Below are 144,179 nucleotides of genomic sequence, written 5' to 3' on the forward strand. Positions count from 1 at the left end.
TCTGTGGGCAGGATATAAATGCAATGTTCTACATTTGTCACGGGTAGCACTTTGTTTAAGAAAAATATAAAATTTATTGATCAGTACTGAGCGATACATAAACGATTGATGACGAATTTAGGCGGATCAAGCCTAATTAGTACATCATGAATGTTTAGTGTATGCTTATGCGAATACATGCACTGTAAAAATGACCACAATGGTCTACAGTAAATTGATACACGTTGCTCTTCGGAAAATGCTAATAAACTGCGTTTATTGAAATGATAAATTCTGCTCTTGATAAAAATGACAACAAATTGCTTCTTCATACGCCGAGCGCCCAGCGCTGTCCGGAACACTTGATTATGGAATGAAAAACTCCTGAACCTCATCTTCCCTGAACAACCGATTTCTCCTCCTCTGATTCATATTGCCTTCTGGTATGCTTGCAAATGTGGATCGCTCCCTTGCTGGTGCCACATACTGTGAGTGTATGGCGGCTACTCCGTTAGGAGTTGGGAATCTGATCTCTGCATGGGCCGTTGATGTTATCGCTCCAAACGTTGCTAACGCTGCCCGTCCAAAAAGGACATTGAATCGTGAATTACCATCCAAGATAGTGAAATCGATTGTTTCAGTTCTTAATAGTGGAAATGTTCCCAAAACGACCTCCAAACGAACTCTTCCCATTGCATTCACTGGCGCTCCTGTTAGCCTGAAACCTTCAAACTCGTCCGCCTAGCTCTTACCTGCACATGCCTTGGAAAAGCTTTGAAACAATGCCAATAAATGATGTCAGCCTCACTGCCTGTATCTGTGTAAATATGGCTGATGAACTTGTTTGCAATTTCTGCTGAAATGACCACTGGCTGAACGGACAAAGCCCAATTTTGAATTGGTTGAAAAATAATTGGAGCATATCTCCAGCTATCAACATTGTTATCCGACTGCTCACCGTCCTCGTAGTGACTTCCATTCAACCACACCATTTTGATTACAACGTCTGGAGTTGACTCACGCTCCGTAATCCGGTTTCCGTACTGATTTCTATTATCTCCTCCACCATGCTCTTCCCGTCTTCTGTTATCTCCCCGACGACCTCTTCCACCATCATTCCTTTGCCATCCAAATTTCCTACGAGGATCATTCCTCCTGTATTGTTTGCCTGGTAACAAGTGGTTTAACTCTCCTGCTTTGATCTTTGCGATGATCTCTCTCATCAGGGATTTGCAATTATCTGTATCATGACCCCATGCTTCATGAAAGTCACACCATAGTTCACTTTTTGGACCTTCTCTTTCTTCCATGGGTGCCGGCGGATTGAAAGTGGTCCGGATTGGTTCAGTGAAAAGAATCTCTTTTGGAGTTTTAGTCAGCGCCATTATCAACGGATGCCTCTCTATTGGCTTCCTATTGTGATGAAAATCATTGTGATGGTTGTTGCCTCTCCATCCGCCATTGGAATTGTCATTCCTCTGATTTCTGTCAAAGTATCTCCCTCCGTTATGCGGTTTGCTACTGCTGCTGCCATCAAACTTATTCATCCCTCGCTCACCGGCTCGAACATGCTTCTATGCAACTTCCAACGCCTGATGTAGAGTTTTTGGCAAGTCGTACCTTAACGCATGAACAAGTGCACTAAACCGCCGCTGATCCAGACAAAAAATAAAACCAGATACTAGCTGAGATTCTGGACAATCAGGTATCTTCTGTGCTTCAAGTGTGTATCGCTTCATGAAATTACTCAAGGATTCATTGTGATGCATTGTAATCTCATGCGCATCAAGATGCGTCGAAGTACAGCTTCGAAGGTTTTGATACTGCATAACAAACTTTGCACGGAGGTCCAAATAACTAGTGATGCTCCTTGGCGGCAAGCTAGCAAACCATTCCCTTGCCATTTTCTGCAGCACCATTGGAAACATATGACAAGCTACCTCGTCATCCCAATGCTGCAACCTCATAGCGCCTTCAAACATGGTGAGGAAATCCTCGGGATCTGTTGTGCCATCATAAACTCCAATTGCCGGTATGCCAAGGTTCCTAGGCAACGAATAATTAGCAATTCGATCAATGAAACACTGAGTGGATTCTGCCATAGCTGGTGGCTTTGTAGCTTGCTCTCCAGTAATAAGGGCGAAGAAATTATCTACAGCCACAACACGGACGGCGGGCTGCGCTAAGCGTTGCTTATATTTAGCCGGAGCTGTCTGCTTAAGAATGTCATTCAAAAGCAACACTGCCTGCTTCTCTGACATGAACTCATCTTTGTCAGTTTGATCATCAGAGTCATTATTATCATAGCTCAGGTCATTATCATCCTCAGAATCATCAATAAGACTACCCATCTTGTCAAGTAGCCTGGATAACCTGTATTTTGATATAGATTGCCTTTTCATGATTTGCTTGTCTTTGCCGTCCGCCATCCGCCGAAAAGGTATAAATGACGGACATCGTCGTGGTTGCATCAATGGTCGTCGCTTTGGATTAGTAACAAAATTTGGAAGTCTTTCCGCACTTTCGGTTGTCGTTTCTTCGATTACTGGCCTTTTCTCCGAATTAGTTGCCAAATGTTTTAGCCTTTCCGCAGTTTCAGCAACTGTTTCTTCAATCGTACCATCTAGTGGCGGAACAGGTACATCTTCAACAGTGATCATGTCGTCAGTTGATGGATTGTTGACTGCTTCAAGTACAAATGGAGCTTCAGTTGCTTTTGTTCCTTTTCCGTTTCGTGTGTTCTTTGCATTAGTGGATGGCGCCATTGTTAACACCTATTTCCTTATGAGGTAAGGCTTAGTGTGTCAACACAATACTAGAAGTAATCTAGCTTTAGGTGGGCGGAGTGTTGCCGATTGATTTTTACCCTTAGGAAATAATCCCTGCAGACCCGGTTCACAAGTGTAGAAACTTGTGGGGTGGCTTAATCAATCTGTCGTCCGTAGAGTGTAAAAGTTCTAGCCGGATGACTTCTAGTGAGAGAAAGTAGAGAGAGAGAAGTGAAGTCTCAGCTCTCAAAGTTGCCAGAATGTCTGAACTGTGTAAAATGACGACCCAAGGGGTCTATTTATAGTGTTAGATCCACCAGATAGATTGCTCGGGGACACGTGTCAGATGATGATACGTTCTGTTACTTGTGATCCGAAATTTACGTTGAAGGTGGCGTTCTCCGGCCAGGGCTTACGCGCTAGGCGGCCTTCAGGGCTTACGCATGACGGAGCAGCCTGTACAACGGAGAACGCTGGACGGATAACTCCACAAAACTGTTGTTTCCAGCCTTCCTGACGCTACTTTTATGCAACCATTATGCCTTTTATGCGTGTATACGATAGGATACACCATTAAAAAACATGTGTGAGATAATATTATCCAGAAATATAATCCATCCAATGCACAAATTAAATCATAATGCCAAAGTTCAGAAAATCATACAAGATGTAAACCTTAGAAATATAAACTTTTGTCACATCTAGCTCTATGGTACTTAAAACATGATGGGTTTATTTTTTTATTTTTGTTTTAAGTATCGAGTAACAAGTAAAAGCAATAACCATATTTGCCGGGGGGAACGGGTGATGCCCAACATTATCATGCACGGCACCATCTTTGATTTGCACGTGGAGAGTAGTACTCCGCCACAAACTTCCTCCAGTAGCTTATATCCTATAAGCATAAAAAGTTAAAATACATTCAATCCTTGAAAAACAAAACTCAAATTGACCTTGAATTCATAATGATCAACTTACAGCTGGCCGATGTCGCTGATGAATTAGATATTCCACGAGTCTTGTTGAACAAACAGTGTTATCAAAGTAACGGTTTACAACAGTTGCAGGTTGCAAGCCCTGTTGCGGAAAAACATGCCTTGAATTCAGCTGTTGTTGTTGCTGCTGCTGAAGACGTTGTGCTCATTGCATCGGTGATATTATTTGAGCTGAATGACAACGGTGATGCAGGCAACTGCAGATACGATTCGGCGTTGACACTTGTACTTCGTTTGAGAGATGGATTACCTCCTGAATGTCCCGAATTAGCATCTGCAACCAATGAGCCCGTCTCTAAATTATCATTGGCTGCGTTCCAGAGACAGGAACCACATTAGGGTACATATTTCCATAGAAGCTAAAATGAGGACTTCTCAAAGCATGAGTATGTTCATCTCCTTCAAAGAAAATGCCAGAGCTCGATGGTGACTGAGATATCCTACCGTTTAACCGTGATGGCCCCATGTGTGATGGGGCCGCTTGGAAGTTTTGATCCGGATGATTATCCAGCGCTGCTGCATTCAGTTATAATATCAGTATAGTCTAATGTAATGCAATATGAATTGACACAATCATCCTCTCATAAAAGGTACCGACATAGCTTCTAATTTAATATCAAAAACTTTGCTGATTCTTTAGATTAAAAAAACTCAACAAAATCTGACAATACCACTTTTGAACAATGAGCAGTAACCATTACATACATGCGTACATACATATACGGATATCAAATCAAGAATTGGGGAATAGAGAACAAAATAAGAACATATCCTTTACCTCTGAGCAACAATTACAAAAAGCCCTCATTGAAAAAAAAAAAAAAAAAAAGTAACCCTAATTTACCATCTAGCAAAATAAGAAAAAGGAAAACCCTAACTCGTAACGACAGGAAATGAAAAACAGGTAATATAAGATTAGAAGTCACGATTTCAACGATCAATCTCATCACATATTATTATTTTTTTTATCGTTGAATGAAACATCAAGCTCAAAATATTTTAGTCCACCTAGCAGTTGTTTTGAAATGCGAAAGACCTAAAAAGACCTCTGTAAAATCACATTTAACACCTCTAACAAGTAATTGGAAGTTTACAACAACGAAGCTACAGCATAAATTCGGAATGATTATTGCTTAATACTACAGTAGAAACTGGGTGTTTGCACAATTCAAGTGTTGACCAGATAGTTAAAACAGAATAATGATAATGATTTCATTTTAGTAACATGTACTGCGTATAAAAAAGAGTTAATCATCATAAACATAAACATCAATATTATTAAAATGATAATTTTAGATATAAATAAGCTAATTAACCTGTGAACTGATCGGAGAAATCGTTGTGTTGGAGATAAAAGTTAAAAAGAAAGAATTTGTAAGAGATGGGTGGGGTTTTATCTGGCGGAATGAGTTAACAGACAAGTGTAGATGCTTAAAACTACTGCAACCGACTATAGGAGGTCATACTTCGGTCTTTCCAGTCAGACCATTCATATCTTTGAGTCTGTAGCGGGCCGAGTTAAAGATAAATTCTTCGGGCAAATCTTTTAGTTTTTTGAGGAGGTGGTCAAGGTTGTATTAGGGTCGAAGATAAGTTGATTGGTTCGAGGATGCTTCCAAAGATTAAAGATAGCAAGAGATATAAGGCTAAGAAAGTGGTCGGGGAGACGTCAAGAAAGGATAACGGTAAAGGTTAATGGTGAAGGTGTGTTTTTTTCGTGTTTTGGTTTCAAGGTTATGGATGTTTTTCCGTTTATTTATTTATTTATTTTGCTCCTTTTGGTGTATTTAGAAATTGTTTGGTGTTTGTAGTTTGTTTGGGCCTCGGTGCATTTGGTTGTATCTTTTGTTGCGAGGCTTCATTTTTTTATGAAGTTCTCGAGTTTTTAATATAGTTGCAGTTTTTTGATTAAAAAAAACATTGATTTAACTAATTTCTTACACTCTAACTCAAACTATAACTCATTTTAAATTATTATTAAATCTCTTTATATTATAATAACAAAGATGAAAATAGATCATCTTGAGTAACCATAAGTAATCCTAGCATTCCATTAAGTTACTCCTCACTAATCTAGACCATCCATTTTTCCTAAACTTCATTATGACTTCATAAATCAACTACATGATATGTTTGATTACCAAATTACCATCCTAAAATCGTTTTTGGGCGGAATCAAAAGGAAAAATTAGGGGTTCTGGCCATTCATAAACTACTACAACTAATCCGATCAATCGAGATCCTTTTCCTATGACTAACAATTCATGTTCAATAGACAACATCCAATCTGATCGTTTTCAATGATTAACAGGAAGATTAATCGGCTGTAGATCAAATACAACAAGATTGACCGGTTCTTATGAACAACCCTAACTTTTTCTCCAAATTCTCTCGAATCAATATCAGTTTTGAAACGAACAAGTTAGTTCCTTTTCTTTTATTTATGAAGCTTTTGCGTTATTTGTTAATAATCAGGTATTCATCATGAATTGATCATGTGTTGCAAATATTAGTTATTATGTTTACCTTTCGAACTATTCATTATACATCTTAAATTGTTTATTTTAGGGTTTAATATGAAAATTTGTTCTTATGATGTTCTTGTGTTTGATTTGGTTAAAAGTATGTAAATTTCCTAATTTTAGTCATCAATATCGTATGCACCCATTTTTTTTATTCCTAAACAATTTAAATGTGCTCTGTTTGTTATGTAGCTATACGATTGTGTTTCATATACTGCTACTTTAGTTGCTGGTTGTGAGTTTTATTAGGATTTTAAGATCTATGATTGGGTTTAAGGCATAACAGGCTAATATTTCCGATGAAATCATATTACGATTTTCTAGGTTATTTAGCATAGATAATTTCACTCGATCTAATTAGTGTTTATCATTTATTTCTTTTACTTATTGATGCGTTATTCAGGAATCGGTGCAGGATCTTGGTTTCGTTCGGAGTTCGATTGACAACCAAGTTTGATTAGGCTTTACCAAAAACATCTCCTTCTGATCATGTGATTCATCAAACGATTTATAGCTACATTCCATATGATTTTCGTTTGCATAATTGGGTATTAAACACTTGAAATTCTGCTTTTGGTGTTTAAATTACATATTTTTAGTCCAAAGTTATTAACTACAAAATAGATAAATTGGTTATATTTTGATACTTGCAGTTGTTCTTTTGAAGTGGTGCAATGCTTCAAAGGGATATAAAAAAGTTGGCTTTGCTCTGTCCCTGAATTACTTGCTTTCCGTTATCCTATATGAACTAATGTCCGATAATAAAATTTTGAATGATCAAGAACATGTTTCGTATTGATTTGTTGATTATATTTTACATGTAACATGTAAATGAATGTCCGTTGTATAAGATTTATTCATATAATATTATATGATAAAAGGTTGGTGAATCTCTTGATAAACTTTTAAAACATTATTGGTTCATACACGAATAGTGTTAATTATAACAACCCTCACATTTTCATACTTGAATTGACTAATTTGCCCCTAAGGTTGTTATCCACACTTAATATATGATTAAATTCGACGTTGATTAAATATTTATTTTTTTGCCGACACGTTTTTTTAACTAAAGTTTATACTAATTATATAAAATAACTTTAGTTAATATTAATATTAATGTGTATTTTATATAAAACTATATGTAACATAATTATTAATAAAATGATAAGTTATTTTAATCATTATTTATATTTTTAGCTTATAAAAAAAAGAAATAAGATTTTTTTTATAAATTAAATAATGAGCCCATGAATTTTGACTAAATATTTTCAAAAGCAAAAACTTATTAAAAACATTTTTAACATGTTTTTATTATTTTGTCAAAATTGGCACCTTTATTTTATTTTATTTTTTTTCTTTTCACCAATCATTTTTACCTATAAATACATGGCTCCTCATTCATTTTTTCTTGCCAAAAACAAAAAACCTTAAGTTATTCTCTCAAAACCTTGAAGAAAATTTGAGGTACTTTCTATTTTTATTATTTTTTTTTATATTGTCGATTATATTTATATTTATTGTATATTCTTTGTAAAATTCGAAATTAATTATGTTTATATGTTATAATTAGTATTATAAGTATTATTATGTATAAAAATAATTTTGATAATTTATGGAATATTATTTATAATTAAATACGAATTATGTAGTATTTAAACGTAAAAACATTGTAAAATTCGTAATAAATATTTTTAACAAAAAATAAAATATATATAATTTTTTTCTGAGTTTATAAAACTTATATAGATCTGCAAAAATTATAAAAATAATTACTTGGTGTAACACCCCGTTTTTCCCCGTACATGATTTACAGGTGTATCGCGTATGTACGATAGGTGTATGAAGGAATTGAGACATGTTCATGCGTTAAAGTTCTTGTATGCGAAAAGTGATCAGACCAAGTTAAAGGTCGCGGCGCGGAGGTATGGGTCGCGGCGCGACATTACAAACAAATCAGGGTCAGGAGGCACGGTAAGGAAGGCACCAGACCATGCCTTGGGTCGCGGCGCGACAGAAAGGGCCGCGGCGCGACATTAAGCTGATTTCAATTCCAGGAAGCATGTTAAGGAAACCATCAGAATACGTTATAGGTCGCGGCGCGACGATTGTGGCCGCGGCGCGGCATTCTGGGCGAGCTGGTACCAGATTTGCAATTTTAAAGGATGTTCGAGGGCATTTCAGTCATTTCGCGTTTGAGCCAGATTTGAGATCTTAATCTCATCCACTCATTCATTTTCCCTTTTATCTTTTTCCTTTTCTTTTTCTTCATTTTCTCTCAAAAACTCAAACACCCCAATTGATTCAAAGGGATTTTTGGAAAGGAAGAAGCGGGTTTTGATCGAAAGCGTAAGAGACAAGTTTGTTCCCCTCGTTCTTAGCTACAAGGTGATACTAGCGGTAAGCTCTAACTTCGAAATTCGTTTTTGTGTTCATCATTCAAATTTAGGGCTTTTGGCTTGTATGTTCATAGATGGAACCCATTTAGTTGTTAATTGAAGATTAACACCAAGATTAGGGTTTATTGTTGTTATTGGCGGGTTTTGGATTTGGTGAACAAGTGTAAGTTTGTAAGACTTGCAAATGGGTGTAATCACTAGTATTTAGTGATTATTGAGGTGTTGGAAGCCTTTAGGGTTCATTCGGTTGACTAATTTTGAAATGGGTCAAAATTAGGGTTTTGGTGTCAAATTGGGCAAGACAAGTGTTTAACACTTGTGTTCGGGTTTAATTGGCTTATTAGGACCAATGTCACTAGTGTTAGTGATTATTGGTTAGTTTGGGCGCGGTTTGAGCTTGGAAGTGCAATTTGGGTCGAAATCGCACTAGTTGTTAATTTGGGTTGATTTGTAAATCCACCCTAATTATGTTGTTGTATTTGTGATTAATGGAATAGGTACTTTCCATTGGCGTGTTGCGGATTTTGGATTTCACTTCATCGAGGCGTTTAAGGTGAGTGTAAATATACTATGCACATGTGTATGTGTAAAATGGGTGCGTGTGTGTAGGGTGACCCTTGTTCGGGTTTACTCTATCTTCGTGTGGGAGAATGGACCTTGTGCTTCGGGTCCATGTGATACGCTTATGCGTTGTGGGTTTTTACCCTTGGTGTTGTGAATTGGCTAGCGTTTTGGATAACCCTTTTGGCGATGGGTTGCTAGCATTTGTTGTTGAGGAAATGAATCTCGGTTAGTGCGGATTCATGATGACTCGGGTTGTTTCGGTCATCTTGGTGATGAGGTGGTGAATTTCGGGTTGTGCGAATTCACTAAGGCTCGGGTAGTTCGGCCAACCTCGGTTGTAGAAGTGGTGAAGGAAGTGAATCTCGGGTAGTGCGAATTCACTAAGGCTCTGGTAGTTCAGCCGACCTTCATGTGGTTTGGGTTAAGGGGTTAACCTTATTGTTGTTGTTGATTATAACTATTGTATACGCGTATATACCTATTGTTGTGTTGTAGCTAATCTTGTTATGTTAGCTTGGCGGTTACGTAGCGTGTAGCTACTTGTGTATTGTGCTCTTTTGTAGTTGCTTACCATGCGGTTACGGTATGTGTTATTTTGATGCTTGGTGATGCGTAGCCATTTTATGCATATGTATGTGTGTAGTACCTTTACATTCACTAAGCATTAGCTTACCCTCTCGTTGTTGATATTTTTATAGGTTCGCACGCTTGGCGGCTCGGGTAAGCTTGGGGATTAGAGATCTTGGCTAGGTTGCTTTAGAAGATCTTGTTTTTGTACTTGATTAGGATTTGGGTAGCGTAGTCCCAAATCACCATGCTCGGTTTTGTGTAAACGTAACTAGTCGGGTCATAATGATTATAACCGATTTATGATTTAATTAACGTATCATTGTATTAACGAGTTTAATCTATTAATGTATGTCTTTAAGTTCGTTGAACTTACTTTGATGAAAATACGTTTTGAAAATTGTGTAATGGGACCTAAAGTATTATTTAACGTGTATTAAAAGGAAAATTTTTATGGGCCGGTTTTAATACGGGTTGGGTTGTTACAAGTGGTATCAGAGCATGGTCTAAGGGATTTAGGCGACTTGAGATAGGTGCCTAGACTTAGAATTTTGTGTGTGCTTATTTGTTGCGGGACTTGTAGGTGAACGGGTCGGAACGGGCTATAGTTAGTGCCTTGTTTGTAGGTGGACTAACGTTTGTGTTAATATGTGGATTCTATTAATATATTATTGCATTGTGTTGGTTTATATCATCGAGCGAGGCGGTCGTTGTACTAACGAGTCGATACGGCGTGTGTGCATAATAAGGACTTGCAAACCTTATTACGGGTGCAAATCGTGTCAAACAAGTGATGTACGACGGGTGTTGAGCAAGATGGGGCAGTGTTGTGCGTGTGGTTTTATACGTTCGTGGACTAATCATTTTGCATTCCTTAGAATGGTGACGGGAAACGGGATTGAGACGAACGATCTAGAGTTTAACGCTAGAGTTGCGGCCGCTGTTGCGGAGCAAATGAGTGCATTTCGAGAAGAAATGGATAGGAAGTATTCCGAACGTCAAAGTAGTGGTGAAATGGAGCATTGTCTTAAGAGCTTCATGAGGACTAAACCCCCGATGTACGACGGAAAACCGGATCCTTTGATAAGCACAACTTGGATCTCGGATGTCGAAGGGTATTTTCGTACTATTGAATGCCCTCCCGAGAAAAAGACGAGACTCGCTACTAGTTTATTGCGGGGTAGGGCAAAGGATTGGTTGGATGGTAAGATCGATCTTTTCAGTGGTGAACCGTTTATGGCGTTGTCGTGGGACGAGTTTAAGAAGGAATTCTTCGAGGAGTTCCGGACTTCAGCCGATTTGTCAGAAATGCGAAATGAGTTGCGAAATTTGCAACAAGGATCGATGGACTTGAATACTCTAAAGACGACCTTTATGTCGAAGGCTCGTTTTTGCCCGGAGTATATTGGGAATGATCGGATGTTGATGGAAGATTTCTATCGGACTTTGAATGATGAGTTGCAGGGCAAAATTAGTGTAGGCCAAGTGAACTCGTTTGCGGAGTTATTTAACATGGCTAGGGGTTTCGAATCACATTCGCGATCGAAAGCTAGGGAGCTTTCAAATAAGAGAAGGGTTGATTCGTATGGTGCTCCAAGTAAGAAAACTAAGGGTGCAGGTGCGAGTATGGGTAATGTGAAGAAAGGTTTGACGAGTTCTCGTGCGCCTAGATGTTTCAATTGTGGTGTTAGGGGCCACAAGTTGTGGGAATGCACAATGCCGGAGAGTGATGACGGAATGTGCTACTATTGTCATAAAGAGGGACATCGCAAGCCGGATTGTCCCGAGTTGGCGGCGGCGAATGCCGCAAGGAGACGTTAAGGTACGTTTCGTTGTAATAAATATGGCCTTTTAATATTTATTTATGTGTCGATGCGTCCGGGTTTGTAGGTTGCATAGTGTTTTGCATGTTATTGTTATGGGTGACGTTCCTAATGGAAGTACCCTATGGTGACGTTTTGATTAATGGGCGAAGGGCGTAAGACTTGGTGTAACCAAGCATTCCTTAGTATTGAGAAATGTTCTACCAAGCCTTGGGAATGGGCTTTGGTGTTCGGATGTTAGAGAGTGTTCGCTCTCGTGTTGAAATTGATGAACCGTGAGGTTCGTCAGGTGGTTGGAACCTTTGAGATCGAGTGTTTTGGATCTCGATGTATGTTGGTAATGGAGTCTACATGACGCGACATTAGGTGCCTCTTTTATACCTACTAGCGTGGTGTTCAGCTCCGATTATGTTGTGGTTACATTGTACTTAGGGTACCGAAGTGAAACCTTTAGGTACATGAGTGACTAGGTGGAAGTTGACAAACTATAGCAATTGGATGATTGCGAGAGTATGGTTTGTGTAATCGTGGTACACTTTTCGTTCAAGTGTTTAAGGATTGGTTAAAATCCTTCGTATGCTCAAGGTTTGGAGCAAGATATGGTAATGGATCGTGTGAACCCAATTGTTGGTAAAGTCTACCTTTAGTAGCATTGTACGGTTGTACGAGAGGCGGTTATGGAACGTAGTTCCAAGTGGGGGAGTTACACTCCCGCACGAGGAAGTTTTAGTGTGAGACTTCGTATAATGCTTTTGGTAGATCCGGAAGTTTGCGTTGGGATCTAGTTTTGGTCGATTTGTGGTAGAGTAAAATTTCGGTTAAATTGTACTTATGATTTTGGGATATAAATTATCACCGAGGTGATAATGTGGTAATCTCGTTGAGAGATAATGGGCATGTTTGGCGAGCAAGGTGAAATCCCTCGGCTAAGGGATGTGCGTGGTAGATTCTCTTGTAGAGAATTATTGTTTTGTGCCTATGTTCGGTATAGGTGGTTCTTGCTCGATTGTGTGGATGGTTAGTGGTACCCGTTAGGGTTCACCATAGTGTAGCAGAGCGCGATGTTGCAATACTCGTTGTTTGAGGCCAAAAGTGCGTATGAGATTGATGAAGCATGACCTTCGGGGTCGGCTGACTTCATCATGGTATTGTTGATTGGTGGAGCATGACCTTCGGGGTTCGCTGACTTCATCATGGTATTGTTGATTGGTGGAGCATGACCTTCGGGGTCCGCTGACTTCATCATGGGTTTAGTGTTATATCGGTATGGTATAACGTTATCGGAATGGGAGTACCATTCACGTGTTGTGTTGTGGGACGTGAATATCAGGTTGTTCGTATTCACAATATTTCGAGTAGTACGATTGTCCCTGTTGGTTGGACTCATAGTTTGAGGTAGTGAATGTCGGGTAGTTCGGATTCACTAAGGCTCGGGTTGTACGGCCATCCTCAGTTATACTATGTGGCGGAGGTAGTGAATATCGGTTTACGCATATTCACAATGACTCGGGTTGTGCGGTCATTTCGTTGTGGGATATATGGATTGGGTTGGTGAATTTCAGGTTGTGCGAATTCGCTAAGGTCTGGGTTGTTTCGACCATCCTCCATATGTGTTTAGGCTCGGGTTGTTTCGGCCATATTATGTTGTATTGTGAACTATTGGTTGTTTTATATGCCGATGGTGGGGTCGTGAGGACCATGTTGTATGATTAGTGATGCGGATAGCCGCGTTTTGCTCACATGTTGTTACGGGTGTGACAATAGTTGATTTTGTACACCTTGGGATTTGCGTTGCCATAGCCGTTTGGGGTACTATCGATTTTAGCCGTTTGTTTATGATGTTACGATAGTTGCATATTGGTCGTATTGCGCACTACAAGGGATGTTATGTGGTAAGCGTATCCGTAAGGATTCGTTTTTGTTCGGTCTTCATCATTTCGGGTTGTTGACCTTAGGTTGAGACTTGGTTGCTTTTAGCATTGTACTTGGTATGGTACGTTAAAGGGTTGATGTCTCGGTACGAGATTGGTGGAGTTTTTCCCGATATGAGGGATTGAGCAAGTTTTAGTGCTCGGATTTGTGGACTTGATAAATGCGAATGACGATTTAGTTGTTAGGGGTAACTCTATGAAAAGAATTGCCTAGAGGGGTTGGAAGGATACGTGGCAATTTTGCGTATTCCAAGTGATCGTTATAAGACTTCGAATGATTTGTGTGTATTGTACGTCTCGGAATGCATGCAACTGTGTATTTTAGTTAATGAATTAATCTTCGGGCTAGTGAGGAATGTGTTGGAAGTCGGATTGGAACGATTGTTTGAGAACCATCGAGTGTAGGTTCGATTTGGTTAAGTGATTAGGATCACGAGGACGTGATCGAATCTAAGTGGGGGAGAGTTGTAACACCCCGTTTTTCCCCGTACATGATTTACAGGTGTATCGCGTATGTACGATAGGTGTATGAAGGAATTGAGACATGTTCATGCGTTAAAGTTCTTGTATGCGAAAAGTGATCAGACCAAGTTAAAGGTCGCGGTGCGGAGGTATGGGTCGCGGCGCGACATTACAAACAAATCAGGGTCAGGAGGCACGGTAAGGAAGGCACCAGACCATGCCTTGGGTCGCGGCGCGATAGAAAGGGCCGCGGCGCGACATTCAGCTGATTTCAATTCCAGGAAGCATGTTAAGGAAACCACCAGAATACGTTATAGGTCACGGCGCGACGATTGTGGCCGCAGCGCGGCATTCTGGGCGAGCTGGTACCAGATTTGCAATTTTAAAGGATGTTCGAGGGCATTTTGGTCATTTCGCATTTGAGCCAGATTTGAGATCTTAATCTCATCCACTCATTCATTTTCCCTTTTATCTTTTTCCTTTTCTTCTTCATTTTCTCTCAAAAACTCAAACACCCCAATTGATTCAAAGGGATATTTGGAAAGGAAGAAGCGGGTTTTGATCGAAAGCGTAAGAGACAAGTTTGTTCCCCTCGTTCTTAGCTACAAGGTGAAACTAGTGGTAAGCTCTAACTCCGAAATTCGTTTTTGTGTTCATCATTCAAATTTAGGGATTTTGGCTTGTATGTTCATAGATGGAACCCATTTAGTTGTTAATTGAAGATTAACACCAAGATTCGGGTTTATTGTTGTTATTGGTGGATTTTGGGTTTGGTGAACAAGTGTAAGTTTGTAAGACTTGCAAATGGGTGTAATCACTAGCATTTAGTGATTATTGAGGTGTTGGAAGCCTTTAGGGTTCATTCGGTTGACTAATTTTGAAATGGGTCAAAATTAGGGTTTTGGTGTCAAATTGGGCAAGACAAGTGTTTAACACTTGTGTTCGGGTTTAATTGGCTTATTAGGACCAATGTCACTAGTGTTAGTGATTATTGGTTAGTTTGGGCGGGGTTTGAGCTTGGAAGTGCAATTTGGGTCGAAATCGCACTAGTTGTTAATTTGGGTTGATTTGTAAATCCACCCTAATTGTGTTGTATTTGTGATTAATGGAATAGGTACTTTCCATTGGCGTGTTGCGGATTTTGGATTTCACTTCATCGAGGCGTTTAAGGTGAGTGTAAATTTACTATGCACATGTGTATGTGTAAAATGGGTGCGTGTGTGTAGGGTGACCCTTGTTCGGGTTTACTCTATGTTCATGTGGGAGAATGGACCTTGTGCTTCGGGTCCATGTGATACGCTTATGCGTTGTGGGTTTTTGTAGTGACCCGAACTTTTCCATGTTTATATATATATTAAATGAAATTGTTATTTACATGATTAAGTGTTTCCAACATGTTAAGCAATCAAACTTGTTAAGACTTGATTAATTGAAATAGGTTTCATATAGACAATTGACCACCCAAGTTGACCAGTGATTCACGAACGTTAAAACTTGTAAAAACTATACGATGACATATATATTGTTATATATATATAGTTAACATGATTTTATTATAAGTATGTATCTCATTAGGTATTTTAACAATGAGTTATATACATAAAAATGAGACTATTAATTTAAGAAACTCGAAAACGATATATATAACGATTATCGTTATAACAACGTCTTACTAGGTACATATGAATCATATTAAGATATTGATACACTTGGTTAATTATGTTAAATGATAAGTAAATATATTATTAAGTGTATTAACAATGAAATACATATGTAAAAATAAGACTACTAACTTAATGATTTCGAAACGAGACATATATGTAACGATTATCGTTGTAACGACATTTAACTGTATATATATCATACTAAGATATATTATATATCATAATATCATGATAATATAACAATTTAACATCTCATTTGTTATAATAAACAATGGGTTAACAACATTCAACAAGATCGTTAACCTAAAGGTTTCAAAACAACATTTACATGTAACGACTAACGATGACTTAACGACTCAGTTAAAATGTATATACATGTAGTGTTTTAATATGTATTCATACACTTTTGAAAGACTTCAAGACACTTATCAAAATACTTCTACTTAACAAAAATGCTTACAATTACATCCTCGTTCAGTTTCATCAACAATTCTACTCGTATGCACCCGTATTCGTACTCGTACAATACACAGCTTTTAGATGTATGTACTATTGGTATATACACTCCAATGATCAGCTCTTAGCAGCCCATGTGAGTCACCTAACACATGTGGGAACCATCATTTGGCAACTAGCATGAAATATCTCATAAAATTACAAAAATATGAGTAATCATTCATGACTTATTTACATGAAAACAAAATTACATATCCTTTATATCTAATCCATACACCAACGACCAAAAACACCTACAAATACTTTCATTCTTCAATTTTCTTCATCTAATTGATCTCTCTCAAGTTCTATCTTCAAGTTCTAAGTGTTCTTCATAAATTCCAAAAGTTCTAGTTTCATAAAATCAAGAATACTTCCAAGATTGCAAGTTTACTTCCAAGTTTTCTAAATCCATTCCAAGTAATCATCCAAGATCAAGAAACATTTGTTACTTAGAGTAGGTTATCTTTCTAATACAAGGTAATAATCATATTCAAACTTTAATTCAATTTCTATAACTATAACAATCTTATTTCGAGTGGAAATCTTACTTGAAATTGTTTTCGTGTCATGATTCTGCTTCAAGAACTATCAAGCCATCCAAGGATCCTTTGAAGCTAGATCTATTTTTCTCATTTCCAGTAGGTTTATCCAAGGAACTTGAGGTAGTAATGATGTTCATAACATCATTCGATTCATACATATAAAGCTATCTTATTCGAAGGTTTAAACTTGTAATCACTAGAACATAGTTTAGTTAATTCTAAACTTGTTCGCAAATAAAAGTTAATCCTTCTAACTTGACTTTTAAAATCAACTAAACACATGTTCTATATCTATATGATATGCTAACTTAATAATTTAAAACATGGAAACACGAAAAATACCGTAAAACCGGATTTACGCCGTCGTAGTAACACCGCGGGCTGTTTTGGGTTAGTTAATTAAAAACTATGATAAACTTTGATTTAAAAGTTGTTATTCTGGGAAAATGATTTTTATTATGAACATGAAACTATATCCAAAAATTATGATTAAACTCAAAGTGGAAGTATGTTTTCTAAAATGGTCATCTAGACGTCGTTCTTTCGACTGAAATGACTACCTTTATAAAAATGACTTGTAACTTATTTTTCCGACTATAAACCTATAATTTTTTTTGTTTAGATTCATAAAATAGAGTTCAATATGAAACCATAGCAATTTGATTCACTCAAAACGGATTTAAAATGAAGAAGTTATGGGTAAAACAAGATTGGATAATTTTTCTCATTTTAGCTACGTGAAAATTGGTAACAAATCTATTCCAACCATAACTTAATCAACTTGTATTGTATATTATGTAATCTTGAGATACCATAGACACGTATACAATGTTTCGACCTATCATGTCGACACATCTATATATATTTCGGAACAACCATAGACACTCTATATGTGAATGTTGGAGTTAGCTATACAGGGTTGAGGTTGATTCCAAAATATATATAGTTTGAGTTGTGATCAATACTGAGATACGTATACACTGGGTCGTGGATTGATTCAAGATAATATTTATCGATTTATTTCTGTACATCTAACTGTGGACAACTAGTTGTAGGTTACTAACGAGGACAGCTGACTTAATAAACTTAAAACATCAAAATATATTAAAAGTGTTGTAAATATATTTTGAACATACTTTGATATATATGTATATATTGTTATAGGTTCGTGAATCAACCAGTGGCCAAATCTTACTTCCCGACGAAGTAAAAATCTGTGAAAGTGAGTTATAGTCCCACTTTTAAAATCTAATATTTTTGGGATGAGAATACATGCAGGTTTTATAAATGATTTACAAAATACACACAAGTACGTGAAACTACATTCTATGGTTGAATTATCGAAATCGAATATGCCCCTTTTTATTAAGTCTGGTAATCTAAGAATTAGGGAACAGACACCCTAATTGACGCGAATCCTAAAGATAGATCTATTGGGCCTAACAAACCCCATCCAAAGTACCGGATGCTTTAGTACTTCGAAATTTATATCATATCCGAAGGGTGTCCCGGAATGATGGGGATATTCTTATATATGCATCTTGTTAATGTTGGTTACCAGGTGTTCACCATATGAATGATTTTTATCTCTATGTATGGGATGTGTATTGAAATATGAAATCTTGTGGTCTATTGTTATGATTTGATATATATAGGTTAAAACTATAACTCACCAACATTTTTGTTGATGTTTAAAGCATGTTTATTCTCAGGTGAATACTAAGAGCTTCCGCTGTTGCATACTAAAATAAGGACAAGATTTGGAGTCCATGTTTGTATGATATTGTGTAAAAACTGCATTCAAGAAACTGATTTCGACGTAACATATTTGTATTGTAAACCATTATGTAATGGTCGTGTGTAAACAGGATATTTTAGATTATCATTATTTGATAATCTACGTAAAGCTTTTTAAACCTTTATTTATGAAATAAAGGTTATGGTTTGTTTTAAAAATGAATGCAGTCTTTGAAAAATGTCTCATATAGAGGTCAAAACCTCGCAACGAAATCAATTAATATGGAACGTTTTTAATCAATAAGAACGGGACATTTCAGTTGGTATCCGAGCGTTGGTCTTAGAGAACCAGAAAATTTGCATTACTGTGTCTTATCAAGTTTGTTAGGATGCATTAGTGAGTCTGGACTTCGACCGTGTTTTCTTTAAAAATGATTGCTTAACATTTTTGTTGGAAACTATATATTATTAACATGTATATATTATGTGATATATTAATCTCTTAACATGTTTGATATTGTGTGATAGATGTCTACCTCTAGCACAAATCCCATTGACTCACCTAATAATAACGAAGAGTCGAATATATATTGGACTGATTCACAAGTTCCCGAAGAAGAACCGGTAGAAGAATCAGAACCGGAAGAAGAATCAGAACCGGAAGAGGAGGAACCGGAGGAGGAAATAGAACCGGTGGGGGAAATAATAAAATGGTTAAGTAAAAGAAAATCCTCAACCAACCGACCAAGGTTAATTATGGTCAATGGTATTTCCGCCAAGGAAGCAAAATATTGGGAGGATTACCAATTCTCCGATGAATCGGATTCCGACGAGAATTCCGATGATGTTATAGAAATTACCCCAACTGAATTTAAAAAGGCAAAAGAAAATAATAAGGGAAAGGGCATAAAAATAGAGAAATCTAATTCCAACCCCGATGAACTTTATATGTATCGTCAACCCCCGAAGCCCTTAAGTTGTAACAATGACCCAGGAACCTCTAAACCACCAGGTTTTTCTAAACCGTTGTGGAAAACGACAGCTTGTATTAGGGGAACATCATATATCCCTAGAAACTTGGCAAAACGAACCAAAACCGAAGAAGAAGAAACGAGCGAGTCGGAATAAGATAGTTGTATTCGTGTGGTGTAATATATGTAATATAGTGTGCTTATGCTTTATGATATATGTAAAAATTGCTTGTATTAATAAGTATTTTTTTTATGAATCTAACTCTTGTCTATTTTACAGTATAAAAACATAAAATGGATAGACAACCCAATATTTTAAGAGACCTACCCGGAGACATGATTGATGAAATCTTGTCTAGAGTCGGTCAGAATTCTTCGGCACAACTATTTACGGCGAAATCAGTTTGTAAGACATTCGAAGAACGTTCCAAGAATGTCTTGGTTTATAAGAGACTTTCGTTTGAAAGATGGGGGATATCACATTGGGAAACCCATAAGTTACGATGTGTTTACTTTGACGCATATATTGCGGGGAACCCAAATGCTATTTTACGCAACGGGTTAAGAAATTATTTTGACTCAATGTATCCGAATATAGGACTTCATGATTTAGAAAAAGCGGCTAACATGCAACATAAAGAAGCATGCTATGCTTACGGGTTAGTAATGTTCGCTTCTCACCAAAGTGAGAAAAAGAACATCGGGCTACAACTATTAAACAAAACGTTCCCACAAGTGACGGAGTCGGTAATTAGGGTAAGAAATGAGGTTTTTAGGTTATTACGAGACTGTTGGTCATTACGTAACCCTCGTCCCTTTGACGACGTTACAACACGCTGTCTTATCAACGGCCATAACGGTTATGTTCCACAAGACCAAGGATGGGAAGTAGTCCTAGTAAAACCAGAATGCATGACTTGTTTCTGGACGTATGAATTACGTGTCTTTATTGCCTTTGCTGAATGACTTGTGTACTAGCTAGAATTATCTTCACAACTATCTTGTATCAAAGTTATTGTGTGCTATATTTCATGCTTTATGTAAAATAAGCAGTACTGTAAGTTTGTAAAATATTGTATAAAAGTTTGAACGCGAAATATTATTATAATCAGTTTTTCATATAGAATTGTAGTAGTTGAATTGTATATTAGCTACTAAGTATGAACTTAACGGGTAGGTACTACCCGAATTTAAACTTATAAAACGCTAATATGAAGAAAAAGCTTTTATAAATGAGTTCATATTATGCTACGAAATACTATTAACTACTCTTAATATTCTGTATGATTAACTTGTTCCATTTGGCTATTTTGAAGGAAATGGCACCGACTACTCGACACACCGTGAATATGAATGAAGAGGAATTCCGTACTTTTCTAGCTTCAAACATAGCCGCAGTACAGGCTGCGCTACATACCAACAATAACCTTGGATCTAGCAGTACAGGAAATCGTGTAGGATGCACCTATAAAGAATTCACTGCCTGCAAACCTTTGGAATTTGATGGAACCGAAGGACCGATCGGATTGAAACGGTGGACCGAGAAGGTCGAATCGGTGTTTGCCATAAGTAAGTGTACTGAAGAGGACAAAGTGAAGTACACTACGCATACCTTCACAGGTTCTGCGTTAACATGGTGGAATACCTATCTAGAGCAAGTGGGACAAGATGATGCGTACGCACTACCGTGGTCAGCATTTAAGCACTTGATGAACGAGAAGTACCGTCCCAGAACCGAGGTCAATAAGCTCAAGACAGAACTTAGAGGGTTACGAACCCAAGGATTTGATATTACCACGTACGAAAGACGATTCACAGAATTGTGCCTATTGTGTCCGGGAGCGTTCGAAGATGAGGAAGAGAAGATCGACGAGTTTGTGAAAGGATTACCGGAAAGAATCCAAGAAGATATAAGTTCACATGAGCCCGCCTCCATACAACAGGCATGTAGAATGGCTCACAAACTAGTGAACCAGATTGAGGAAAGAATTAAAGAAAAGACGGCTGAAGAGGGTAATGTGAAGCAAGTCAAAAGAAAGTGGGAGGAAAACGGTGATAAGAATCACCAATACAACAACAACGGCAATTACAATAATAATCGCATCAATTATCCCAACAATCGCAACATCAATCGCAACTACAATAAACGGCCCAACAACAATAACAACAACAACAACAACAACAACAACAACAACAACAACAACAGCAACTACAACAATCATCCCAACAACAATAACAACCGCAACAACAACAATCAGAAGCAGCTATGCCAAAGGTGTGAAAAGTATCACTCGAGGTTCTGCACCAAATTTTGCAACAAGTGTAAAAGAAATGGTCATAGCGCGGCGAAGTGTGAGGTCTACGGACCAGGGGTTAACAGAACAAAAGGAATAAATGGTGTCGGAACGAGTAATGGCGGACCAAGTAGTGTCGGAGCAAGTTATGCCAATGTAGTTTGTTATAAATGTGGAAAACCGGGCCACATTATTAGAAATTGCCCGAACCAGGAGAACACGAATGGACAAGGCCGCGGAAGAGTTTTCAATATTAATGCGGCAGAGGTACAGGAAGACCCGGAGCTTGTTACGGGTACGTTTCTTATTGACAATAAATCTGCTTACGTTTTATTTGATTTGGGTGCGGATAGAAGCTATATGAGTAGAGATTTTTGTGCTAAATTAAGTTGTCCATTGACGCCGTTGGATAGTAAATTTTTACTCGAATTAGCAAACGGTAAATTAATTTCAGCAGATAATATATGCCGGAATCGAGAAATTAAACTGGGTAGCGAAATATTTAAGATTGATTTGATACCAGTAGAGTTAGGGAGTTTTGATGTAATAGTTGGCATGGACTGGCTGAAGAAGGTGAAAGCAGAGATCGTATGTTATAAAAATGCAATTCACATTGTACGAGAAGAAGGAGAACCCTTAATGGTGTAAGGAGAAAAGGGCAACATGAAGCTACATCTTATTAGTAATTTGAAGGCACAAAAACTAATAAGAAAAGGTTGCTATGCTGTTCTAGCACACGTCGAGAAAGTACAAACCGAAGAAAAGAGCATCAATGATGTTCCCGTCGCAAAAGAATTTCCCGATGTATTTCCGAAAGAATTACCGGGACTACCTCCACATCGATCTGTTGAATTTCAAATAGATCTTGTACCAGGAGCTGCACCAATAGCTCGTGCTCCTTATAGACTCGCACCCAGCGAGATGAAAGAACTGCAAAGCCAACTGAAAGAACTATTAGAACGTGGTTTCATTCGACCAAGCACATCACCATGGGGAGCTCCTGTTTTGTTTGTCAAGAAGAAGGATGGTACATTTAGGTTGTGTATTGACTACAGAGAGTTGAACAAACTTACCATCAAAAACCGTTATCCACTGCCTAGAATTGATGACTTATTTGATCAACTACAAGGCTCGTCGGTTTATTTGAAGATCGATTTACGTTCTGGATATCATCAAATGCGAGTAAAGGAGGATGATATTCCAAAAACTGCTTTTAGGACGCGTTATGGTCATTACGAGTTTATGGTTATGCCGTTTGGATTGACTAACGCACCAGCTGTGTTCATGGACCTTATGAACCGAGTGTGTGGGCCATATCTTGAAAAGTTTGTCATTGTTTTCATCGATGACATACTTATTTACTCAAAGAATGATCAAGAGCACGAAGAACATTTGAGAAAAGTGCTAGAAGTATTGAGGAAAGAAAAACTGTACGCTAAGTTTTCAAAGTGTGCATTTTGGTTGGAAGAAGTTCAATTTCTCGGTCACATAGTGAACAAAGAAGGTATCCTGGTGGACCCGGCAAAGATCGAAACCGTTTAAAAGTGGGAAACTCCAAAAACTCCGAAGCATATACGTCAATTTTTAGGATTGGCTGGTTACTACAGAAGATTCATCCAAGATTTCTCCAAAATAGCAAAACCCTTGACTGCATTAACGCATAAAGGGAAGAAATTTGAATGGAAGGATGAACAAGAGAAGACGTTTCAATTATTGAAGAAAAAGCTAACTACGGCACCTATATTGTCATTGCCTGAAGGGAATGATGATTTTGTGATTTATTGTGACGCATCAAAGCAAGGTCTCGGTTGTGTATTAATGCAACGGACGAAGGTGATTGCTTATGCGTCTAGACAATTGAAGATTCACGAGCAAAATTATACGACGCATGATTTGGAATTAGGCGCGGTTGTTTTTGCATTAAAGACTTGGAGGCACTACTTATATGGGGTCAAAAGTATTATATATACCGACCACAAAAGTCTTCAACACATATTTAATCAGAAACAACTGAATATATGATGCAGCGTAGGTGGATTGAATTGTCGAATGATTATGACTTTGAGATTCGTTACCACCCGGGGAAGGCAAATGTGGTAGCCGACGCCTTGAGCAGAAAGGACAGAGAACCCATTCGAGTAAAATCTATGAATATAATGATTCACACTAACCTTACTACTCAAATAAAGGAGGCGCTGTGTGATGACCCGGAAATTTCTGACCAAATTTAAACTTAATCTTTGTATGATTAACATTTCCGACACGATAAGCAAAGTCTATAAAACTGAATCTCAAAATTTTTGAACTACTTTCATATATTCAAATACCTTTCGGTTGTTCTTGACAATTCGCGAACAATTATATGTATATAGATACATATATATATATATATATATATATATATATATATATATATATATATATATATATATATATATATACTATAACTTGAAAATGTAACAACGTATTAATTGTTTGATACTGTACAATAAACTTATTGGTTTAAATATTTATTTGAATATATATGATAAGTTGGAATATTAATTGTATGAATAATTTGCGACATATATTTAAAACGTTTTTATGAATGTTGAAAATATATATTAACTTGGTCATAAAACGATTTGTTATTATATATATATATATATATATATATATATATATATATATATATATATATATATATATATATATATATATATATATATTAACAAATAGCGAGACAATGATTTATAAAAGTAAATGACCAAAACACTCGAAAGTTTAAGATACACTTTGAATGATATAGTTTATTGATAATTTAAGACTATATTTTGACAAAGGTACGAGTCACAAAACGTAAATTGCGAGTTTTCTAAGCGTACGAAAATGCGTTCGAGAAACCGAAACTGGGACATAAGTCGAGTGACAACGTACGAGTCATCGGAACGAAAATTACAAGTCAACTATGCACATGAATTTAATATAATATATAATTAATTATTTAAATTAAATATATTATATATATTATATTTAAATATGTCGACAAACAAAACAACAAAAAATTGTGAGCTGGATTTTGGGGCCATGCGATCGCATGGAAAATAGGCATAAAACCCATGCGATCGCATGGTGTCAGATTTCAGGAAAAGTCTATAAATTGAATTCGTTTTTGCTCGATTACACACACATATATCCTCAGCTCTCTTTATATATTATTATTATTATTATTATTATTATTATTATTATTATTATTATTATTATTATTATTATACATAAAATACTACGACGAGGTCATGAGTGTGTCACTTCAAAACAAGCTTTTCGAACGGGATAGAGCTAAGGAAATTATGGGTTATAGCTATGGAGGTTATGGGTAATATTCGTAGGTATTGTTTGCAAGTCAAACCTAGTGTTTATCATCTCTGTTGCGTCTACGTACTTTCCTGCAATATTGAATTACAATATTGATACGTGAGCATTCATATCTTATCTTTTATATATTAATAGTGTATACATGTCTAGTGCTCGAGTATATATATTTATGCATGCTTGTATGCTAAATTTCGTCGTTAAACAGTTTATGATGAATCACGAATTAAATACATATATTACTGATAAAAGGTATATGATATGCATGTTTTTAGAAAGCTGGCGAAAAATCAATAACTTTTCATTTAGAAATCGCGTAATTTCGATGAACGAATCAAAAGATATGGTCAACTGAATTATGATTGACGTTAATTGGAATTGCTTTTGAATCTGCAATTAATATTTAAACAACTTGTTTGTAAGATTGATAAATTAGATTTTTGAATATTACCAACCGAGTAAATGAATCCTTATATAAGGTACGTCTCGTTTTGTTGAACTATTGTCAAAATTGACCTTTTCAAACGACTTTGGATAACTTTTGTATGTCGATCTCGAGCATTAGGATTGTGATACACTATGACCTGACCTAGCTTGATAGACATTTATTGACCAACATATGTTCTCTAGGTTGAGATCTACGGTTATTTGGTAATCCGAGTTTCGGTCACATTTTGGTGAACGACTTTATATGCTGCTAAGGTGAGTTTCATTTGCTCCCTTTTTAATTACTTTTGCAATATATATTTTTTGGCTGAGAATACATGCACTTTATATTAAACACAATGGATACAAGTACATACTAAATTCTACACTGAGTTTGAACCGAAAATCCCTTAGCTTTGGTAACTAGTAACTGCCAGTTATAAGAACTGGTGGGCACGAGTAGTAGTATATGGATCCATAGGGCTTGATATCCCCGTCCGAGCTAGAGCGCTAGCCTTTTAATGGACGTATGCTATTTGAGAAGCGTACACGTTGGTTTGCGTGTATTATTAAGATGATTATACAAAGGGTACAAATTATATATACTTTAAGTTTAGTTACCAGGGTGCTCAATCTTGTAGAATATTTTGATAAACGTTTCTGGATTGAACAACTGAAATCTTGTGATCCACCTTTATGTACAGATTATGCAAAACATTGAAACTATGAACTCACCAATCTTTGTGTTGACACTTGTTAGCATGTTTATTCTCAGGTTCCCTAGAAGTCTTCCGCTGTTTGCTTATATGTTAGACAAGCTATGTGCATGGAGTCTTACATGGCATATTTTTCAAGGAAACGTTGCATTCACCGAATCATCACCATGTATATTATTTTGACTGCATTGTCGACGGAAGTACTATTGTAAACTATTATTTACAGTGATTGTCTATATGTAGAAATCATCAGATGTCGAAAACCTTTGATTTAAATATTCATTTATGGTGTGCCTTTTCAAAAGAATGCAATGTTTACAAAACGTATCATATAGAGGTCAAATACCTCGCAATGAAATCGATGAATGACGTGTTCGTCCATATGGATTTGGAGCGATCGTCACACGCTGATAATGCTATAAACGAACATATATTTCATAGCATTATTTCTCAAGAAAGACAAGCTTTTAGTTGCAATTGTCCTATTTACAAGTGATATTCGTTTAAATAATAAAAGGTGAACACAAAAGGCAGATTCGACGAATTGAAGACGCAAACGACCAAAAAGCTCAAAAGTACAAAAGACAATCAAAGAGGTTCCAATTATTGATAAGAAACGTCTCAAAATTACAAGAGTACAAGATTCAAAACGAAAAGTACAAGATATTAAATTGTACGCAAGGACGTTCGAAAATCCGGAACCGGGACCAGAGTCAACTCTCAACGCTCGACGCAACGGACTAAAAATTACAAGTCAACTATGCATATGAATATAATATAATATATAATTAATTCTTAAAATTAATATATATATTATATTATATTTAAATAAACGTCGGCAGAAGAAAACAACCAAAAGTGGCTCTCCCCAGCTGGCCATGCGATCGCATGGCCTGGAAGGCATAAATCCATGCGATCGCATGAGCCCCTTTTCCAGATCACATGCCTATAAAAATCGAGCTTTGGTGAACCATTTATCCATCCTTTAATCTCTCTCTCAATATATACGTAATATATATATATTTATATTTTAATTTTAATTTTAATTTTAATTTTAATTTCAATTTCTAATAATAAGGGTGTGTTAGCGAATGTTGTAAGGGTGTAAGTCGAAATTCTGTCCGTGTAACGCTACGCTATTTTTAATCATTGTAAGTTATGTTCAACCTTTTTAATTTAATGTCTCGTAGCTAAGTTATTATTATGCTTATTTAATCCGAAGTAATCATGACGTTGGGCTAATTATTAAAATTGGGTAATTGGGCTTTGTACCATAATTGGGGTTTGGACAAAAGAACGACACTTGTGGAAATTAGACTATGGGCTATTAATGGGCTTTATATTTGTTTAACTAAATGATAGTTTGTTAATGTTAATATAAAGATTTACAATTGGGCGTCCCTATAAATAACCATTTACACTCGATCGGACACGATGGGCGGGGTATTTATATGTACGAATAATCGTTCATTTAACCGGACACGGGAATGGATTAATAGCCACTAGAATTATTAAAACAGGGGTGAAATTATGTACAAGGACACTTGGCATAATTGATAACAAAGTATTAAAACCTTGGGTTACATTCAGTAGACATTCTGGTGTAATTATTAAACAAAGTATTAAAATCTTGTTACAGTTTAAGTCCCCAATTAGTTGGAATATTTAACTTCGGGTATAAGGATAATTTGACGAGGATACTCGCACTTTATATTTATGACTGACGGACTGTTATGGACAAAAACCAGACGGACATATTAAATAATCCAGGACAAAGGACAATTAACCCATGGGCATAAAACTAAAATCAACACGTCAAACATCATGATTACGGAAGTTTAAATAAGCATAATTCTTTTATTTCATATTTAATTTCCTTTATTTTATATTTAATTGCACTTCTAATTATCGCACTTTTATTTATTGTTATTATATTTAATTGCAATTTTAATTATCGTACTTTTTAATTATCGCAAGTTTATTTTATCGCACTTTTATTTATCGCAATTTCATTATCGTTATTTACTTTACGCTTTAAATTAAGTCTTTTATTTATTTAATATTTTACATTTTGTTTTAACTACGACTAAAGTTTTAAAATCGACAAACCGATCATTAAACGGTAAAAACCCCCTTTAAAATAATAATATTACTTATATATATTCGTATTTTTATAAATTAAACTAATATAGCGTTAAGCTTTGATTAAAATATTTTCCCTGTGGAACGAACCGGACTTACTAAAAACTACACTACTGTACGATTAGGTACACTGCATATAAGTGTTGTAGCAAGGTTTAAGTATATCCATTCTATAAATAAATAAATATCTTGTGTAAAATTGTATCGTATTTAATAGTATTTCCTGCTAAAATTTAATAGTATTTTATACCCCTTAGCTTTAACCATCTAGTATTTTTAGCGCCGCTGCCGGGGAACTTTCTTGCTTAAAAGCCGGAAGCGCAACGCTAATATATATAAAAAACAAAAAGATTTTTATTTTTAGTTTACTTTTATTAAAATACGCTTTTGTAAAAAAATACGTTTTAATATATTCGAAAATATAAAAAGAAAACAAAAATATAAATATTTTTAAGAGTTTGTTAAATATTTAAGTTCTATAAAAGTTTATTTATCTTTATTTTATAAAAATATAAGTTTTATTTAATTTATATAAATATATTACATAAATATATAAAACAGAAAATTCAACACAGCAAAATAAAAAAAAAATAAATAAAAACACTCGAGTCCGGTACTGTAGCAGCCCACTCTGTGGCCCGAAACTCTAGCTCATGCGATCGCATGGATGGATAGCTTAGGACTCATGCGATCGTATGAGCCCGTCTGACACGCCACAGTTGGTTGCAGTCAGCATTTATTACGGGTTATTATTATTATTATTATTAAACAAACCCTAATTAGGGTTGTATTATTATAATATTTAAGTTTTAATTTTACTATTTTGTATTATTTAAGTTTAATTAGTTTAATTAATTTATAAAATTAATAGTTTTATAAAATAAATAATATAAAAATAATATTTTTATAAAAATTGTACTTTTTACAACTTTTAGTATATTTTTATATTTTATCCCTTTTTAATTGTTTTAGCGTAACTTTTGTAATTTTTGCTCGTATTTATTTTTAATTCATAGTTTTTGCCATAGTTATTTTTATTTCTAGATTTTTAGGCTTTGCCGTAAAATCCCTTAAGTGCTTTTTCTTTAGACTAAGATTTAAGTGCTTTAGAATTCTGCGACGCCTTTTTAAGTTTTAGTACCTTTTTGAGATATTGCCATTTGGGATATAGTTTTTCCTGTAAGCTTTAATATTTTTAGACACCTTTTACCTATGTATCAATTATCATTCCAATTAGTAATCTCAATTTGCGATTATAATTTTAAGTTAGTGATAGTAATAAGGTTGGGTTAGTCGAGTTTTTTTTTTAAGTGTTATAGTCGAGTTTTTTTTCTTCTTTCTTATTTTTCGACGCCTTTTATTTTCGATCTTTTCTTTTTCGACCTTTTTCGATGCGCTCTTTTTCTTTCTTATTTCTCGTCATTCTAGTTTTTAGGACTTAGAATTTTTTCTACTTCTTATCTATACTTCTTAAAATTACGAAAATTTATTTTAAGTGGTTAAATTGATAGACATCAAAATTTTCTGGTTCGTAGTAATAGTTGGATTTGTACGTGGACCGGGTTATTGGAGCCAAACAGTACTCAATTATATTGAGACCAAACGAATCCTGCCCCTCTGCTGCATCTTTTGGCTATTCGAAACGTGGGCAAAATCAGAAAAGTCTATTAATTGGATAACTTATATAATTTTTCTTTCCTTTTTAAAAACTAATAGGATATTCAGTGAATGCACCGAGCAAGACGTTCACCACCTTTTGTACGTTCACCACCTGTAACCAGATCAAGATATCTAGCAAATATTACCGCCGTTGATTTTTCTTTAGAATCGTCATCCAGTCGACCAAGTACTCCAATTCAAATTTCTGATAATCCTTTTTTTGAATCCGACCTCACAATTGAGAATCCGGAGAATATTCAGGGACGATTCATAGATCCTGAACCATTAAATTTTCCTCCGGAACCACCAATCATTCAAACAAATATTGTTGAGGAACGAACCATTAAATCAGAATCCTCTAGTGATTCGGATTCAACAAATTCAATCATGGAAAATCTGGAACCTTTAAGTATGGAAGACCGAATGAGAGCTAAACGTACTGGCCAAGGTCACGCAATTACTCATCCAGACATTAATGCGCCAGATTATGAAATCAAAGGACAAATTCTACATATGGTGACTAATCAATGCCAATTTAGTGGTGCGCCGAAGGAAGATCCAAATGAACATCTTCGTACCTTTAATAGGATCTGCACACTATTTAAAATAAGAGAAGTTGAGGATGAACAGATATATCTCATGTTATTTCCCTGGACTTTAAAGGGAGAAGCCAAAGATTGGTTGGAATCATTACCTGAAGGGGCGATCGATACATGGGACGTTTTAGTTGAAAAATTTCTTAAACAATTCTTTCCGGCATCTAAAGCCGTAAGACTTCAAGGAGAAATTGTTACGTTCACACAGAAGCCAAATGAAACTCTATATGAGGCGTGGATAAGATTTGGAAAGTTATTAAGAGGATGTCCGCAACATGGTTTAGATACCTGTCAAATAGTACAAATATTCTACCAAGGATGCGACATCACTACAAGGAAAGACATAGATATTGCAGCTGGTGGTTCCATTATGAAGAAAACCGAAACTGATGCTTACAAAATTATTGATAACACTGTTTCCCACTCACATGAGTGGCACCAAGAAAAAGATATCGTTAGATCATCTAAAGCAGCTAGAGCCGATTCTAGCCATGACTTAGATTCCATTTCTGCAAAGATAGATGCTGTCGAGAGACGAATGAAAAAGATGACTAAAGATATCCACTCAATACGAATTAGTTGTGAGCAGTGTGGAGGACCACATTTGACAAAAGATTGTCTTAGTATTGAATTAACAATGGAACAAAGAGAGAATATTTCATACATAAACCAACGGTCTGGAAATAATTATCAGAATAATTATCAACCGCCAAGACCGATTTACAATCAAAATCAGAATTATAACCGAAATATTCCATACAACAACCAACAAGGTCCTAGCAACCAACAAGTATCCAATAATACTTACAACCAGCAAAGACCTAATTTTCAAAACAAACCACCACAAACCGATGATAAAAAGCCGAATTTAGAAGATATGATGACGAAGCTAGTTGAAACTCAAACGCAGTTTTTCACATCTCAGAAACAAACTAATGAACAAAATGCTCAAGCATTTAGAAATCAACAAGCTTCTATTCAAAATTTGGAACAAGAAGTAAGTAACCTAGCAAGGTTAATAGGTGAAAGAAAACCGAGAAGTCTACCTAGTGATACAAATGCTAACCCCCGGAATGAAACAGCTAAAGCCATTACCACAAGAAGTGGTACAACACTTAAACCACCTGAAATACCTGTAACTTCTGATGAAGCTATTCCTACTCCACAAGAACCACAACCTGAACAAGATAAGGAAAAAGAACCGGTAGTTGAAAAGGTTAATGAAGATAACATAGCTAAGGATAAACCTTATGTTAAACCATACCAACCACCACTTCCTTACCCAAGTAAAATGAAAAAAGAGAAACTTGAAGCCGAGCAATCCAAATTCTTGGATATGTTTAAACAGATAAATGTAAATCTTCCTTTCATTGATGTGATTTCAGGAATGCCTAGATATGCTAAATTTCTGAAAGATCTAATCTCGAATAGAAAGAAAATGGAAGAACTCTCGGCTGTTACTATGAATGCTAATTGTTCAGCAGTGCTGTTGAATAAGATACCAGAAAAACTATCTGATCCAGGAAGTTTCACAATTCCATGTTTTCTGGGTAGTCTTAGTTCAATAGAAGCATTGGCAGACTTAGGTGCTAGTATAAATTTAATGCCGTTTTCACTATACACTAAACTAGACCTTGGAGAATTGAAACCAACAAGAATAAGCATACAACTAGCCGATCGATCAATAAAATATCCTAGAGGGATAATGGAGAACATGCTAGTTAAAGTTGGTACTTTAGTATTTCCAGTAGATTTTGTTGTTCTGGACATGGAAGAAGATTCTCAAGTTCCTCTCATATTAGGAAGACCATTCTTAAACACGGCTAAAGCAATGATATACGTGTTTGGTAAGAAATTGACCCTAAGTATAGAGGACGAGAGTGTTACCTTTTCAGTTGATAGAGCAATGCAACAACCGCAATCTGCAGATGATACATGTTATTATATTCAAACTATAGATTCACATGCAGAATTGTTAGAAGAATTTCCAGAATTACAAGGAACAGGAGAATGTTCTTTAGGAGAAGGAACTGAACAAATTGATGAAGCTGAAATGTTAGCTACACTTATAGCTAATGGATATGAACCAACAACAGAAAAAATTCAAATGCTAAAAGAAGAAGACAGATATCTATATAAATCATCGATAGAAGAACCTCCGAAATTAGAGTTAAAGCCACTTCCAAACCATTTGGAATACGCTTATTTACATGGTGAATCTGAATTACCTGTAATAATATCGTCTTCTCTTACTGAAAATGAGAAATCACAACTCATTTCTGTGTTGAAAGCTCATAAACCAGCCATTGCATGGAAGATTCATGATATTAAAGGAATAAGTCCTTCGTATTGCACACATAAAATCCTTATGGAAGAAGGTCATAAAACGTATGTGCAACGCCAATGAAGACTAAAATATGCAAGATGTAGTTAAAAAAGAAATTATTAAACTGCTAGATGCAGGTTTAATTTATCCAATATCTGATAGTCCATGGGTAAGCCCAGTTCAATGCGTGCCTAAGAAGGGTGGCATGACTGTCATTACAAATGAAAAAAATGAGCTTATTCCTACAAGGACTGTAACAGGATGGCGTGTATGTATTGATTATAGAAAATTAAATGACGCCACCAGAAAAGATCACTTTCCCTTACCTTCCATTGATCAAATGTTGGAAAGATTAGCTGGAAATAGTTATTATTGTTTTCTTGATGGATTTTCAGGATACTTTCAAATTCCAATAGCACCCGAAGATCAAGAGAAAACCACATTCACGTGCCCTTATGGTACTTTTGCTTACAAACGCATGCCATTTGGACTTTGCAACGCCCCTGCAACCTTTCAAAGGTGCATGATGGCGATTTTTCACGACATGATAGAAGAATGCATGAAAGTTTTCATGGATGACTTTTCAGTCTTCGGTGATACATTTGAATCATGTCTAGTTAATCTGGAACGAATGCTTATTAGATGCGAACAATCAAATCTAGTTCTTAATTGGGAGAAATGCCATTTCATGGTTAAAGAAGGCATCGTTCTTGGACATAAAATTTCAAAAGAAGGAATTGAAGTGGATAGAGCTAAAGTAGATGTAATTGCTAAACTTCCACATCCCACCAATGTTAGAGGAGTTAGGAGTTTTCTAGGGCATGCCGGTTTTTACCGACGTTTCATAAAAGATTTTTCTAAAATTGCCACTCCTATGAATAAACTCCTAGAAAAGGATGCTCCATTCATCTTTTCAGATGAATGTATCAAATCTTTTAATATTCTTAAAGAGAAACTCACTAATGCGCCGATCATGATAACACCAAATTGGAATCTACCGTTTGAACTAATGTGCGATGCAAGTGATTTTGCGATGGGAGCCGTTTTAGGACAAATGATTGAAAAACGATTTCAACCTATATATTATGCTAGTAAGACGTTACAAGGAGCACAAAAAAATTATACAACTACTGAAAAAGAACTCCTTGCTATTGTCTTTGCTTTTGACAAATTTCGTTCATATCTCGTTCTAGCAAAAACGGTGGTCTATACCGACCATTCTGCTCTTAGATACTTATTTTCGAAACAAGATGCCAAACCAAGATTAATCCGTTGGATCTTACTCTGACAAGAATTCGATATTGAAATCCGAGATAAAAGAGGAGCAGAAAATCTCGCCGCTGATCATCTTTCTCGTCTTGAAAATCCTGAATTAGAAGTTCTAAATGAATCGGCCATACAAGACAACTTTCCTGATGAATATCTATTGAAGATAGATTATAATGAAATACCATGGTTTGCAGACTATGCAAACTACTTAGTATGTGGATTCCTTGAAAAAAGATTATCGTACCAAAAACGAAAGAAATTCTTCAGTGATATAAAACACTATTTCTGGGAAGATCCACATCTGTTTAAAAATTGTCCAGATGGAATAATACGCCGATGTGTATTCGGAGATGAAGCTAGTAAAATTTTAAACCATTTTCACACAGGACCAACAGGAGGGCACTATGGGCCTCAACTAACAGCAAGAAAAGTTTATGATGCTGGATTCTATTGGCCTACAATTTACAAAGACGCACACATTCTTTGCAAATCCTGTGATGCTTGTCAAAGGGCCGGAAAAATAAGTCAACGTGATGAAATGCCACAAAATGTCATCCAAGTATGTGAAGTATTTGACATTTGGGGTATTGACTTTATGGGTCCATTTCCAAAATCTCATAATAATCTCTATATTCTCGTACCCATTGATTATGTATCTAAATGGGCGGAAGCGCAAGCTCTTCCAACTAACGATGCACGAGTTGTAGTCAACTTTTTAAAATGTCTTTTTGCAAGGTTTGGAACACCGAAAGCTTTAATAAGTGATCGGGGTACTCATTTCTGTAATAATCAACTTGAGAAAGTTCTCAAAAGATATGGAGTAACTCATAAAATCTCCACTGCTTATCATCCACAAACAAGTGGACAAGTTGGAAATACCAACCGAGCTTTAAAATGTATTCTAGAGAAAACCGTAGGATCAAATCCGAAGGAATGGTCCATTAAATTGGAGGATGCACTCTGGGCTTTTAGAACAGCCTACAAAACTCCAATTGGAACCACACCTTTTAAACTCGTCTACGGAAAAGCATGTCATCTTCCAGTAGAAATTGAACACAAAGCATTTTGGGCTTTGAAGACATGTAATCTTGATTTACATGAAGCTGGACGTCTACGATTAAGTCAACTAAATGAATTAGAAGAATTAAGACATGAAGCATACGAAAATTCGTTAATCTATAAAGAAAGAACGAAGAAATGGCATGATAAAAGAATCAGAAGTTCAAAAGAATTTAAAGAAGGAGACAGAGTTCTTCTTTTCAATTTACGATTCAAGCTATTTCCTGGAAAATTGAAATCAAGATGGTCTGGACCATTCATAGTCAAAAGAGTTTTCACCTACGGAACGATAGAATTAATAAATTCAAATGGAATTGAATTTAAAGTTAATGGTCACAGAGTTAAACATTACATAGATAGTCCGATGGAAGTCGACAACGAAGTTAATCACAATTTCGATACCACAGCTAACTAAGTGTGAGGAGAATCAAGTCTTTTAAGTATTTTATGTATTTCTGTTAGAGTTAGATTGTCTGTTTTCGTGTAGTTCTCGAAAATGGAACCCGAATGGTCTTTCCCTAGTAGACCCTAAAGAACTAGTCTTCTTCCCCCATTCTGAATTTTTATTTTTTTTAGGAAATGAAGACTGCTTGTGAACTAAACCATGGTCTAATGCTACACGCTTTGATCACTAAACATAATAATGACACACTTCCGAGTGAAATAGTATCAGTAATCAGAGAAAGATTGGACGGAGTAAAAAAAGAATCCAGATGCGAAGATAATAAGTTACAATTTGGTAAAGGAAAATCAAAATCCGCAGCCAAAAGAAGAGCACGACACCTTGAAAGATGTCACAAATGCGGAAAATGGTCACATGAAGGTAAATGTTCAAATAATCAAACCTATTCAAATACCGAATTTGTTACTTTATGCAGAGACGGACCGTTCATATGTTTAGAAGAAAAAACACTGAATGCTCGAGGTTACGTCTATGTAGCTATGGAAAACCAATTAAACCGACTATCTTATGAATGGGATAGATCATATAACTAATAATACTATCTCACAGATAAGTCTGTACAGTTTTTATTTTTTTATTTTTATTTTTAACCTTTTGATAATAAACGCTAATTTGTTCGCTATAAAGTATTAAATTGGTATTGAATAAAATTAGGTTTGGCGACCGAAATTATTGATATCATACAAAAATTTATTACATCACTGCGAAATTTAACGTTTATTCTTAAGGTATAAATATCTTTAATCAATCAACCCAAAATATTTCAAAAATTCGTCATGAGTTAAATTAGGTCATGGAACCGAAATTACTTTACCGAAAAGAGGGGCACATATTTTTGATAATATTTGATTGATTAAAGTGGGATAAAAGACCAAAAAGATTTTTAATTTTATTTTTACCATGTTTTTAAAATTAATATATAAATCTTAAATTAATATTGTAAACTTTTTAAATTAATATATTTAAAATTGTAGATATTTGAACAATTGATTTTAAGTTTGTATGTATAAAAACAAAAATATAATATAAGTTTGGTGTGAATTTTTAATTTTTAAAAAATGTGAATTTTTAATTTTATGCATATTTTAAATTTAAGTTGTGTGAATTTAAAAACAAAAATTTACTTTATTTCGCTAAGTTAAAAATATGATTTTTAAAATTCGTCGTGAGTTGAAGACTAGGTCGTTGAACTGAAATTGCTTTACCCGAGGGAGGGACGAGAACTTTTATTATCATTATTTTTAATCTTATTGAATTAAAGTATGCCAACAACATTAAAAAAATCCAAAAATCTTTACTTTTAAAACCGCGCTTTGATTTGACAAATTTTAAAAATTTTGTCGAGGGACAGACTAAGACATCGATCCGAAACACCCTCATCCTAAAAAGAAACAAATTTTTAAAATTTTATTAATTTTGTGTTTTATTAAGAATAAGGTTTTATATAAAAAAAAAAAAAAAAAAAAAACTGAAAGTACTGTACCCGGAACCCCATGCGATCGCATAGGGTTTACTCTTCAACCTCATGCGATCTCATGAGGCTGGATTCCAGGCCAGTTTGATAAAAAGAGCAGCTCGCTGTTCTGCACAAAAAACACACACACAAACACGAAAACACTCCCAAATCACCTCTAAAATTCGCAATTTTCCACCGTAATTCGTCATTTTTCTTGCTCTAATCATGTCTAGATTCTCATTCTTCAGCAAAATGGTAAAAATTACACTCCTAAACTCTATAAATTCCTAGTTTTTGTGATAATTACCAATTTTTTACCTAATGCAATTTTGTTAATTTCTAGTGTAATTAGTGTTAAATTGTTAGTATTTTATGCATGTATAACCTAGATTGATGCTATTTAACATGATTTGAAGCCAAAAACTTCAAAATTTTTAGAAATCTAGGGTTTGTGTTCTTGAGCAATTTGGGGCTTTTTGATATAAACAGGTTATGGCCAATTTTTGTCATGAATTATTGCTAAATTGAGTAGTGTAACATGTTTAGATAGTTAAATGATCCAAACATTGATCCTAAACATGATTTTTGGAGATTAAAGTGGACTTTTTAAGTCCAAAATTCATGAACTTGATTAATTTGATATATTTGCCATTTGAGACTTGTTTAATTATTAGTAATGAATATTTTGACATGTTATTTGAGTTAAAAGCTTATGAACTTTGTATACATTCTCATATTTGCTTATTTGAAAAGTGTAGAATTGTGAAAAATTGTGAAAATGTGTATAAGTTTAATTTTGATTTAACATGTTATAGTGATTGTTTTAAGTTGTTATTTTGCTAACACTAATGCATATTTGGATGCACAAATTTTGTGTTTAATGTGTTTTGTAGAAAGCCGATACTGGAGGTTCAGGAGCATCATCATCTAGACGACCAGCACCAGCACCAGAACCAGAACCAGAAATGCAACACGAACAACAACCACAACAGGAACAACAACAACAGCCTGATCAGCACATACCTTATTATGATCCGGTACAGTTTGTTAATGAATTCATAGTATTCCCGATGAGGCCGCCAGTAGAATTCCCAACGATTCCTGAGCACACTCTGCATCCTAATCTAAGATTTGATAGGAGATGGAGAGATTACGAGACATATCAAAGGAACAAATTCAAATTGGTAACAAAAAATGTAGAGGTGCCAAGGGTAATCGATTGGGCCCCTTTGGAAACGGTCCATCTAGCTGACCGTGTTAGACACCTTTTAGTTCAAAGGTATGGCAGTTCTTCTTTTACAGATTGGGAACGTCTTTTCACCATTCGTAGACCTGTATATAAGGAATGGTGTGTTGAGTTGATGAGTACTGTATCACTTGATACAAATATAGTTAGAATAGATGATAGAAGATTTCTTAGGTTTATCCTTGGCGGTAGGATGTACAGAATGTCCATGCTGGACATGGCCAGGGCCTTACAGATATATACTCCTGGTGAGTTGCTATTACCCGATTGTACAAATTTGATTCATTATGGTGAAAGGGTAGATAGTAACTTTGACGCTGACGCCATTTGGAGGCGTTGTCACATTTTGATGTTTTTACACGAGCAGGAGGACACTCCTATACACATATTGACAGAGCCGAGCTTCGTATTATTCATAGATTTTTGGCTAACTCGATTACACAGAGAGGTCATAATAAAGAAAAAATTACCTCACATGATTTATTCTACCTAAAGTGTATTCGGGATCCTAGAAGCTTTGTCAATATCCCTTACTGTGTTGCTTTTTATTTATCTAAAATGGTAGAGGGAATGCAGGACGGGAGTATAATAGGAGGAGGTATTTTTGTTACTCTCATTGGAGAGTATTTAGGTGTTGATAGGAACCAAGGGGGTCCATTACAGCTTTGTAGAGAACAGGTTGAGCCCTTAGGATTGAAATTTTATGTGGGTGCTAAGGTATTAAAAAGTAGACGTAACCAGGCAGTACCCTATGAGGGATCTCATCCTCAGGTAGAGAGAGGCTCAGACGAGGAAATGGAGGAGGCGGAAGACATTAGGGATGTCTTTCGAGATGCTATTCTTGACGTCCACGTTCGTATAGATGAGGAAGCAATGACGAACGCGGCCAGACATAGTATGTATGAGCAGTGGAACTCCGAACGAGTATACGAGGATTATAGGCGACGCCAACACGATAGCTGGTTAGTTCATCAGCACCAAATCATGAGCCAGCTATCATATCAGGTACCAAATAACTATGTACCTACTCGACCTGCTCATTTTTCGCCACACAGCCCCGATATCCGACCACCCTTTAACCGGTATGACTATAACCAAGCTTATCAGAACACCTATAACCAACAATGGAACCCACCTGACGAGATGAACTGGAACCCATATCCAGACTGATTTGGTTCCATTTGGTTATTTATATGATTTTTATGTTTTTATCTTTTTACTTATTCATGTTTAAACTTATGTTATTGAATATACTTATATAATCTTTATCATTTTTATTATTATTGTGTACTAATATTTCACATTTAGGATTTGAAAGTGGGATATTAAGTCCCATTTCAAATTGCCATGCATGTTTATATTTGTATGTATGTATATTGTAAATTGTACAAAACAGAGTAAAACAGCGCATTTTCAAAGACTGACATTAAGTTCAGCAAAAGCTACTAATTTTGACGACAAGATGACAAATAAATGTGATGTAATAACAGACGGAATGAACAAATGATATGCACCATTTATCATTCAGAAAACAAATGCCAATATGTTTGGAAACTTTGGTAAAATTTAATCATTTTTCTACGCTAATCACCCTCAATAATTTAAATTGTTACTGATTTCTTGCAAATGAGGGCATTGCAAGATCTTAAGTGTGGGAAGAGGTTAAATTCTTTCGGATTTTAAAATTTTTACTTTATACACTTGGTTACCATTAGAAATACTAGTAAAGTAGTAGTTGTATTAGAATCTAGTGCTCTCTGATAATAAAGAACAGCCCTAGTCTTATATACTGACTACCCAATTCTAGTAAAATTTTTCAAAATTTTCAAATAAATGAACTCAAAATCATGTTTATACATATTTATGAACGATAAAATTAGGTGTTAACACCGAAATTATTGTTACCTCGGAAAGGACATAAATTGAGAAACAAACCAAAATGTTAAAATTCATTTAAAATGGAATAGAGGACAATAAAAAGGAAAATAAAAGCCAAGTGTGGGAAATTTTAACCGAGTTATTCAAAATACATATCACATATTTTTGTACAAATAATCGAAAATACTTTTGTTTTGGACGATAATTAACTGTTTTACCCGATGAAAGAAAAGAAGAGATGGATCTACACGATGAATCAATTCCATCATTTAAAGGAAGTAAAGTCTTTCGAAAAAGAAACGCACTTCTTGATTTAGGTCATGAAGTTGTCATCCAGACCAGCTGTAGGTTGACGAAAAACCTAGAAAAGTCATCACTAAAATCAGCAGGAAATCCACGGACCTCAGCATAAAACAGGGTCGCCAAGTGATCAGATTTATCCTAACCATGAGAAGGATTTATCTCGTACAATGGGGAGGCACCGTGCAAATTAGCTTGATAAGACTAATAAATCAGATCCCCAGAAAGGATAATCTCCTTAAAAGATCAAAAATCAGCTTTTAAGACTGATATTACTCAATCCTAGAGATTGACCTTAAAGATTGAGAATTACAAACTCATGGAATTCAATGATATCTAAACTCGAGCTTGAACGAGAAAATATTTTGATCAAATTATAAACCGATTTATTTTCTGAAAACCCATTTTCAATGCGTTCATTACCATTGAACGTAAAATCCTAGGAATTCACCTGGAATTCATTAGGTCACCTGAACCAAATTGGGTGTCAACCGTAAGAACGGTGGTTGCATAGCATGGTCGAAGACAGGACCTTGTGCCAGACCAAAAAATTATAAGGGTGAGCTTTACTATTGCTCCTACAAAGGATAGTAATTGCGTCCGACACGTTATAGACCATAATCAAAAGCATGTCAGGGGACATTGCCTTAACAGTTGCTTGTTCAACGCTTTCCTTTATAACCGGACGGTAGTTTACCGAAAGGTAATATACGGAGCAAGTATACTGGATGTGTTGCTTTCCTAATACAAGGTTAGCAAGTGGGTGACACAAAACCACAAGTTTTGAGCTAAAATTTTCAAATCTGAAACCCACCAAGCCCATAAAAATATTTTGCAAACACCGGTGAAGGGTTATTCCGGAAAACTTATCTAGGGTAAAAACTAGATTTAATTTTCAAAAGATCAAATGTTTTCATAAAGATCCAATTTCGTTAATGGATCTAAATTTTATAGTCATGTGGGACTGTAAACCACATCGTTACTACCATTGTTTATACCGCCGTAAAGAAATCACTGATGTACAAAGTGTGAAGAATAAAGAAGTGATTCTAGTATTTCAAGACTATATTGCTTGAGGACAAGCAACGCTCAAGTGTGGAAATATTTGATAATGCTAAAAACGAACATATATTTCATAGCATTATTCCTCAAGAAAGACAAGCTTTTAGTTGCAATTGTCCTATTTACAAGTGATATTCGTTTAAATAATAAAAGGTGAAGACAAAAGGCAGATTCGACGAATTAAAGACGCAAACGACCAAAAAGCTCAAAAGTACAAAAGACAATCAAAGAGGTTCCAATTATTGATAAGAAACGTCTCAAAATTACAAGAGTACAAGATTCAAAACGAAAAGTACAAGATATTAAATTGTACGCAAGGACGTTCGAAAATCCGAAACAGGGACCAGAGTCAACTCTCAATGCTCGACGCAACGGACTAAAAATTACAAGTCAACTATGCATATGAATATAATATAATATATAATTAATTCTTAAAATTAATATATATATTATATTATATTTAAATAAACGTCGGCAGAATAAAACAACCAAAAGTGGCTCTCCCCAGCTGGCCATGCGATCGCATGGCCTGGAAGGCATAAATCCATGCGATCGCATGAGCCCCTTTTCCAGATCACAGGCCTATAAAAATCGAGCTTTGGTGCACCATTTATCCATCCTTTAATCTCTCTCTCAATATATACGTAATATATATATATATATATATATATATATATATATATATATATATATATATATATATATATATATATATATATATATTAATTTTAATTTTAATTTCTAATAATAAGGGTGTGTTAGCGAATGTTGTAAGGGTGTAAGTCGAAATTCTGTCCGTGTAACGCTACGCTATTTTTAATCATTGTAAGTTATGTTCAACCTTTTTAATTTAATGTCTCGTAGCTAAGTTATTATTATGCTTATTTAATCCGAAGTAATCATGATGTTGGGCTAATTATTAAAATTGGGTAATTGGGCTTTGTACCATAATTGGGGTTTGGACAAAAGAACGACACTTGTGGAAATTAGACTATGGGCTATTAATGGGCTTTATATTTGTTTAACTAAATGATAGTTTGTTAATGTTAATATAAAGATTTACAATTGGGCGTTCCTATAAATAACCATTTACACTCGATCGGACACGATGGGCGGGGTATTTATATGTACGAATAATCGTTCATTTAACCGGACACGGGAATGGATTAATAGCCACTAGAATTATTAAAACAGGGGTGAAATTATGTACAAGGACACTTGGCATAATTGATAACAAAGTATTAAAACCTTGGGTTACATTCAGTAGACATCCTGGTGTAATTATTAAACAAAGTATTAAAATCTTGTTACAGTTTAAGTCCCCAATTAGTTGGAATATTTAACTTCGGGTATAAGGATAATTTGACGAGGATACTCGCACTTTATATTTATGACTGATGGACTGTTATGGACAAAAACCAGACGGACATATTAAATAATCCAGGATAAAGGACAATTAACCCATGGGCATAAAACTAAAATCAACACGTCAAACATCATGATTACGGAAGTTTAAATAAGCATAATTCTTTTATTTCATATTTAATTTCCTTTATTTTATATTTAATTGCACTTCTAATTATCGCACTTTTATTTATTGTTATTATATTTAATTGCAATTTTAATTATCGTACTTTTTAATTATCGCAAGTTTATTTTATCGCACTTTTATTTATCGCAATTTCATTATCGTTATTTACTTTACGCTTTAAATTAAGTCTTTTATTTATTTAATATTTTACATTTTGTTTTAACTGCGACTAAAGTTTTAAAATCGACAAACCGGTCATTAAACGGTAAAAACCCCCTTTAAAATAATAATATTACTTATATATATATTCGTATTTTTATAAATTAAACTAATATAGCGTTAAGGTTTGATTAAAAGATTTTCCCTGTGGAACGAACCGGACTTACTAAAAACTACACTACTGTACGATTAGGTACACTGCCTATAAGTGTTGTAGCAAGGTTTAAGTATATCCATTCTATAAATAAATAAATATCTTGTGTAAAATTGTATCGTATTTAATAGTATTTCCTGCTAAAATTTAATAGTATTTTATACCCCTTAGCTTTAACCATCAGGCGCAACAAGGAGTTTTAAAAGAGGGAAATTTAAAGGATGAAATACCCAAAGGATCGGAGAAGCATCTTAATATTCGGGAAGACGGAACCCGGTATAGGGCTGAAAGAATTTGGGTACCAAAATTTGGAGATATGAGAGAAATGGTACTTAGAGAAGCTCATAAAATCAGATACTCAATACATCCTGGAACGGGGAAGATGTACAAGGATCTTAAGAAATATTTTTGGTGGCCAGGTATGAAAGCCGATATTGCTAAATATGTAGGAGAATGTTTGACGTGTTCTAAGGTCAAAGCTGAACATCAGAAACCATCAGGTCTACTACAACAACCTGAAATTCCGGAATGGAAATGGGAAAACATTACCATGGATTTCATTACTAAATTGCCAAGGACTGCAAGTGGTTATGATACTATTTGGGTAATAGTTGATCGTCTCACCAAGTCAGCACACTTCCTGCCAATAAGAGAAGATGACAAGATGGAGAAGTTAGCACGACTGTATTTGAAGGAAGTCATCTCCAGACATGGAATACCAATCTCTATTACCTCTGATAGGGATGGCAGATTTATTTCAAGATTCTGGCAGACATTACAGCAAGCATTGGGAACTCGTCTAGACATGAGTACTGCCTATCATCCACAAACTGATGGGCAGAGTGAAAGGACGATACAAACGCTTGAAGACATGCTACAAACTTGTGTTATTGATTTCGGAAACAGTTGGGATCGACATCTACCGTTAGCAGAATTTTCCTATAACAACAGCTACCATTTAAGCATTGAGATGGCACCGTTTGAAGCACTTTATGGTAGAAAGTGCAGGTCTCCGATTTGTTGGAGTGAAGTGGGGGATAGACAGATTACGGGTCCGGAGATAATACAAGAAACTACCGAGAAAATCATCCAAATTCAACAAAGATTGAAAACCGTCCAGAGTCGACAAAAGAGCTACGCGGACAGTAAAAGAAAAGATATAGAATTTGAAATTGGAGAAATGGTCATGCTTAAGGTTTCACCTTGGAAAGGCGTTGTTCGATTTGGTAAACGGGGGAAACTAAATCCAAGGTACATTGGACCATTCAAGATTATAGATCGTGTCGGACCAGTAGCTTACCAACTGGAGCTACCTCAACAACTCGCGGCTGTACATAACACTTTCCACGTCTCAAATTTAAAGAAATGTTTTGCTAAAGAAGATCTCACTATTCCGTTGGACGAAATCCAAATCAATGAAAAACTTCAATTCATTGAAGAACCCGTCGAAATAATGGATCGTGAGGTTAAGAGACTTAAACAAAACAAGATACCGATTGTTAAGGTTTGATGGAATGCTCGTAGAGGACCCGAGTTCACCTGGGAGCGTGAAGATCAGATGAAGAAGAAATACCCGCATTTATTTCCAGAAGATACGTCAACACCTTCAACTGCTTAAAATTTCGGGACGAAATTTATTTAACGGGTAGGTACTGTAGTGACCCGAACTTTTCCATGTTTATATATATATTAAATGAAATTGTTATTTACATGATTAAGTGTTTCCAACATGTTAAGCAATCAAACTTGTTAAGACTTGATTAATTGAAATAGGTTTCATATAGACAATTGACCACCCAAGTTGACCGGTGATTCACGAACGTTAAAACTTGTAAAAACTATACGATGACATATATATGGTTATATATATAGTTAACATGATTTTATTATAAGTATGTATCTCATTAGGTATTTTAACAATGAGTTATATACATAAAAATGAGACTATTAATTTAAGAAACTCGAAAACGATATATATAACGATTATCGTTATAACAACGTCTTACTAGGTACATATGAATCATATTAAGATATTGATACACTTGGTTAATTATGTTAAATTATAATTAAATATATTATTAAGTGTATTAACAATGAAATACATATGTAAAAATAAGACTACTAACTTAATGATTTCGAAACGAGACATATATGTAACGATTATCGTTGTAACGACATTTAACTGTATATATATCATACTAAGATATATTATATATCATAATATCATGATAATATAACAATTTAACATCTCATTTGTTATAATAAACAATGGGTTAACAACATTCAACAAGATCGTTAACCTAAAGGTTTCAAAACAACATTTACATGTAACGACTAACGATGACTTAACGACTCAGTTAAAATGTATATACATGTAGTGTTTTAATATGTATTCATACACTTTTGAAAGACTTCAAGACACTTATCAAAATACTTCTACTTAACAAAAATGCTTACAATTACATCCTCGTTCAGTTTCATCAACAATTCTACTCGTATGCACCCGTATTCGTACTCGTACAATACACAGCTTTTAGATGTATGTACTATTGGTATATACACTCCAATGATCAGCTCTTAGCAGCCCATGTGAGTCACCTAACACATGTGGGAACCATCATTTGGCAACTAGCATGAAATATCTCATAAAATTACAAAAATATGAGTAATCATTCATGACTTATTTACATGAAAACAAAATTACATATCCTTTATATCTAATCCATACACCAACGACCAAAAACACCTAAAAACACTTTAATTATTCAATTTTCTTCATCTAATTGATCTCTCTCAAGTTCTATCTTCAAGTTCTAAGTGTTCTTCATAAATTCCAAAAGTTCTAGTTTCATAAAATCAAGAATACTTCCAAGATTGCAAGTTTACTTCCAAGTTTTCTAAATTCATTCCAAGTAATCATCCAAGATCAAGAAACATTTGTTACTTACAGTAGGTTATCTTTCTAATACAAGGTAATAATCATATTCAAACTTTAATTCAATTTCTATAACTATAACAATCTTATTTCGAGTGGAAATCTTACTTGAAATTGTGTTCGTGTCATGATTCTGCTTCAAGAACTATCAAGCCATCCAAGGATCCTTTGAAGCTAGATCTATTTTTCTCATTTCCAGTAGGTTTATCCAAGGAACTTGAGATAGTAATGATGTTCATAACATCATTCGATTCATACATATAAAGCTATCTTATTCGAAGGTTTAAACTTGTAATCACTAGAACATAGTTTAGTTAATTCTAAACTTGTTCGCAAATAAAAGTTAATTCTTCTAACTTGACTTTTAAAATCAACTAAACACATGTTCTATATCTATATGATATGCTAACTTAATGATTTAAAACCTGGAAACACGAAAAACACCGTAAAACCGGATTTACGCCGTCGTAGTAACACCGCGGGCTGTTTTGGGTTAGTTAATTAAAAACTATGATAAACTTTGATTTAAAAGTTGTTATTCTGGGAAAATGATTTTTATTATGAACATGAAACTATATCCAAAAATTATGGTTAAACTCAAAGTGGAAGTATGTTTTCTAAAATGGTCATCTAGACGTCGTTCTTTCGACTTAAATGACTACCTTTACAAAAACAACTTGTAACTTATTTTTCCGACTATAAACCTATACTTTTTCTATTTAGATTCATAAAATAGAGTTCAATATGAAACCATAGCAATTTGATTCACTCAAAACGGATTTAAAATGAAGAAGTTATGGGTAAAACAAGATTGGATAATTTTTCTCATTTTAGCTACGTGAAAATTGGTAACAAATCTATTCCAACCATAACTTAATCAACTTGTATTGTATATTATGTAATCTTGAGATACCATAGACACGTATACAATGTTTCAACCTATCATGTCGACACATCTATATATATTTCGGAACAACCATAGACACTCTATATGTGAATGTTGGAGTTAGCTATACAGGGTTGAGGTTGATTCTAAAAAATATATAGTTTGAGTTGTGATCAATACTGAGATACGTATACACTGGGTCGTGAATTGATTCAAGATAATATTTATCGATTTATTTCTGTACATCTAACTGTGGACAACTAGTTGTAGGTTACTAACAAGGACAACTGACTTAATAAACTTAAAACATCAAAATATATTAAAAGTGTTGTAAATATATTTTGAACATACTTTGATATATATGTATATATTGTTATAGGTTCGTGAATCAACCAGTGGCCAAGTCTTACTTCCCGACAAAGTAAAAATCTGTGAAAGTGAGTTATAGTCCCACTTTTAAAATCTAATATTTTTGGGATGAGAATACATGCAGGTTTTATAAATGATTTACAAAATAGACACAAGTACGTGAAACTACATTCTATGGTTGAATTATCGAAATCGAATATGCCCCTTTTTATTAAGTCTGGTAATCTAAGAATTAGGGAACAGACACTCTAATTGACGCGAATCCTAAAGATAGATCTATTGGGCCTAACAAACCCCATCCAAAGTATCAGATGCTTTAGTACTTCGAAATTTATATCATATCCGAAGGGTGTCCCGGAATGATGGGGATATTCTTATATATGCATCTTGTTAATGTCGGTTACCAGGTGTTCACCATTTGAATGATTTTTATCTCTATGTATGGGATGTGTATTGAAATATGAAATCTTGTGGTCTATTGTTACGATTTGATATATATAGGTTAAACCTATAACTCACCAACATTTTTGTTGACGTTTAAAGCATGTTTATTCTCAGGTGAATACTAAGAGCTTCCGTTGTTGCATACTAAAATAAGGACAAGATTTGGAGTCCATGTTTGTATGATATTGTGTAAAAACTGCATTCAAGAAACTGATTTCGATGTAACATATTTGTATTGTAAACCATTATGTAATGGTCGTGTGTAAACAGGATATTTTAGATTATCATTATTTGATAATCTACGTAAAGCTTTTTAAACCTTTATTTTTGAAATAAAGGTTATGGTTTGTTTTAAAAATGAATGCAGTCTTTGAAAAATGTCTCATATAGAGGTCAAAACCTCGCAACGAAATCAATTAATATGGAACGTTTTTAATCAATAAGAACGGGACATTTCAGTTTTTACCCTTGGTGTTGTGAATTGGCTAGCGTTTTGGATAACCCTTTTGGCGATGGATTGCTAGCATTTGTTGTTGAGGAAATGAATCTCGGTTAGTGCGGATTCATGATAACTCGGGTTGTTTCGGTCATATTGGTGATGAGGTGGTGAATTTCGGGTTGTGCGAATTCACTAAGGCTCGGGTAGTTCGGCCAACCTTTGTTGTAGAAGTGGTGAAGAAAGTGAATCTCGGGTAGTGCGAATTCACTAAGGCTCGGGTAGTTTGGCCGACCTTCATGTGGTTTGGGTTAAGGGGTTAACCTTATTGCTGTTGTTGATTATAATTATTGTATACGCGTATATACCTATTGTTGCGTTGTAGCTAATCTTGTGATGTTAGCTTGGCGGTTACGTAGCGTGTAGCTACTTGTGTATTGTGCTCTTTTGTAGTTGCTTACCATGCAGTTACGGTATGTGTTATTTTGATGCTTGGTGATGCGTAGCCATTTTATGCATATGTATGTGTGTAGTATCTTTACATTCACTAAGCATTAGCTTACCCTCTCGTTGTTAATATTTTTATAGGTTCGCACGCTTGGCGGCTCGGGTAAGCTTGGGGATTAGAGATCTTGGCTAGGTTGCTTTAGAAGATCTTGCTTTTGTACTTGATTAGGATTTGGGTAGCGTAGTCCCAAATCACCATGCTCAGTTTTGTGTAAACGTAACTAGTCGGGTCATAATGATTATAACCGGTTTATGATTTAATTAACGTATCATTGTATTAACGAGTTTAATCTATTAATGTATGTCTTTAAGTTCGTTGAACTTACTTTGATGAAAATACGTTATGAAAATTGTGTAATGGGACCTAAAGTATTATTTAACGTGTATTAAAAGAAAAATTTTTATGGGCCGGTTTTAATACGGGTTGGGTTGTTTCACTTGGGTAGAATTGGTAATTATTATATAATTAAACTCTATTATTATGTAATTCAAAGGTAAATTAAGAATAAATATAAAATAATAAAAAAATATTTTTTAAATATTTTTTCTACAAGTTATTAGACTGATAGATACTTATAAAAATTATAAAAATAATTTTTTGGGTTTATTTAGTAATTATGTAGAATTAAACTTGTTTTGTAAATAAATTAAGGGTAAAAACAAAAATAAATACAAAAATATAATAAAAACATTTTCTTAAATTTTTCTACTAATCTATATGATTAACTAAGACTATAAAAATTATGTATATAATTTTTAGATATTTAATTAATTATTTAGACATTTTTAGATAATGTTCGATTAATAAAACACTATTATTTTTGAAGTAATTTAGGTATTTATTTAAAGGTAATTATATTTAATATATATAAAACATACTAAGGTATAATAACTAAATATTAAATAATACTTAGGTTATATTATCACATATATAATTATTAAGTACATTAATAATTCGTTGTGTGTATACACCTATAACAAGAAGGTTATAATTAAAAGATAACGTGCACTTTATACAAACCTCACCTCTACTTGTGGTCTAGGGTGATCCTTGTTACCATTATGGGATGCTTGTGGATCTCGAATGTCAAGACTTAGATTCTGGTCAAGAGATCCTGGGCCGCTCGGTAACAATAGATCATTCGAGTGACTTGCATGTTAGCAACGAAGTTTGGGCGAGATTGTACAACGTCTTTGTTGAGGATTATAACCCGAACATTCTTAAACTAGAAGCTTACTATAAGTGGAAGCTTTCCATAAATAGTAGGTTTCCAAAAATAGAAACTTTTGAGAAATAGGAACTTTTCTCGAAAACCGTCACTGTTAATATAGTTGCTATATTAATAAACAAACTTTATGTCTGTTAGACATTAACTAATCAAAGATTATATCTCTAGGTTAAGATCTCCGATTACTTACTTCGTTCATTCTTCTTTGAGTGGAATAACTTACTTGCTATTAAGGTGAACTTCATAGCCCCACTTTTTACTGTTTCATAATTGTTTTTATAACTTTTGAGGTAAGACACATGCTTGCTTTATAACTGTTTTACGCTTAGACACAAGTACTAAATTGTTAACTATGCTGTCATGCTTTGATTCATGCTAAATCCCTACCGTAATATCGTTAATTGCTACGTTTAAATGCAAACTTAATTATTGTGAGCATGCCTATTGAGAGTAACGTCTCTAACCATTCGACCTTGGTTTTTGGTTACATAATAATGATTCTACGACACTGACAGTACAAGGTGTCATAGGGTAAACTTGTTTAGTAGCGATATTACAAACTGCAGCAACACTTTTAGATTGATATATCTATATTGATCAACTTTAAACTAAATCTTGTGGTCTAAAACTTTGGATATTATTTATAAACCTATGAATTTCACTCAACCTTTTTGGTTGATACTTTAACCATGTTTTGTCTCAGGTGATAATTGAGCTAGCTGTTTGCAACTTTGTGATGATAGATTTGATGCTTGCATGGAGTCCACATCGCATATTATATTTTAGTTCATAAACATTTATTTTACATTTTAATAATAATGTAAACATTTATTACTGCTTCCGCTGTTTTATTAACAAAGGTTTTATTTAAAAAGTCTCATATAGAGTCGTTCTCGTTTATACAACTGTGTTATGATATGATTGGTCACAATTACCCCTGGTCCATTTTGGGGGTGTGACATTAATCATTTGTTGCCCTGAATTAGTTGCTTTGAACTATCTTATAAATTTAAGAATTAGTGTCCGATCATGAACTTTTGAATGATCAAACACAGTATCTGCATTCATTAGTTGATTATAGTTTACATGTAACATATTCATTATGACATTAATCTTCTTAAATGGATGCAGGTTCATACACGAATACTGTTAAACATTTGTTTCCCTAAATTAGTTGCTTTGAATTTTCTTTTTCGAATTATAAAAAAACAGAGGTGGCAAATCAGGCGGGTTGGGTAACGGGTCAATGTGGGTGAACTCAAATATTCTTTTGCAAACAAATTTAATGATTGAGTAATAGTGGAAGTTTATTGTTAATGCATATAACATCATAAGTTGATATATATTGACAGTGATTGTTACTATATTACACAGATGGAGTAGCTTCAATTTGTTGTGCATCTCACACAATCATATGTTGGTTCAAGTGTTCAACTGTTACCTTGGCATCTTTCAAGGATCACAAACCCTTTTTCATAAAAGGATAAGAAGTGGTAAGTATCGATAATTTTTTCCATTAGCAGGGATTTCATATCTATGAAACTAAATTAACTGTCAAAATACACAGTTTAATGCTTATCTTCGACTTGTGTTGGTCTGAATAAGTATTCATTTAATTTTAATGTTCACCAAGTGAGTTTTAAATAAATTGGATTTGGGAAACCTACACATAAAGGTAATATTAAAGGATTAAAGTTAACGCATAACACTTTCTTCAACTGATTTCAATATACCCTACAAATCAGTTTGGCTTTGAGGAGTAGTTTATATATGTGTATAATACCTATGCTAAAGATAAGTCTGTTTTTGGTGTATACATTGTTGACTGTTTTTTTGTACGTACTCATTGTATATAACCTAGCAGATTTGTACATGTCGTAGTTATATCATTAGAAATTTATGCGATAACATGTGATTTAATAAACATACACCGGTACAACATTTGTTCAGCATTGATCGACTCTTTGTCCTGATTATTGTCATTTAAGTATCTGTGATTAGATGTTGTTGGAGGGTTGTCAAAATGCAACCGTTGAATATTATAACCAGCAAGGGTTGTTAACATGTATTTAAGGATTCATTTAAACTTCTAATTTTCTCAATTAAAATTTAACTCACAAAATTTTTTTAAAAACTTATTTAGTTGAAAATTTCTCATTCAAATTGACTCATTAGTGGATGTCAACTTTGTGTATTTTTAGTTATATCAATGAAATTTATGTATGATTTAAGATTATTGTGTAGTTTAATTTACGTGTTTGCCAGTTATGGACTACAAGCCTCCAAAAAATGTCAAGCTGGTGAACTTCATGTTACAAATTACGTATTACGTAGTATGTCTATTATGTAAGTTGTTTAGCTAATCATGAGTTTCTTTTGGTAAAACTTTATTGCTTTGAATAGTGTTACGATCATCTAAATAACTTTGTAAATGTGCATTTTGTTTTATTCATGCATCTGTTTATTGAGTTTTTTAGTTGCGATGAACTCCTTTTGTGGGCCGTGTAAAAAACATCTTTGTTTGGCTTGACTCTAAGACTTTACTAGAAATGACAAAATAAAGCCTTGCATGTGGGTTTGTAATGGGTCGTAAGTTTTGGTATAGGTCAAGCTTACATTTGTAATATTTTGATATAAATATCAAAATATTAAATAAAATGCATCCCAGTAACAGTCCATGGAAAATTTTCTTGACATGTAATGCACGTGTTTGGTGAGGGTATTGGCCTTAACGACGAAGCGATCGAAGTGGACCAAGCAAGTTGGGTGAGTAGTTTACTCCAAAAGTATAAAGAGTATGGTAGAATTTCTTGACATTGCAGCAGTTGGGTGAGTCATTTTTAGTAGTATATATAGTATAGTTGGTGTGTACTACTAATAACTTATTTTGACAAATTATGGAAAATAACTCGAGAGATACATAAAGTGGTAGGTTTGATTTGGATGACTTTAACACTTATTTTTGTGATGATTATCAATGTGAAAAAACTTATATTTCATTATCAATATATATTTATATTATATATAAAGCTACTTTAATGGAATCATCACACTTTCGATAACGCCTATACAAAAGTGCCCGCGAAATCGCGGGCCTTAAGCTAGTACAATAAATAAATAAAAATAACATTTAACTAAACTATAAATAAAAATAAAACATTACATTAAATAAAAAACAATTACATAAAAAAATACAGATAAAATTAAAAAAAAGGTCAAACTAAAAAAAACATTACGATTACATAACTAAAAATTTACGATTATGTAAACGATAACGACGAGCACGAAAATTCGGTGTGGTATCTCTCATCATGGTATGAGGAAGGTTGTCAAATACATTCTTACAATACAACGTGATCCGTTTCAAGTATAGCACAACTTTCCAGATTATTTCATACAAGATTTTTTTATTTTTTTCGTATTGCTTGAACTATTTTACCCCGTAAACTTGTTAGTACGAAAATAAATATATATGTTGTTGTGTTAGTTTCAAAACACACCAAACACTCTTATTCTTTATAATTCTATGTGAACTTTTTCGTTATATACCATAATCTTTTTTATTTCGTTATCATAAATAACTCACAATAAGCATCCAATTCGAATTCCACTTTCAATTTTCAAAGCAAAACTTACCCAAATAACAACGATATTCGTGAAATTAAAAAAAGCTTTTCGATATCAGGAAATTTGGGATAATTATGAGTTGTGTATTATGAATGATGGAACGGAAAAGGCTTGTTGTAAGAAATGTGGGAACTTTTATACAATAACAATTAATAGTATGTTGAAAACATACTACTACCTTTTAAAAAGCAACGAGTCAAGATTCGTCAGAAGCTAATATCGGTTCAGATGGTTGGGTTTTCATATATGATCAAGAAGCATTTTGACAAGATTTTACAAGGTTCGTCATCCAAAGAGCACTTCCATTCAACCACTCCAACAATGCTAAACTTGAATCATCAAGAGTATACTACAACCTCATTATCAAGCTGTTAGTCGTACTACTCTTAGAAGTGACACTTTTAATTTATGGGAACGTGCTAAAAACGAAATTATTGAAGGATTTCGAAATTATAAATATGATGTTTTTATAACTAGGGACATTTGAACCGCACCACTTGATACGACAAATTTTTATCTCGCCCTTACGACTCATTGGTTTCATCTCGAGTCTTGGCTGTTAATGAAACAGACAACTTATTTTAAAAACAAACCGATAATAGTCGAACTGTTTATAAACAAATTCGGAAAAAAACGAACTCGAATTCAAAATAAAACTGAAAAAAAATCGAACCAGAACAAAACCGGGTGAAAACCGATTCCAAACATTTAAAACGGACAAAAACTGAAAACGAATCGAAACTGATTTTTTAAAAACTTGATTTAAAAAAAATGATCTTTCAATAACCGAAAATGACTAGTTTAGATAATTGAGACGAAAACGGGTTAACTGATCCGTTTGGTGGAGCATAAATTCAATGGGTCTGAAGTTGTTATTAAAACGAGGTTGATATAAATTGGGCTCCCAGCCTACTTCTTTGTTTGGTTGCTTAAATTCAAGAATCAAATCAAAAGGGGGAATGAAATGTAAACCGTGGGTTTCACAACTATTTATCGACAGTGAACAATATTCTTTATATTTATGTACTGATTGAATCTCGTATTGTGTTCATCACTCTCTGCTATCCAGTTAACCGTAGATACTGATTTGATTTTTGAATCTCCAATATCATCGTATCACGTGCTTTTAACTCATTACTTCATTTGATCAACATAACAAATAGTGGAGAACCAATTATTGCGTGCAATGGTTAGTTTCTGGATACAAACTTGATAAAATGGACGTTGTATTACGTATTTTACAGTAGTAGTTCGTTATAGTGAATTTTGTGCTAGTTGTACAATTAGTTCGAAATGCGTTGAAATATTTACTTGTTTATGTAAGGTTCTCAATTGTTTACTTTTTACTTTGTAGCTATTATTCTACTATGAATGTTTTTTGATTAATCGAATCTTGTTATATCATATGAATTTAATGATGTTCTTTTTATATCTTCTGTTGCAGAATGTAGGACCATATCATGTGTTGCAGACATTTATTTAACATCCCGTCAAAGTCCATTAACGGCGATGTTAACTCTGATCCCAGTGCTTGACTTGACTTCTATGTAACAGCAAAGTTCTACAGCGGAAGCAATAAGTACCTGAGAATAGACATGCTAAAAGGTCAACACAACGGTTGGTGAGTTATATGCTTAGTATCACAGCAGTAATAAAGATAGACCATAAAAGTTTAGTAGTTCAAAAGTTTTAGACAACGTAAGCTCATGTTTTCAAATCTTCGTAGACAACAAAGTGTCTTATTTTAAATCTTTTGTAGACAACAAATTGTCTTGTTTCAAGTTTTTTTTTGTAAACAACACCATGTCCTGTTTCAAATGTTTGTAGACAATACTATGTCCTGTTTCAAATGTTTGTAAACAATACCATGTCCCGTTTCAAATGTTTGTAAGACAACAAAAATGTCTAGTTTCAAGTTTGTAAACCACGATATTTAGCAATAAAAGTTTCTAAAGTGTATGCATCTCGTGAGCACTCGGATCATGAAGCTTAACACCGCGCATGGTATCCCAAGCGTCTTCCTTTTACCGTATAATAGTGTACACCGACCAAGTGTATCGTTTACGAAGTAGCATGCACCTCAGTTAAGGTAGGATGGGGTTTGTCAAAACCCAACAGATCTATCCATATGATTCGTGCTTACATAAGTAATTTAACATATTCGAGCTAAGGGATTTTCGGTATGTAACTCATGCAATACAAAGTTTGTTTCTAAATCATCGTGTCTGGTTATAAAATTTGTTTCAACAACGTGTATTCACATCCCTAGTATAAACAGTAAAAGTTTAAAATAAAGTAGGACTGTGAACTCTTGTATAGTAAACTTTTGAAAAACTTAGCAAACATGTATTCTCACCCCAAAAATAGTAGAGAAAAAAGGGTTATAACTCACCTTTAGCGCAGCTACAAATAGCGCAGTAGATAACCAAGATGTAGGTCCTTGACCTGTAGACTCATCCTAAAGAAATAAGTTGGTAAATATGTGTCTAATAATCTAGGTCAGTACATAAAGTGCACATAGTCCTAATGGTAAAACCGACTCATAGTCACAGTAAAAGTCAACACATAGTCAACAAAACTCATGCAAGTCAATAAAAGTCAAACTTGGTAAAGACGGTCAACCTAAGTCAGACACATTATTAGGTTATAAAATCTTGGTCAATAAGTCAAACCAAGTTCAATTGACCACTTTCAGATTTCAGTTTCACAGTTTTAACAGTTTTCGGTTACGTACCGTATAAATAGTCCGTTAATGACCAAATAAAGTTCCATAAAACACAAAGAAGTAATGTATGCTTATAGTTATTCACATTTCAGTAGGTAAGGTTCATACCATTCTATAAATCTAGGCTATATGATCTATACATTCACAGAAGCACATTTACAATCACACATTGCACGTAACAGTTTCAACAAAGTCAACACAAGTCAAAGTAAGTCTAACGGTAGTCAACCATTGCCAATGAGGTTAACATAAGTCAACCACATCATTAGGTCACTCATTTTGGTCTAAAAAATCTACACACGTCATTCGGTAAAGTTTCAGTGGCTGTTTAGCGTTCTAGTTAACCGACTAAGTGTTCATGTCTACCGGCGCTCAAACAGATGAGCATAAATCACAAAATACACAACATGATAAAATGATTCTTTCCAGACCAGTAGATTATGTTATTGGATTTCTAAAAAGTCTAACCATGCTATCATAGGATTTCTAGAACTTAAGATATACACAAATTACACCAATTCAGTTTCTGCACACGCAGTTAGAACATAACTCTTATAAGTTGAGCATAAAAATTCAAAATAATATGAGACCAATGGGAGAATTTTACAAACAAATTCCTCTACCTACTGTAAAGAAATCATAATTATTGGTTTAGCCAATTAGTACAGTTTATTCATGCAAGTCATTCGTTCTGTTTTCAAAGATATTTCGGAAGCATGTTATCTTGTATAGCATTACCTCCACATAACACAACAATTCAATATACCACCAACTATAAAGTCTTCCTAATCATTTTATAATTGATATACCAGGAAACCATGGCAATCCATGTTACCAATTAGTCACAATCACATTTTATTCGTCGAGTAAATCTTACAAAACGATGTTTCGATCATAACTTAAGTTTTACAAATCGTAATCACGCAATATCTTAGTGTAAACTTATTAATTTTTCATAAGAAATCCATTTATCAATATTTCATGAATTAATTCATAAGCATGAAATTCCATAAAATTAATTACACATATAATCTTACCGAATTTGTTTTAATCATAACTTTCGAACCAAAACTCGAAAACATGCGATATCTAAATGTAAAATTATTAAATTTTCACAAGATATTCAATACAAAACATATTATGATTAGTAAAGCATCATGTTATTCCAAAAAAATCAGATTCATCACAATTTCATATCGAAACCCTAATTGTACGTATCATGTTAACCGTTTATCGGAAATCGCGTGTTATCTATGTGCAAAATTAATAGTTTTTCAAGATAAATCCAAATATGAAATAATATTAAAATTATTTAACATGTAAATATCAGTTAGGGCCTGGTAAAATTCGTGGGTCAAATAAAATAGCATGTACGGTCATATAACGAACAAATCGGACATACACGCATCATGGTTTGAGCACTAGACACCATTATAACCCCATACATGTATAATAATAATAAAATATGGAAAAATAGAGTTTTTTAATCTTACTCTAATCATTCAATTGGTGGTATAGATGCGTAGGGCTCGTCGGGAGGAACACGGATATGTGATCAATTTAACGATCAAGTAAGTAATTGATGAGTTCTTGATCCTTTGAAGAATTTCAACTTAGATGATGATGGGGGTTGTTTCAGCCGTCATAATGAGGAAGTGAGGGAGTATACGTAATTTGTTTGTGTTTGTGGGTTTTAGGGATATAACTTGGGCCTAAATTAAGCTAGTAGTGGGTTAAATGAACAAAAGGGCCGAATTAAAAAGCCATGGAAGGAGATTTTCGGCCATAAGGCCCAAAAAAGAGTCCATGGACTCACAAATCTTGCTAGTTAATTTTTTATGGAGTTCCGTTAAGTGTCGTTGAGTTCCGTGGCCCGAAAACGCAAACGAAATCGTTAAACGTTAATTTTTCGGATTCTAAATTTAAATTAAATTCGCTTAGTCATAAAAGAAGTCCAATTTACATAAATTATATATAGAATAATTATTTTAAATAATAATTATTTAATTCGTTGCTAAGTGTCGCTAACCGAAACTGAGAACGGAACGTTACCGAGCGTTTAACGAATCCTTTGCGTTTTTAGTTTATAAATATTCTAATAAATTTAAAAGTATCTTTAAAGCATAATAATTATATAATATAATTATTAAAAGTGAAATATCATTCGTTTCAATGCCTTAAAAGACGTTTTTCCGATTTTCACTAACCGTACGTTTTTCTTGCGTTCTCTAAGTCTCTCGCATACTTCTAAACCAAAGTATGAAATCAAGTAATTGTAGCACATATTAAAAATAGTATTTTCAAAAAAAAAGTTCTGGTGTATAAATTCATAGAATTTAACTAACAAAACAAAACAAAACAAAACAAAACAAAACAAAAGAGAGGAATTAAAAATGAAGAGGAATTAAAAATGGAATTCATTCCACCTGTTTTAATGTCTAATGGTCAAAAGAGAGTTGTTTTCTCCGCTGAGGAGGTTAAGAAGGGCGGTAGTGCATTTTCTCTTTAATTATATGGGTATTTTATTGGAACTTCTATGGATTATAGGGTTGTTAATGCCCATCTAAGGAGAATGTGGTGGAGGTATGACCTTAAAGAAATCGTCAAAACAGCTGCAGGATTTTATTTATGCAAATTTAAAAGTGAAAAGGGTATGAAGGAGGTGCTTGAGAGTGGTCCATGGTTAGTTAATAATGTTCCTTTTTTTGTGAATCAGTGGGAACCTGGGGTTTGGCTTGAAAAAATTGAACCTGAAAAAGTCCCAATTTGGATTTGTATTCACAATATTCCAATTGAACTATGGAGTGGCAGAAGTATAGGTAAACTTGTTAGTGGTATTGGTAGGCCTATGTTGATGGACAAAGTTACTTCAGAGAGATGTTTGAGTAAAAGTGGAAGACTAGGGTTTGCTAGAGTTTTGACTGAAGTCAATGCAAATGATGACCTTCCTAGCTTTGTCGAATTTTCCTATCCTGTGATTAGTTCTTTTCCAGCCAAAGTGGGTAAACTTGAGGTGACCTATCAATGGAAACCGCCTTCATGCACTCATTGCAAAGTGTTTGGCCACTCTTTTAATACTTGTAAAATTAGGCCTAAAACAGAAGATGAAGTATCGGCACAAGTGTTAAAAGACGCTTTGAAAATCAACAATGATGGTGAAACAGTTGATTTAAATAACCAGTGTGTTGAGGACGGCTTTAAAGTTGTTGGTAAGAAAGGAAGGGTTTTTCAAAAGTTGAATTTTGATAATAATAAAAGTCAAAGGCAGTCAACCGAAGCAAAAGGTATCAAGCAAAATGCAGTTAAGAATAATTATGGTATTAAAGACAATATTGATGTGGAGGAAACAGATTGGAATGTGGAGTCCCAGAAAAGTCAAAATCATAATGTTTTGAGGAAAGGAGATAAAGGGAAGGGCATTGATGGTGAAGGTAATAATAAGACATATTCTAAAGATAGAATTGAAACAAACAATCCTTTTTATGTATTAGTAGATGATGAGGGTAATACTGATGGTAATACTGATGAGATTATAATTGAAGAATCTATAAATGATAAATTTGATGATAGGTGGAACTTACGGAATTCAGAAAAAAAGAAACTAAAAAGTTATTTGGATAAACATAATCCTCCAGGAAAAGAAGTAATCGATCAATGGCAACCACACGAGTTCAAGTATTTTAGGACTCAATGGATTGCTGCTGGATTTGGTAACTTTGATAAAGATGGCATGGTTATTGGCGATTGATGTTAAGTTTGATAATAATGCTCCGAAATTAGGGTATTCATCTTGTTAGTTTCTTACTTTATGTCTAGTATAGGTCCTCGAGTTTCACTCAAATTAGTGTTACTCGTATTGTAAACCTCTTTGTATCATTTCCTTATCAATAAAATTAGCTTGCTTTTCAAAAAAAAAAAAAAAACTAACATTCGTTAAGTATTTAACCGAAAGTAAACGAAAGTTAACGGAAAAGGTCGGGTTGTTACAATTTAACAACTTTTCGACGATGGTCCATTTGAAAATGAGCCATACCTTCTTTCTTACCCCCTTAAATGTTTCTTCAAGTTTTGCACTCAACATTGCCATCAAGATTTCCAACAGTAAAAGAATGTTAACCAATATAAAATGCTCTTATGTTGACAATTCTCAAAGTCAGCAACAACTAAATCTTTTTGTGCTTCGGTTTACTTTAGGGATACCTGGATTAGATGAATCTTATTTGCCTAGATGGATTGGTTATGCTTTTCGATCACTTCTTATTTTGAATCACCTTGTTGGTTCAAATTCAACCCATGTCCTCCTGCACAGCTTGTGAGTAATTTTCATGTAAAATCACTACCGAGGTTATGTGCAACGAAACGTATTTAGGAAAATCATTTTTTTTTTCAATTTTAGAGAACAGAGGTATTTGGTATTTTTTGTTTGGCAGCATTCTCTGTCATGCTTCCTTACCTTGGCCAGTTTCTTAAGGTAATATGTGTGTGTGTGTGTATTGATATTTGGCTATATATTATCATTTGTGGTTATATTTTATTTCTTAAGATGCTAACAAAGAAATCCAGATGTTACTATAACTATCTTTAAAAGTTGATTTGTTTAACGAATGACAGGGTGCTATTCCGGTGCTTCAGGCAAGCATACCTTAAGGCACTAAGAAAATATTTGTGATGTCACCAAATATATTAGATACCATTAAAGAGTCTTTAGCTTGGGGATCATACACTTTTTTGCGTAACACCAACAACATTTCTGTTGTACGCAATTATTTGACACTCATGAGTGAATTTTTTATGTAACAATTTTATTGTTATCAGCAAATGGATATAATATTAACCAGGGGACGTGTTAAGCCTATCTTCCATCATGATAAGTTTTTTCCTCACGCTGAGGATGTCGGATGTACAACCATTGCACTTTGAATACTGACAACATAAGTAGCTTGTTGGAAGCTTCGATGAGCCCAACACACCCACTATAGAGGACCTAGGTTATACTCACTCACTACACCAACACTTTGACGTTGGTTAGCCTTTAATTTTATAAATATTTAGTGCACAATAATACTTAGGCGACACTGTCGACTATATATCATTCAGGCGGTATAACCGACCATATATCACTTAGGCGGCAAAGCCGACCATATAATAAAAATAACATAAGTGCATTAATGACTTAAACACGAACTAAGGCTTAACCGGAAAACTTAACAAATAATACTTTTATTAATACAAAATACAATTACAATATTACTTACTTATAAGTTTTCGCTTCTCTAACTCACACTCTTCTTTCTTCCTCACAACTCTCACACTTTCTCTTCTTCACACACTACAAATGAAAACTTCACCCATATTTATACTACTACATGGAACTTTCTAGACACTAGATATTTCCATGGATATATAAATATCTAGATATTTCTACAACCTACAAATATCTAGATTTTTCTTTTACATTTCAATTTCTAGATTTTTCTTTCATATTCTAATATCTAGGTATTTTCTTATACATATTAATATCTAGATATTTTACATATATACATCTACTAATTTCATATTATTTTATAATACCAAATTTGCATTGTATTTTAACACTCCCCCTCAATGTAAATTTTCTTCCAACGATGTCTTGCAGACCATTTCAAGTGCTTCTCTGAATTTGATAAACTTCGGTTTACTTAGGCTCTTGGTGAATATATCTGCATCCTGTTCATCTATCTTTGTTGGCACCATCTTTATCTCCCCTTCAAGGACCTTCTCGCGAACATAGTGATAGTGCACTTTTATATGTTTTGTTCTTGCATGAAAGACTGGATTCTCTGCTAGATGTATAGCTGATAGATTATCGCAGAAAAGTTTTACTTGATAATCTGTTGATTGATGAAGATCTTCCATTAGTTGCTTCAACCAAGTAATTTCTTGTATTGCTGATGCTGCCGATCGATATTCTGCTTCAGTGCTTGATAAGGATACAGTTGGTTGTCTCTTGCTGCACCATGATATTACTCCTGATCCAAGACTAAACATGTATCCAGTTGTTGACCGTCGTGTATCATAGTCTCCAGTGTAATCGGCGTCACAATATCCAGTCACGTGACATTCTTTTGTTTTCTTGTATAAAATACAAAAGTTGATAGTGCCTTTAACATACCTTAAGATGCGTCGTAGAACATCAAGGTGTGGCTTCTTTGGATTGCTCATATACCGATTAGCCACTCCAACTGCATAAGATATGTCTGGTTGGCTTAATGTGAGATAAATAAGACTTCCGACCATCTTTCGATACATGGAAACATCTTGAAGACTTTTTCCTTCATCTGCTCGTAATTTTGTATTCGGATCCATCGGAGTTGAGATAGGTTTGCAATTAAGCATTCCGTACTTTTGTAAAAGATCTCGCGCATATTTCTGTTGTCCCATAAATAATCCTTCTCTTTTCTGCTCTATTTCGAGTCCAAGAAAATGTTTGAGTTCTCCAAGCTCCTTCATATGAAATCTGATAGACAGATTCTCTCTTGTTCTTTGGATCTCCTCATAGTGATCTCCCGTGATGATTAAGTCATCCACATATACTAGCACTATGGCTAGTTTTCCTTGATCTTGTTTCACAAATAAACTAGAATATGAAGGAGCAACTGTAAAATCACTTTGTACCAAGAACTCACCAATCTTCCCGTACCAAGCTCTTGGAGCCTGCTTCAAGCCGTATAGTGCTTTCTTTAATTTGCAGACATGGTCAGTGTAGAGACCCGTCCTAATCCATCCGGACGAAGTCCATATCGATTACAAACGATTCATAACAGTTGATCACATCGCGAGGTAATTGACCTCTAAATGATAAATTTTACAAACATTGCATTCGTTTTTAAAAGACAAACTTTCGTTACATCGACAGTTGACAGGTATGTAAAGCATTTCATAATATATCCAAATATAATTGACTTAATAATAATCTTGATGAACTCAACGACTCGAATGCAACATCTTTTGAAATATGTCATGAATGACTCCAAGTAATATCTCTAATATGAGCAAATGCACGGCGGAAGATTTCTTTCGTACCTGAGAATAAACATGCTTTAAAGTGTCAACCAAAAGGTTGGTGAGTTCATTAGTTTATCATAAAGAATCATTTCATAATTTTAATAGACCACAAGATTTCATACTTCCATTTCTCATAATCATACGTCCCATGCATAGAGACAAAAATATCATTCATATGGATTGAACACCTGGTAACCGACATTCACAATATGTATATAAGAATATCCCCATCATTCCGGGATCCTCCTTCAGACATGATATAAATTTAGAAGTACTAAAGCATCCGGTACTTTGGATGGGGCTTGTTGGGCCCGATAGATCTATCTTTAGAGTTCGCGTCAATTAGGGTTTCTGTTCCCTAATTCTTAGATTACCAGACTATATAAAAAGGGCATATTCGATTAGATAATCCAACCATAGAATGTAGTTTCGATTACTTGTGTCCATTTTGTAAAACATTTATAAAAGCAGCGCATGCATCCTCAGTCCCAAAAATATATATTGCGAAAGCATTTAAAAAGGGAATAATGAAATTCACAATACTGTATTTTGTAGTAAAAATACATATGATGACATTGAACAATGCAGGGTTGGCCTCGGATTCACGAACCTATATCATTTATTTATATATTAATACACATAATTGAAATCGAACAAAATTTATATATACATATATATAAATTTATTAGTTATTTTATTTTATATTAATAACTTATATGTTTCATTGTTTATATTCATTATATGTATATTTTTAATAACTAAAACTAGTAATATAGTTAAGTTATGTGTATTCAAATATATTTTTGTAAATTTTAATTAGTTGTTAAATTAATGATAATACCAAATAATGATAACAATTAATCAGATTTAATAATGATGTCGAAAATAATAATTTTGGATAAGAACATTTGCCACTTTAGTTGTAGTTATAATGATAGTGATAATAATAATAATAATAATAATAATAATAATAATAATAATAATAATAATAATAATAATAATAATAATAATAATAATAATAATAATAATAATAATAATAATAATAAGTAATACCTCAAGGGTGTATAACCTTTCAAAAAAAATAAAACTCCATAGCCCAGGCTCGAACCTGAGACCTCTCGCTCACACCACAACACTCCTAACGACTGCACTACCAATGCTTTTCTGTTTTATAACCATAACCAATCTTAATTGTACTTAACCCATAATCTGTTATTCCATTCTCCTTCTACTTCATCATTTAATTCGGCCCATCTCTTTTTCGGCCCAACAAATAAATCGATATTGGCCCATCGATACATACATGTTCTTGGCCCAACCGAGAAACGTAGCTTGGATCTCGGTCCATGTCTAATTAAATAGCACTGAAGGAGCTGCTGTGATTCAGTAAAAAAAATAACTTGCAAGAGCATTCGTTCGAACTCAAGACCTCTTGGTTAACCCAACACTCCCCCAAACCACTCCTCCATCTATTTCTTTATGTAATAATAAGAGATTAAATCTTTTTAATCCATGTCTGACGACTTCTTCTTCTTTCTAAACTAGAAACCCAAATCATCATCATCCTAATCTAATCGTCATCGTCATCATCTACATCATACATCTATCATAAATAACAAATTCGTCTAAACCGCTGCCATTCACAGCCATGTTAACAAATCATTACCCATTTATAATATTCATTATCATGATTATAATCATCCTCACCTCATTAACACTAACTCGCCATTTTCAGCCTTACATATGAATGTCCTAATCATAAACGTTATCTTCTACTTCTCGTCACTCGCGTGTAATTTCCCCAACAGCATTAGCGAATAACAGAACCAAGTAATATTAACAGTAGTAATAACGAATGGCCAGCAATTAAATCAGAAGTCTAGTGGGTTTTTAAAATGGTCCAGCAATATTTAACCAAGTCCACTTTGGTTTAGCAGCCCAACCGAAAACAGAAAACATCTCGGCCCAAAATGCAAAAGTGAAGTTGTTGGGTTTCGTAGCTAAATCAATTAAAATAACGTCCAGCTCATTACTATTGTAAAGTTTGTTCTCATACTCAAACCCTACCTTAATCTTGTCACTTACTAATTATAATTTAATAACATAAGTCTACTTCAACTTTACCTTTTTAAAAGCTCATGACTTCTAGCTGTAAATCACGAATATAGTGTCAACAGCAGGAAAGTTGGTTCGTGTTTAAGACTTGACAGAAAAGAGGTAACACAGCCACTGTAGCAGTTTATTTAGTGACAGTGAGGGGTGGTTTGATGATGTTTTCACAGCGGACAGTAGTAGAAACATGAAACAAGAATCGAAAGGTAGTTGTTTTATAATCGTGTTTGAGTAGTGGCAGCAGGTGGATGTTTCAAGGTGGTGGGTTTGATACAGAAAAGGAGAAACGCATCAGTGTTGTGGTTGAACGAAACCGAAACGTATCTAAGTGGGTTTCATGATTTTGGTGTTTGGTCTAGTTTATATATTTATATAAGTAATCTTGTATGTATATGTATATAGGTAGATAGATAGAAATATAGAGTAGATAGATATAATGAATTGAAATAGGTTTCGATTGAAAAGAAAAACAGAAAGAAAGAAAGTGATTTCAAGTGATGGTTTGAGGTGGTCTTCGTGGTTTTACAACTAAACAGAAGATAGGAGAAATAAGAGGTGGTGATGGTTCATGAGTTTCATGGTGATGATGGTTTGCTGGGTTTTGGACAGAAGAAGGTGGTAGCAGCCGTTAATATATAGTGATGGTTTGTAGTTGAATGATGAGGATGGTGTTTGATTTGTGGCGGTTTATAGGGTGGTGGTGAATGTCAATCAAACAAGTAAAATAATAAGATCAATGGTAGTGTTCAATTATGTTGTAGGTTAAACAGAATAATAATAGTACGGTGCATGTAATCAAATGGATTGATAATCGTAGAACAAGGTAACCGGTGATAGTGATGGAGAGGTTTTGTGTTCATGGTCATGGGGGTTTGGTCTTGACAACATAAAGAAGAAATGAAAGAAAGAAGGAAAGGTAGTGTAAGCGTTTGCATTGTATGTATATATATTATGTACAACTTAGATGATAATTACTCCAATAAGATCAATAACAAAGATATATGATATGTTGGCTCTAAAACAATCAGTGGACAAATTTAGTTAGGGGTGGGGTTACGGCAAGACAAGGAAACAAAAGAAATTAAAGTAAGAAATAGTAAAATAATTGAGTTTGAAATATCACAGATTCAATAGCAGAGTTCCTTGCCGACACTAATATTCAAACTATGATAACGTGGTCCATTGCTAAACAGTTATAGATAAACTTAATTTAGAAAAATTCCATATTTTAAAGTTGAATCCATTTAATTATTTCGGTCACTAACTGCATAAACCCGATCAAAGAAATTCGATAATTATTTCTTTTCTGTTCCAATTTATATGTATGGAGTACAAAAACTTAGATTGAAAAGGTAAAAAAATATTTATCAAAACTACTATCTTTTTAATCAAATTTTGGAATAACTTTAAACTTCATATATATATATATATATATATATATATATATATATATATATATATATATATATATATATATATATATATATATATATATATATATATATATATATATATATATATATTAGACCTATTTTAAAATAATTAAACGTCAACCGAAAGTTACAGACATTTACCATTAAAGCTCAAAATTAATTATATTTAATATACACTACGTATATATATAAACAGTTTTAAATAACAAAATTTACTACGCACATAAATATATATTAAATAATTAAATTAAATATTACAATATATATATATATACAAGAAATATACATATAAAATAATAGTTTTTATTACAATGTATTTTATTGTACATATTTATTTATAACAATAAATGTATATAATAGTTTATTAATGTTCATGTTATTATATATATATATATATATATATATATATATATAATATACATATATTTATATATACACATATTTATATATATCCACATATTTACAAGCAATGGTTCGTGAATCATCGGGAGCAGTCGAAGGTCAATTGAATATATGAACATCGTTTCAAAATTTTCTAGGCTCAACATTACATACTTTGCTTATCGTATTGGAACATATAAAGATTAAGTTTTAATTTGGTCGGAAATTTCCGGGTCGTCACAGTCAGGATGGATCTTGTTCTCAAAGCCTCTTGGTTGCTCCATATAAATGTTTTTGTCAAGTTCTCCATGTAAGAAAGCGTTCTTGACATCCATATGCCATAACTTCTAAGATTTGCTTGCGGCTAAAGCTAGTAGAGCTCGAATTGTTGTGATCTTTGCCACTGGACTAAACGTTTCTTCATAGTCCAGCCCATATTGTTGAGAAAAACCTCTAGCAACTAGTCGAGCTTTATACCTTTCAATGGATCCATCTGATCGAGTCTTCACCTTGTAAACCCATTTACAAGATATTGGTTTTACATCTTTTGGCTTTGGAACTAAACTCCATGTCTGGTTTTCCTTTATTGCATTAATTTCTTCTTCCATCGCTTTCTGCCACTCTCGACTTTGTGCTGCTTCTTCATAAGTGGAAGGCTCAATATGTATTGATTCATCCACATGAGCAGCATTGGCATACCTCAGATTAGGTTGCCTCGGTCTTGTTGATCTCTGTAATTCTTGTACATGCTCCTCGACATCCATTTGGCTTAGACGAACCTCCTTGGATACAGATTGATGCACACCAGTTTTTCATGGACTCGTTTCTTTAGAGTACGCCTCTTCTCCTTCTTTAGTTGGATCCACTATTTGCTCTTTACATTCTTCTTTTTCTTCTGGACCTTCTTCTAATCCATGAGATTCTGGAAGCTCTATCTTTTTAGGTGACCACCATGAAGAAGCTTCATCAAATACCACATTTCTTGAAGTATGGCACTTTCCAGTATTTGGATCACAAGATCTCCATACTTTTCTTGATTCATCATAACCGACAAAAATGCATCGAATTGCCTTCTTATCAAATTTGCTTCGTAGATGATCTGGCACGAAGACGTAGCATACACATCCAAAAACCTTGAGATGGTTGACGGTTGGCTTGATCTTCCATAATCTTTCATACGGTGAAATATGCCCCAACTTTGTTTGTGGAAGCCTATTTATCATGTATGATGCCGTTCTCATACATTCAGCCCAAAATCTTCCTGCACATTCTTACCATGAAGCATACTTCTACAAGTTTCGGCACGGTGACGATTCTTGCGTTCAGCGACTCCATTCTATTGTGGAGTATTGGGACAAGTTAATTGTCTTCTAATCTTGTGCTTCTCAAGATAGATATTGAACTCAGTCGATAAATATTCTCCTCCATTATCTGTGCGTAAGCACGTAATCTTATTATTGAGCTCACTTTCTATCTTCTTCTTGAACTCTTTAAACTTCTGAAAAGTCTCTGACTTTTCCTTCATGAAGTAAACCCACACATACCTTGAGAAGTCATCAATGAATGTCACCATATACTTCATTCCTCCAAGTGATGTTTGTTTCACTGGGCCAAAGACGTCTGAGTGTATGAGCTCTAGTGGTGTCTTGGACTAATGTTGTGACTCCTTGAATGGCAATTGGTGAGCCTTTCCCAATTGACATCCAGCACATATTGTATCTGTTCGGATATCAATTTGAGGAAGCCCATTTACTATGTGTTTTACCATCATCTCCTTTAACTTGTTGTAGCCCATATGCCCAAGTCGTTCATGCCAAAGATCAGCCGTCTCATTTTTTTGAGTCTTATCCACATATGCTGTTTCAGCAGATAGTACATAGACCGACTCTATTCTTCTTCCTTGCATAATTGGATTGCCAACCACCTTCACTCTCTTGAATACGGACACATCTTCTGGTCCAAAGAGCACATAATTCCCTTCTGCTGTCAATTGTGATACTGACAGTAAATTCTTCTTTAGGCCAAGGACAAGATACACCTTCTCGAGTTGGAACTTATGAGAGCCACTTTCATTTGAAATTATTGTCTTTCCAATGTGAGAAATAGATAACCTTGAATTGTCAGCTGTCAACACGACTCTCTTTCCTTTGTAATCATCCATTTCTTGCAGCTTCATCTCAGCATTGGTCATATGATTTGAGCACCCAGAATCGATGATCCAATCATCTTTGTAGTTTATTGTTGACTTTAAGATTGCTGCAAGTGCTTGATCATCCATGCCAGCTTCAACAGAGAATCCAGCTTCTGAATCCCATGTTTCCTCATTAATGGTTGATTCAAATGTAACCTCTTTCTTCTCATCTCTTGCGGCGGCCACATTTCCTTCAAAAGTTCGCCTTCTGGGGAATCTACAATCTCGAGAAAAATGACCCTTCTTGCCACAATTGAAGCATTCACCATTCTTTCTCTTATCATTTTTCCCGTATTGTTGGCGATGATCTCTTCTTCCTTATTGAGCTCCCCCTGAAGCGTTGCCTTTTGATTTTGGGTGACCCTTCCACCCATATGTCCTACTTTCTTTCATCGCCTCTTGTCTTCGAGATGTTGCTTTCTTCTTATTGGCGAAGAGTGCATCTTCTCCGTCTTTTATGGTTACTTCATTCATCTGCTTGGCTAATGCCTCTTGATTAGCCAATAAATTCTCCAGCTCTATTAATGATGCTTGAGTAGGCCATCCTCTCACAGCGGCTATAAATCCATTATACTCGGATCTTAAGCCGTGGATGATAATTCTCTACATCCTTGCATCACTCACTTTTTCTTCAGGAGCAAGTTGAGATATCTCACGACAAATAGATTTCACCTTGGTGAAATACTGAGAAATAGATAGACTTCCTTGTGAGATACCTGCGAGCTCATTTTCTAAGAGCTGGAGGCGTGCTTCATTCTTCTTTGAAAACAATTTTTCAAAAGTTTCCCAAGCTGCCTTTAGTGTTTTCTCGTCACGGATGTGCTCCAATAGATCCTCCTCGATTGTAGTCTTCAATATAATAAAGCCTTCCCGGCCTTGATGTTCCATTTTCTCAAGGCTTCGACATTTTCTTTCAGTGGAGGCGTTGTGTCACTACCAGCAACTATTTCCCATAAATCCCGTCCTTGTAGGTAGGATTCTATACAAGTCCGCCAATAACCATAGTTGTGGTTATTGAGACTCTTGATTCCACTGCTCGTACTTGCAAGATCTGCCATCATGACGTCCAACGTCCAATAAGCTTGGTCCCTGACCAATGAGCTTTCACAATTCCTAACTATGCTCCACAGAATCTCCCTTAGAGCCTTGACGAAAACAAGTCGATGTAAACGTCCACCGTTTACCGATGAGTACCTTCACCAGTAATGGTCCCGAACGACCCGCTCTGATAACAATTGTTGGAAGCTTCGACGAGCCCAACACACCCACTATAGAGGACCTAGGTTATACTCACTCACTACACAAACACTTTGACGTTGGTTAGCCTTTAATTTTATAAATCTTTAGTGCACAATAATACTTAGGCGACAGTGTCGACCATATATCATTCAGGCGGTATAACCGACCATATATCACTTAGGTGGCAAAGCCGACCATATAATAAAAATAACACAAGTGCACTAATGACTTAAACACGAACTAAGGCTTAACCGGGAAACTTAACAAAGAACACTTTTATTAATACAAAATACAATTACAATATTACTTACATATAAGTTTTCTCTTCTCTAACTCACACTCTTCTTACTTCCTCACAACTCTCACACCTTCTCTTCTTCACACACCACAAATGAAAACTTCACCCATATTTATACTACTCCATGGAACTTTCTAGACACTAGATATTTCCATGAATATATAAATATCTAGATATTTCTACAACCTACAAATATCTAGATTTTTCTTTTACATTTCAATTTATAGATTTTTCTTTCATATTCTAATATCTAGATATTTTCTTATACATATTAATATCTAGATATTTTACATATATACATTTACTAATTCCATATTATTTTATAATACCAAATTTGCATTGTATTTTAACATAGCTCTTCTTTAAACTACACATTATATACTCACAAAGCCGAACACGATGATGACACTGTGTAATGATACCGATACGCCCTACGTATCACTTCAAAAAGTCAGAAATTAGAGAAAGTTTATCCATTCTCCGTACGCAGAATAGGAAGGGTTTAAAGGTTCTAAATGGAAGAAAGAGTTATGTGTAGTCGTCAGAACAATACGTTGTCACCAAACTTGTAGTGACCCGAACTTTTCCATGTTTATATATATATATTAAATGAAATTGATATTTACATGATTAAGTGTTTCCAACATGTTAAGCAATCAAACTTGTTAAGACTTGATTAATTAAAATAGGTTTCATATACACAATTGACCACCCAAGTTGACCGGCGATTCACGAACGTTAAAAATTGTAAAAACTATATGATGACATATATATGGATATATATATATATATAGTTAACATGATATTAGGATAAGTATGTATCTCATTAAGTATATTAACAATGAACTACATATGTAAAAACAAGACTACTAACTTAAGAATTTCGAAACGAGTCATACATGTAACGATTATCGTTGTAACAACCTTTAAATGTATATATATCATATTAAGATATTTTAATACATCATAATATCATGATAATGTAATAATTTAATATCTCATTATATATAATAAACAATGGGTTAACAACATTTAACAAGATCGTTAACTTAAAGGTTTCAAAATAACATTTACATGTAACGACTAACGATGACTTAACGACTCAGTTAAAATGTATATACATGTAGTGTTTTAATATGTATTCATACACTTTTGAAAGACTTCAAGACACTTATCAAAGTACTTCTACTTAACAAAAATGCTTATGATTACATCCTCATTCATTTTCATCAACAATTCTACTCGTATGCACTCATATTTGTACTTGTACAATACACAGCTTCTAAATGTATTTACTATTGGTATATACACTCCAATGATCAGCTCTTAGCAGCCCATGTGAGTCACCTAACTATGTGGGAACCATCATTTAACATCAAGCATGAAATATCTCACAAAATTACAAACTAATGGAGCTTATATGGAGACTAGCAATTCACGTGAATGAGAGGTACCACAAACACATTCACTTTGCAATTTTCTTGAATCAAACTACTCTCTCTCAAGTGTTCTTCCTTTGTTCTAAGTGTTCTTCATCATCTTCAACAAAATCTAGCTCAATCTAGTTCATAAATCCATACATAAACCAAGTTATAAAACAACTACTCAAGAACACACCAACAACACTTCCAAGTTTGCTAACTTACTTCCAATCTTGCAAATCCACTTTGAGTGATCATCCAACCTCAAGAAATCTTTCTTATTTACAGTAATATATCTTTCTAATATAAGGTAATACTCATATTCAAACTTTGATTCAGTTTCTATAACTTTAACAATCTTATTTCGAGTGGAAATCTTACTTGAACTTGTTTTCGTGTCATGATTTTGCTTCAAGAACTTTCAAGCCATCCAAGGATCCTTTGAAGCTAGATCTATTTTTCTCATTTCCAGTAGGTTTATCCACAAAACCTGAGGTAGTAATGATGTTCATAACATCATTCGATTCATATATATAAAACTACCTTATTCGAAGGTTTAAACTTGTAATTACTAGAACATAGTTTAGTTAATTCTAAACTTGTTCGCAAACAAAAGTTAATCCTTCTAAATTGACTTTTAAAATCAACTAGACACATGTTCTATATCTATATGATATGCTAAATTAATGATTTAAAACCTGAAAATACGAAAAACACCGTAAAACCGGATATACGCCGTCGTAGTAACACCGCGGGCTGTTTTGGGTTAGTTAATTAAAAACTATGATAAACTTTGATTTAAAATTTGTTCTTATGGGAAAATGATTTTTCTTATGAACATGAAACTATATCCAAAAATCATGGTTAAACTCAAAGTGAAAGTATGTTTTCCAAAATGGTCATCTAGACGTCGTTCTTTCGACTGAAATGACTACCTTTACAAAAATGACTTGTAACCTGTATTTCTAACTATAAACTTATACTTTTTCTATTTATATTCATAAACTTAAGTTCAATATGAAACCATAGCAACTTGAATCACTCAAAACGGATTTAAAACGAAGAAGTTATGGGTAAAACAAGATTAGATAATTTTGCTTGTTGTAGCTACGTGAAAATTGGTAACAAATCTATATTAATCATATCCTAGCTAACTCATATTGTATTATACATGTATTCTAATATATTATTTAATCTTGAGATACCATAGACACGTATGCAAATGTTTTGACATATCATATCGACCCATGCATATATGTTATTTGGAACAACCATAGACATTCTATATGCAGTAATGTTTGAGTTAGCTATACATGGTTGAGGTTGATTCCAAAAATATATATACTTTGAGTTGTGATCTAGCCTGAGACGTGTATACACTGGGTTGTGGATTGATTCAAGATAATATATATCGATTTATTTCTGTACATCTAACTGTGGACAACTAGTTATAGGTTACTAACGAGGACAGCTGACTTAATAAACTTAAAAACATTAAAACGTATTAAAAATATTGTAAATATATTTTGAACATACTTTGATATATATGTACATATTTTTTATAGGTTCGTGAATCGACCAGTGGCCAAGTCTTACTTCCTGACGAAGTAAAAATATGTGAAAGTGAGTTATAGTCCCACTTTTAAAATCTAATATTTTTGGGATGAGAATACATGCAGTTTTATAAATGTTTTACAAAATAGACACAAGTACGTGAAAATACATTATATGGTTGAATGATCGAAGCCGAATATACCCCTTTTAGCTTGGTAGCCTAAGAATTAGGGAACATACCCCCTAATTGACGCGAATCCTAAAGATAGATCTATCGGGCCCAACTAGCCCTATTCTGGAATTTGGAATGCTTTAGTACTTCGAAATTATCATGTCCGATGGGTGTCCCGGAATGATGGGGATATTCTATATGCATCTTGTTAATGTCGGTTACCAGGTGTTCACCATATGAATGATTTTTATCTCTATGTATGGGATGTATATTGAAATATGAAATCTTGTGATCTATTATTACGATTTGATAAATATATAGGTTAAACCTATAACTCACCAACATTTTTATTGACGTTTAAAGCATGTTTATTCTCAGGTGATTATTATGTGCTTCCCCTGTTGCATGCTAAAATATGGACAAGATTTGGTGTCAGCATGTTTGTATAATATTGTTTAAAACTGCATTCGAGATTTACTTTGTTGTAACATATTAATTTTGTAAACCAATATGTATTGGTAGTGTGTAAGTGTGATATTTTTAGATTATCATTTCTGGATAATCTAGGTGGAGTCCTTTTAACCTTGTCGATAAAATAAAGGTTATGGTTTGTTTTAAAAACGAATGCAGTCTTTGAAAAACGTCTCATATAGAGGTCAAAACCTCGCAACAAAATCAATTAATATGGAACATTTATAATCAATATGAACGGGACATTTTAGTTGGTATCCGAGCGTTGGTCTTAGAGAACCAGAAATTTGCATTAGTGTGTCTTATCGAGTTTGTTAGGATACATTAGTGAGTCTGGACTTCGACCGTGTTTTCTTTAAAAACGATTGCTTAACACTTTTGTTGGAAACTATATATTATTAACATGTAAAAATTATGTGATATATTAACCTCTTATTGTGTTTGATATTGTGTGATAGATGTCTACCTCTAGTACAAATCCCATCGACTCACCTAATAATAATGAAGAGTCGAATATATTTTGGGAAGATTCACAAATTCCCGAAGAGGATGAATCAGAAGAGGAGGAACCGGAAGAGGAGGAACCGGAAGAAGAGGAACCGGAAGAAGAAGAGGTTCCGGAGGAAGAAATATTGATACCTACAGTAAATCGATTAAATAAAAGAAAATCCTCAACCAACGGACCAAAGTTAGTAATGATCAATGGTGTTTCTGCCGAGGAAGCAAAGTATTGGGAAGATTACCAATTTTCCGATGAATCGGATCCCGATGAGGATTCCGATGATGTTATAGAAATTACCTCGACCCAATTTAATAAAGCAAAAGAAAATAATAAGGGAAAATGTATAAAAATAGAGAAACCTGATTCTGACCCCGATGAACTTTATATGTATCGGCAACATCCATATTTCCTAAATTGTAACAATAACCCGGGAACCTCTAAACCACCAGGTTTTTCTAAACCATTGTGGAAAACGACGGCTCGTATTAGAAGAACACCATATATCCCTAGAAAATTAGGAAAACGAACCAAGTCCGAAGAAGAAGAAACCAGTGATTCAGATTAGAGGGTTGTAATCATGTTGTGTATTATATGTATTGTAGTGTGCTTGTACTTTTATGTTCTATGTAAAAATTGCTTGTATTGTTTCTTAATTATTTTTTTTACGAATCTAATCCTTGTCTGTTTTACAGTATAAAAAACAAAATGGACGTTAAGGGTAGACAACTAAATATTTTAGAAGACCTACCAGAGGATATGATTGAGGAAATCTTGTCTAGAGTCGGTCAGAATTCATCAGCACATTTAGTTATGGTGAAATTAACTTGTCAAACATTTGAAAGACTTTCCAGAAATGCCTTAGTTTATAAAAGGCTTTCCGTTGATAGGTGGGGTATATCACATTGGGGAGACCGTAAGTTACGCCGTGTTTTCTTTAAAGCGTTAAATGCGGGGAACCCAAATGCAATTTTACGCTATGGTTTAAGAACCTATTTTGACTCAACATATCCCAACATAGGATTTCGTGAGTTAGAAAGAGCTTCTAACATGCAACATAAAGAAGCATGTTATGCTTACGGGTTAGTGATGATCGCTTCTTACCAAAATGAGAAAAAGAACATCGGATTACAACTTTTAAATAAAACCTTCCCACAAGTGACGGATTCAGTAGTTGGGGTAAGAAACAAGGTTTTTAGATTATTACGGGGCTGTTGGACATTACGAAACCCTCGTCCTTTTGACGACATTACAACATGCTGCCTAGCCAATGGTCATAACGGTTACTTTCCACAAGACCAAGGATGGGAAGTCTTCTTAGTAAAACCAGAATGCATGACTTGTTTCTGGACTTATAAATTACGTATCTTTATTTCTTTTGCTGAACAACTTGCATATTAACTAGAATTGCCTTTATAACTGCCGAGTAGCAAAGTTATTATGTGTTATATTTCATCCTATATGTATAATAGTGGTATTGTAAGTTTGTAAAATTTTGTATAAAGTTTGAATGAGAAATATTATTGTAATAAGTTTTTCATATAGAAGCGTAGTAGTTGAGTTGTATAGTAGCTAGTAAGTATGAACTTAACGGGTAGGTACTACCCGAATTAAAACTATAAAATGCTAATATGAAGAAAAAGCTTTTATAAATAAGTTCATATAATGCTACGAAATACTATTGACTACTCCTAAATTCTATATGATTAACTCAATTCTTTTGGCTATTTTTGAAGGAAATGGCACCGACGACTCGTCAGAACTTGAACATGAGTGAGGAAGATTTTCGTGTTTTCCTTGCTGCGAACATAGCCGCAGTACAGGCTGTAATGCAAAATAACAATAACTCTGGATCTAGCAGTGGAATTAATTCCACAAGAAATCGTGTAGGATGCTCCTACAAAGAATTCACTGCATGGAAACCTTTGGAATTTGATGGAACCGAAGGACCAATTGGATTGAAACGGTGGACCGAGAAAGTCGAATCGGTGTTTGCCATAAGTAAGTGTACTGAAGAGAACAAAGTTAAGTATGCTACGCATACCTTCACAGGTACTGCGTTAACATGGTGGAACACCTATCTTGAACAGGTAGGACAAAATGCTGCTTACGCACTACCATGGTCGGCATTCAAGCAATTGATGAACGAGCAGTACCGTCCTAGAAATAAAGTCAATAAGCTCAAGGTAGAACTTAGGAAGTTACGAACACAAGGGTTCGACATTACTACATATGAATGACGATTCACAGAGTTGTGCCTATTGTGTACGGGAGCGTTCAAAGATGAAGAAGAGAAGATCGACGTGTTTGTAAAAGGGTTACCAGTAAGGATTCAAGAAGATGTGAGTTCACACGAGCCCGCTTCCATACAAAAGGCAAGTCGAATGGCTCATAAACTCATAAATCAAATTGAGGGAAGAATTAAAGAGCAGGCGGCCGAAGAAGCCAACACGAAATTGAAATGTCCCGTTCTTATTGATTAAAAACGTTCCATATTAATTGATTTCGTTGCGAGGTTTTGACCTCTATATGAGACGTTTTTCAAAGACTGCATTCATTTTTAAAACAAACCATAACCTTTATTTCATAAATAAAGGTTTAAAAAGCTTTACGTAGATTATCAAATAATGATAATCTAAAATATCCTGTTTACACACGACCATTACATAATGGTTTACAATACAAATATGCTACATCGAAATCAGTTTCTTGAATGCAGTTTTTACACAATATCATACAAACATGGACTCCAAATCTTGTCCTTATTTAAGTATGCGACAGCGGAAGCTCTTAATAATCACCTGAGAATAAACATGCTTAAAACGTCAACAAAAATGTTGGTGAGTTATAGGTTTAACCTATATATATCAAATCGTAACAATAGACCACAAGATTTCATATTTCAATACACATCCCATACATAGAGATAAAAATCATTCATATGGTGAACACCTGGTAACCGACAATAACAAGATGCATATATAAGAATATCCCCATCATTCCGGGACACCCTTCGGATATGATATAAATTTCGAAGTACTAAAGCATCCGGTACTTTGGATGGGGTTTGTTAGGCCCAATAGATCTATCTTTAGGATTCGCGTCAATTAGGGTGTCTGTTCCCTAATTCTTAGATTACCAGACTTAATAAAAAGGGGCATATTCGATTTCGATAATTCAACCATAGAATGTAGTTTCACGTACTTGTGTCTATTTTGTAAATCATTTATAAAACCTGCATGTATTCTCATCCCAAAAATATTAGATTTTAAAAGTGGGACTATAACTCACTTTCACAGATTTTTACTTCGTCGGGAAGTAAGACTTGGCCACTGGTTGATTCACGAACCTATAACAATATATACATATATATCAAAGTATGTTCAAAATATATTTACAACACTTTTAATATATTTTGATGTTTTAAGTTTATTAAGTCAGCTGTCCTCGTTAGTAACCTACAACTAGTTGTCCACAGTTAGATGTACAGAAATAAATCGATAAATATTATCTTGAATCAATCCACGACCCAGTGTATACGCATCTCAGTATTGATCACAACTCAAACTATATATATTTTGGAATCAACCTCAACCCTGTATAGCTAACTCCAACATTCACATATAGAGTGTCTATGGTTGTTCCGAAATATATATAGATGTGTCGACATGATAGGTCGAAACATTGTATACGTGTCTATGGTATCTCAAGATTACATAATATATAATACAAGTTGATTAAGTTATGGTTGGAATAGATTTGTTACCAATTTTCACGTAGCTAAAATGAGAAAAATTATCCAATCTTGTTTTACCCATAACTTCTTCATTTTAAATCCGTTTTGAGTGAATCAAATTGCTATGGTTTCATATTGAACTCTATTTTATGAATATAAACAAAAAAAGTATAGGTTTCTAGTCGGAAAAATAAGTTACAAGTCGTTTTTGTAAAGGTAGTCATTTCAGTCGAAAGAACGACGTCTAGATGACCATTTTAGAAAACATACTTCCACTTTGAGTTTAACCATAATTTTTGGATATAGTTTCATGTTCATAATAAAAATCATTTTCTCAGAATAAAAACTTTTAAATCAAAGTTTATCATAGTTTTTAATTAACTAACCCAAAACAGCCCGCGGTGTTACTACGACGGCGTAAATCCGGTTTTACGGTGTTTTTCGTGTTTCCAGGTTTTAAATCATTAAGTTAGCATATCATATAGATATAGAACATGTGTTTAGTTGATTTTAAAAGTCATGTTAGAAGGATTAACTTTTGTTTGCGAGCAAGTTTAGAATTAACTAAACTATGTTCTAGTGATTACAAGTTTAAACCTTCGAATAAGATAGCTTTATATGTATGAATTGAATGATGTTATGAACATCATTACTACCTTAAGTTCCTTGGATGAACCTACTGGAAAAGAGAAAAATGGATCTAGCTTCAATGGATCCTTGGATGGCTCAAAGTTCTTGAAGCAAAATCATGACACGAAAACAAGTTCAAGTAAGATCATCACTTGAAATAAGATTGTTATAGTTATAGAAATTGAACCAAAGTTTGAATATGATTATTACCTTGTATTAGAATGATAACCTACTGTAAGAAACAAAGATTTCTTGAGGTTGGATGATCACCTTACAAGATTGGAAGTGAGCTAGCAAACTTGAAAGTATTCTTGATTTTATGAAACTAGAACTTTTGGAATTTATGAAGAACACTTAGAACTTGAAGATAGAACTTGAGAGAGTTCAATTAGATGAAGAAAATTGAAGAATGAAAGTGTTTGTAGGTTTTTTTGGTCGTTGGTGTATGGATTAGATATAAAGGATATGTAATTTTGTTTTCATGTAAATAAGTCATGAATGATTACTCATATTTTTGTAATCTTATGAGATATTTCATGCTAGTTGCCAAATGATGGTTCCCACATGTGTTAGGTGACTCACATGGGCTGCTAAGAGCTGATCATTGGAGTGTATATACCAATAGTACATACATCTAAAAGCTGTGTATTGTACGAGTACGAATACGGGTGCATACGAGTAGAATTGTTGATGAAACTGAACGAGAATGTAATTGTAAGCATTTTTGTTAAGTAGAAGTATTTTGATAAGTGTATTGAAGTCTTTCAAAAGTGTATAAATACATATTAAAACACTACATGTATATACATTTTAACTGAGTCGTTAAGTCATCGTTAGTCGTTACATGTAAGTGTTGTTTTGAAACCTTTAGGTTAACGATCTTGTTAAATGTTGTTAACCCAATGTTTATAATATCAAAAGAGATTTTAAATTATTATATTATCATGATATTATGATGTACGAATATCTCTTAATATGATATATATACATTAAATGTCGTTACAACGATAAACGTTACATATATGTCTCGTTTCAAAATCATTAAGTTAGTAGTCTTGTTTTTACATATGTAGTTCATTGTTAATATAATTAATGATATGTTTACTTATCATAATATCATGTTAACTATATATATAACCATATATATGTCATCATATAGTTTTTTTACAAGTTTTAACGTTCGTGAATCACCGGTCAACTTGGGTGGTCAATTGTCTATATGAAACCTATTTTAATTAATCAAGTCTTAACAAGTTTGATTGCTTAACATGTTGGAAACATTTAATCATGTAAACATCAATCTCAATTAATATATATAAACATGGAAAAGTTCGGGTCACTACAGTACCTACCCGTTAAATAAATTTCGTCCCGAAATTTTAAGCTGTTGAAGGTGTTGACGAATCTTCTGGAAATAGGTGCGGGTATTTCTTCTTCATCTGATCTTCACGCTCCCAGGTGAACTCGGGTCCTCTACGAGCATTCCATCGAACCTTAACAATTGGTATCTTGTTTTGCTTAAGTCTTTTAACCTCACGATCCATTATTTCGACGGGTTCTTCGATGAATTGGAGTTTTTCGTTGATTTGGATTTCATCTAACGGAATAGTGAGATCTTCTTTAGCAAAACATTTCTTCAAATTCGAGACGTGGAAAGTGTTATGTACAGCCGCGAGTTGTTGAGGTAACTCAAGTCGGTAAGCTACTGGTCCGACACGATCAATAATCTTGAATGGTCCAATATACCTTGGATTTAATTTCCCTCGTTTACCAAATCGAACAACGCCTTTCCAAGGTGAAACTTTAAGCATGACCATCTCTCCAATTTCAAATTCTATATCTTTTCTTTTAATGTCAGCGTAGCTCTTTTGTCGGCTTTGGGCGGTTTTCAACCGTTGTTGAATTTGGATGATCTTCTCGGTAGTTTCTTGTATAATCTCCGGACCCGTAATCTGTCTATCCCCCACCTCACTCCAACAAATCGGAGACCTGCACTTTCTACCATAAAGTGCTTCAAACGGCGCCATCTCAATGCTTGAATGGTAGCTGTTGTTGTAGGAAAATTCTGCTAACGGTAGATGTCGATCCCAACTGTTTCCGAAATCAATAACACATGCTCGTAGCATGTCTTCAAGCGTTTGTATCGTCCTTTCGCTCTGCCCATCAGTTTGTGGATGATAGGCAGTACTCATGTCTAGACGAGTTCCTAATGCTTGCTGTAATGTCTGCCAGAATCTTGAAATAAATCTGCCATCCCTATCAGAGATAATAGAGATTGGTATTCCATGTCTGGAGACGACTTCCTTCAAATACAGTCGTGCTAACTTCTCCATCTTGTCATCTTCTCTTATTGGTAGGAAGTGTGCTGATTTGGTGAGACGATCAACTATTACCCAAATAGTATCAAAACCACTTGCAGTCCTTGGCAATTTAGTGATGAAATCCATGGTAATGTTTTCCCATTTCCATTCCGGGATTTCGGGTTGTTGAAGTAGACCTGATGGTTTCTGATGCTCAGCTTTGACCTTAGAACACGTCAAACATTCTCCTACGTATTTAGCAACATCGGCTTTCATACCCGGCCACCAAAAATGTTTCTTGAGATCCTTGTACATCTTCCCCGTTCCAGGATGTATTGAGTATCTGGTTTTATGAGCTTCTCTAAGTACCATTTCTCTCATATCTCCAAATTTTGGTACCCAAATCCTTTCAGCCCTATACCGGGTTCCGTCTTCCCGAATATTAAGATGCTTCTCCGATCCTTTGGGTATTTCATCCTTTAAATTTCCCTCTTTTAAAACTCCTTGTTGCGCCTCCTTTATTTGAGTAGTAATGTTATTATGAATCATTATATTCATAGATTTTACTCGAATGGGTTCTCTGTCCTTCCTGCTCAAGGCATCGGCTACCACATTTGCCTTCCCCGGGTGGTAACGAATCTCAAAGTCGTAATCATTCAATAATTCAATCCACCTACGCTGCCTCATATTCAGTTGTTTCTGATTAAATATGTGTTGAAGACTTTTGTGGTCGGTATATATAATACTTTTGACCCCATATAAGTAGTGCCTCCAAGTCTTTAATGCAAAAACAACCGCGCCTAATTCCAAATCATGCGTCGTATAATTTTGTTCGTGAATCTTCAATTGTCTAGACGCATAAGCAATCACCTTCGTTCGTTGCATTAATACACAACCGAGACCTTGCTTTGATGCGTCACAATAAATCACAAAATCATCATTCCCTTCAGGCAATGACAATATAGGTGCCGTAGTTAGCTTTTTCTTCAATAACTGAAATGCTTTCTCTTGTTCATCATTCCATTCAAATTTCTTCCCTTTATGCGTTAATGCAGTCAAGGGTTTTGCTATTCTGGAAAAGTCTTGGATGAACCTTCTGTAGTAACCAGCTAGTCCTAAAAACTGGCGTATGTGTTTCGGAGTTTTCGGGGTTTCCCACTTTTCAACAGTTTCTATCTTTGCCGGATCCACCTTAATACCTTCTTTGTTCACTATGTGACCGAGGAATTGAACTTCTTCCAACCAAAACGCACACTTTGAAAACTTAGCGTACAATTCTTCCTTCCTCAATACTTCTAACACCTTTCTCAAATGTTCACCGTGTTCTTGGTCATTCTTTGAGTAAATAAGTATGTCATCAATGAAAACAATGACAAACTTGTCAAGGTATGGTCCACACACTCGGTTCATAAGGTCCATGAACACAGCTGGTGCATTAGTTAAACCAAACGGCATGACCATAAACTCGTAATGACCGTAACGTGTTCTGAAAGCAGTCTTTGGAATATCATCTTCTTTCACCCGCATTTGATGATACCCGGAACGTAAGTCAATCTTTGAATAAACAGACGAGCCTTGTAGTTGATCAAATAAGTCGTTGATTCTCGGTAGTGGGTAGCGGTTCTTGATGGTAAGTTTGTTCAACTCTCGGTAGTCGATACACAACCTGAATGTACCATCTTTCTTCTTGACAAACAAAACAGGAGCTCCCCACGGTGATGTGCTTGGTCGAATGAAACCACGCTCTAAAAGTTCTTGTAATTGGCTTTGCAGTTCTTTCATCTCGCTGGGTGCGAGTCTGTAAGGAGCACGAGCTATTGGTGCAGCTCCTGGTACAAGATCTATTTGAAATTCAACGGATCGATGTGGGGGTAATCCCGGTAATTCTTTCGGAAATACATCGGGAAATTCTTTTGCAATGGGAACATCATTGATGCTCTTTTCTTCAGTTTGTACTTTCTCGACGTGTGCTAGAACAGCATAGCAACCTTTTCTTATTAGTTTTTGTGCCTTCAAATTACTAATAAGATGTAGCTTCGTGTTGCCCTTTTCTCCGTACACCATTAAGGGTTTTCCTTTTTCTCGTATAATGCGAATTGCATTTTTGTAACAAACGATCTCCGCTTTCACTTCTTTCAACCAGTCCATACCGATTATCACATCAAAACTCCCCAACTCTACTGGTATCAAATCAATCTTAAATGTTTCGCTAACCAGTTTAATTTCTCGATTCCGACATATATTATCTGCTGAAATTAATTTACCATTTGCTAATTCGAGTAAAAATTTACTATCCAAAGGCGTCAATGGACAACTTAATTTAGCACAAAAATCTCTACTCATATAGCTTCTATCCGCACCCGAATCAAATAAAACGTAAGCAGATTTATTGTCAATAAGAAACGTACCCGTAACAAGCTCCGGGTCTTCCTGTGCCTCTACCGCATTAATATTGAAAACTCTTCCACGGCCTTGTCCATTCGTGTTCTCCTGGTTCGGGCAATTTCTAATAATGTGGCCTGGTTTTCCACATTTATAACAAACTACATTGGCATAACTTGCTCCGACACTACTTGCTCCGCCATTACTCGTTCCGACACCATTTGTTCCTTTCGTTCTATTAACCCCTGGTCCGTAGACCTCACACTTCGCCGCGCTATGACCATTTCTTTTACACTTGTTGCAAAATTTGGTGCAGAACCCCGAGTGATTCTTTTCACACCTTTGGCATAGTTGCTTCTGATTGTTGTTGTTGTTGCGGTTATTATTGTTGTTGGGATGATTGTTGTAGTTGCTGTTGTTGTTGTTGTTGTTGTTGTTGGGCCGTTTGTTGTAGTTGCGATTGATGTTGCGATTGTTGGGATAATTGTTGCGATTATTGTTGTAATTGCTGTTGTTGTTGTATTGGTGATTCTTATCACCGTTTTCCTCCCACTTTCTTTTGACTTGCTTCACATTGGCCTCTTCAGCAGTCTGTTCTTTAATTCTTTCTTCAATCTGGTTCACTAGTTTGTGAGCCATTCTACATGCCTGTTGTATGGAGGCGGGCTCGTGTGAACTTATATCTTCTTGGATTCTTTCCGGTAATCCTTTCACAAACGCGTCGATCTTCTCTTCCTCATCTTCGAATGCTCCCGGACACAATAGGCACAATTCTGTGAAACCTTGGGTTCGTAACCCTCTAAGTTCTGTCTTGAGCTTATTGACCTCGGTTCTGGGACGGTACTTCTCGTTCATCAAGTGCTTGAATGCTGACCACGGTAGTGCGTACGCATCATCTTGTCCCACTTGCTCTAGATAGGTATTCCACCATGTTAACGCAGAACCTGTGAAGGTATGCGTAGCGTACTTCACTTTGTCCTCTTCAGTACACTTACTTATGGCAAACACCGATTCAACCTTCTCGGTCCACCGTTTCAATCCGATCGGTCCTTCGGTTCCATCAAATTCCAAAGGTTTGCAGGCAGTGAATTCTTTGTAGGTGCATCCTACACGATTTCCTGTACTGCTAGATCCAAGGTTATTGTTGGTATGTAGCGCAGCCTGTACTGCGGCTATGTTTGAAGCTAGAAAAGTACGGAATTCCTCTTCATTCATATTCACGGTGTGTCGAGTAGTCGGTGCCATTTCCTTCAAAATAGTTAAATGGAACAAGTTAATCATACAGAATATTAAGAGTAGTTAATAGTATTTCGTAGCATAATATGAACTCATTTATAAAAGCTTTTTCTTCATATTAGCGTTTTATAAGTTTAAATTCGGGTAGTACCTACCCGTTAAGTTCATACTTAGTAGCTAATATACAATTCAACTACTACAATTCTATATGAAAAACTGATTGTAATAATATTTCGCGTTCAAACTTTTATACAATATTTTACAAACTTACAATACCGCTTATTTTACATAAAGCATGAAATATAGCACACAATAACTTTGATACAAGATAGTTGTGAAGACAATTCTAGCTAGTACACAAGTCGTTCGGCAAAGGCAATAAAGACACGTAATTCATACGTCCAGAAACAAGTCATGCATTCTGGTTTTACTAGGACTACTTCCCATCCTTGGTCTTGTGCAACATAACCGTTATGGCCGTTGATAAGACAGCGTGTTGTAACGTCATCAAAGGGACGAGGGTTACGTAATGTCCAACAGTCCCGTAATAATCTAAAAACCTCATTTCTTACCCCAATTACCGACTCCGTCACTTGTGGAAACGTTTTGTTTAATAGTTGTAGCCCGATGTTCTTGTTCTCACTTTGGTGAGAAGCGAACATTACTAATCCGTAAGCATAACATGCTTCTTTATGTTGCATGTTAGCTGCTTTTTCTAAATCACGAAGTCCAATATTCGGATATATTGAGTCAAAATAATTTCTTAACCCGTTGCGTAAAATAGCATTTGGGTTCCCCGCAATATATGCGTCAAAGTAAACACATCGTAACTTATGGGTTTCCCAATGTGATATCCCCCATCTTTCAAACGAAAGTCTCTTATAAACCAAGACATTCTTGGAACGTTCTTCGAATGTCTTACAAACTGATCTCGCCTTAAATAGTTGTGCCGAAGAATTCTGGCCGACTCTAGACAAGATTTCATCAATCATGTCTCCGGGTAGGTCTCTTAAAATATTGGGTTGTCTATCCATTTTGTGTTTTTAAACTGTAAAATAGACAAGAGTTAGTTTCATAAAAAAAAAATACTTATTAATACAAGCAATTTTTACATATATCATAAAGCATAAGAACACTATATTACATATATTACACCACACGAATACAACTATCTTATTCCGACTCGCTCGTTTCTTCTTCTTCGGTTTTGGTTCGTTTTGCCAAGTTTCTAGGGATATATGATGTTCCCCTAATACGAGCCGTCGTTGTCCACATTGGTTTAGAAAAACCTGGTGGTTTAGAGGTTCCCGGGTCATTGTTACAACTTAAGGACTTCGGGGGTTGACGATACATATAAAGTTCATCGGGGTTGGAATTAGATTTCTCTATTTTTATGCCCTTTCCCTTATTATTTTCTTTTGCCTTTTTAAATTCAGTTGGGGTAATTTCTATAACATCATCGGAATTCTCGTCGGAATCCGATTCATCGGAGAATTGGTAATCTTCCCAATATTTTGCTTCCTTGGCGGAAACACCATTGACCATAATTAACTTTGGTCGGTTGGTTGAGGATTTTCTTTTACTTAACCGTTTTATTATTTCCCCCACCGGTTCTATTTCTTCATCCGGTTCCGATTCTTCTTCCGGTTCCGATTCTTCTTCCGGTTCCGACTCTTCTTCCGGTTCCTCTTCGGGAACTTGTGAATCAGTCCACAAATCATTCCAATTTACATTTGACTCTTCATTATTATTAGGTGAGTCAATGGGACTTGTTCTAGAGGTAGACATCTATCACATAATATCAAACACGTTAAGAGATTAATATATCACATAATATTCATATGTTAAAAATATATAGTTTCCAACAAAAATGTTAAGAAAATCATTTTTCAAGTAAACACGGTCGAAGTCCAGACTCACTAATGCATCCTAACAAACTCGATAAGACACACTAATGCAAAATTCTGGTTCTCTAAGACCAACGCTCTGATACCAACTGAAATGTCCCGTTCTTATTGATTAAAAACGTTCCATATTAATTGATTTCGTTGCGAGGTTTTGACCTCTATATGAGACGTTTTTCAAAGACTGCATTCATTTTTAAAACAAACCATAACCTTTATTTCATAAATAAAGGTTTAAAAAGCTTTACGTAGATTATCAAATAATGATAATCTAAAATATCCTGTTTACACACGACCATTACATAATGGTTTACAATACAAATATGCTACATCGAAATCAGTTTCTTGAATGCAGTTTTTACACAATATCATACAAACATGGACTCCAAATCTTGTCCTTATTTAAGTATGCGACAGCGGAAGCTCTTAATAATCACCTGAGAATAAACATGCTTAAAACGTCAACAAAAATGTTGGTGAGTTATAGGTTTAACCTATATATATCAAATCGTAACAATAGACCACAAGATTTCATATTTCAATACACATCCCATACATAGAGATAAAAATCATTCATATGGTGAACACCTGGTAACCGACAATAACAAGATGCATATATAAGAATATCCCCATCATTCCGGGACACCCTTCGGATATGATATAAATTTCGAAGTACTAAAGCATCCGGTACTTTGGATGGGGTTTGTTAGGCCCAATAGATCTATCTTTAGGATTCGCGTCAATTAGGGTGTCTGTTCCCTAATTCTTAGATTACCAGACTTAATAAAAAGGGGCATATTCGATTTCGATAATTCAACCATAGAATGTAGTTTCACGTACTTGTGTCTATTTTGTAAATCATTTATAAAACCTGCATGTATTCTCATCCCAAAAATATTAGATTTTAAAAGTGGGACTATAACTCACTTTCACAGATTTTTACTTCGTCGGGAAGTAAGACTTGGCCACTGGTTGATTCACGAACCTATAACAATATATACATATATATCAAAGTATGTTCAAAATATATTTACAACACTTTTAATATATTTTGATGTTTTAAGTTTATTAAGTCAGCTGTCCTCGTTAGTAACCTACAACTAGTTGTCCACAGTTAGATGTACAGAAATAAATCGATAAATATTATCTTGAATCAATCCACGACCCAGTGTATACGTATCTCAGTATTGATCACAACTCAAACTATATATATTTTGGAATCAACCTCAACCCTGTATAGCTAACTCCAACATTCACATATAGAGTGTCTATGGTTGTTCCGAAATATATATAGATGTGTCGACATGATAGGTCGAAACATTGTATACGTGTCTATGGTATCTCAAGATTACATAATATATAATACAAGTTGATTAAGTTATGGTTGGAATAGATTTGTTACCAATTTTCACGTAGCTAAAATGAGAAAAATTATCCAATCTTGTTTTACCCATAACTTCTTCATTTTAAATCCGTTTTGAGTGAATCAAATTGCTATGGTTTCATATTGAACTCTATTTTATGAATATAAACAAAAAAAGTATAGGTTTCTAGTCGGAAAAATAAGTTACAAGTCGTTTTTGTAAAGGTAGTCATTTCAGTCGAAAGAACGACGTCTAGATGACCATTTTAGAAAACATACTTCCACTTTGAGTTTAACCATAATTTTTGGATATAGTTTCATGTTCATAATAAAAATCATTTTCTCAGAATAAAAACTTTTAAATCAAAGTTTATCATAGTTTTTAATTAACTAACCCAAAACAGCCCGCGGTGTTACTACGACGGCGTAAATCCGGTTTTACGGTGTTTTTCGTGTTTCCAGGTTTTAAATCATTAAGTTAGCATATCATATAGATATAGAACATGTGTTTAGTTGATTTTAAAAGTCATGTTAGAAGGATTAACTTTTGTTTGCGAGCAAGTTTAGAATTAACTAAACTATGTTCTAGTGATTACAAGTTTAAACCTTCGAATAAGATAGCTTTATATGTATGAATTGAATGATGTTATGAACATCATTACTACCTTAAGTTCCTTGGATGAACCTACTGGAAAAGAGAAAAATGGATCTAGCTTCAATGGATCCTTGGATGGCTCAAAGTTCTTGAAGCAAAATCATGACACGAAAACAAGTTCAAGTAAGATCATCACTTGAAATAAGATTGTTATAGTTATAGAAATTGAACCAAAGTTTGAATATGATTATTACCTTGTATTAGAATGATAACCTACTGTAAGAAACAAAGATTTCTTGAGGTTGGATGATCACCTTACAAGATTGGAAGTGAGCTAGCAAACTTGAAAGTATTCTTGATTTTATGAAACTAGAACTTTTGGAATTTATGAAGAACACTTAGAACTTGAAGATAGAACTTGAGAGAGTTCAATTAGATGAAGAAAATTGAAGAATGAAAGTGTTTGTAGGTGTTTTTGGTCGTTGGTGTATGGATTAGATATAAAGGATATGTAATTTTGTTTTCATGTAAATAAGTCATGAATGATTACTCATATTTTTGTAATCTTATGAGATATTTCATGCTAGTTGCCAAATGATGGTTCCCACATGTGTTAGGTGACTCACATGGGCTGCTAAGAGCTGATCATTGGAGTGTATATACCAATAGTACATACATCTAAAAGCTGTGTATTGTACGAGTACGAATACGGGTGCATACGAGTAGAATTGTTGATGAAACTGAACGAGAATGTAATTGTAAGCATTTTTGTTAAGTAGAAGTATTTTGATAAGTGTATTGAAGTCTTTCAAAAGTGTATAAATACATATTAAAACACTACATGTATATACATTTTAACTGAGTCGTTAAGTCATCGTTAGTCGTTACATGTAAGTGTTGTTTTGAAACCTTTAGGTTAACGATCTTGTTAAATGTTGTTAACCCAATGTTTATAATATCAAAAGAGATTTTAAATTATTATATTATCATGATATTATGATGTACGAATATCTCTTAATATGATATATATACATTAAATGTCGTTACAACGATAAACGTTACATATATGTCTCGTTTCAAAATCATTAAGTTAGTAGTCTTGTTTTTACATATGTAGTTCATTGTTAATATAATTAATGATATGTTTACTTATCATAATATCATGTTAACTATATATATAACCATATATATGTCATCATATAGTTTTTTTACAAGTTTTAACGTTCGTGAATCACCGGTCAACTTGGGTGGTCAATTGTCTATATGAAACCTATTTCAATTAATCAAGTCTTAACAAGTTTGATTGCTTAACATGTTGGAAACATTTAATCATGTAAACATCAATCTCAATTAATATATATAAACATGGAAAAGTTCGGGTCACTACAGAAATAACTCAAGAGAAAGTGGGAAGAAACCAGTGACAAGGGTCACCAATACAACAACAACAACAATCACAACCATAATCACAATAACAATCATAACAACCGCAACAAAAATCGCAACAATAACCGCAATCCTAACAATAACTACAACAAACGTCCCAACAACAACAACAACTACAACAATCATTTCAACAACAATAAAAATCCAAACAACAATCTCAACAACAATAATGGCAACAAAAACCAAAAATGTCAAAGGTGTGAAGAGTACCACCAGAATGAGTTCTGCACGACATTTTGCACCAAGTGTAAAAGAACTGGCCATGGTGCAAAAAAGTGTGAAGTCTACGGACCAAAGTTTAACAGAACTAAAGGAACAAATAGTGTCGAAACAAGTAATGCCGCCTTTGTTTGTTATGGATGTGGAAAACCAGGCCACATTAGAAGTAATTACCCGAATCAGGGGAATACTAATGGGCAGGGTCGCGGAAGAGTTTTCAATATTAATACGGCAGAAGCGCAGGAAGACCCGGAGCTTGTTACGGGTACGTTTCTTATTGACAATAAATCTGCTTATGTTTTATTTGATTCGGGTGCGGATAGAAGCTATATGAGTAGAGATTTTTGTGCTAAATTAAGTTGCCCATTGACGCCTTTGGATAGTAAATTTTTACTCGAATTAGCAAACGGTAAATTAATTTCAGCAGATTATATATGTCGGGATAGAGAAATTAAACTGGGGGATGAAACGTTTAAAATTGATTTAATACCAATCGAGTTAGGGAGTTTTGATGTAATAATTGGCATGGACTGGTTGAAAAAGGTAAGAGCAGAGGTCGTTTGTTACAAAAATGCGATTCGCATTATGCGTGAAAAAGGAAAACCTTTAATGGTATACGGAGAAAAGAACAACGCAAAATTAAATCTTATTAGTAGTTTGAAGGCACAAAAACTAATAAGAAAAGGTTGTTACGTCATTCTAGCACATATCAAGGAAGTTAAACCTGAAGAAAAGAACATCAGTGATGTTCCCGTCGCAAAAGAATTTCCCGATGTATTTCTGAAAGAATTACCGGGATTATCCCCACATCAATCTGTTGAATTTCAAATAGACCTTGTACCAGGAGCTGCACCAATAGCTCGTGCTCCATACAGACTCGCACCCAGCGAAATGAAAGAATTACAAAGTCAGTTACAGGAAATTTTAGAGCGTGGTTTCATTCGACCAAGCACATCACCGTGGGGAGCTCCTGTTTTGTTTGTCAAGAAGAAGGATGGTACATTTAATTTGTGTATCGACTACCGAGAGTTGAACAAACTTACCATCAAGAACCGCTGCCCACTACCGAGAATCGACGATTTATTTGATCAACTACAAGGCTCGTCGGTTTATTCGAAGATTGATTTATGTTCTGGGTATCATCAAATGCGGGTGAAGGAGGATGATATTCCAAAGACTGCTTTTAGGACGCGTTACGGTCATTACGAGTTTATGGTTATGCCGTTTGGGTTGACTAACACACCAGCTGTGTTCACGGACCTCATGAACTGAGTGTGTGGACCATACCTTGACAAGTTTGTCATTGTTTTCATCGATGACATAGTTATTTACTCAAAGAATGACCAAGAGCAGAAAGAACATTTGAGAAAAGTGCTAGAGTTGTTAAGGAAAGAAAAACTGTACGCTAAGTTTTCAAAGTGTGCATTTTGGTTGGAAGAAGTTCAATTCCTCGGTCATATAGTGAACAAAGAAGGTATTCAGGTGGATCCAGCAAAGATTGAAACCGTTGAAAAGTGGAAAACCCCGAAAACTCCGAAACACATACGCCAATTTTTAGGGCTAGCTGGTTATTACAGGAGATTCATCCAAGATTTTTTCAAAATAGCAAAACCCTTGACTGCATTAACGCATAAAGGGAAGAAATTTGAATGGAAGGATGAACAAGAGAAAGCGTTTCAATTGTTGAAGAAAAAGTTAACTACGACACCTATATTGTCATTACCTGAAGGGAATGATGATTTTGCAAGGTATCGGTTGTGTATTAATGCAACGAACGAAAGTAATTGCTTATGCGTCTAGACAATTAAAGATTCACGAGCAGAATTATACGACGCATGATTTGGAATTAGGCGCGGTTGTTTTTGCATTAAAGACTTGGAGGCACTACTTATATGGGGTCAAAAGTATTATATATACCGACCACAAAAGTCTTCAACACATATTTAATCAGAAACAACTGAACATGAGGCAGTGCAGATGGATTGAATTTTTGAATAATTACGACTTTGAGATTCGTTACCACCCGGGGAAGGCAAATGTGGTAGCCGACGCCTTGAGCAGAAAGGACAGAGAACCCATTCGAGTAAAAGCTATGGATATAATGATTCACACTAACCTTACTACTCAAATAAAGGAGGCGCAACAAAGAGTTTTAAAAGATGGAAACTTAAAGGATGAAATACCCAAAGGATCGGAGAAGCACCTTAATATTCGGGAAGACGGAACCCGGTATAGGGCTGAAAGAATTTGGGTACCAAAATTTGGAGATATGAGAGAAATGGTACTTAGAGAAGCTCATAAAACCAGATACTCAATACATCCTGGAACGGGGAAGATGTACAAGGATCTCAAGAAACATTTTTGGTGGCCATGTATGAAAGCCGAAGTTGCTAAATACGTAGGGGAATGTTTGACGTGTTCTAAGGTCAAAGCGGAGCATCAGAAACCAACAGGTCTACTTCAACAACCCGAAATCCCGGAATGGAAATGGGAAAACATTACCATGGATTTCATCACTAAATTGCCAAGGACTGCAAGTGGTTTTGATACTATTTAGGTAGTAGTTGATCGTCCCACCAAATCAGCACACTTCCTGCCAATAAGAGAAGATGACAAGATAGAGAAGTTAGCACGACTGTATTTGAAGGAAGTCGTCTCCAAACATGGAATACCAATCTCTATTATCTCTGATAGGGATGACAGATTTATTTCAAGATTCTGGCAGACATTACAGCAAGCATTAGGAACTCGTCTAGACATGAGTACTGCTTATCATCCACAAACTGATGGGCAGAACGAAAGAACGATACAAACATTTGAAGACATGCTACGAGCATGTGTTATTGACTTCAGAAACAGTTGGGATCGACACCTTCCGCTAGCAGAATTTTTCTACAACAACAGCTACCATTCAAGCATCGATATGGCGCCGTTTGAAGCACTTTATGGTAGAAAGTGCAGGTCTCCGATTTTTTGGAGTGAAGTGGGGGATAGACAGATTACGGGTCCGGAGATAATACAAGAAACTATCGAGAAGATCATCCAAATTCAACAACGGTTGAAAACCGCCCAAAGTCGACAAAAGATCTACGCTAACATTAAAAAAAAGATATAGAATTTGAAATTGGAGAGATGGTCATGCTTAAAGTTTCACCTTGGAAAGGCGTTGTTCGATTTGGTAAACGAGGGAAATTAAATCCAAGGTATATTGGACCATTCAAGATTATTGATCGTGTCGGACCAGTAGTTTACCGACTTGAATTACCTGAACAACTCGCGGCTGTACATAACACTTTCCACGTCTCGAATTTGAAGAAATGTTTTACTAAAGAAGATCTCACTATTCCGTTAGACGAAATCCAAATCAACGAAAAACTTCAATTCATTGAAGAACCCATCAAAATAATGGATCGCGAGGTTAAAAGACTTAAGCAAAACATGATACCAATTGTTAAGGTTCGATGGAATGCTCGTAGAGGACCTGAGTTCACCTGGGAACGAGAAGATCAAATGAAGAAGAAATACCCGCACTTATTTCTAGAAGATACGTCAACACCTCCAACTGCTTAAAATTTCGGGACGAAATTTATTTAACGGGTAGGTACTGTAGTGACCCGAACTTTTCCATGTTTATATATATATATATATATATATATATATATATATATATATATATTAAATGAAATTGATATTTACATGATTAAGTGTTTCCAACATGTTAAGCAATCAAACTTGTTAACACTTGATTAATTAAAATAGGTTTCATATAGACAATTGACCACCCAAGTTGACCGGCGATTCACGAACGTTAAAAATTGTAAAAAACTATATGATGACATATATATGGATATATATATATAGTTAACATGATATTAGGATAAGTATGTATCTCATTAAGTATATTAACAATGAACTACATATGTAAAAACAAGATTACTAACTTAAGGATTTCGAAACGAGTCATACATGTAACGATTATCGTTGTAACAACATTTAAATGTATATATATCATATTAAGATATTTTAATACATCATAATATCATGATAATGTAATAATTTAATATCTCATTAGATATAATAAACAATTGGTTAACAACATTTAACAAGATCATTAACTTAAAGGTTTCAAAATAACATTTACATGAAATGACTAACGATGACTTAACGACTCAGTTAAAATGTATATACATGTAGTGTTTTAATATGTATTCATACACTTTTGAAAGACTTCAAGACACTTATCAAAGTACTTCTACTTAACAAAAATGCTTACGATTACATCCTCATTCATTTTTATCAACAATTCTACTCGTATGCACTCGTATTTGTACTTGTACAATACACAGTTTCTAAATGTATTTACTATTGGTATATACACTCCAATGATCAGCTCTTAGCAGCCCATGTGAGTCACCTAACCATGTGGGAACCATCATTTAGCATCTATCATGAAATATCTCACAAAATTACAAACTAATGGAGCCTATATGGAGACTAGCAATTCATGTGAATGAGAGGTACCACAAACACATTCACTTTGCAATTTTCTTGAATCAAACTACTCTCACTCAAGTGTTCTTCCTTTGTTCTAAGTGTTCTTCATCATCTTCAATAAAATCTAGCTCAATCTAGTTCATAAATCCATACATAAACCAAGTTATAAAACAACTACTCAAGAACACACCAACAACACTTCCAAGTTTGCTAACTTACTTCCAATCTTGCAAATCCACTTTGAGTGATCATCCAACCTCAAGAAATCTTTCTTATTTATAGTAAGATATCTTTCTAATATAAGGTAATACTCATATTCAAACTTTGATTCAATTTCTATAACTTTAACAATCTTATTTCGAGTGGAAATCTTACTTGAACTTGTTTTCGTGTCATGATTTTGCTTCAAGAACTTTCAAGCCATCCAAGGATCCTTTGAAGCTAGATCTATTTTTCTCATTTCCAGTAGGTTTATCCACAAAACCTGAGGTAGTAATGATGTTCATAACATCATTCGAGTCATATATATAAAACTACCTTATTCGAAGGTTTAAACTTGTAATCACTAGAACATAGTTTAGTTAATTCTAAACTTGTTCGCAAACAAAAGTTAATCCTTCTAACTTGACTTTTAAAATCAACTAGACACATGTTCTATATCTATATGATATGCTAACTTAATGATTTAAAACCTGAAAACACGAAAAATACCGTAAAACCAGATATACGCCGTCGTAGTAACACCGCGGGCTGTTTTGGGTTACTTAATTAAAAACTATGATAAACTTTGATTTAAAAGTTGTTCTTATGGGAAAATGATTTTTCTTATGAACATGAAACTATATCCAAAAATCATGGTTAAACTCAAAGTGAAAGTGTGATGGCCCCGTCAATACACTTAACGACTCCGTCACTTGGTCCCACAACCTGATCTAACTTTAAATGAATTTAATAAACAACATTGCATTTTTATTCAAAAGTTTCCCAAAAAGGAAATTTAACAAAATATGTAGTTTAACAAACCCAACATATTAAATATCCAAAGTAGACATAAAACATTGTCAACCAAACACCCACAAGTTTAATTATTCAAATTAGAATGCAAGTTTAATGTTTCATAATTGTTTAACAAAATCTGCCCAATGCATGCAGACACTTCTAACACAGCGGAAGCACCAAACAAACTCAAGTACCTGTGAAAACATGCGAGTAAACTGTCAACAAAAATGTTGAGTGAATTATAGGTTTAAATAAACGTATAAGCTTTAGACCACAAGATTTAAAATGTTAGAAAACATAAAACATTATTCCATTATCAATGAGCCACCTGGTAACCACTTAACCATTTATTTACCCTTGCCAAACACAATAAATAATATACACTGAACAAGTGTATCTACAACAAAATACGAAGTACTAAACATTCCGATTATAAATTGCTAGCGCGACTAGCTCGAAATGGGGTTGTCAAACCCGATAGATCTAGCCGTAGGATTCGCGTTCACCAGTAGAAACCAGTGATTACAGTTACCAGACTGGAGAATATTTTTGTTCAACTCATAATGAATAATTTAAATTTAATTGCCACTTGTGTCTAAACATAAAATAAAATGCATGTAATCACATCTCAAAAATATACTTTGAAAAGTATGTAAAAATGGGACTATAACTCACCTTAAAGCAAAAGAAGTAACCACATAAAAATGCGAACAGCAAACGAAGTAAAGTGATCAGGAATGATCACAACGCCGATCTATAAATAAAGCAAGTCGATATAAATAACTAACTTAGGTCAAGTCTTAGTATGATAGCTATTGTACATGTTGCAAGTAGACATAGAACAACACTCAACATGCATCGGTTTGATAGGAACAGCGTACGGACACACACTTTCTATTTTTAGCAGGTTTCCATTTTTGGAAAGTTTCTATTTTAGGAAAGTTTCTATTTTTGGAAGGTTTCTATTTTAGGAAAGTTTCTATTTTAGGAAAGTTTCTATTTTTGGAAAGTTTTCAAATTTAGAAAGTTTTCATATTTAGAAAGTTGCTATTTTTGGAAAGTTTATAAGTTAGGAAAGTTTCCTTAATTAGAAAGTCAACAAAAGTCAACTAAAAGTCAAAGTCAATCGAAAGTCAACTCAAAAGTCAACCTTGGTCAAACATAGTCAACATTGATTTTTAAAGTATAAGTTATGATAATAATATAGGTTATAATGTTATTTAAAGTCATGAATGTATAATTATGTCATAACATAAGTTTAATTAAATTAAATTGAATTATTAAAGTTAACATAAGTTTAAATGATATAATTAATATAACATAAGTATTTAATTAAGTAATTAAATATTAATCATAATATAAGTATTATTAATTAATAATAAATTTTAAATCATATCATATGTATTATTAATTAATAATGAATTATTAATCATATCATATGTATTATTAATTAATAATGAATTATTAATCATATCATAAGTTTCTAATTATAATTATTAAATCATAAGTATTTAATAATTAAATTATAATTAAATAATAACTAAGCCTTATAATAATTAAATAATTAATTAATCAATCCTTATTATAAGTCTTATTATAATATCTCATAATATAAGTTTAATACTTACCATAAGTATTTTTCATTAATAATAAAAGTATTATTAATCATAAGTTTAATTAAAAGTTTGATTAAATCATAATTAATTAATAAATGATATAATAAATATGTATATCATAAGTCTTAAATTAAAATAATTACTTTTTATAACATATGTAATTTATTAATAATGAAATTCATTATTTATATCATAAGTCATAATTAATAACCTTAAGTTTTAATTAAAAGTTCATCGGGTCATAACTTGAGCCCCGGGAATCGGTTTTCGGCGAGTCTCATATATATCTTCACCTAACCAACCCACCCAACACATTAGTGTGCTCAAGAACACCCCAAGAACAGCCACCAAGTCGTGACCTACAGCCACTATTCAACTTGGAGCTTTAATCCGTTCAAAAACATGTTTTAGTCATACCGGGTGATCCGTGGCTCGAATTTCGATGACCCAAACATGAAAGTTCATCCAATAATCAATCCTAACACACTAGTACACCCTAAAGACTCCAAAAGTGGTCACAAAGTCGGACCATACCTGTACCAGTTCGTTCTTACATTTTAATTTCAATTAAACACCATTTTAACCATATCTAAAGCTCCAGGAATCGAAATAACATGAATCCGGAGTCTAAAATTAATGTCTTGATGAGAGGAACTCATCTAAACACTCTAATTTCACTTTTAAATCAGTTATATTCTCAGAAAATAACAAACAAACCGCTGTCCCAAAACAATCAAACCGAAAACATATATAATCGAGCATTTCTACGCATACAATCAACAATACAATAACATAAAAGCATCATACTATCATTATAACATATAAAAACAGAAAAATATAAGAAAAATCAAAAAGCTAGGGTTAGGGTTTATACCCTAATCAATAATTGATTAGTATGAACGCGTAGAGATTGAAGAGATGAATCCGATTATGCTAAAAGCCCTTTGATCCAAGCTAAAATTGATGATGAAATAATGATGATTTTGTTGTTGGGTGACGGCTAAAGAAAAGGAGAAAGGGAGAAAGATGAGAGAAAAAGATACTTGCTAGTTTTAGGTTTAGAAAAGAAATGAGGAATAAAATGGAATGAAAAATTAGAAAAAAAAGGGGTATAGGGGGGTTTTGGCCGAAATTTTTAGAGGGGTGGGCCCCACATGGCCCACTTGATCAATGGAAGGAAGTCTTGTGGCCCGAATGCCCGAACGAAACCCGAAACGCGAAAACACGACTACGCGATTAAAAATCTGGAGAAATAACAAATACGCGACGAAAAATATATATAAACACTATATATATATATTCATATGACATTAAAATATCATATTTAAAATAATTAGGACTTAAAAATCCCAAAAGCTCGACCGTTGGTTTGAAAACCGAAAAGATTCGCCGGATAGAAATCCGCGACACGTAGAAACGTACGATTTAAAATATGCATACAAATATTCATTTAACACATAATAATTAATACTCCGTATATTATTACTAAATTAATAATATAGGTCATGGAAATGACGTGGCACGAATAACAGTTAATGGTCGTTAAATAATTAACGGTTAAAGATAACGGAAAAAGTAGGGTCGTTACAGTACCTTCCCGTTACGGAAATTTCGTCCCGAAATTTAAGCAGGTGCAGAGGTTGACTCAGCATCTGGGAACAAATGCGGGTATTTTATGCTTCATCTGATCTTCACGCTCCCAAGTGAACTCGGGACCGCGTCTGACATTCCATCTAACTCGGACAATAGGAATTTTACTCTGCTTAAGAGTCTTAACCTCTCGATCCATAATTTCAACAGGTTCCTCAATAAAATGAAGTTGCTTATCAATATGAAGTTCCTCCAGAGGAATAGTCTTATCGGCCTCGGCCAAACACTTCTTAAAATTCGATACATGAAAAATGTCATGAACAGCACTGAGTTCTTGTGGCAATTTTAAACGATAAGCCACGGGTCCAACTCTCTCAATAATCTCAAAAGGTTCAACAAAACGAGGATTCAACTTTCCCCTTTTACAAAAATGTATCACACCCTTCCAAGGTGATACCTTCAATATAACACGGTCACCGACCTAAAATTCAATATCGTTCCTTCTCTTATTGGCATAGCTCTTTTGCCTACTTCTGGCGGTTCTCAATCTTTCCTTAATCTGTACGATCTTCTCGGTAGTCTCATGAATAATTTCTGAACCTGTGAGTTGAGCATCCCCAACCTCATTCCAACAAACAGGAGACCTACACTTTCTACCATACAGAGCTTCAAACGGTGCGGCTTTAATACTTGCATGATAACTGTTGTTATAAAAAGATTTATCTAGCGGCAAATATCTATCCCACCCATTACCAAAATCAATAACACATGCTCGCAACATGTCTTCTAATGTTTGAATGGTCCTTTCACTCTGACCATCCGTCTGCGGATGATAAGCGGTGCTCATATCCAACTTAGTTCCTAAAGCTTCCTGTAAGGATCGCCAAAACCTCGATATAAATCGACTGTCTCGGTCTGAAATGATTGATACAGGAACACCATGTCTAGAGACAATCTCCTTCAAATACAAACAAGTAAGCTTCTCCATCGAATCTGTTTCCTTAATCGGCAAAAAGTGAGCTGAATTAGTGAGTCGATCTACAATCACCCAAATGGTATCATAGCCACCCGCAACTCTCGGTAACTTCGTAATAAAATCCATCGTAATACCTTCTCATTTCCACTCGGGAATCTCAGGTTGCACCAACAGTCCTGACGGTTGTTAATGTTCAGCTTTAACCTTAGCACAGGTCAAACACTTAGCCACATAAGTAGCCACATCAGCCTTCAAATTAGGCCACCAATACAGCTCCTTAAGATCATGATACATCTTTCCTGAACCAGGATGAATAGAGTACCTAGACTTATGAGCCTCATCTAAAACAAGTTGTCGCAGATCACCAAACTTCGGAACCCAAAGACGTCCCCAAAATATCTAGTACCATCTGCTCGTATCTCAAAATTCTTAGCCATGCCTCTGACTTTCTCGTTCACAAAATTCTCCTCCTTTAAGGCGTCTTGTTGTGCCTCAAGAATCTGCCTTGCGAGGTTGGTTCGAATTGTCATATCCAAGGCTCTAAACCTTCGAGGTTCAGCCCTCTCTTTACGACTTAACGCATCGGCCACAACATTGGCCTTTCCCGGATGATATAAAAGTTCGCAATCATAATCATTCAACGTCTCAACCCATCTTCGTTGCCTCATATTTAGCTGTTTCTGGTCAAGAATATGTTGAAGACTTTTGTGATCCGTGTACACTGTACTTTTGACCCCATAAAGATAATGTCTCCAAATCTTAAGTGCAAACACAACAGCTCCCAACTCTAAATCATGGGTTGTATAATTCTGCTCTTAGATCTTCAACTAACGTAACGCATACGCAATAACTTTCTTTCGCTGCATCAAAACACAGCCAAAGCCCTGACGCGAAGCATCACAATAAACAACAAAATCGTCATTACCCTCAGGTAGTGACAATATCGGAGCGGTAGTCAACTTCTTCTTCAACGTTTGAAAAGCAGTCTCTTGTTCATCCTTCCACTCATACTTCTTCCCCTTGTGTGTTAAAGCAGTCAGAGGTTTCGCTATATGAGAGAAATCTTGAATGAACCTTCTATAGTAATCTGCCAACCCTAGAAACTGACGAACCTGAGTAGAAGTCTTCGGGATTTCTCACTTCTCAATTGCCTCTATCTTGGCAGGATCAACTTGTATTCCCTGTTTACTAACAATATGTCCAAGGAATTGAACTTCTCATAGCCAGAAAGCACACTTAGAGAACTTAGCGTTCAACTCTTCTTTCCTCAATAGATCAAGCATAACTTCAAATGTTCTTCGTGCTCTTCATCTCTTTTAGAATAAATAAGGATGTTGTCGATGAATACAATAACGAATTTGTCCAGATAGGGTTTGTACACACGGTTCATGAGGTCCATAAACACAGTAGGTGCATTTGTCAATCCGAACGGCATAACAAGGAATTCGTAGTGACCGTAACGGGTGCGAAAAGCGGTTTTCGAAACATCAGATTCTTTAACACGCAGTTGATGATAACCGGAACGAAGATCGATCTTAGAATAAACAGATGAACCTAGAAGCTAATCGAACAGATCATCGATTCTAGGAAGAGGGTAACGGTTTTTAACAGTAAGCTTGTTCAATTCACGATAATTAATACACAAACGAAACGAACCATCTTTCTTCTTATCAAACAAAACAGGAGCTCCCCAAGGGGGCGAACTAGGACGAATGAAATATAGTTGCAACGATGAAGGAAGAAATATATGGAGTAGTCACAACGGTGGCATAGATATATAAGGAAATTCTCTCAAAGGAGATAACGAGGATCATGGACTTCAAAGTAAATTTTCATTACATTTTCGAAAGGAAGACGTACGAAAGGTGTGATATTTCAACGAGAGTGAACTTCCTTATACAATGAGCGAGGAAATCTAGGATTCATCCATATTCTTAAATTTATGTGCAGATGAAAAGAACGCGAATCATGGTTTATAAAGAATGGTCGACTCCAAGTGAGATGAATCTCCAAAAATAATTTCGTGTACCTCAAAGTATTGAATCGTAGGATTGATGTTTACGAGGGTGTTGCGGTTGACAACGAATATTGAGAGTAGAAACTCTTCAAACGGTCAAGTGTAAAATATATCCATGATACCCACTATAACAATAGTTGGGGTAGAAACCCACCTAACGCCTTTTCTACAATAGGTTGACCACCGAGGGTACCCCATAAAATTGGTTTATCGGTCCGCGTTTCGGCCATGTCCAACCATAAGAGGGAAATTTTTATGAGCGCAAAGACTTTCCAACAAATTTTATAAAACCGGAATCCAAAGTGGTGTAAGAGTTTCTATCAATGAACTTAATGGTAAGTTTCATCCTTAAACAGTGGATGAGAAGAAATGTGATCCAAACATTCTGTAGAGTAATGCAAAAATTTGATAAAAATCAATCAAAGGCGTTTTGAAAAAAAAAAGCTTTAAACGTTTGATGTGATAACATAAATGGAACGAAGTTCTTAGTAAATTTAGAAGTATGTACAACGTGTACCATTTTATATAAAACAAATTGACTTAGTCAAACAGCTCAATAAATGAGTGGTCTTAAAATAATTTTGAAGGTATAATTTAGTATATACTAGCTAAAATAGGTAAGGGTAAATTTATTCATTTGAATCCATACATACATATATGATTTTATAATTTGTATACATGACAAAATATTTCATTACTTCTATTCACCCATAAATCTCGTGAGAACCGCCCAATTAAACAAATGTGTAAAACTCCCGATGATAAACAGAGTATCTGTATTGCAGAGGTTACAAGTTGAAGTAAGATCGTGGAAGATCGAGTAAAGGACTTGAATTGTCGAGCGACTTTTAACCAACAAATGTTACGAGGTCATGAAAACCAACGAGTTAAATGTTGTTTTGACTAATATCAGGACATAAGTCCTTGGGCCAAAACTGTTCCCGAGCGAAGCTGTTGCTAACAAGCGAGTTATGAAGGATAGAGCATGAGATAGATAATCTGGTTAAAACGAGCTTCTCGTATATCAACAAATAAGATAATGAATATTTTCCCTACCCATGTAATACATCGGAATTTCTAAATGAGTAGTGTAAAAATTTTCTTTGACTCGCTTTCTATTTCTAATGTCACAATATTGGGACTTCTTTATGAATTAACGTAATATAATCACGTTGGCCTGACGCCATTATATTTAGCTAATTCATAGTTCCATTCCAATAGCACTACATGAGGTCAGGACACGCGATCAACCTCGAATTTCCACACAATTTTCCTAAAACGATTTCTTAAACAATGTGCTAAGGATAGCACAAGAGACAAAACATCAAAAGTAATGAATATGAGTAACGATGACATAAAAATGTCTTCAAAGTACCAAGAATCTCTAAAAGTCAAGAATGACGTTTTCCGGTTCAAAACCAAAGCACATAGGCACAACGGCACAAATGCATGTAATATAACAAGAATGTTATATACCTAAACATAATAGCTGACATTGAAATGTCGAGCATTTAGAAGTCAAGAATGACATCTCGCGTAAGATAACTCAAACGTTATATACATAACCATAATAAATGACATAGAAATGTCGAGAATTTTAGAAGTCAAGAATGACATCCATCGGTCTCACTACCCGAGGTGTTCTTATAAGGATAGTTCGCATGAGTCGGAGAATACGTTTAAATCGGAATAGGAGTTCCTCCCGGATTCAGAATATAATAGAGATGTATGTATGATAACAATATACATACCAATACTATACAAATAATCACATATAATAATATATTATAGGCCGGGCTGTAGACTAGACTTACTAATGCACCCTATTGACTCGAGTAACGACATCAATGCAGCCTAATTTCCTACAACCAACGCTCTGATACCAACTGTGATGGCTCCGTCACTTGGTCCCACAACTTGATCGAACTTTAAATGAATTTAATAAACAACATTGTATTTTTATTCAAAAGTTTCCCAAAAAGGAAATTTAACAAAATATGTAGTTTAACAAACCCAACATATTAAATATCCAAAGTAGACATAAAACATTGTCAACCAAACACCCACAAGTTTAATTATTCAAATGAGAATGCAAGTTTAATGTTTCATAATTGTTTAACAAAATCTGCCCAATGCATGCAGACACTTCTAACACAGCGGAAGCACCAAACAAACTCAAGTACCTGTGAAAATATGCGAGTAAACTGTCAACAAAAATGTTGAGTGAATTATAGGTTTAAATAAACGTATAAGCTTTAGACCACAAGATTTAAAATGTTAGAAAACATAAAACATTATTCCATTATCAATGAGCCACCTGGTAACCACTTAACCATTTATTTACCCTTGCCAAACACAATAAATAATATACACTGAACAAGTGTATCTACAACAAAATACGAAGTACTAAACATTCCGATTATAAATTGCTAGCGCGACTAGCTCGAAATGGGGTTGTCAAACCCGATAGATCTAGCCGTAGGATTCGCGTTCACCAGTAGAAACCAGTGATTACAGTTACCAGACTGGAGAATATTTTTGTTCAACTCATAATGAATAATTTAAATTTAAATGCCACTTGTGTCTAAACGTAAAATAAAATGCATGTAATCACATCCCAAAAATATACTTTGAAAAGTATGTAAAAATGGGACTATAACTCACCTTAAAGCAAAAGAAGTAACCACACAAAAATGAGAACAACAAACGAAGTAAAGTGATCAGGAATGATCACAACGCCGACCTATAAATAAAGCAAGTCGATATAAATAACTAACTTAGGTCAAGTCTTAGTATGATAGCTATTGTACATGTTGCAAGTAGACATAGAAGAACACTCAACATGCATCGGTTTGATCGAAACAGCGTACGGACACACACTTTCTATTTTTAGAAAGTTTCTATTTTTAGCAGGTTTCCAGTTTTGGAAAGTTTCTATTTTAAGAAAGTTTCTATTTTTGGAAGGTTTCTATTTTAGGAAAGTTTCTATTTTAGGAAAGTTTCTATTTTTGGAAAGTTTCCAAATTTAGAAAGTTTCCATATTTAGAAAGTTGCTATTTTTGGAAAGTTTACAAGTTAGTAAAGTTTTCTTAATTAGAAAGTCAACAAAAGTCAACTGAAAGTCAAAGTCAATCGAAAGTCAACTCAAAAGTCAACCTTGGTCAAACATAGTCAACATTGATTTTTAAAGTATAAGTTATAATAATAATATAGGTTATAATGTTATTTAAAGTCATGAATGTATAATTATGTCATAACATAAGTTTAATTAAATTAAATTGAATTATTAAAGTTAACATAAGTTTAAATAATATAATTAATATAACATAAGTATTTAATTAAGTAATTAAATATTAATCATAATATAAGTATTATTAATTAATAATAAATTTTAAATCATATCATATGTATTATTAATTAATAATGAATTATTAATCATATCATATGTATTATTAATTAATAATGAATTATTAATTATATCATAAGTTTCTAATTATAATTATTAAATCATAAGTATTTAATAATTAAATTATAATTAAATAATAACTAAGCCTTATAATTATTAAATAATTAACTAATCCTTATTATAAGTCTTATTATAATATCTCATAATATAAGTTTAATACTTACCATAAGTATTTTTCATTAATAATAAAAGTATTATTAATCATAAGTTTAATTAAAAGTTTGATTAAATCATAATTAATTAATAAATGATATAATAAATATGTATATCATAAGTCTTAAATTAAAATAATTACTTTTTATAACATATGTAATTTATTAATAATGAAATTCATTATTTATATCATAAGTCATAATTAATAACCTTAAGTTTTAATTAAAAGTTCATCGGGTCATAACTTGAGCCCCGAGAATCGGTTTTCGGCGAGTCTCATATATATCTTCACCTAACCAACCCACCCAACACATTAGTGTGCTCAAGAACACCCCAAGAACAGCCACCAAGTCGTGACCTACAGCCACTATTCAACTTGGAGCTTTAATCCGTTCAAAAACATGTTTTAGTCATACCGGGTGATCCGTGGCTCGAATTTCGATGACCCAAACATGAAAGTTCATCCAATAATCAATCCTAACACACTAGTACACCCTAAAGACTCCAAAAGTGGTCACAAAGTCGGACCATACCTGTACCAGTTCGTTCTTACATTTTAATTTCAATTAAACACCATTTTAACCATATCTAAAGCTCCAGGAATCGAAATAACATGAATCCGGAGTCTAAAATTAATGTCTTGATGAGAGGAACTCATATAAACACTCTAATTTCACTTTTATATCAGTTATGTTCTCAGAAAATAACAAACAAACCGCTGTCCCAAAACAATCCAACCGAAAACATATATAATCGAGCATTTCTACGCATACAATCAACAATACAATAACATATAAGCATCATACTATCATTATAACATATAAAAACAGAAAAATATAAGAAAAATCAAAAAGCTAGGGTTAGGGTTTATACCCTAATCAATAATTGATTAGTATGAACGCGTAGAGATCGAAGAGATGAATCCGATTATGCTAAAAGCCCTTTGATCCAAGCTAAAATTGATGATGAAATGATGATGATTTTGTTGTTGGGTGATGGCCAAAGAAAAGGAGAAAGGGAGAAAGATGAGAGAAAAAGATACTTGCTAGTTTTAGGTTTAGAAAAGAAATGAGGAATAAAATGGAATGAAAAATTGAAAAAAGGGGGTATAGGGGTGTTTTGGCCAAAATTTTTAGAGGGGTGGGCCCTACATGGCCCACTTGATCAATGGAAGGAAGTCTTGTGGCCCGAACGAAACCCGAAACGCGAAAACACGACTACGCGATTAAAAATCTGGAGAAATAACAAATACGCGACGAAAAATATATATAAACACTATATATATATATATATATATTCATATGATATTAAAATATCATATTTAAAATAATTAGGACTTAAAAATCCCAAAAGCTCGACCGTTGGTTTGAAAACCGAAAAGATTCGCCGGATAGAAATCCGCGACACGTAGAAACGTACGATTTAAAATAAGCATACAAATATTCATTTAACACATAATAATTAATATATTATTACTAAATTAATAATATAGGTCATGGAAATGACGTGGCACGAATAACAGTTAACAATCGTTAAATAATTAACGGTAAAAGATAACGGAAAAAGTAGGGTCGTTACAGAAAGTATGTTTTCCAAAATGGTCATCTAGACGTCGTTCTTTCGAATGAAATGACTACCTTTACAAAAACGACTTGTAACCTGTATTTTCGACTATAAACTTATACTTTTTCTGTTTAGATTCATAAACTTAAGTTGAATATGAAACCATAGCAACTTGAATCACTCAAAACGGATTTAAAACGAAGAAGTTATGGGTAAAACAAGATTGAATAATTTTGCTTGTTGTAGCTACGTGAAAATTGGTAACAAATCTATATTAATCATATCCTAGGTAGCTCATATTGTATTATACATGTATTCTAATATATTATGTAATCTTGAGATACCATAGACACGTATGCAAATGTTTTGACATATCATATCGACCCATGCATATATGTTATTTGGAACAACCATAGACATTCTATATGCAGTAATGTTTGAGTTAGCTATACATGGTTAAGGTTGATTCCAAAAATATATATACTTTGAGTTGTGATCTAGCCTGAGACGTGCCTACACTGGGTCGTGGATTGATTCAAGATAATATATATCGATTTATTTCTGTACATCTAACTGTGGACAACTAGTTGTAGGTTACTAACGAGGACAGCTGACTTAATAAACTTAAAAACATTAAAACGTATTAAAAATATTGTAAATATATTTTGAACATACTTTGATATATATGTACATATTTGTTATAGGTTCGTGAATCGACCAGTGGCCAAGTCTTACTTCCCGACGAAGTAAAAATCTGTGAAAGTGAGTTATAGTCCCACTTTTAAAATCTAATATTTTTGGGATGAGAATACATGTAGTTTTATAAATGTTTTACAAAATAGACACAAGTACGTGAAACTACATTATATGGTTGAATGATCGAAGCCGAATATGCCCCTTTTAGCTTGGTAGCCTAAGAATTAGGGAACATACCCCCTAATTGACGCGAATCCTAAAGATAGATCTATCGGGCCCAACTAGCCCTATTCTGGAATTTGAAATGCTTTAGTACTTCGAAATTATCATGTCCGATGGGTGTCCCGGAATGATGGGGATATTCTATATGCATCTTGTTAATGTCGGTTACCAGGTGTTCACCATATGAATGATTTTTATCTCTATGTACGGGATGTATATTGAAATATAAAATCTTGTGGTCTATTATTACGATTTGATAAATATATAGGTTAAACCTATAACTCACCAACATTTTTGTTGACGTTTAAAGCATGTTTATTCTCAGGTGATTATTAAGAGTTTCCGTTGTTGCATGCTAAAATATGAACAAGATTTGGTGTCAGCATGTTTGTATAATATTGTTTAAAACTGCATTCGAGATTTACTTTGTTGTAACATATTAATTTTGTAAACCAATATGTATTGGTAGTGTGTAAGTGTGATATTTTTAGATTATCATTTCTGGATAATCTAGGTGGAGTCCTTTTAACCTTGTCGATAAAATAAAGATTATGGTTTGTTTAAAAAACGAATGCAGTCTTTGAAAAACGTCTCATATAGAGGTCAAAACCTCGCAACGAAATCAATTAATGTGGAACGTTTATAATCAATATGAACGGGACATTTCAAAACTCATCTCGAATAAACAATGTTCCGCATCTAAACTGATTCATGAGGAGCCGGATAGAAACACTTGACAAATATCATGCAATATTTTACGTAAATCCTTTATGTTGGGCATTCATCACGCCATCCGGTAAACATTTTACGTAAAATATATGGCAGATGGGGAGCGTGTGTGCCATGTAAGTCCCTTTATTTCGGAAATTTTTCTATACAAATAAGTTGTACGTGTGCCACGTCAGCCACACTCGTGTAACAAACTTTCCCGACTATAAATAGACCCCTTGGACTATTCATTTCATCATCTTACCTCACTCTAAACTTACTTTGCAAGAATTTACTCTCAGATATATGCTTACGACTTCTGATCAACAGCTGATTACCTCAATCAGGATTCATCGTTTTAGATATTAATGACTCATTCTCTGAGTAAATTAATCCACCAATTGTTTTATACCATCGCGAATCAAAATTCCGATCGGGTTTGCATGATTGTCGTAGATAAAACAATTGAATTCAACCTTTTTTCCCTCAGGTTTTAACTCAAGCTTATTATCCTCGATATTGCTTTGATCATTGTGCATCACTTTGCTGATACGTATGCTTCAATGTTACTAAACCTGTCAATGTACAACACCAACACAACTTCATCACATTCCTTGGTGTTTATATTCTTCTCATCCATTAGTCACTGTGGTACATTAATGACTCCATTATTAATAATTACTTCCTTCATGAATTAATTCCAGTCAGCAGGATTCTAAATTCTAATTCTTCTTTTCATCACAATCTGCACTAATGCTTCACACGGAGCCTAAAATTAGCCTCCAAAACCAAGGTTTGACCCAAATATTCTTACTATATGAAAATATAAATATTACGAGTGCCATTCTTTCATCACCACAAACTCCACTTAAGCTCCAAACATTTCTGACCCTAAGATTCACTTTGGAGAATATAAATTTTGTGATACTTTCATCATAACAAGCAACACATCTGTTTCACACACAGCATGCATTTTAAATTCCTAAACCAAGGGTTGACCAAAAGATTTTGACTTTTTTGAGAATATAAGCCTTACCCTTCTTTTGTCATCATTCATAGGCAACCACAAATACCACCTTAATTAGTATAGTTATTCTCTGCTCCTTCGCTTTGCAACCTTTCCCGTTGTGTCTATCTTCACTTCTTCTCAGTATTGTCGAGGCTTTTAAAGCCATAACTGAAATTATATGAGTTTTTGATGGTCTGGTTTAGTTGTTTTATTCTTGATATGCTAAGGTTATTTTTGTTGTAGCAGCTTATATCCATGAACCATGCATTGTGCGTACGTGGCTACTGGAACACACCGAAAATCATCGATTTTTCAAAAGATAAACTTGTTGTATGGTTTAAGGAACAATTTCCACGGATTGGCCTGTACAATATAACAGAAACTCTTTATTTTCCTTAGATATCGGGTACGTTATCGTATTCTTGAGTAGTAATGATTTAAAATTTATTATAATGTATTATTGGGCTTATCTTAATATTTCTTCACTGTGGTACTTTATGTTGTTGAGACATTTTTAGTTAGTATGGTTCTACACTGAAAATTGATCCTATTTGGTCAACGTTTCGGAGATGCTTCCTGAAGGGACACGTTCTCTTCTAGTTTTGCCAGTGCTTAAAACTTCAAATGAAGCCGATAATAACTCTAATGTGAAGATTGTCTTGTTGGCATCTAGCATCAGTTATGCATATACTAGTAAAGACAGAGACTGGATAACCGCCATTGCTATTAAATTCTAAGGTAAAATACTTTATCATTATGTATGCTAATTCAATTATAGACACATAAATACTCACTTATTTTTTACATGTATGTTAAATGAAAGGGAAAATTGCTCAAAAAGGTAACATGAAAGTCACTTTTTACGGATAAAGGGTATATCCGTTTTTTTTTTTTTCCCATAAAGAAGTCTAATTACAATTTAGTGCGTAAAAGGGTGTCTGATTGAAAAATAGTGTCAATTGGGGTAACATGTGACACCGTGGATTTTTTTTATAATTTTTATTGGTGATGTGTATTTACATGTCATAATTTATTTAATGACTAGCATTTTAACATTTTTTTATTTTTTTTTATTTTTACAATTTAGTGATGTGTCAGTCTTTTTCATTTGTTCCTATCAACTAAATAACTTGTACAATTATAAAAAAAAAAAAAAAATAATCTAATCATTTGTCCTTCTTTCTGCTAAAATTTGAAGATTGCATTTCAGTCTCTCACAAATGAAAAAGACTCACGTATGCCTTGGTTTCAGTATCTAAATCAAACTAATTGCAAGTGAGAGAAGATAAAAAGAATAAAAAAACTATATAAATTAAGTCATGAAAGGAATTGGGAGTGGGATTGCAACAACGAATTACAAAATATACAACAATTGGTTGGACGAATTGCATGGCCAGATCTCGATTCTCTCGCTGTTGACGGTGACCGCCGTTCGTCGGAGAAGACGACCGAGTATTACTATCAAATCCGACCACCACGTCGTTGACGGTGACCGCAGATGGTCAAACAACAGAACTTTTGGAACGGGTTGATTTGGATTTATGAATCTGAAGTTTCAATTTGGGTTTATTTGTGTAAATTGGATTTGTATTTATGAATTTTATCTTTTAATTTGGGGAAGAATGATTATGAAGATGGTGTACAGATCTAGGAATAATCATATGGGAATAATATGATCTAGGAATATATTGCTTGCTTTTTAAAAAAAAAAAAAATGATGGATGATGAAGATGAAGATAATGGGTACTGGATCGTTGTTTGACAACATTAATTTTTTTTTTTTTTTTGGTAATAATTTAAAATTGAATAGAATAGTATTAATGATGTGTCAATGAAAATATCACACTTGAAATATTAATGATGATTTAGTTGACATGAAATTTACACATAAGCAAAAAAAAAATAAAAATTCATTTAGAATATTGACATGAAATATACATGTAAGCATAAAATAATATAATACAATGACACGTGTCAGATATTACCTCAATTGCAACTATTTTTCAATCACACACCCTTTTACGCACTAAATATAAATCGTACTCCTTTATGGGCAAGAAAAAAACGGATATACCCTTTATTGAAAAAAAGTGGCATTTATGTTACCTTTTTGGGCAATTTACCCTAAATGAAATCGATATAGACATAAGGTACATATTGTTAAGATTGAAGATGTGTAATATTATTTCTCAATGTCTAAGTAGCATACAAGAGTGAGGCTTATATAGCCAATAACCCTAAGAGTGATAAATGGGCTAAGCCCAATAGACAAGATACATGGGCCAAACATATATGTATAAATAATATCTCTAACTTCCCCCCACAGTTGGAGCGGGAGTGCTTCGTACGCTCAAACTGGATCTAAACTCGTCGAACAATGCAAACGGTAGACCTTTAGTGAAGATGTCGGCAAACTGATATCTGGACGGAACGTGTAAGACCCGCACCTGTCCCTGAGCAACTAGGTCATGGACAAAGTGAATATCAATCTCAATGTGCTTGGTGCGCTGGTGCTGAACTGGATTGCTAGAGAGGTAGACCGAACTTACATTGTCGCAATAAACAAGAGTAGCGGACGTGAGAGGACAATGTAACTCTCGAAGAAGATTACGAACCCAACAAGTCTCGGCAACTGCATTTGCAACCCCACGATACTCTGCTTCGGCACTGGATTGAGAGGGCGTGATTTGCCGCTTAGATGACCAGGAGAGGAGGTTGTTGCCGAGAAAAACGCAGTAACCAGAAGTAGAGCGCCTAGTAGTGGGGCAACCCGCCCAATCAGCATCAGAATAAGTAACCAATGAAGTGGGAGAAGATGCATATAACTGAAGACCAAGGTCAGTGGTTCCCTGAATGTACCGAATGATCCGTTTGAGGGCGTGCATGTGTTGCTCTTGAGGATCATGCATGAATAGACATACCTGCTGAACTGCGTAAGAAATATCTGGTCTAGTAAAAGTGAGATACTGTAATGCTCCGGCAAGGCTCCGATAAAGAGTCGAGTCCTTAACAGGAGGGCCATGACAAGTAAGCTTGGCACCCTGTTCAACCGGGGTCCGACAAGGGTGACAAGTGGGCATACCAGCCCGCTCAATAACCTCAGTGGCGTACTGTTTCTGTGAGAGGAAGAGACCAGAAGCAGTACGAGTGGCGTGAATCCCAAGAAAGTAGTTCAATGGGCCCAAATCAGTCATAGAAAATTCCTTATGTAAGGAAGAAATAATCTGCTGAAGTAAACCTGTGGAAGAAGCAGTCAAGATAATATCATCAACATATAACAGTAGATACGCAGTGTCTGATCCCTGACGATAAATAAAAAGAGAGGTGTCGCATCGACTTTGATGAAAGCCAAGTGTCTGAGCATAACCTGCAAAGCGCTGAAACCACGCACGAAAGACCTGTTTAAGGCCATACAAGGATTTCTGCAATAAGCAGACATGATTCGGGTATCTGGGATCCCGAAATCCTGGAGGCTGATGCATATACACTGTCTCCGATAGCTGTCCGTGGATAAAAGCGTTCTTGACATCTAGCTGATGAATAGGCCAGTGTCTAGAGATCGCCAAACTCAGGACAGTGCGTATCGAGGCCGGTTTGACAACCGGACTAAAAGTCTCATCACAATCAATGCCAACCTATTGGCTGCGACCGTTAGCAACCAGTCGAGCCTTGTACCTGCTCAAATTACCATCTGCATTATACTTGTGCTTGAAGAGCCACATAGAGCGAACTATGTTCATGTCTGATGGGCGAGGCACAAGTTTTCAAGTACTATTACTAATTAAAGCATTATATTCATCAGTCATAGCTTGTTTCCAGTTAGGGTCTTGAAGGGCGTCAGCGTAAGTGCGAGGAATAGGAGATATGACAGTGGTGTGCAGGTTAAGACGTTGTACCGGTTTGGTAGTGCCAAGGCGTGTGCGTGTGATCATGGAGTGAGTGGAAGTGGATGAGGATGTAGCCTGAGTAGGAGGAGGCTGTGTCTCCGGAAGGTGGTGCTGAGCTGTGGCAGTGGCAGTAGCCTCAGTAGGAGGAGGCTGAGTCTCCGATGAAGAATCAGTAGGTGGTGTGATATCTGTAGCCTCAGTCAGAGGAGGCTGTGTAACGACCCTAGTTTTTCCATCTTTTATTAATAATGTTTATTATTAATGCTTGCGTGTTAATGAATGTATTTTATTACATTTACCTGTTACCATACATGACTTTTAAATGCCCGACACGTCTTTGTGACACTCGAACTTTTCACGAATAATATTTAGAATATTATTTGCATTCATGATTAAATTTTATTAATCATTTTAATTAACTAAGGTTACTAGTTAATTACTTGGGCTTTTATTTGGATTATTACTTATTTGGAATTGGGCTTGTGTTAATGGACTTAGAAGCCCACCCTACTTATCTTAATGGACTAATTAGCCCAACATTATGTTAATGATGCTTTAAGGCTTAACTAAGATTAATTAAGTGAAAGGAATCTAGTTACTTACACATTTACACCTTGTTCCAATACCAATTTGCTTTCTTACCATTTTTGAGCTAAATACATGAAAGAAACTAGTGGGTAATTTCCCCTTTTGGCACACCTCTAGGCCGTTGGCCTTTATGTGGATAAAGGGAGGATTCAATTTTTTTTTTTTGATTACTTATTCACTAGTATCTTTTCACTTTCACACACACTTCATTTCATACTTTCATTCCACTCACATTTTCTCTCTAATATTGTAAGTAACAAGAACCATTTCTCCTTCTTTCTTTTCTTGGAAAACCGTAGCCTAGCACATCATCATCATCATTTACTTGCTCTTGTTGTTGCTTAAATTACTTGTAGTTGTTTATTGTTGTTAATAATCAAACTTTCTAGTTTGTTCTTCATATCATCTTGTTCATACAAGAACATACAAGAAAATACAAGAACCTAAACTTTCTAGTTATGGTTCTACACCTAAAGTTTTAAAAGATTTAAAGTTCATGAGTTTATAATCATACTTGAGTTCATGTGTAAACTTAAGGTTTACTTTCTTAAAGATCAAAGCCTTGGCTTGAATCTTTAAAAGTATGAAAAACCATGCACTTATTAACTTGTAGATTAGTTTATTTCTTCATTTCTTGGACTATTGAATTCGTGATTTTGGTTAAATGGTCAAGTATTACAAGTTAATCTTGATCTTATACTTCTTGAAACTAAAGTTAACTTTATAAGTTCAAGAACATGGAAGTATAACTTTCTAGTTATAACTTCATATACTTATGAAAGATCTAAGTTTCTATAGCTTATGGTCTTCTAATTTTGTTATAAATAAGAGCTTGTAAGCTTACATACACTTTACTAGATGAAAATCTAAGTTTCATAGCTTATGGTCTCATTTAAAGTAAAGATTCAAGTGTTATAACTTAGGATCTAACTTAAGAACTTTAGATCTAGACTTTTGGGTCTAGGATCTTCAAGATCAAACTAAGAACTATGTTCTACAACTTAAGATCTTGATTATTTAGTTTACTTTCAAGTTTGTAGTTCAATATTACTTTTATAATTCATGTATGAGTCAAATCTAAGATCTTGATGCAACTTTGGTTCATCAAACTACATACAACTCTAGTGAGTTGTGCTACGTGTCTTAGACTTACACAAGTGTTATGATGGACAAAACTTGGTAAAGATGATGCAAACCCATCAACGAGTTATACACTTGAAGCTACAAGCATCAAGGATGAGAACCGTGATGAGCATAAAGCACCAAGAACCCACCGGAGCACTTTAACTACTGTTTTCTGGAACTGATCAGATCACCTGGGCTACTGTAAAATTGATTTTCATTTTTCTCAGTTCGTGTAGATGACTTTTCATTTAAGACTCTTCTTAATCCGAGTTACGGTTTAGGATCTATGGCCCTCCGAACGTCACTATGTCCTTTAACGTTGTGCTGAAAATTCTGACCTACTCGCACTTAAACCGTCGCCACGGTCAAGCCAAGACGAGTTTGATTCTAAAATTTTTACAGCAACTAAAGGACTCATATACGGAGTCATGGCCACTAGTCTCACCTTATTTCAGTTTGTATAGAGGCCGTGGTGACTGACCAAAGTCAGCCTTTGTTGTAAAATCTTTTCTAGAATGAAACTTACTTCATACTTTTTGTTTAATGATGAATGATGATGATACTTAAGACCTAATTTACATACTTTTAAACCTATTCGGACGATTTACTGACTTAGTAACTTTTAACTTGGGTTGAGTGTGATGACCCGAAAATTTCCGATCAAATTTAAACTTTAATCTTTATATGTTTCCGACACGATAAGCAAAATCTGTAATGTTGAGTCTCGAATGTTTTGAAAACTATATTTATGTAATCAATTACCCTTTGACTATTCTCGACGATTCACGAACCAACGTGTAATTGATGATGTATATATATATATATATATATATATATATATATATATATATATATATACGTATACATAAGTGTATATATAATAATTTAAATCAAACAGTATACATTCATCAATTAGAATCAAAAAAAAAATGTAAGATGACAAACAAAATAATTAAGTTGTTATTAAAATAAATATATATAAATAGATATATGATATTATTATAAATCTATATAGTTATAAATATAAAAGATTTTCTATAATGAAGTATTTATAAAATATATAAATAATAAATATTCAATGAATGTAGTCGTATGGTATATGATATAAATTGTAATGTAAATATATTAAAAGTAACTACAAGTTTAATTATAATTATTATATGATTATTATTACATTCATTATCATTATTAATATTAATATCAATATCATTAAGTTATAATACTGAAAATTGTTATATCTGATTTGTTAATATCATTATTATTGCTACTAATAGTAAAGTGTAATTTTAACCATATGATTAATATTAATGATATTATTAAATATTATTATGATCATTTTCATTAAAGATTACTATTATAAATTATTACTATTATCATTAATAATATTAATGTTATTATAATTAGTATTATTATAAGTATCATTAATAATATTGTTATTTTCATAATTACTTTTATCATTATTCATAGTATTATTACTAATAGAATTATCTTTAAAACATGATGTATAGACATGAAATTTTATATGTGTAATATGTTATATAGATATTATATTTATTATTAATGTCATTATTGATATTATTGTTAACAATTATTATTATCATTATTATTAATATTATTATTAATGAAAATACTAATAAAATTATTAATCACTAATAAATTAATAATAATATATATAAATCAAATAAAAGATATGTATTTATTAGTAATAATATAAAAGATATATTTTATTACTTATTCAGATAAAATAATGAATCTGTTACATATCATTATCACTTTTAATATTTTTTTTCCTACCTCTGTACTAAATGTCGACCACAAACGCTAAATAACAAATCGAACTACTGCTCTAATTATTCGAGTAACATCATCTTCACGACTTATATGTACTGACCGTAGCTGCTGCCAAGTGAAAATCGAACAAAATTTTAGCAAAACAGAAACCGGAAACCCAGTTCATCCCTGTCGTGGTTTATTTTTTTCACAACTCAATTTCAAACGTTTTTCAAAAATCTATAAATGGAATTCGTTTAGGAATGATCAAATCTAACTATCTGTAAAGTTAGAACCTCTAATTTTCTGTAACGAATCCAAATTTCGGAGTCAAAGTTTTAGAAATAAAAGTCAACTAATTCATTCTTCGCGAAATTGGAACTCATTTTGATATCTTCAGTTAAATTGTTGACTGCATAAGTTTCTATAGACGATTTAATACCTATTTCATTTTATAACAATTGTCCAAAACGATTTCGAAATGGGAATCAATTTTTTTTTAGCTAGCGACGGTACCAGCAGGTTCTTGTAATTTTTTTTTTCTTTCTTTCTTCAACCCATTCAATCAATCATAATCGTTTATGTATCTATTTAAAGTCCTAAAACCGACCAAGTAATTAATTGTAGTGGTTAATATGGCTCTCTGGTCGATCTATTATATGAAGTGAAGAAGAAGAAGAAGTGAAATAGGACATAATTATAACGGGTTATATAAATACGAGTTGGATATGTATCAGAAAAATGGAAACGGCCGAGTGGTTGGGTGTTGAGTCGGGTTAGCGGGAGGTCAAGGGTTCGAGCCTTGCAATGGCTTGCTTTCTTTTTGGAACTCATTTTACAAGAGGTAGTTTTCAATTATTATTTATTATTATTATGGTTATTATTATTTTGATTATCATTTATATTATTATTATTATTATTATTAACGTTATTATTATGATTATTATTATTGTCATTAATATTATTATTATTATTAGTATTATAACACTTATTATTATTATCATGATTATAAGTATTATTAAAGTATTTATTATTATAAAGATTGTCACTTAAGTATTATTATTATTGTAATTACCTTTAACAATGTTAATAAAAGTAATATTATTTAGTATTATTGTTATTATCATTAATAATAATATCATTAAACCTTTCTAGCACTAGTTTTATCATTGAATATTATTATTAGGATGATTATTATCTATATAAGTATTACTATTACTATTATGATTAGGATTACAAATCGATGTTATACAAGCTTTAATTATTGGTTTAGAAATTTAACGTGAAGATTTTGATTATGATTAACATAAGTATTGTTATTAATATTATCACAAGTAATGAAATTGCTATAGTAATTATTATTATTAAGTATTATGAAATGATATCAAAATTATTAATTTTATTACCATTATTATTAAATTATCAATTTTATTAAAACTACTAATGTTATCATTATATTTAATATTAGTATTGTCTTTATATTACTTCAAATATTATCTTAGTATTATTTAAATACCGTCTTAACAAACAAATGATTTACATATATATATATATATATATATATATATATATATATATATATATATATATAAATATATAAATATAATTTATATATACAACATAACAAACTTAATATCTTATTTAGTTAAAATATATATAATAAATACATAGAACATATAAATTATTAACATAAAAATGATATAACTAAGAAAGTTATATTTATTTATTCGATTACGATTATGTGTATTAATATATATACACAAATGATATAGGTTCGTGAATCCGAGGCCAACCCTATACTTGTTCAATGTCGTTCTATGTATTTTTACTACAAAATACATTAGGTGAGTTTCATTTACCTTTTTTACCCTTTATATTTTTGGGCTGAGAATACATGCGCAAATTTTATAAATGTTTTTACGAAATAGACACAATTAATCAAAACTACATTATATGGTTGAATGATCGAAATCGAATATGCCCCTTTTTATTAAGTCTGGTAATCTAAGAATTAGGGAACAGACACCCTAATTAACGCGAACTCTAAAGATAGATCTATCGGGCCCAACATGCCCCATCCAAAGTACCGGATTCTTTAGTACTTCGAAATTTATATCATGTCCGAAGGAGGATCCCGGAATAATGGGGATATTCTTATATGCATATTGTGAATGTCGGTTACCAGGTGTTCAATCCATATGAATGATATTTTTGTCTCTATGCATGGGACGTATGTTTATGAGAAATGGAAATATGAAATCTTGTGGTCTATTAAAATTATGAAATGATTATTTATGTTAAACTAATGAACTCACCAACCTTTTGGTTGACATTTTAAAGCATGTTTATTTTCAGGTACGAAAGAAATCTTCCGCTGTGCATTTGCTCATTTTAGATATATTACTTGGAGTCATTCATGACATATTTCAAAAGACGTTGCATTCGAGTCGTCGCGTTCATCAAGATTATTATTAAGTCAATTATAGTTAGATATATTATGAAATGGTATGCCTGCCGTCAACTTTTGATGTAATGAAAGATTGTCTTTTCAAAAACGAATGCAATGTTTGTAAAATGTATCATATAGAGGTCAAGTACCTCGCGATGTAACCAACTATTGTGAATCGTTTATAATCGATGTGGACTTCGTCCGGATGGATTAGGACGGGGCGTTTCAGTTGGTATCAGATCGATGGTCTTAGTGAATCGGGTCTGCATTAGTGTATCTAACTGATAAGTCGTTAGGATGCATTAGTGAGTCTGGACTTCGACCGTGTCTGCATGTCAAAAGTTTTGCTTATCATTTTTGTCAGAAATCATTTGTTTATCATCCTCGGTAAATTACCTGCTTATTATTCTTAGTCTAGACACATCTTATTGCATTGACTGCATGAATAGTGTATAGACAAAATTCATATCTTAGCGTATCTGTTATTGTTATCTTTACCTGACAGCTTCCATAGATTCCTCCGTAACTTATGAGATTTTAGCATTACATATGCATATGTAAATTATGTATTGCAGGATACTAATCTACATCCTATAATCTATTTCTTATCGAAAATTCTTCATCTGATCGTATGAGATGAATCCTTCAACCAGTTCAAGTCCCTCGGATTTCGACAGCTATTCCGATAGTTATCCCGACAGTTATTCCGAATGGATAGTCATCTAAGCTCCGGAAGCAACGTCAGCAGAATGAATCAACCAATCATCCTTCCCCAATTCATCTGATGGATTCGTAGTCGACTTAATCAATGGAGACTCGCAGAAGGCGATCCCTTCCACTAACCGAATTCACCTTTTGGCCAAGAACCTGAAGCACTTACCGGCGAACCTGTTCGTAACACCATTTTCACCCTCATTTCTCGAATATCTCACCACGACTATATCATAACTCAGATTCTAAACCTTATTCATCCGCTCGTTCCGACCGACAATCATCCTCGAGTAATACAAGAAGTCAATGAACTTCGCGCTCTAGTAATCAATTTGGAGAATATGGTGCAAAACGTACCAGCTTCAGCAACATCACTAGCACCAACATCAATACCAGTACCACCAACAACTCAAGTTCACATCATACACCTCAACATCTAATTATGTACCTCGAGCATAATCATCAATCTGCGAATCGTTCTACATCATTTATCTTCGTTCGACATGACGATTATGTAATCTTCAATGTTTTAGAGATTATATATTCTAGTTCTAACGGTAAATCAAATGAGATTAATATTATATTAACTCATTAAATCTATGATTACATCTGAAGAAAATATATCTGTAAGTATATTTTCATAAAGATTGTAATTAAAAATTCTTTCGTATAAACTGTTAATGGTGAAAATATTTTAACGGGTAGGTAATACCCGAGGAATATTTAGATTTCACTTTAATAGGTTATACTGTACATTCTTCGAATCTGATTCAACATTCATTTACTATCCTACTTACATCCACCGATATACAAATCCGATTACCACAGAATAACCATATTCATCCAATTTCATATTTGGATTTTGATTTATCAGAATCCAACAAGTGGCATAACGGAGAAAATAATTGATACATTAAAATTTGTTAGAAACAAACAAATTAACTATGAGGAAATTTTGTTAAGAATCTACGCTAACTGTTCCTAGCTAATTGTTCCTAGCTAACTGATTATATTTTATTTATTACAATTTAAATATCGCAATTTACATTTTCGCAATTTTATTTATTGTCATTTAATTTTCTGTTATTTACTTTACGCACTTTATTTATCATCATTTAATTTTTGTTATTTATTTTTACGCACTTTAAATATCAGGACACGTATACAAGGTTTTGACATATCATATCGACACATCTATATATATTATTTGGAATCACCATAGACACTCTATATGCAGTAATGATCGAGTTCTCTATACAGGGTTGAGGTTGATTCTACAATAATATATATGATTTGAGTTGTGATCGAGTCTGAGACGTATACGGGTCACGACACGTATTAATTAATTCGAATATTATATATTAAACTATATATGAATTATTATTTGTACACTGCTAACTGTGGACTATCAACATTGGACAATTAAAATGAATTAAAATATTGATTATAACATATGAAACTTTGGACAATTAAAATGAATTAAAATATTGATTATAACATATGAAACTAAATAATTCTTCAAGTTTGCCACTTGATTTCTTCTTAAACCTCATTTGTATCTTGACAATTCTAATCTACGTTCAAACCTTTCATGATTCTTAAAAACACCTCAATTGAAAGGATGAACCAACCGCACTTCATCTATGGAAGAAAAGATTGACGCATATAGTTATGCACCTGAAAACTCCCGGACCCTAAGTAAAAGTTTAACACGTGTCTGTGTTAGCTCCTTTGGCATTGTTATTACCGAAAATAACACTGTAACTCTTTTTCAAATTAGCCAATTTTATCACAGCTTCAACAAATCAACTTCAACTTTCATTCGAATTAGCCTTATTATAACCTCGATATATAAGTTTGCCTGTCATCATCGTTACCAGAGAACCGTTTATATTTCACCACATCAGCAGTAAAATTACCAGCAACTTCAATGAATTTGGACTTTCCGAAAAATCATTATATTCATTGAAACCCCATCTTGTATTCATCTATACCCTGTAACAATAATTGCCATACCAATTACCGGGAATCAGCAATCAGTATTTCGAATCTCGTAGCATTTCTACATCAATAGTTATATGTATACATATAACAATTATCTCCTAGAATTACGATCTTCAATTCTGAAATTTTGAAAAGGCACCCAGTTTACGAATCGATACTCTGAATGTTGAAAAAGCTGAATGAAGCAGCAGAAACTGTAGACAACTGTAAACGACCTTAGTCATCGGAAGTTTGACGATAAAGAATAATATGTTAGAAAAGCTCAGAAACGTTGGAATTGGAAAACGGATAGAGTTAACCATGAAGGAGACCAAGGACAAATACAAGGACCATACCCTATATTCAAAGAATTCAGATAATTCTGGATCCGTTGAAATCTTTAGAGAATATCTTGCTCCGAAGTCATGTTAAAATCTTACGGAAAAAAAAATCTTTCTCCATCAACCATCGAACTTAGAAATTCCAAAATATCATCATCAATATCTTCGATATTTCTGAGGATATTTTCATAAATATTCTCGTCCGAAATTATATATCTCTTCGTGCTTCCTGTGTATCATTATAATGGAAACATTCAATAGAAAATTTAGTACCGAAAAGCAGATTATGCGAAACTATGAAGAAAGCCGTGGACAAATCACAAAGAATAAGTTTGACTTCAAAGAATCTAAATGATTCAATGTCTGCTAAGGTCTTTAGTGAATATCTTGCTCATTACTCTAAACCCTTGCAGACAATAGTTTCTATCATCCTATGATCTTAGATATTCCGAGATATTATCGTATCTTTCATTATAAATATCTTCCATATTTCTGGAGATATTTTTATAACTATTCTTATCTGAAATCATTAATCTCTTCGTACTATCAGTGTTACATCATATAGAAACTGTTAGTTTCTATATTCTGTAAACTTTCGAGCTTAAAATATGAAAGTTATTGAAGTAATGTTGGGAACTGATGCATGAGTTAGTATAATATAATGACACTTGATCAACGTGATTATATTACAGTAAGTCATGCTGAGTTTCTAAATGGGACATGATGATTCACAGATTATAACGTCATCATGTGTCATGTTACACGACTCTTACATTCTATTTAATCTCTAAACATATCAAGACAATATTTTCTTGATGATTCGGTCTTTTCCGTGATCTTCTGGTAATTTGACAAATCAAGTTCGTGCCATTACGATTTCCTTCTTAGAACATTAACTATTTTCATTCCAAAATCCATACCTACGAATTCTGGACCATTATTCGCTTGACTCGTGGACGAGAAGAGAAAACGAAAGCATGAAGCTCCGAAATATAATGGAGAATATAAAGCTCGACAACAACACATAAATTACAAACCGTGCATATCAATACGTATTGCCACGTAAAGGCACGGGAAAAATTAATAACACTATAACCCCAAGATAATAGTAGAAGTAAATAAAATCCTCCGGTGGTAGATGAAAAAGAAGAATGACAGATACGAAGGTTAGGAGTATATCGAGAACCAGAACTGGATGGAGCATATTGATAAATGATTCAAAGTACGAATTAAAGGAGAAAGAATAGAAGGTGTGAGTTGTAAGAAAACGAAGGGGGTGGATTTATAGTAAAATATCCGATAAAGCAATCAAAACAGATGATCGCATTTAAAGCGGATCCAAAATTCCCTTAATTACCAAAGAATCAAATCTTATCACGAAGATTTTCTCCAAATCCCTTGAACTCCGGAAATCAACCATATCTACGTCAAAGGATATGACGAAACATTATTTTCACATTTCACCCTTTTGTGATAACCTCACTTATACTCTTCGTGTAATCGAATTATTTTATCCATATTACTCAATGATGATAGAACTCTAAATTCTAGCTCGTATTCGTCATGAAAATATTTTTATAGTTAACCATGACGACCTCAATCAAATTTCGGGACGAAATTTCTTTAACGGGTAGGTACTGTGATGACCCAGAAATTTCCGATCAAATTTAAACTTTAATCTTTATATGTTTCCGACACGATAAGCAAAATCTGTAATGTTGAGTCTCGAATGTTTTGAAAACTATATTTATGTAATCAATTACCCTTTGACTATTCTCGACGATTCACGAACCAACGTGTAATTGATGATGTAAATATATATATAGATATATATATATATATATATATATATATATATATATATATATATATATATATATATATATATATATATATATATATATATATATATATATATATATATATATATATATATATATATATATATATATATATATATATATATATACGTATACATAAGTGTATATATAATAATTTAAATCAAACAGTATACATTCATCAATTAGAATAAAAAAAAAATGTAAGATGACAAACAAAATAATTAAGTTGTTATTAAAATAAATATATATAAATAGATATATGATATTATTATAAATCTATATAGTTATAAATATAAAAGATTTTCTATAATGAAGTATTTATAAAATATATAAATAATAAATATTCAATGAATGTAGTCGTATGGTATATGATATAAATTGTAATGTAAATATATTAAAAGTAACTACAAGTTTAATTATAATTATTATATGATTATTATTACATTCATTATCATTATTAATATTAATATCAATATCATTAAGTTATAATACTGAAAATTGTTATATCTGATTTGTTAATATCATTATTATTGCTACTAATAGTAAAGTGTAATTTTAACCATATGATTAATATTAATGATATTATTAAATATTATTATGATCATTTTCATTAAAGATTATTATTATAAATTATTACTATTATCATTAATAATATTAATGTTATTATAATTAGTATTATTATAAGTATCATTAATAATATTGTTATTTTCATAATTACTTTTATCATTATTCATAGTATTATTACTAATAGAATTATCTTTAAAACATGATGTATAGACATGAAATTTTATATGTGTAATATGTTATATAGATATTATATTTATTATTAATGTCATTATTGATATTATTGTTAACAATTATTATTATCATTATTATTAATATTATTATTAATGAAAATACTAATAAAATTATTAATCACTAATAAATTAATAATAATATATATAAATCAAATAAAAGATATGTATTTATTAGTAATAATATAAAAGATATATTTTATTACTTATTCAGATAAAATAATGAATCTGTTACATATCATTATCACTTTTAATATTTTTTTTTTCCTACCTCTGTACTAAATGTCGACCACCAACGCTAAATAACAAATCGAAATACTGCTCTAATTATTCGAGTAACATCATCTTCACGACTTATATGTACTTACCGTAGCTGCTGCCAAGTGAAAATCGAACAAAATTTTAGCAAAACAGAAATCGGAAACCCAGTTCATCCCTGTCGTGGTTTATTTTTTTCACAACTCAATTTCAAACGTTTTTCAAAAATCTATAAATGCAATTCATTTAGGAATGATCAAATCTAACTATCTGTAAAGTTAGAACCTCTAATTTTCTGTAACGAATCCAAATTTCGGAGTCAAAGTTTTAGAAATAAAAGTCAACTAATTCATTCTTCGCGAAATTGGAACTCATTTTGATATCTTCAGTTAAATTGTTGACTGCATAAGTTTCTATAGACGATTTAATACCTATTTCATTTTATAACAATTGTCCAAAACGATTTCAAAATGGGAATCAAATTTTTTTTTTTAGCTAGCGACGGTACCAGCAGGTTCTTGTAATTTTTTTTTCTTTCTTTCTTCAACCCATTCAATCAATCATAATCATTTATGTATCTATTTAAAGTCCTAAAACCGACCAAGTAATTAATTGTAGTGGTTAATATGGCTCTCTGGTCGATCTATTATATGAAGTGAAGAAGAAGAAGAAGTGAAATAGGACATAATTATAACGGGTTATATAAATACGAGTTGGATATATATCAGAAAAATGGAAACGGCCGAGTGGTTGGGTGTTGAGTCGGGTTAGCAGGAGGTCAAGGGTTCGAGCCTTGCAATGGCTTGCTTTCTTTTTGGAACTCATTTTACAAGAGGTAGTTTTCAATTATTATTTATTATTATTATGGTTATTATTATTTTGATTATCATTTATATTATTATTATTATTATTATTATTAACGTTATTATTATGATTATTATTATTGTCATTGATATTATTGTTATTATTAGTATTATAACACTTATTATTATTATCATGATTATAAGTATTATTAAAGTATTTATTATTATAAAGATTGTCACTTAAGTATTATTATTATTGTAATTACCTTTAACAATGTTAATAAAAGTAATATTATTTAGTATTATTGTTATTATCATTAATATTAATATCATTAAACCTTTCTAGCACTAGTTTTATCATTGAATATTATTATTAGGATGATTATTATCAATATAAGTATTACTATTACTATTATGATTAGGATTACAAATCGATGTTATACAAGCTTTAATTATTGGTTTAGAAATTTAACGTGAAGATTTTGATTATGATTAACATAAGTATTGTTATTAATATTATCACAAGTAATGAAATTGCTATAGTAATTATTATTATTATTAAGTATTATGAAATGATATCAAAATTATTAATTTTATTACCATTATTATTAAATTATCAATCTTATTAAAACTACTAATGTTATCATTATATTTAATATTAGTATTGTCTTTATACTACTTCAAATATTATCTTAGTATTATTAAAATACCGTCTTAACAAACAAATGATTTACATATATATCTATATATATATATATATATATATATATATATATATATATATATATATATATATATATATATATATATATACAACATAACAAACTTAATATCTTATTTAGTTAAAATATATATAATAAATAAATAGAACATATAAATTATTAACATAAAAACGATATAACTAAGAAAGTTATATATATTTATTCGATTACGATTATGTGTATTAATATATATACACAAATGATATAGGTTCGTGAATCCTAGGCCAACCCTATACTTGTTCAATGTCGTTCTATTTATTTTTACTACAAAATACATTAGGTGAGTTTTATTTACCTTTTTTACCCTTTATATTTTTGGGCTGAGAATACATGCGCAAATTTTATAAATGTTTTACGAAATAAACACAAGTAATCAAAACTACATTATATGGTTGAATGATCAAAATCGAATATGCCCCTTTTTATTAAGTCTGGTAATCTAAGAATTAGGGAATAGACACCCTAATTGACGCGAACTCTAAAGATAGATCTATCGGGCCCAACATGCCCCATCCAAAGTACCGGATGCTTTAGTACTTCGAAATTTATATCATGTCCGAAGGAGGATCCCGGAATGATGGGGATATTCTTATATGCATATTGTGAATGTCGGTTACCAGGTGTTCAATCCATATGAATGATATTTTTGTCTCTATGCACGGGACGTATGTTTATGAGAAATGGAAATATGAAATCCTGTGGTCTATTAAAATTATGAAATGATTATTTATGTTAAACTAATGAACTCACCAACCTTTTGGTTGACACTTTAAAGCATGTTTATTCTCAGGTACGAAAGAAATCTTCCGCTGTGCATTTGCTCATTTTAGAGATATTACTTGGAGTCATTCATGACATATTTCAAAAGACGTTGCATTCGAGTCGTCGCGTTCATCAAGATTATTATTAAGTCAATTATAGTTAGATATATTATGAAATGGTATGTCTGCCGTCAACTTTTGATGTAATGAAAGATTGTCTTTTCAAAAACGAATGCAATTTTTGTAAAATGTATCATATAGAGGTCAAGTACCTCGCGATGTAACCAACTATTGTGAATCGTTTATAATCGATGTGGACTTCGTCCGCATGGATTAGGACGGGGCGTTTCATTGAGGACCTTTTCGGAAAACCATACTTGCAAACTTATCTCGAATCAACTTAACTACTTTACAATGTGAGTTATAGCATCCCTTTTTACTTTAACTATTTGGGACTGAGAATGCATGCGTGTTTTATGTTTTACATACTAGGCACGAGTACTTAAACTTTATATATGTGTGGGTTATACAACGGCATAAACATTCCCTTTAGCTCGGTAACGTTTAGTCCTTAGTTTTTGAACTGGTGAACGCGAATCTTAGATATGGATCCATAGGGTTTGCCATCCCCACTCGGACTAGTCTTGCTAGCATTTAACGGGTGTTTAATACTTCGTAAACATACGCACTTGCCAAGTGTACTTTTAGGGGGTTATAAACGTTAAGTTAGTTACCGGGTGCCCACGGTTGAACATATACTTTATCATACTGATTTGGATTACTGATTTAAATTGCTGGTTGAAGCACTGAAATCTCGTGGCCTACATTACATTACTGTTATACTTAAACTATATCTCACCAACATTCGTGTTGACGTTTTTAAGCATGTTTTTCTCAGGTGCTTAAGGTTTGCTTGCTTCCACTGTACTAGTCATGCTTTGTAGAGACCCGCTGCGCTTATTAGAGATGTCACCGCATGAAACGTTTATTTTGCATTCAAACTTTGTTACTTTTGAAAAGATGTAATTGTAACGACCTATGGGTCACATACTATTATCTATGCTTTCTCTTCTTAGAAGCATACTTTTGGTTATTAAACATTTGACGTTGGTTAAGACGTCATCCTTTTTATGAATGCAAACTTATTTTGAAACAACATATAGTGTTTGACCTTGTAATGATCCTGTCGTGGATGGTTCGTACATGTTGATTTAGTACGAGGCGTCACAACCTGTATCAGAGCATTGGTTGTAGGGAATTAGGTTGCATTAGTGAGTCTAAGACCGACCCAAGTAGGATTCACTAATAGGACTAATCTACAACTTGCTAGTTTACTTGTTTCTGCAGAACCTGCTGCATGCTACTGTGTTATACTACTGCATGCCACTGCTTACTTCTACTGCTGTATGAACTTACTGCATGCTACTGTTTCCTTTTACTGCTATGTAAACTCGCTGTATGCTTTTGCTTACTCTCGCTACTGCATGCTACTATCTGCTTTTAACATGTTACCTTGGTATGATACTACTACTATTGCCATGCTACGTGCTGCTGTAAACGATCTAGGCTACTGTAGTTGTTATGCCTGATTACGCGCTTGCTACATGTCTATTATTCGCTGTACCGACGTGGAGAACTTATTATTCCCTATGTTTTCCTGAACTACTTTCCCACTCGTCTAACCCTAAGAACTAGTAGTATAATCCACCTGTTACTACTGCTCCACCATTCCAGAGATCGAAACATTACTTCACGCAATCTAGAAGATTGCTCAGTTGACACATACCCTATACGCTTTCATGACCGTCACTTAACTCTTTCATTCTTCACCACTGCTCGACGATCTAACGACACTTCTAGACTTAGGTCCCTAACACTCCTAGACACTGGAGAAGTCGGGAAGGCATTCCCTTTAACAAGGTCATAGTGTCTTCTACTGATGCTCAGCCATACCCAAAGACTTGAGAGTCGCCTCGAGACATATCGTATCACTACTTGCTACGCGTACAACTCGACATGAGACCCAGATTGAATTTCTAGAAAGGAATCTAACGACGTTACTTGAACCCGAATATTTTGAAGAAATTTCGGGGCATTTAGGCATTGATGCATGACCTATGGAACTTACGCACCCACATCGAGAAACCCTGAGATTAATTATGTAGATTTTATTTTGAGACAACACAGATAAAGCACCGTTAGATGAAATTGAGTAGAACTTGAAGTGATCACGTTACATTGACCATATGAAGTGATATTGGAATGAACGTACGATTTAGTACAATATAATGACGCCAGGCCAGCGTGATTATATTGAAGTAAATCATGCAGAAGTTCCAATGTTACTACATGAGGAATATGAGGTGATCCAGGGAAAACTTTAGTAGGGATCACTTGAGCATACGCATTATAGTCTGTTAAAGGTAGGGAAGGAATAACCACGTAGCCTAGATACTATACTAGAAGGGCCTTGATTGCAGAATTGATAACCCAAAAATTTGTTATAGATATCGACACCCTGGACATTTAAGGAAAAAGTTCTCAAATAGGAAAAACTTTGTACTGACTTGCGGTAGAGCAATCGTTATCTCAGTTATGGAAACTCGCATAGATCCTGATTTTAGTTAGGGTACGTTTCATCACAACGTTTTATTGTCTCAAGGTTGTTTAATACTGGAGCGATAGAAACCTTATATCTAAGAACCTTAGTGTTATGACTAATAAGCCAATAACAACCATGAGGGTTAAGTATTCTATAGGACAAGCAAATGGTAAGCTGAGAAAGATAGAGGAATAATTTAAGGTAGTACTTTAAGATTAACAGGTGGGTCATTTGGAGATGACCTCATATTAACCAAACTTAGAAGTTTTAATGTAGTAGTTGAAAAGGATTAGTTACCTACACACATGCATGTGTTATTTGAGAAGATTGATAAAATTTTCATGGCAGTATAATAAGATTGGTTGGAATGAACTTTAAGATTAACCTAACACCCATCAAATTGGGAAATTGGATGCAATAGTTGGGATGAACTTTAAGATTAACCTAATACTCATCAAGTTAGGAAGCTTTGATGAAATAGTTGGAACGAACTGACTTTCAAGGATGAAAGCGAAGGATATTGATAGTGAGAAAATTTTTCTTATACCGCGCGAGAATGGCAAGCCAAAAATCCATCTGGGTTATTGTTGACCGCTTCACCAAACCTGCTCACTTTCTACCTATAAGAGAAACCGATACAATGGACAAACTCACACAACGATACATAAAGGAAATTTTATCACGTCACTTCAGCGATGGCTACCCAAGAATCTTATTTGATATTAATTCTTAAGCGACTCTAAACCCTCACTTATTCCGAGAGATCCCTTATTCGATGATAACCACACCATCATCCTTCTTACTTCGATATTAGTCATAACAGCTCGAATTTTTTTTTTCTCAATGGGTGGTTAATTCTCATCCTCATGCTCTTCCATTCGTATCTCACTTATAAGCAACAGCTTCACACTTAAGCATTTTTGGTCAAAGGACTTATGCCCTACTAATAGTTGTCAATCACATTTAAATTCAATGGTTTTTATTACCTCAAATATCACTCAAAATTTTCAAAAATCTTTTACTCAATCCTTATCAACCTTTTCCAACTTGTAACCTCCGAACTATGAAAATTTTGTCTGCCAAAAAAAAAAAAAAATTCTTACACACATTATTTTACTGTGCTATCCTCTCAAAGCTTTATAAAAATAAATTTATTTTGTTCGCCATTCGTGCAAATTTTTGAAATCGTATATGTTATGTAAAATAAAGTAAATGATTACTTATTTTTGACAAATACATGTAGAATTTTACTTTCACTCTTACAAATCAAATCTTTTGTTCAAAATATATTTTACTTTGAATGGTACGGGTTGTACATAACCCTAGTTTACTAGAACTTCATTTCTTTCCATACATTGTCACCTTAAACAATTTCTATAAAAAATTTCGTTGCTTGCTATATAAAATTCTTCATTGCTCATTCGTACCCAAGTCATCGTGTAGACTTTACAACTGTCGAAATCGAGAGATTCATGTGTGTATGTGTTGAAGACACTTCTACCACGTCATTCAGAGCCTTTGGGCATCCACTGACACTTAAACCATTTAAAAATCATTGCATTACCCCAACGATCTTATTTGCCAAGCCTGTTGGAACAATGCTCTTTCTTACATAACTCTAAGTCCTGACTTATTCCAGGGGATTCTCATTTAGTGGTATTAATACCATCATTATTCCGACTTTAATACTAGTCATAACCTGTTTGGTACTTTGCAAATTCAAGAAGCAACTAACTTCTCATCCTCGTGCTCTATCCTTCGTACCTCACTTTTAGCAACGGCTTCGCACGTAAATATTTTTGGCCCAACGACTTGTGTCCAGATAATTACCAAAACTACATTTATGTCATTAGTTTTCATAACCTAGTAACTGGTCACCGGTGATTCAAAGCTTTTCCACTCAATCTTTTTCAACTCGTAACCTTTGAAATACGAAAACTATGTTTATCAAAATTTTTACACGTTGTTTATTTGTGCGGTCCTCACAAGATTTACAGACAATGAAAGTACTAAAAACTTTTCTGTCACCTATACGATTTATAAAATCATATATGTATAAATTTATGCTTACTTATTTTGATACTAAGTTATATCTTCAAATTATTTAAAAACCGCTCCTTTACCGAGTTATTCAACTTAAGTCAAATAGTTTTGTGCAAAATGGTACACGTTGTACCTACTTCTAAATTTACTAGGAACTTCGTTCCATTTATGTTGTCACAACAAACGTTTAAAGGTTTTGTTTTTCAAAACTCCCTTAGTTGATTTTATTAAAGGTTTTCGTATTAAGACTACACCATGTAGGGATCACACTTCTTCTCGCCCTCCGATAGGGATGAATCTTACTATTAGGATCTTTGTTAAAAACTCTTGAGCCACTTGGATAGCAGTTTTATAAAATTTGTTAGAAAATCTTTGCACCCATAAAATGTTCTTTTTAAAGTTAGACATGATAAAAACGCGGGCTGTCAAATCAGTTTTCCAGAGTACACTCAATGGTCACCCCATGGTAGGAATGGCACTAGGTGAGTTCCTACTCTCAAAATTTTACGGCTAAACGCAACACCCTCGTAAACATCATCTCTATGAATCAGTATGTTGAGATACAAGAATCATTTTGGAGATTCTTTTCACTCGGAGTAAATCATTCTTTAGGACCAAGAGTTCACATATCTTCTCATCCGCTCGTCCCCTTAAGTACACAGATAAATTCAGAACGAACCACTCGAAGAGTTCACTCTCACGCCTTTCGTGCGACTTTATTTTGAAAATGTAATATAAGATACTTTGAGAACCTATGAATCTCGTTATCCCTTTTCGGAAGAGACTGCTTAAAACATTTACGGCACTGATGTGGATACTCTATATATTTCTCCCTTTGTTGGTTGCAACTATCCGTTGTCCTAGTTAATGTTAACCCTAACTTCAACATGTAACTGAAAGGAAGAAGTTACATTACAGAACTGTGCTTTTATTTCATCTAAGGATAAGTTCACTATGGTAAACTAGGTGATGTCCTTCATTGTTCATTCAGACCGTCCTGAAGACACTATAAATAATTATGGCTTGCAAGTCCGGTTGGTCACTTTCAGCTAAGATTTCGATTCACTTACTCAAATGAAACATTCTTAAATATCGAGTTCCTATGCCTATGGCCTCCTTCCGAAATCAAGGGGCTAGTAAAATCCGTGGTTAACACTATCCAGACATCAAAACGCATGGTTGTGATCACCATGTTTTCCATCCCACCTGTCAGCTTTATATTACGACATAAGCGCTCGATGTTTTAGATGAGCTTAGAATCATTCATGATGCATTTCACGTATCCAACTTATCGAAGATGCCTGTAAGGCTAAACACACCATCTTTCCTTTTGTGGATATAAATTCAGATGACATACTCATGTTAATCGGAAACGGAATCAATTTGTTGATCTCTTAGGACAAGAGACTTAATTAACGGCAGATGCCTATTGTTACTTTCATACGCCGAAGTACCTTTCAAGGTAAATAACTCACTTCTGAGCCTACAAGTCTCACAGAACTTTGACACACTCCTTCTTATTCGAATACGGTACTATTGTTGGTCACTCCTCAAAATTTCGGGACGAAATTTTCTTTAACAGGTGGGTAATGTAACGACCCTGGTTTTTCCATCTTTTATTAATAATATTTATTATTAATGCTTGCGTGTTAATGAATGTATTTTATTACATTTACCTATTACCATACATGACTTTTAAATGCCCGACACGTCTTTGTGACACACGAACTTTTCACGAATAATATTTAGAATATTATTTGCATTCATGATTAAATTTTATTAATCATTTTAATTAACTAAGACTACTAGTTAATTACTTGGGCTTTTATTTGGATTATTACTTATTTGGACTTGGGCTTGTGTTAATATACTTAGAAGCCCACCCTACTTATCTTAATGGACTAATTAGCCCAACATTATGTTAATGATGCTTTAAGGCTTAACTAAGATTAATTAAGTGAAAGAAATCTAGTTACTTACACATTTACACCTTGTTCCAATACCAATTTGATTTTTTACCATTTTTGAGCTAAATACATGAAAGAAACTAGTGGGCAATTTCCCCTTTTGGCACACCTCTAGGCTGTTGGCCTTTATGTGGATAAAGGGAGGATTCAATTTTTTTTTTTTTTTTTGATTACTTATTCACTAGTATCTTTTCACTTTCACACACACTTCATTTCATACTTCCATTCCTCTCACATTTTCTCTCTAATATTGTAAGTAACAAGAACCATTTCTCCTTCTTTCTTTTCTTGGAAAACCGTAGCCTAGCACATCATCATCATCATTTACTTGCTCTTGTTGTTGCTTAAATTACTTGTAGTTGTTTATTATTGTTAAGAATCAAACTTTCTAGTTTGTTCTTCATATCATCTTGTTCATACAAGAACATACAAGAACCTAAACTTTCTAGTTATGGTTCTACACCTAAAGTTTTAAAAGATTTAAAGTTCATGAGTTTATAATCATACTTGAGTTCATGTGTAAACTTAAGGTTTACTTTCTTAAAGATCAAAGCCTTGGCTTGAATCTTTAAATGTATGAAAAACCATGCACTTATTAACTTGTAGATTAGTTTATTTCTTCATTTCTTGTACTATTGAATTCGTGATTTTGGTTAAATGGTCAAGTATTACAAGTTAATCTTGATCTCATACTTCTTGAAACTAAAGTTAACTTTATAAGTTCAAGAACATGGAAGTATAACTTTCTAGTTATAACTTCATATACTTATGAAAGATCTAAGTTTCTATAGCTTATGGTCTTCTAATTTTGTTATAAACAAGAGCTTGTAAGCTTACATACACTTTACTAGATGAAAATCTAAGTTTCATAACTTATGGTCTCATTTAAGGTAAAGATTCAAGTGTTATAACTTAGGATCTAACTTAAGAACTTTAGATCTAGACTTTTGGGTCTAGGATCTTCAAGATCAAACTAAGAACTATGATCTACAACTTAAGATCTTGATTATTTAGTTTACTTTCAAGTTTGTTATTCAATATTACTTTTATAATTCATGTATGAGTCAAATCTAAGATCTTGATGCAACTTTGGTTCATCAAACTACATACAACTCTTAAGTGAGTTGTGCTACGTGTATTAGACTTACACAAGTGTTATGATGGACAAAACTTGGTAAAGATGATGCAAACCCATCAACGAGTTGTACACTTGAAGCTACAAGCATCAAGGATGAGAACCGTGATGAGCATCAAGTACCAAGAACCCACCGGAGCACTTTAACTACTATTTTCTGAAACTGATCAGTCCATCTGGGCTACTGTAAAGTTTATTTTCAGTTTTCTCAGTTCGTGTAGATGACTTTTCATTTAAGACTCGTCTTAATCCGAGTTACGGTTTAGGATCTATGGCCCTCCGAACGTCACTATGTCCTTTAACGTTGTGCTGAAAATTCTGACCTACTCGCACTTAAACCGTCGCCACAGTCAAGCCAAGACGAGTTTGGTTCTGAAATTTTTATAGAAACTAAAGAACTCATATACGGAGCCATGGCCACTGGTTTCACCTTATTTCAGTTTTTATAGAGGCCGTGGTGACTGACCGAAGTCAGCCTTTGTTTTAAACTCTTTTCTAGAATAAAACTTACTTCATACTTTTTGTTTAATGATGAATGATGATGATACTTAAGACCTAATTTACATACTTTTAAACCTATTGGGACGATTTACTGACTTAGTAACTTTTGACTTGGGTTGAGGACCTTTTCGGACAACCATACTTGCAAACTTATCTCGAATCAACTTAACTACTTTACACTGTGAGTTATAACATCCCTTTTTACTTTAACTATTTTGGGACTGAGAATGCATGCGTGTTTTACATTTTACATACTAGGCACGAGTACTTAAACTTTATATATGTGTGGGTTATACAACGGCATAAACATTCCCTTTAGCTCGGTAACGTTTAGTCATTGGTTTTTGAACCGGTGAACGCGAATCTTAGATATGGATCCATAGGGTTTGACATCCCCACTTGGGCTAGTCGCGCTAGCATTTAACGGGTGTTTAATACTTCGTAAACATACGCACTTGCCAAGTGTACTTTTACTGGGTTATAAACGTTAAGTTAGTTACCGGGTGCCCACGGTTGAACATATACTTTATCATACTGATTTGGATTACTGATTTAAATTGCTGGTTGAAGCACTGAAATCTCGTGGCCTACATTACATTACTGTTATACTTAAACTATAGCTCACCAACATTCGTGTTGACGTTTTTAAGCATGTTTTTCTCAGGTGCTTAAGGTTTGCTTGCTTCCGCTGTACTAGTCATGCTTTGTAGACACCCGCTGCGCTTATTAGAGATGTCACCGCATGAAACATTTATTTTGCATTCAAACTTTGTTACTTTTGAAAAGATGTAATTGTAATGACCTATGGGTCACATACTATTATCTATGCTTGTTATTCGTAGAAGCATACTTTTGGTTTTTAAACATTTGACGTTGGTTAATACGTCATCCTTTTTATGAATGCAAACTTATTTTGAAACAGCATATAGTGTTTGACCTTGTAATGATCCTGTCGTTGATGGTCCGTACATGTTGATTTAGTACGGGGCATCACAGGCTGTATCTCCGAGGTTAGACTGGGAGTAGGTGAAGATAAGGGAAAGGATCGAGAGAATAAGCTTGGTGGAGGATCGAGAAAGTCATATGATGGGGGCTGAGTGGGTGTCATGGAACCAAACGGAAAGGAAGTCTCATCAAAGGTCACGTGACGGGAGAGAATGATTTTGTTGGTGGTGAGGTCCAAACAGTGATAACCCCGATGGTTGGAGGGGTACCCAAGAAAGATGCAGGGAGTGGAGTGAGGTGCGAGTTTGTGAGCGGTTGTTGAGTGAGGGTAGCAAAGGCAGCCAAAGACACAAAGGGTGGTGTAGTCAGTTTTTTGTTGATATAGGCGGTAGTGAGGTATTTTGTGATTAATAGCAGAGGAAGGAAGAATATTGAGAAGATATGCTGCCATGTGGAGAGCTTCCACCCAGTAAATTGGCGGGAGATGAGCTTGAAAGAGGAGAGTGCGAATTAAATTGTTAATGGTGCGGAGCATGCGTTCGGACTTTCCGTTTTGCTGAGAAATGTGGGGGCAGGAGAATCGGAATTGAATACCATTAGTCTGAAGAAGTCGATGAAAAGCAGTGTTATCGAATTCACCCCCATTATCACATTGAAAAGCTTTGATTTCTTGGTTAAATTGAGTGCGAACAAACGTACGAAATTGTATGAATGTGGTGAGTGCGTCTGATTTATTACGTAACGGAAAAACCCATACATAATGCGAAAAATGATCAAGAAATATAATATAATATTTTAAACCGCTAAGACTAGGAACAGGAGATGTCCATAAATCCGAATGGATAATATCAAAAGTAGCATTAACATTAGAACTAGAAACAGAAAAAGGGAGTCGCACGTGTTTGCCAAGCTGACAGGCATGACAAAGAATGGGGGAGGACGGTTTATTACAAATAATATCTTTATTAGAAATGAGTCTTCGGAAAACATCATGTCCGGGATGTCCGAGACGCTGATGCCATGTAACCGGACTGGTGAGAAGAGCATGCTGAGAAGAGTGGGAGGTGGGTGATGTAAGTGGGTAGAGATCCCCGGTACTATCACATCGGAGAAGCACACGATGCGTCAAATAATCTTTAACAGAAAATCCAAAAGGATCAAATTCAACAGAAACAAGATTATCACGAGTAAATTGACGAACATATATGAGGTTTTTAACGATGTTAGGGGTTACAAGTACATTATTTAAATGTAGCGGTCGGTGGATATTGGGTAACAAGCTATGACCGGTACTAGTGACGGGAATGGTGTTCCCGTTACCAACGGCAACTGATGAATATTTGCAATTATTAAAAATAGTACTGAGGTTATTAATACAGGATGTAAGATGTGAAGACGCACCCGTGTCCATGTGCCACTCGGCACTACCGTAATCGGGTTGGGTTGTGTAAAAACATTGAGTCTGTTGTTGGGGCTGTTGATCTTGAATTATTTTCAGAAGTTCAGCAATTGTATCATGATTTGGCGTGTAGTTTCCTTCATGCTTCCTGGTGTTGAACATTTTTTTTTAAGAGGTGAGCGACGAAAAAGATAATGATTAAACAAACAAAAAAGAAATTCCTTTTTACTTCACACTATGGTAATCACGTGGAGTTGTGGATGATGGCAGCAAGATTTTTTTTTTTCGAATTACGAGAAATAAGAATCAAATAATAGTAACAAAATCAAAAACCGTAGGCATGAGATCGTTGACTGATGCAGATGTCTTGACTTTTTGTTTTCTTTTCTTCCGCAAATTGAGATATGGAGAACACGTGGGTGGCAATTGGAGATAAAATACAAATGTGGCAGATTGTTATTGGGGGAGAGAAAATGGTGTTGTAGGCTAGCTACGGCCAATTTGATAGCAGCTTATGGCCGATCACTTTGCGGGAGTTTTAGGTTTTTTTTTTTTTTTTTTTTTAGGTTGAAGATGTGTAATATTATTTCTCAATGTCTAAGTAGCATACAAGAGTGAGGTTTATATAACCAATAACCCTAAGAGTGATAAACGAGCTAAGCCCAATAGACAAGATACATGGGCCAAACATATATGTATAAATAATATCTCTAAAACATATTACTACATGTTATATATATTTAAAAAAAAGGTCTGGCTTGGTTCATCAAGATTGCAAGTTTATGAACATCTGAGTATGTGATATTGAAATAATAGATTGTTAGAGTTAGATAATGTGCCCATATAAAGTATAAACTGCGTTGCGATTGTCAAGGCATGGATGTGCTTTCTTTTGTTGAACTTGTAATAGTCACTTTTAATAATGATTTAAATGTTAAGCTAAACCTAATTTCATAGTGGTTGATAAAAATGTTAGTAATGAGGTTTTCCTTGTTTGGGTTATCCGGGAGGGCGAGTGTCTTTACTTTGGTGTATGCAAACGTAGGCTATATGCGAATAATTTACGAACATTTATGTATTCATGTACTTTTATCTTGTAGTATATGGTTCCATACGGCCATACTAATAATAACATATACGGAGTATATGTCACACTAAAGGACACACTAGGAAGGCTTGATATTAAATTCAAAGTTGACTCCATCAACAATGGTCCAAGCAGACTGACTATATCTAACAGTCTAACAGACTGGTTACAGGTGTAAAATGGGTCCAGTTAGAAACTTCATTTGCATGATCTCTGTCTATAATTGTTATTTACAGATCACAATGTTGTAGCTTATATTAAAGCCATTGAAGATGAGCTATTTGTATTTTCCACCTCTAATAACTACCAATAAGTCTGTCTCTCTTTTTTTTCATTTATGATTGGGGACAATGAAGTTATCAGTTGGTACAAAATAGAATTGCAAAGAATGATATTTACATAAACATTTAGTAAGAATGATGACTATTTGTTACTTAGTTCGAGGCTGTGATAAGTGACAGTTAATGCTGTCATTGTGTTGGTGAATTCTATGAAAAATTGACTTGAAAAGAGTTCAAAATTTGTTAAGGTTGCCATTTTGTTGGCAATTTTGGTATTTCTGTTGTGAATTTCAAGGGAGGAGGGGTTTTTTTCTTGTTTTTGCTAGTATTTGGTGTAGGGAAAAAAAAAAATGTTTAGATGTCTTTAGGGATTGTGTTATTTGTGTCAATAATGATGGAATCATTGGTTAGTAAATTATATAGGGTGTTTTAGTTGGGTATCGGATGGGATTTTAGGAACATACCACATGGCTACTGTTTTGTATATAAAATACTAATTTTCAGGACTTTTTTTTTTTTTTTTTTTTTATCTCTTGATTATACTTCATTTTGTAGTCAGCGTTCCTCAAATTTCTTTTTTTTTTTTTAAAAGCAAATATCATTAAAACAACCAACGAGAGTACAATGATATATCCGACAAAACTCGGACAACCCAAACGAACAGACAAACATGCTAGTTGCAAAGTGAGCAACTTAGAAATAGCTACACAACAAAACAAACATGAAGAAGTCAAATGGCCTAAACGTGTATACAGAATAATTATCGGTGCTAGCCGAAAAGTAGCTCACTTGGCTTGGAGATCCAAGTTAGCCACTCGAAGTTACGATCTTTTGCTCTCGGATGAATCCATTCGAACGTTTTTAGTTGTATCTCATTTAGCGCCATTGGAGCATTCCACGTTTTGCCTTGGAACACTAATTTGTTGCGAAGACCCCAAATGAGATATAGACAACACCAAACTAAAGTTACGATCTTTTGCTCTCAAATTTCTTTTTTGCTTTCAGCATCCCTTGATTATCAAAAAAGTGTACTTATCATCCCTCCGTCAAACTGTCGTCCAATTTATCCGTTAAGTGCCGTCACGTGATGCCGATGGGCATCTTCGTTTATTACTTCATTTTTATTCTTTTGTGCTATGTTGGTCCTTGTTTTATATTGTTTAGCTACGGTGATCCTTTCATTTTACAATTGTTGTGTGGGTGGTTTCTCCGTCTAATTGTCGCTAAAAGAATTTACTATAAGCTTGTAATAATGTTTCAAATATTGTACATATGGTTATGGTGGTACGGAGTATTTTATTATAAGGTTGTACATAATGATTTAAATATTATATAATTAACATGTTAATATTTTTATTAAAAATAATTAATTTATTTTAATGAAATCATTATGAGGGGCTTAGAAATTTTTTTCTTCATTTTTAAATTTTTTTCAAATTTTAAATAATTTTTATTTATAAAATCATTATTTAAATATTTATATGATATTATAGATAAGAATAAACTAAATAATTCTAAAAAAGAGGCTTCAAAGAAGGGAAGCGCAGGTAAAATTGAGACATCTAATTGGTTCGATTTCTAGAATGATTCCATAGCAGTTGATCCAGCGGTCAGCAATTGGTTTTGATTGTAGCTGCCCTTGCCTTTTCATTGTCACATGACCTCTCACCAACTTTGACCTTAAATGTGACAAATTTAATCACTTTCAAATAATTTATTGGTACGGGGATAACTTTACTTTGTACTCCCTCCGTCCCAGATTAACTGTCCTCAGACAAAAAATACACAGTTTAAGAAATGTCATTATCACACTGTACTTTTTCTGTATTTTTTTCGTACTTTACTGTTTTACCCTCAACTAATTAATTAGAAATCTCTCTCACCTTTGTAATTTAATTAATTCATTAGGGACAATATTGTAAACTTTATCAAATTTACTTTCCATATTTGGAAGTGGACAATTAATCTGGGACGTCCCAAAAAGGAATACTGGACAATTAATCCGGGACGGAGGGAGTATTCATTTACATTTTTAATTTAAGTTGAGATTTAATAGAGACAAATTTCAGTCATTAAATCAGATTTTCATTACATGTAATTGAATTTTACAATCACATGTGATTGAATTTGACATGTGAAATCACATTTGATTAAATTTTACAATCAAATGTGATTGACATGCAGAATCACATGTGATTGGATTTTACAATCACATGTGATTGTCATGCAGAATCACACGTGATTGAGTTTTTACAATTATATGTGATTGACTTTTATCGAATTGTACTAATGATGAACAATAGAGAGCAAGAGTCTTCATATGAACTTGAAGAGTGATTTTTCGAATCAAACACTTTCAAGTTGTGATTCCTTCACCAAAGTTGTTCGAAATCCATCCATAAACACTCGTGAATCATTAACTGAATCAAAAGCATCACATAATTTATATGAATTTAATGGCGAACACAAACAGTTGACTTTTTTCTCGAACCTTTGACCTTGAAATTCGAATTCGTTTCTTCGATTTAGGAACTGAGATTTTGCTGATAGTTTCACGATGAGATTGTGAACACTTCTACATTTTCACATTTCCTCAAATCGTTCCTGATTGATCCAGAGACCTAATCGCCTTGACTTTTTGGAGAACGAAGAACACGAATCAAATAGCTTCAATACTGTTGTTCTTGATTCAATTTAATGATGAAAGAGGTTTAGGATTATGATATAGATCATGTACTTACTTCAGCTCAAATCATTGTGAGAAACATCACGAAAAGAATTCACAATTTGAAGGTGATGAAACACATAAATGTACTATTGCAGTTCCCCACAATTTGAAGGTGATGAGAAATCATCTGCAATTGATCTAAAGGCTGATATTTATCCTTTAGATCTCAACTTAAATTAAAGATTTAAATGAATATTCCTCAAGATAACTTATTAACTTTGAGGTAGTGTGTTTGTTGTTTTAAAAAATAAATAAAATAAATAACTTTTGTTTACGTCGAGAGTATTTTATTACACATATACTCTCTCATCTCAGCACAAGTGTTTACATCACTATTTTAAAATATTCACTTGTTTCAACCAATTAAAAGATATTATTATGAAATTTTTTTTTTCTGATAAGTGGATATAATGAAGTTAGAGAAATTTTTTAAAACTATTAAAACTATGTACAAAAAGTAAATATACATTTATAATGAGATGTAAGTATTATCTATTAGAATGTTATTATTTGCCAATCTTTTGTGTTGGGATTTGGTTTATATGTCAAGATAATTT

At 33.9% G+C, this 144,179-nt stretch overlaps 1 protein-coding gene and 1 pseudogene across 1 annotated transcript; one reads left to right on the plus strand and one right to left on the minus strand.

Moving 5' to 3' along the window:
- Positions 1 to 60,836: 60,836 nt before the first annotated feature.
- LOC139896999 (protein COFACTOR ASSEMBLY OF COMPLEX C SUBUNIT B CCB2, chloroplastic-like) lies at positions 60,837 to 111,599 on the plus strand (annotated as a pseudogene).
- Positions 111,600 to 113,171: 1,572 nt separating this feature from the next.
- On the minus strand, positions 113,172 to 114,344 carry LOC139897006 (uncharacterized mitochondrial protein AtMg00810-like). The gene has a single exon (XM_071879648.1). It carries the CDS (start codon positions 114,342 to 114,344, stop codon positions 113,172 to 113,174), a length of 1,173 nt encoding a protein of 390 aa, XP_071735749.1.
- Positions 114,345 to 144,179: the final 29,835 nt, after the last annotated feature.

The sequence above is a fragment of the Rutidosis leptorrhynchoides genome, chromosome 3 (assembly GCF_046630445.1).
Source record: "Rutidosis leptorrhynchoides isolate AG116_Rl617_1_P2 chromosome 3, CSIRO_AGI_Rlap_v1, whole genome shotgun sequence".
Taxonomy (NCBI): Eukaryota; Viridiplantae; Streptophyta; class Magnoliopsida; order Asterales; family Asteraceae; genus Rutidosis; species Rutidosis leptorrhynchoides.

What these genes read in the sequence shown, in the direction of transcription:
- LOC139897006 (XM_071879648.1), bottom strand. Translation starts at nt 114,344, where the DNA reads ATGCATCAGCCTCCAGGATTTCGGGATCCCAGATACCCGAATCATGTC.